Here is a 144,179-nt window from a genome sequence, read left to right as displayed (position 1 = left end):
TCACCTGTTCATGACACGTATATTGCCTGCCATTCTCTCCTTCCCTCCTCGTGCCACAAGCATTACTGACGGTCACCTGACAGGCCTGAACCAGGCACTAAGCACATGGAGAGATTAAGACTAGGTCCCTGACTGGAGTGGTAAGATAATTACATCCTGAGCCGGAAAGAAAACAAGAGGGATAGGCATTGTGGCACAGTGGGTCAAGCCACTGCTTGTGGTGCCTGCATCCAATATCAGAGTGCCAATTCCAGTCCTGCCTACCGTGTTTCCAATCCAGCTTCCTACTAACGCACCTGAGAGGCAGCAGATGATGGCTCAAGTATTTGAATCCCTATCAGCTATGTGGGAGACCAGGATGGAGTTGCTGGCTCCTGGGTCTGGCCTAGCCCAGCCCTGACTTTTGCAGGCATTTAGGGAGTAAACCAGTGGATGAAAGCTACTTCGCTCTCTCTGGCACTCTGCCTTCCAAATAGATGAAAAATAAATTTAAAACAAATTAAAAAGTACAAGAAGAAAGCAGGAGAGGCTCATCCTGTGGTCCCTGCGTGAGAAAGGCATTCTCCTTTCAGACTCGCAGGGGCCACCCTAACCCACGCTGAGGATGGGGTATCAACAGTGTCACCCCTCCTATCCTGTGAGGCGATGCTACCTCACAGCCCTGGAGAGAGAGGATGGAGGTGCAGGGCTTGGGGGGCAGGAAGGAAGGCTGGAGATGCCACTGTGCAGAGAAGTGGGAAAAGTCGTGCTCGAGAGATTTGCACCCTGGAAGACGTGTGGGAGCACACCTTGCTGGGCCTCCACGCTCCTCATCCACTGCATCTGGGCAGAGCATTTCTCAAGCTCCCAGGTGTCCTGTGCAGATGCTGCCAGGCAGGTGGGCAGCTTTTATGGATCCCTACTCTAGATAAACTATGCCACCTGCTTCCCCAGGTGCCCTAGGAAGATGGGTCACCTGAGGTACACACACACACACACACACACACACACACACACTACACCACAGAGTTCCAAAGGGAGCGGCTCAGGGTCAAGAGTTGGGGCAAAAAAGTAAAGACCGATGATCCCACTGACAAACAGAAGTGGTCAAAAAATCCTGGTAGTTAAAATTTATTTACTAAGCACTTACTTAGTGCTGAGCCCATTCTTTTTTTTTTTTTTTTTTTTTTTTTTTTTTTGACAGGCAGAGTGGACAGTGAGAGAGAGAGACAGAGAGAAAGGTCTTCCTTTGCCGTTGGTTCACCCTCCAATGGCCGCCGCGGCCAGCGCGATGCGGCCGGCGCACCGCGCTGATCCGATGGCAGGAGCCAGGAGCCAGGTGCTTTTCCTGGTCTCCCATGGGGTGCAGGGCCCAAGCACTTGGGCCATCCTCCACTGCACTCCTTGGCCACAGCAGAGAGCTGGCCTGGAAGAGGGGCAACCGGGACAGAATCCGGCGCCCCGACCAGGACTAGAACCTGGTGTGCCGGCGCCGCTAGGCGGAGGATTAGCCTAGTGAGCCGCGGCGCCGGCCAGTGCTGAGCCCATTCCAAACACTTCCGATTGATAGCTTCGGGAGGGGGTTCTGAGTGTCCCCAACTCCTCTGGACGGGGAAATGGACAGCAGCTAGCGAGTGCCAGGTTGCAAGTCCTGCTGAAGTGCTCTTGCCCTGATCCCTGCACCCACTGCTGCTAAAGGCAACCGAGCCAGGAACAAGGCAACTGGATACACTTGTCCTCAGGATTCCTCCGGCCAGCACTCTAGGTGAACACCTCAACTCTGCAAGCTCATCCGTTTGAGGAAACAAGAGGTGGACGAGGAAGAGTGTTAGTTTGCTGTGGCTGACATGGCAGAGACCCACGAGTTGAGTGCTTCAACAGCAGAAATCTACTGTATCACAGTTCGGCAGGTTCCCCCCAGGTCTGGAGACCAAGGTGTCAGCAGGGCCCATTCTGTTGGTGTGAGTGGGAATCTCTTCCATGCCTCTCTTCTGGCTTTTGATGGCTGGCTGATGGCAATCCTTGGCATTCCTGGTAGACACACCATGATGATCTCCCTTGAATATTCACAGGGAGACCTCTGACAAAGACTCCCTGCTTGGCTGCACTTTTTTTTTAACCCAAAGAAACTTTTGATTTAAGGAATGCAGACTTCATGCATTTCATAAGTACAACTTTAGGACTTGATTCTTGCAATCATACCCACCCTCCCACCGATTCTCCCACCCCTTCTCCTCCTCCTTCTCCCATCCCAAGTCCCATTCTCCACTAAGATCCATTTTCGATTAACTTTACACAGAGAAGACCAACTCTGTACTAAGTAAAGAGTTCAGGGGCTGGCATTGTGGTGTAGCAGGTAAAGCTGCTGCCTGCAATGCTGGCATCCCATATGGATGCCGGTTCAAGTCCCAGCTTCCAATCCAGTTCTCGGTCATGGCCTGAGAAAGCAGTAGAAGATGGCCCAAGTCCTTGGGACCCTGCACCCATGTGGGAGACCCAGAAGAAGCTCCTGGCTCCTGGCTTCAGGTCAGCACAGTTCCAGCCATTGAGACCAACTGGGGAGTGAACCAGCAGATGAAAGACCAACCTCTCTCTCTCTCTCTACCTCTGCCTCTCTGTAATTCTGCCCTTCAAATAAATAAACAAATCTTAAGAAAACAAGGAGTTCAACAATTTGCATGGAAAAAAAAAAAAAAACTGTTCCTCAACAGTCCAGACAAGGGCTATTCAAAGTCATTGCATCTTGATGTTAATTTCACTTTTTTTTTTTTTAAAGAAACTTAATTAACTTTAAAGAAGGACCCAAGAATGATACATCTTTAGCAACCACTTAGACATACTTATAATACAACCCTTTGAGGACAGAGGTCCTGCATGGGAAGTTAGTGCACAGTGACTTGTTGCTAATTTAACAACACTCTTATGTATGATGTCAGTGATCACCCAAGGCTCTTGACATAAGCTGCCTAGGCTATGGAAGCCTTTTGAATCCAAAACTCCATCAGTATTTAGACAAGGCCATAAGCAAAGTGGAAGTTCTCTTTTCCCTTCAGAGAAAAGTACCTCCTTCTTTGATGACCACTTCTTTCCACTGGGGCCTCACCCACCAAGGTCCTTCATATAGGAAATTTTTTGCCATAGTGTCTTGGCTTTCCATGCATGCAATACTCTTGTGGACTTTTCAGCCAGATCAGAATGCTTTAAGGGGCCGGCGCCGTGGCTCAATAGGCTAATCCTCCACCTAGTGGCGCCGGCACACCGGGTTCTAGTCCCAGTCGGGGCACCGGATTCTGTCCCGGTTGCCCCTCTTCCAGGCCAGCTCTCTGCTGTGGCCAAGGAGTGCAGTGGAGGATGGCCCAAGTGCTTGGGCCCTGCACCCCATGGGAGACCAAGAGAAGCACCTGGCTCCTGCCTTCGGATCAGTGTGGTGCGCTGGCTGCAGCGCGCCAGCCGTGGCGGCCATTGGAGGGTGAACCAACGGCAAAAAGGAAGACCTTTCTCTCTGTCTCTCTCTCTCACTATCCACTCTGCCTGTAAAAAAAAATGCTTTAAGGGCTGATTCTGAGGTCAGAGTGCTATTTAAAGCAACTGTCATTCTATGAGTCTGCTTTGTGGACTGCTTCCCATGTTGGAGCATTCACTCCTTTTTAATTTTATCTATTATTATTATCAGGCCCTTAATCCTATCCATATGATCACTTTAACACTTCAGATGGTATTTTTACCATCTGAGCTTAAGGGGATTGATTTGTGGTCCCACAGCAAGTTTTTAAACTGTACCCTTAGAAGTAAGTCCATAGGAATGGATGCAGAACTATACAGCTTGATAGTTACAAACTTCATATACTTCATAATTACAACTTTAGGAACATGGTGATTCTTCCCACCATTTGGTCAAACTTTAGTTGGGCTCCTGAACCTGCTCCCTGGCCTATCTTTATTTCCTTGTAAAAACAAAGTTTTAGCAAGATCCCTGTTAAGTCAGTTTAGCAAAAGCCTTATACCCTCATTAACTGATTAGGCTCCTCATCCTCCATCCCCCTGGGGCTCTCTGATCACCCCCAGCCTGGCCTGTCTTCAGCAAGAATCCTGCTAGATCAGTTTAGCCAGATCTCTTCACCCCTCTTACTGATTTTCCACTCCCAGGCCCCCACTCTGCCCCTTAGCTGTTAAGTCCTCACTTGTCTATGCTGTATTTGGAGGTGAGCCCCCCCCCATTTCAAGACCCTGTTGCAGTGGCCCTTGTACCAATCACAATGGGCATATCTGAATAAAAACTTCCTTACTGTTCCTTAGCAGCTGTCATTGAGTAATATTTTAATCTCTCTCTCTCTCTCTCTGTGTCTATTGTATGTCCAAATTTTGACAAGAGCACCAGTCATACTGTATTAGGGGCTTACCTTAAATAATCACATCTGTAATAATCTTATTCCCAAATCAGGTAACATTCAAAGGCATTCAAAGGCACTGAGAATTAGGACTTCAGCATATGAATTGTGGGGGTAAGGGTGGGGCACAATTTAACTCATAAGAGGAAGCAAAATCTTCCTGGAACTGACTACAAATGAATGCATCCTAATGACTTCCTTGCTGTACACATGACTGTACACATGACTTTGAAAGCCATCGCTATGATGTAGAATTTAGTTATGGAAAAGTAGGAGTATATGTTGTTAAGGGATTTCTTATGATGAGGATTCTCCTTTTTTCCTAACACTTCACTTCAACTTTAATGTTTCTCTTTTGTATTCACCCACCATCCAATTATAAAGCAGAAACAGCAAATCAGGTGAAACCAGTCTCTGGCACCTGCCACTGCCCAGGTGTGTGAACCTCTCTTCTTTGAACAGTATTTGAATAGAGCTGTGCTCATTTGTGGAGAGCAAGTGTGAATTAGAGAAGATGGCTATGAGGACTCCTCTGAACGGACGTCTAAGAAGCACAGGAAGCAATGTTCTGCCTTGAACCACCTGGGAGAGACATAGTAATGCACTGATTTCATTATTACAGATTTTCTGCCTCTCTCCATCCTTCAGTGTGGGATGAGCAAACACAGAAAGATGCTGTATCTGACTCCTGCAGGGGTTCCTCCAGCGAGGGGAGTACAGACCTTCTGTAGGTAGAGAATGCAGTGTCCTAATAAATTGGAGGACAAGTCCAGTGAGGGCATTCTACATAGAACACTTGTTTAGAGGAGGGATGATAAAGAGGCTTGGACTCAGCCATTCTTCCCTCTGTGCAATGATTACTGGACTCCTAAGATGTACTTATTGCAACAAGTATTTCTAGTAATTCTAGCAACGAGCTAGAAAGTCAGATCTATTCTTAAATTTTTTTTTCAATTTATTTGAAAGGCAAGGAAAAAAGGCACACGGAGAGAAACCTTCTGTCGGCTGGGAGATTCACTCCACCAACAGCCAGGACTTGGCCGAGCCAAAGCCAGGAACTGGGAACTCAATCCAAGTCTCCCACGTGGGTGACAAAGACTGACATGGATATTCTGGCTTCTGGCTTCAGCCTTACTCCACCCTGGCTGTTGCAGGCATTTGGAGCATGAACCAGTAGATCTTTTCTGTCTCTGTTTCTGTCTCTCTCTCTCTATCTCTCTCTCTCTCCTCTCTCCCCTTTCTCCCCTCTCTCCCCTCTATCTTTCCTCTATCTGCCTTTCCAAAAAAGAAAAAGAAAATAAATAATTGTGAAAGACTTATTCTTTAAAAAAAAATTTTTAAATCTATTTTAAAGGCAGAGTTACAGAGAGAGGAGAGACACAGAAAGAGATCTTCCAATCACTGCTCCAGTTCCCAAATGGCTGCAACAACCAGAAATGGGCCAGGCTGAAGCTAGGAGCCAGGAACTCCATATGGGTCTCCCACATGGGTGGCAGGGGCCCAAATACTTGGGCCATCTTCTGCTGCTGCTTCCCCAGGGATACTAGTTGGGAGCTGGATAGGAAGAGGAGCAGCTGGAATACAAATTGGCACTCCAATATGAGACGGTGATGTCACAGCATGGCTTAACCAACCATACCAGAAAGTTGGCCCCCTATCTTTGATTTATTTATTTATTTGAAAGGCAGAGTTGGGGGGGTGGATCTTCCAACCACTGGTTCATTCCCCAGATGGCCACAGCTGTCTAGTGCTCAGCCAGGCTGAGCTAGGGTCCAGGAGCTTCTTCTGGGTCGCCTCTGTGGATGCAGAGGCCTAATGACTTGGGCCATCTTCTGCTGCTTTCCCAGGTGCATTAGCAGGGAGCTGGATCAGAAGTGGAGCAGCCGGGAATCAAACAAGTGCATAAATGGGATGACTGCACTGTGGATGGCAGCTTAACTCACTGCGCCACAGCACTGGCCCCCCTTCCTTTATTCTTATCTTTGGTGCTTTTTGCCCTTTTGTAAAAAGTTTTTGTTTGCTTGGGACACAGAGATAGACAGCAAACCAGCTCCCATCCTCTGGTTCACTCCCCAGTGCCTGTAACAGCTGGGGCTAGGTTAGGTTAAAGCTGGGAGCTTGGAACTCAGTCAGAGTCCTCCATGTGGGTACCAGGACCCAACTACTTGAGCCATTATCACTGCCTCCCAGGGCGCTCATTAGCAGGAAGCTGGAATGGGAGCAGAGTGAGGACTCAAACCCAGGCACTCCTACATGGAATGCGATGCCCCAAAATGTGTCTTACACATAAGGCCAAACACCCGCCTCTGTACTTTAATTTTATAGGGAAGGCTGTACCTCCCTAGTTTGCAAATTGCTTCCTGAAATAAAGTCTCTTAACCTAAATTCTTTTCTAGTGAATTTGCCTTGAAATTAGCATAAGAATTTTTTTAATGTTTAGGAAAATAACACTGACATCTAAAGAGTGGCAAAAAGAGTTGGCAAGATTTAAAATACTAAAGAATTGGTACTAAAAGCAACCAGCAAAGAGAAAACTCTTGGAGTTACTACAACACCTTATATTAAATTCTGATGAGCTAGTACACGTTAGTAGTTTCAAATAGCAAAATAAAAATTTATTACCAAGTAAAGAAAAACACCAACCTATCCAAAATAAGCCCGAAACAAGATACCAAATCCTGTATTCTCCAACTCCAGCCCTTCTTACCAGCCACAGTTTCTTCCGATCAATAATTGAAACATCCTCCAGGCACATTAAAGAGCCCAGAAGTGGAGCTCTGCCCTGCAGGGCGCCACAGGCGAACACTGGCACATGTCAGGGGAAAGCAGGTTTCCAGAAGCCTCCCCTGTTCTCCAGAGAGAACCCTGGGGCCATGCAAGTCGCCACAAATCTTTCCTGACTTTGTGCGCCAAGGCAGAAAGTAAGATGCACACACTGGCATACTCCCCCTGCGTGTGTGCAGGTGTGTACACGTGTGTGCTCACCTGTGAGTACAGAAGGCTGTGAGAGTTGAGTTTATGCTACTTGACAGTGAGGCAATGGTGGGGGAGAAGTAGAGAGGAGAGCAGGAAAAGGAGTATTAGTATTGAGAAACAGGAAAATAGGTGCCAGTGTTGTGGTGCTGTGGGCTAAGCCACCACTTACAATGCTGCCATCCCAAATCAGAGCTTGGGTTTGGGCCCAGCTGCTCTGCTTCCAATCCAGCCCCCTACTAATGATGCCCCTACTAATGAGCCTGGGAAAGCAGTGGAGAATGGCCCAAGTGCTTGAGCCCCTTATAAGCACATAGGAGATCTGGATGGAGTTCCTGGATCCTGACTACTGCCTGGCCCAGCCCTGGCCGTTGGAGAGTGAACCAGTGGTTGGAAGATCTCTCACTTGTCTGTCTGTCTCTCTGTCACTCTGCCTTTCAAATAAGTAAAATAAATTTAAAAAAAAAAGGAAAAGGAAAATAGGGGCAGGCATTTGGTGCAATACCGGGGTTTGAGTCTCAGTTCCTCTCCCGACCCATCTTCCTGCTGAAGCACACCTAGGAAGCAGGTGATTGAGGGTTCAAGTGGTTGAGTCCCTGTCACCCCCTGGGAGACAGGAAGTAAGTTCCAGGCTTCCAGGCATTTGAGGAGTGCACCAGGGGATGGGAACTCTTTCTCCCTGCCTCTCAAATAAATCAATATTTTGGTTTTAGCTTTAAAGCATAGAAAGTGAGTATTCAGAACTGGTGCCATGGCTCACTTGGTTAATCCTCCACCTGCAGTGCCGGCATCCCATATGGGTGCCAGTTCCAGTCCCGGTTGCTCCTCTTCCAGTCCAGCTCTCTGCTGTGGCCTGGGAAGGCAGTGGAGGATGGCCCAGGTGCTCGGGCCCCTGCTCCTGCACAGGAGACCAGGAAGCACCTGGCTCCTGGCTTCAAGTCAGCGCAGCACCAGCCATCGTGGCCATTTGGGGAGTGAAACAAGGAAGGAAGACCTTTCTCTCTGTCTCTCTCTCACTGTCTATAACTCTACCTGTCAAATAAATAAATAAAATCTTAAAAAAAAAGAGTATTCTTTTTCAAGAGTCAAGGGGAAAATCACCTAATTGAATGCATGATATAGTTCCATTAAGGTTGATATCTGAGCGGGATCCACCCTCCTGGGTGTGAAGTGGCCACGAAACACTTGTCTTTGTCAAACCTTTGTAATAATTAGACATACTCAGTGATTTCGATAGAAATGAAGCCCTGAGGTGTTCTTGGGGGAAGATTCACAAAATCCACAGAGCAAATCTCTGACTCCTCCTGGTAATCATCAGGTAGTGAGGGTTTCCTCAGCTTGATTCACAGGAAATAAAAGGGGCAATACATTAATCTTTGGTATGTGTGAAAGGCAAGTTCTAAAAACCAGCAAAGTCTCCACGGGCAACAGTTGTCTGCAGATCTTCTCCTCTTCTACAAATGATCAGCCGCAAGAAAGAGAAAGGCCACAGTGCTTCCTTCAGAGCAGTTCTCCAGAGGGGCCAGGTCAAAGGGTAGCAACGGAGCACTCGATCCAGATGGAAAAGGAAAGCCCAGCACCTCTCTGTTCCAGAGTCTTCCCCGCTCAGGCCAGGAACACAAGGTGTAGTTCTCCCACTAAGCTTTCAGGAGGCTGTTCCGTCTCACTGTTCTGAACCAATTTTTTCCTATCTGACATTTAGCTTTCAGGCTTTCCTTCTGTACACTGCATGCCTGAGTCAACAAGCTTTTTGGTCCCCATTCTACACACTTGCGTGGTTCACCTATTTGAGTATGGGACACAGGTGCCAGGCACTGGGCTGCAAGCTTGCCCCAACTTTGCAATAGTGAGGAGTAAGGAAGGAACAATGAATGATGGGTTGGGAAGTGGGGAGGAGTCCGATACTGACTTCCTGACAGCGTGACCTCAGATTTGGAAGGCCAGGAACTTCAGCATGGACAGCCTGGCTTCCAGAAGTGTGGGTGTGTGGGTAGGCATTTGAGGCACACTGGAGTTGCAGGACGTTCCACATGCCTAACCATGTCTTTTTTTTTTTTTTTTTTTTTTACTTTGTGGCTAATGGCTTATGAGAAAGAGACTAAAAGTTGTCAAGAAACAACTGGAAGACAGAAAAAGAAATTTCTTTCCAACTAAGATGATGTCGGCAAGGCGGTAGCAGTGAATGAGCAGAAGCTGAGGACTCCCAGCAGCACCTGTACAGGGGGGCGCCCCAAACCCGCCCCCTTCCACCTCCGCCGCCTGGAAGCCTACAGCAGGACTGCAGGCTCAGTGCTCCTGTTTCCCATCATGCCCCTGAGCCTCAGTGCCCATCATTCCCGAGACACCATGACACCTTTCTGGAGGTGACCACGTGCGTGCTCCAGCCCTACTTTGAGATGCCATGGCTCTTCGGAGATTTCCAAAAAAGGGACAAGGGAGGGAGCTGTACTCAAGCCTCGCTCAAACTCCACCTCCTTTGAGTATTTAATAGGGCTCTTCTCTGGGTACCTCGCCCTTCCTTGGAGTAGGTAGCCCTTCCTTCCTCATGAAGAGAGGTTGCCCTCGCTCACTTCTGGGTGGGTACTCACCCTGTCAGTAAAACTTGGTTCCCTGTACACATCTCCTTGAATATTTTTCTCACGTGCAGACAAGAACTTGGAACAGGCCCAGCGAGGGGGTGGAGTCCCCACAACAAGGAATACACACACACACACACACACACACACATATAAATGAATGTTTGCATCCATTAAGCGTGAGTTTCTTGTTTACATTTTTAAGAAATTGAGAGTAGGAGATAAAACAGTGTTAACAGTCACATTTCACCTGCAGTTTGAGGCGCTCACTAGGCATGTGCAAAGTGAGCTACTTTTTTTCGTTTGTAAGATTTATTTATTAGGCTAATCCTCTACCTGCAGCACTGGCACACCAGGTTCTAGTCCCGGTTGGGGCTTTGGATTCTGTCCCGGTTGCCCCTCTTCCAGGCCAGCTCTCTGCTGTGGCCAGGGAGTGCAGTGGAGAATGGCCCAAGTACCTGGGCCCTGCACCCCATGGGAGACCAGGAGAAGCACCTGGCTCCTGCCTTCGGATCAGCGCGATGCACCGGCCGCAGCAGGCCGGCCACAGCGGCCATTGGAGGGTGAACCAACGGCAAAAGGAAGACCTTTCTCTCTCTCTCTCTCTCTCCCCCTCACTGTCCACTCTGCCTGTCGAAAAAAAAAAAAAAGATTTATTTATTTACTTAGAGAGATCATTCTTCTGTCCACTGGTATACTCCCCAGATGGCCGCAACAACTGGGGCTGGACTAGGCCAAAGCCTGTAGCTAGGAACTCCATCCAGATCTCCCACATGGGTGATAGGGTTCCAAGCACTTGGGCCATCATTTGCTGCTTTCCCAGGCACATTAGCAGGGAGCTGGATCAGAAGCAGAGCAACCAGGACTTGAAAGACTCTCAGATACAGGATGAAGGCATTGCAAGCAATGGCTTAATCTGCTGATCTACAATGCCAGCCCCTTCTTCTTTCTTGATGAGTATTATTCATTTCTCTGTTTATAACTGCCTTTTATCATATGTATGTTTTCCTTATGAAATTTATAGCTTTTAACACAGCAAATTATCCATGTTTAGTTCTTCAACTCTCTTAATATTTTTTCTAAATATTGAAAAATATCTTTGGGGCTGGCGCTGTGGTGCAGTGGGTTAACGCCCTGGCCTGAAGCACTGGAATCCCATATGGGCACCGGTTCTAGTCCCAGCTGCTCCACTTGCTATCCAGCTCTCTGCTATGGCCTGAGAGAGCAGTAGAAGATGGCCCACGTCCTTGGGTCCCTGTACCCGTGTGGGAGACCTGGAAGAAGCTCCTGGCTCCTGGCTTCAGATCAGTGCAGCTCTGGCCATTGAGGCCATCTGGGGAGTGAGCCAGCAGATGGAAGACCTCTCTCTCTTTCTCTACCTCTCTCTGTAACTCTTTCAAATAAATAAAATAAATCTTAAAAAAAAGAAAAATCTTTGTCATAAAAAGTTGATTTGACGTATTTGTTGGATGAAAAGACTTATTTTCCCAGTCTGAAACAAATTATAATATATGAAAAGTTATTTGGAAACAGAATTATCAAACCCAGATTAGTGTAACATATCTTCTACGTCAGTTTTCTTGGATGAAATATGGAACGCCATCACATTAACCAGCAAATTATCTCAGAGAATATTTTCCTACTCTGAATTTTGAAAAACAGCACTTTAAGTTTAAATCACATTGTAGCTCAGCGACAGTTAAACGTCCGCAATTTCATATGATCCAATCTAATATGAGAGGATCGAGAAAAGTGTCATTACTTTTCTACTTGGTTATAATAAAAGATTTTGCTCAATTCGTACACTTAAAATTGGTGAATTTTATGGCCTGAAAGTTGTGCTCAATAAAGCTGCTGAACATTTTACTTGACTCATTTACTAGTTCTTTTCCTTCTCCCTTCATTTTCTTTTTCTTTTTTCCCTCCTTCCCTTCCTTCTATCCTTCCTCCCTTCCTTCCTCCCTCCCTTCCTTCTCTCCTCTCCTCCTTTCTTTATCCCTGCCCTTGCCAGAGACACAAGCACAGAGCATTCGTCTGCTAATTCATTCCCCAGATGCCTGCAATAGCCACACCTGGGCCAGGGTCAAAGCCAGGAGCTGGGAGTACAATCCTAGTCTCCCAGGAGAATGGCAAGGATCCAATTACTTGAGCCATCATCTGCTGCCTCCCAGGGTCTGCATTAGCAAGAAATTGATGTCAAAAGCCTGAGCCAGCTATTGAACCAAGGCACACTGATATGGAATGTGGGCATCTTAACAGGTATCTTAACTGCTTGGCCAGAGGCCTGCCCCATCTCATTCCTATTTTGAACACATAAATGCGGCCGGCGCCGTGGCTCAATAGGCTAATCCTCCACCTAGTGGCGCCGGCACACCGGGTTCTAGTCCCGGTCGGGGCGCTGGATTCTGTCCCGGTTGCCCCTCTTCCAGGCCAGCTCTCTGCTGTGGCCAAGGAGTGCAGTGGAGGATGGCCCAAGTGCTTGGGCCCTGCACCCCATGGGAGACCAGGAGAAGCACCTGGCTCCTGCCTTCTGATCAGCGTGATGTGCTGGTCACAGCGCGCCAGCCGTGGCGGCCATTGGAAGGTGAACCAACGGCAAAAGGAAGACCTTTCTCTCTGTCTCTCTCTCTCACTATCCACTCTGCCTGTCAAAAAAAAAAAAAAAAAAAAAAAAAAAACATAAATGCATAATTTACAGGTGGGACATCTTACTAAGGTTCCATGTAATTAAATGACTTTTCTTCTTACTCAGAGAAGGAGAAATCCAGGTCACAAATGAAAAGCACAAATCTTTCTTTAATTGGTTCAGTCCCCTAGTTCTTGAGACATGAGTATAAAAGGACGTGATCTAGGAGTAGGCATTTGGTACAGTGGGTAAAATGCCACTTGAGATGCTTGCTTTCTATATCAAAGTGTCCAGGTTCAAGTCCTAGCTCTGCTTCCAATTCCAGTTTCCTGATACTGTGCACCCTGGGAGTCAGCAGATGATGCCTTAAGTACTTGAGTCCCTCCAACCATACGGGAGAACAAAATTGAGTTCTGGGCCCCTGGCTTCAGCCTGCCCCAGTCCTAGCTGTTGCTGGTATTTGGGGAGTGACCTGGTGGATGGAATATCTCTGTCTCTGTCTCTCTGCCTTTCAAAATAAAATAAAAACAAATAAATGTTTTTAAATGCCCAATCTATTCCAAGTAGTGCCATTTTCCACGACAGAAGGATAATTAAACCAAGTTCCCATAATTTTTGAGAAAAAGAGCCAGAAAGTAAAGTCCATCGTCTCAACAGCTTCCTTCTCCACAGTGAAGTTAATCATTTACTGGAATGCACAAACAAGGACTTTGTCTTTTTCTCTGAAGCTCTGGGTCTCCTATGCCACACCCTCTTTTACCCTACTGGCACCTCTCAATCCAACTTGTTAAATGCTATAGGACACCAGTCTCCCTCCACAAGTTCAACTCAACTCAGCAGCAACATTTTGAGAAACTTTTATGGGTAGGATAGGGTACCACAGTGCTGTGGCCAGACTAGAATGCACTCCTGGGAGCAGGTGCGTCCTCTAAACCAGAAGTCTTCTACAGAGGCACTTCTCAAACTTGCGCTTACACCTGAAACTCCTGGGGAGCTGGTTAAAAGACAGGTTCTGATCCTTTAAGTCCAGAGTGGGCTCTGAGATTCTCCATTTCTAAGAAGAGACAGAAACTCCGCTGCTGCCACCAGTGCAGGGACCACACTTTCAAACACAGCTCAATGTGTTAAATATTTTATTCACATTGTTTACAAACTATCCATCTGGAAAACACATGAATCCAAAAATGGATTATTTTACAGTAATTCACATTCTTTAAAATGAGTTAGTTTTGAAGTTGAATGCTAGGCACAGAGGTCTTCAGCCTGTGTGTGGTTCAGTGCCTTGTCACCTGTCAATTCCAGCTCTGGTAGAAGTCCTAGGGGCGGCCACCTAGTGGTAGGTTGGTAATGACTTACACGCTAGTGACTGATGAGAAAATGTCAGTGCAGACTTTAACCCGTGAACATTTATTGTTGTAAATTCACCGTCACTATTTTTGTTAAGAAAATATATGTTTTAGAGCTGGAGTACACATCAGGTAGGAAGACAAAAGAAAAGAGACTCACAAGAGAATTGGCCATGACAGTTTTTGGGACATTTTCAGTTGTAATAAAGATTTAATGTCTTGACCACAGACAGAATCAATGAGTCAGGATTTTATCGTATTGACAGCTTGAATCATGGAAACAGCAGTGATTTGGAGATTGATACAAGTATCTGTTGACTAATGCTGCGTATCTGATGCCAGCCATCAGATATGGGAGAAAAGGGGACACAAACTTAGCTGAACTTCACATGGCTAACTTTAGATGTATGATTCTGGAAGGATCGCCATGTAGCAAGATCCTACAGCAGTGCCACTTCATGGAAACACAAAACAAGGCAAACATGTGAGCCACATTCATGATTTAAGTTATTTATTTTTAATTACTTTACTTTAAAGAATTTAATCACTTTCATTTTTATTTGAAAAGCTGAGACAGAAAGAGAAGAGGACCAGAGAGAGAGAGAGAGAGAGAGAGAGAGAGAGAGAGAGAATCTTCAATTCACTGACTCACTCCCCAAATACCAGCAACAACCAGGGCTGGGCCAAGTCAAAGCCAGAAACCAGAACTCAATCCAGGCCTCCCACATGGTAGTAGGTACCCAAGTACTTGAACTATCAGTGTTGCCTCCCACAGTGCACACTGGCAGAAAGCTGGCTGGTAAGTAGAGTAGCTTGGACTGGAACCAGACATTGCAATGTGGGATGCTGGCATTCCAGGATCAGTCTCTACTGTACCAAATACCTACCCCACAATCATGATTTTAAATTTTTCTGGCAGCCACATTTAAAAAGTAAAAAGAAACAGGTAAAATTAATTTAATAATATATTTTTAATCTAACCCAATAATTCAAAATATTTCAGGACTAAGCCACTACTTGGGATACCCGAATCTCATGTCAGAGTGTTGGTTGCTCCACCTTCAGTATATGTTCTGACTACGCCAATTCTGATCTAGCTTCTTGCCAATGCATCCTGGGAGGCAGCAGAAGACAGCTTAAGTACTTGGGCCCCTGCTACCCATCTGGGAGACCTGGCTCTGGGCTTTGGCTAGACTTGGCTGTTGCAAGCATTTGGGAAGTAAGTCAACAAATAAACGATCTCTCCTTTTCTCTGTCTCTCTGTCTCTCTGTCCATCTGTTAGTCTGCCTTTCAAATAAGATGAAAATAAATTAATAAGTAAACATCAAAAAATGTTATTTCAATCCAGAACTCACAAAAATTTATGGCATGTTTTACATTCTTTTTCATACTAAGTATTCAAAATCTGGCATATATTTTACATTAACAGCATATCTCACATTTTGGGGTTCCCGTGTTCCAGGAGGCGAGTGGTTGTGGACAGGATGGCCCAGTTCTTAGGTTCTCCAGTGGTCCTGGAATCCCTAATCAGGCACACCACCAAAGCAAATATACCAAGGGGACAGTTCTTATTCTCCTCTACTTGTTCCCAATGAGAGCCTGCTAAGAGGTCATGGAGACGCAGAAATGGAAACAAGAGAGGACAGGCAATGTGGTGGGTATGTGAAACCACCACTTTGGAAGCACACATCCCATATCAGAGTGACAGTTCAAATCCTAGCTATTTTGCTTCCAATATTTCTTTCTACTGATGCATCCTGGGAAGCTCAAGCGCTTGGGCCCCTGCCACTCGCATGGGGGACCCGAATGGAGTTCCCGGCTCCTGGCTTTGATATGGTCCTGGTCTGGCTGTTGTGGGCATTTGAAGAGTGAACCCGCACTTGGAAAATCTCTTGTGCTATTTCTATGCTTTTCAAGATGAAAATAAGTAAATATTTTTTAAAAATGAAAGGAGACAAGAAACATCATATCCTTTATCTGTTTACTTTTATCTATTTATTTGTTTTTGAGAAGCTGGAAGACAGAGTGAGCACTTATCCACTGGTTCACATCTTAGAGGCCTGCAAGGACTGGGCCAGGCCCAAACTAGGAGTCAGGAAAGCAATCCGCATCTCTTTCCTATGTAGCTGGCAGGAATCCAGTGATTTGAGCCATCACCACTGGCTTCCAGCATCTGCTTTAGCACAAAGTTGGAGTTAAGAGATGGAGATGGGGCAGCACCGTGAAACAGCAGGTAAAGCCACCACCTGCAGTGCTGGCATCCCATACGGGCATTGATTCAAGTCATGGCTTCTCCACTTCAGATCCAGCTCTCTGGTATGGCTTGAGAAAGCAGTAGAAGATGGCCCAGGGCTTCGGGTCTCTGCACCCATGTGGGAGACCTGGAGAAAGCTCCTGGCTCCTGGCTTTGGATCAGCCCAGCTCTGGCTGTTGCAGCCATATGGGGAGTGAACCAGAGGATGGAAGACCTCTCTCTCTCTCTTTCACTCTGTCTCTGCCTCTCTGTAACTTTGCCTTTCAAATAAATTAATTAATTAAAAAAAGAGAGAGAGATGGAGACAGAGCCAATGTGGTATAGAGGAATCTTCACCACTAGGCCAAGCACCTGTCCTAGAAGTGGGGGTGGGGTGGGCATGATTCCAAAAGGAGAAGGAGGATTTTGCAGATGAAGCTTTCTCAGAGGGACTGCAGCAAGTTCAGGGGAGACTGAGAGGTCATCCATGCTGTAGGTGAGAGGTGGAGGGAAGAAGACTCGCAGAGTCCTACAGCTGCTCTGGTGCCTGACTTCTCATGCTTTTCCCTGACTGGGCACAACCTGGTCCCATAACTCAGACCAATCCTATGGGCTGCATGGAGTATCAAAGGCAAAGTCAGAGAAGAAAAGGAGAAAATAAGTCTATGGGAAAAATAAGAAAAAGAAAAGTGAACTCACTCAACACTTAACATGTGTTTGCTTTCTCACTTCCTTACTCTTGGCTCCCAGGCATACACAAAGGTGAATTTTGGAGACTTGGGGTTCCTGCCTTACCATAGAAACAGGCTGAGGCTCGATGCCACCTGTTTAGCCGCATAAAATGGCATGAGAGGAACACTCTGGACACTCTTTGCCATAAAATTTGCTTATGGAAGTCATAGAACTGTAGGACTATTTATTCCAAACTCCTTTCAAACAGGAATTCCTTCTGAAACAAGGGCAGCCAACTTTTTCTTGAAAATTTACAGAAAGCATTGACTACCCCAATAAAATATCCTTTTCCATTTCTAAGAACTATTACAAAGTTATTTCCAACAGGTTGAAATTTATCTCTTTAACAGCCACTCACCCAAGGCCTGTTTTCCAGAACTATATGAAATATATGTCATCTCGATTCTTTAAATAATTGAAGGCAGCTGTTGCATATGTTTGTCCTAGATCCCTTCCTGTTCAAATATGCCTACACCTTTAAATAAATCATATATATATATATATATATATATATATATATGGCATTAGGATTCTCCAGAATGAGGATTCATTAGGTAAAATGTAATACATCCAAAAACTGGAAGACTACCCAGAACAATGATGATGAAGATATAAATTTATCAATATTGGAAGAGTTCCACTATATGGTAAATTCATAAACATCATTGTGGCGTAGTAGGTTAAGCACCTACCTGCAGTACTGGCATCCCATATGGACGTTAATTTGAGTCCTGGCTACTCCACTTCTGATCCAGCTCCCTACTGATGGCCTGGGAAAGCAGTGAAAGATGGTCCAAGTGTTTGGGCCCTTGCACCCACATGGGAGACTTAGAAGAAGTTCCTGGCTCCGGGCTTTAGATCAGCTCAGCTCTGGCCGTTGCAGCCATTTGGGGAGTGAACCAGCAGATGAAAAGACCTTTCTCTCTTTCTCTCCCTCTGTCTGTGACTATGCCTTTCAAGTAAATAAATAAGTTTTTTAAAAAATTCATGAACAAGGCCAGTGCCGCGGCTCAATAGGCTAACCTTCCGCCTAGTGGCGCCGGCACACCAGGTTCTAGTCCCCATCGGGGTGCCGGATTCTGTCCCGGTTGCCCCTCTTCCAGGCCAGCCCTCTGCTGTGGCCAGGGAGTGCAGTGGAGGATGGCCCAAGTGCTTGGGTCCTGCACCCCATGGGAGACCAGGAGAAGCACCTGGCTCCTGCCTTCTGATCAGCATGGTGCACCAGCCGCAGCGCGCCGGCCGTGGCAGCCATTGGAAGGTGAACCAACGGCAAAGGAAGACCTTTCTCTCTGTCTCTCTCTCTCTCTCACTGTCCACTCTACCTCTAAAAAAAAAAATTCATAAATAGTGTATCTTATAAACAACAGAAATTTATTTCTCACAGTTCTGGAAGCTAGAAAGTTTAAGTGTAACAGGCTAGCAGATTTAGTGTCCAGTAGGATGTACTTTGTGTTTCATAGACAGTACCTTCTCATGGTGGATGGGGTAAACAAGCTCCCTTAGGCATCATTCTTAAAGGCACTAATCCCACCGAGAGGTCTTCACCCTCACGACCTCAACACCCTCCCAAAGCTCCACCTCCTAAAACCATAACACTGGAAGTAAGGATTTCAAAATATGAATTACAGGGACATGAACAGTCAGAGTACAAACCATGTCTTTGGGTAAGTTAAAGAGCATGGATTCATACCAGTGGGAGGATCCATCCCCACTAGGAGCGCAGAGGCATTATCTATGAGAAGAAGCTGGGGAAATGTAACAGAAACACCTACCAATGGCAGAAATGCTGTAGGAAAATAAAGAAAGTTTCTCTACTCAATTTTCTCAGTGAAATAGGAAACAAAGATATCTGTCAAAGGTGAGGATGAACTAGGAGGTGAGGTTTGAGGAAAGAGGAGAAAGTACAAATATACCATCTAGGAGAGGAAAAGAGTAAATGGGTCATTTGTTTGCTAAGGAGCCTTAAAGGTATGCTTGAAATCAGTGATTATAAAATCATGCTCAAGACTGCCTATTTATAATTTCATTTTTAAGAATAACTAGAAATCAGTAATTGTAAATACTGGGCTAGCTATTAAAATCACAGGACCCTACATTTTTAGAACTGGAAGATACTTTAAATACTATCATTGAACTTCTTGCTTTCATAGAGAAAGAAATGGAAGACCAGGGAAAAGAAACACTTGCTAAGCAAGGTCCCTAATGAATTTAGTGGCAGAACCAAGACTTCATTGCAGGGAAGAAAACGAATACATGGTGTGTCCTCCAAATGCAGAATGTGTACCAATGGCTGTCATTAATAGAGCTCTCTTAGGATGGCTACTCAAGAGGGAATGAAGGTAGAGGACTGTACTTGTTGTGAAGGGCAGTTTTTGCATCACAGATTTAATCTAAATTACCCTTCCAACTCTGATGTCCTATATTTCTTTTTTAAATAAATATTTTTTTTATTCAAAAGTCAGAGTTACACAGAGAGAGAAGGAGAGGCAGAGAGAGAGAGAGAGAAAGGTCTTCCATCCGCTGGTTCACTCCCCAATTTGCAGCAATGGTCGGAGCTATGCTGATCCAAAGCCAGGAAACAGGAGCTTCCTCCAGGTCTACCACATGGATGCAGGGACCCAAGGACTTGGGCCATCTTCTACTGATTTCCCAGGTCATAGCAGAGAGCTGGATTGGAAGTGGGGCAGCCGGGATTTAAACCGGTGCCCATATGGGATGCCAGCACTGCAGGTGGTGGCTTTACCCACTACACTACAGCACTGGCTCCTGATGTCCTATATTTCAAACAGACATAAATTTGCTCCAGACTATTATGCACTGGCTATTAAAAAAAATACCAGATGAAAAAGAAGAAAAAAATAATACCAGGGGCAGGGTCAACATTACCAGAATAACTAAGGCTCATAAGCCATTTAAAAAGCCTCTTCTTTCTAAGTTCCTCAATTACAATGTTTGAAGAATTGGAACTTAGGAAGTACGTATGTGCCCTACTCACTGTGGTACACGTGCTTATACAGCATGACATGTCTGTAAGACAAGCAGCCAGCAGAGGAGTTAGAACTAAGGAGCTTGGGCAATAAACAGAACAGATAATTAGCTCTTGAATAATAGATGAGCTTGGGCACCAAGGCTATTGTTCCACAAACATTCTTAATGGCACTAAAACTGATCCAAACCTTTTTCTGATGCCAACCAGTGAGTAGATTACAAGTTTGTTCCAAAGGAAACACTGTACAGAAATGATGAATAAGTTGCTATTCCAATAAATAGGAATGGCTATAGCAGAGAAAGTGTTTCTAAAATACAATTTACAGTGCAACAGTTAAGCTGTTGCCTGGGATACCTGCATCCCATATAGGAGTACCTGGATACCAACTCTGTTCTGGCGCCTCTTTAGATTCCAGCTTCCTGCTAATGAGTACCCTGGGAGGCAGCAGGTAGTTGGGTTCTTGTCTTCCATGTGGAAGATTCAGATAGAGTTCCAGCCTCCTGGCTCTGGCCTAGCACAGCTCTGGTTGTTGCAGGCATTGGGGGGAGTAAACCAGCAGATGGGGCATCTGTCTCTGCCTTTCAAGTAAATATGTCAATCTTCTGAAATACAATCTGCTCTCCAATCTAGTTTGTCCCATAAAATGTTTGTACTTTTTGATTCTTCCTCAGCATACTTGGAAAAGAACTGGGGATGGCAAGGAGAGCTACTACAACACATCCACTGATTATTGCCATGGGACACAGCAGGCTGGTATGTTCCACCAGCAGAGAATCAACCAGCCTTGTTAGATTCACTTTATTGCTTACATACACAGCAAAAGGAAAATGAACAGTGGCCAGCGTTGGGAGCCTCGAATGTTCTCTGAGCAAAGTTCCAGAAAGATGAGTTTATTCTCCCAAGGTTAAACTTCTAGGGCGGAGGAAGCAGCATGGACCCCTGGGTGTGTAGGTTCCAGTGGCCTCTACTTCTAAAGTGCTCCACGTTTTGGTTTACCAACACACAATCACACCAGTTAGAAGCTACCCCAAGACAAAACTGAGACTATTACTGAGAATTCTACTAAGACTCCAATCATGCCTGTTTTTAAAAAATCACTTTTTTCCACCAGACTAGCTCAATGGCATCAGGAGTAGTTTTCATTCTTAACAATTTATTTGAAACACTTTCATCAGAAATTTAAGAATATGCGATTTTAATGTTTCATGGCATTTCCTAGGAACAATTTATTTAGTGTTAGAACCAAAACAATTCCCCAAAGTGAGCATCTCAAATTGGTGATTTATGTCAGTAACAAAATATAACTAATTAATATAAATCAGATTTATTACCAACTTTTGAGGAATTAACTTATTTTGTCAAATAGCTTCTAAATCAAACAAGAGTGAGATGGGAGAAATAAATGAGACTAACACAAGTAAATTAGAGCCCCAAGCTTCATATTTATTTTCATATGACAAGATTTTATTTAACTTTTTAAAATTTATTTTCATTTACTTGAAAGATGAGAGAGAGGGAGACAGAAAGAGAGAGATCCATCTATCTTCCATCTGCCAGTTCATTTCCCAAAAGCCCACAATAGCCAGGACTGGGCCAGGCCAAAGCCAGGAGTTCAGAACTCAATCCTGGTCAGCCATATGGGTGACGAGGACCCAACTACCTGTGCCATCCCTTGCTGGACCCTAGGAAGCACATTAGCAGGAAGCTGGAGTAGGAAGTAGGTCTGGGACTCAAACACAAGCTACAGTGCGGGACGAGGGCTTCCCAAGCAGCTCCTTCTTTGCTGCACCCTCTGAACCTCGTTATTTTGAAAGAAAAATGTGGGAACAACAAACAGAAACAGAAAATGTTATATTTTCTTTCTTTCTTTTTTTCTTTCTTTTCTTTTCTTTTCTTTTTGACAGGCAGAGTTAGACAGTGAGAGAGAGGGACAGAGAAAGATCTTCCTTCTGTTGGTTCACCCCCCAATGGCCACCATGGCTGGCGAGCTGTGCCATTCCGAAGCCAGGAGCCAGGTGCTTCCTCCTGATCTCCCGGGGTGCAGGGCCCAAGGACTTGGGCCACCCTCCACTGCCCTCCCGGGCCACAGCAGAGAGCTGGCCTGGAAGAGGAGCAACCGGGACAGAATCCAGCGCCCCGACCGGGACTAGAACCCGGGGTGCAGGTGCTGCAGGCAGAGGATTAACCAAGTGAGCCACAGCGCCGGCCCATATTTTCTTTTTTAAAGATATTTCATTTATTTATTTGAGAGGTAGAGTTACAACTATAGGAAGAGACATAGAGAAAGGTCTTCCATCTGCTGGTTCACTCCCCAAATGGCCGCAATAGCCATAGCTGGGCCAATCCGAAACCAGAAGCTAGGAGCCTCTTTTGGGTCTCCCATGCAGGTGCAGGTGCCCAAGCATTTTCCCAGGCCATAGGAGAGAGCCGGATTGGAAGAATAGCAGCCAGGACATGAACCAGTGCTCATATGGGATGCCAATACCACAGGTGGAGGCTAAGCCTACTATGACACAGCACTAGCCCTGAAAATGTTATATTTTCAATACCAAAATTCAAATAAATTCACTATCACTATATAAATATTAAATAAAACAAAAAAAACATTGTGGGCATATTTTTCTAAAGATTTATTTATTTATTTGACAGGCAGAGTGACAGAAAGAGAAAGAGGAAGAAACAGAGAGAGGGATCTTCCACCCACTAGCCCACTTTCCCCAAATGACTGTAACCGCCAGGTCTGGGCCAGACCCAAGTCCAGAGCCAGGAATTCCATCCAGGTCTCCCCTTGGGTGCTCAGGTCCCAGGTAGTTAGGCCATCATCCCAGGAGCACCATCATTCCCAGGTGCACCAGCAGGAATCTGAACGGAAGCAGAGCAACAGGACTCAAACCAGCACCCCCATATGGAATGGTGGCATTGCAAGTGGAAGCTTAGCCTCCTGCCCCCAAAGCTGTCCCTGTATACACATTTTTTTTTTTGGACAGGCAGAGTGGACAGTGAGAGAGAGAGAGACAGAGAGAAAGGTCTTCCTTTTCCGTTGGTTCACCCTCCAATGGCCGCTGCGGTAGGCATGCTGCGGCTGGTGCACCACGCAGATCCGAAGCCAGGAGCCAGGTGCTTCTTCTGGTCTCCCATGTGGGTACAGGGCCCAAGCACTTGGGCCATCCTCCACTGCCTTCCTGGGCCCCCAGCAGAGAGCTGGCCTGGAAGAGGAGCAACTGGGACAGAATCCGGTGCCCCGACCGGGATTAGAACCCGGTGTGCCGGCGCCATAGGCAGAGGATTAGCCTAGTGAGCCATGGCACCGGCCCCTGTATACACATTCTTAATGGCTAATATTCTATGCATATTTTTGACAATAGAAAGGACATGGATAAATGAAATGCAATGTTGTGACAAATGAGTATTATAGACAAGATCACCACTTCTAAATATCAAGATATAGTTTATAGTTGAAATTTCCTTATCTTCCCTCATCCAGCAAAATCAGATGTACTATCTGGCTTCTGCATCATAAGGAACAATTTATCTAGGTTCTGCTGTATGTACAGGACCATTATTTCAAGCAATAAGCACCTTGCTATCCTAATCTGACTTGGTCTTTCTGTAGGGGTACAGGACATGCATAAATAAGAATAGACGGGGCAGGTTTTGTAGCACAGTAAGCTAAGCTGCTGTTTGAGACACTCAATCCCATATTGAAGTGCCAGTTTGAGGCCCAGCTGTCTGCTTCCAACACAGCTTCTTGCTAACATGCCTGGGAAGCAGTGGATGATGGCTCAAGTACTTGAACCTGCTACCCAGATGGAGTTTCTTGTTCCTATCTTAAGCCTGGTCCAGTCCTGGCCACTGTGGGCATTTGGGAGAATGAACCAGCAGATAGAAGATATCTGGGTCACTCTTTCAAATAAATAAATCTTGATAAATAAATATTTGTTTTACAAAAATCAGAAGGCATATTCTGTGTGAAAGTATTGCTGTGGGCAGTGAGTGCTGCCAGGGAAAATGAGGAAGGCGTTCTCTGGGGAGGGGAGTCTTCTAGAGCGAAGGTGGTCTGGAGAAAGTGGGTGGTAGCTGAGCAAGGGGGCACACTCACAGCATGGGCCACCGAGGTCCAGGCAGGACTGTGAGTGTGCACAGATGAGTGTGCACACAAATGTAGTTGGAAGACGGGGGCTGTGCAAGGAAGAACATCTGCCCTGGATGACCACACAATAAAACGGTCTGGACAAGTAATGAGACACGATTGGAGTGCGGAGGAAAAGACCTGGAAACCGACCTGGAGGAGCTCCTGATGAGGGTGAAAGGAGATTTCGTGAAGCCAACTCAGGGCTGAAATCAGACACTACTCTTGCCCAGCTTGTGGGTGTCCCGGGGACAGCAGTGACAGGAGCGTGAGTGAAGATTTCAGAAAGCAGAGATGAGGGGCAGGGATACCAGCTGGGAAACTGCTCTTGTTTAGTCTTTAAGTGATGAAAATCTGGGACACAGAGAAACCAAAATAACTGAAGTGTGAGCGACTGGGAGCCTTTATATTTGCTGAATGAATGAATGAACTAAAGAACCAGATCCAAACTTCCATGAGGGCTGATTGACAAAATCAAGATGTGGGGGGCGGGGAGGGGCAGTGTTGTAGTGCAGCAGGTTGGGCTGCCGCCTACAATGGTAGCACCCCATATCAGAGCACTGTGTTTGAGTCCTGGATGCTCCACTTCTCATCCAGCTCCCTGTTAATGCACCTGGAAGGCAGTGGAGGATGGTGCAAGTACTTGGGCCCCTGCTACCCCTGGGGAAGACCCAGATGACATTCCCGATGCCTTGCTTCAGCTGGCCCCAGTCCTCACTGTTGTGGTCATTTGGGGAGTGAACCAGTGGATGGAAGATTTATCCCTTTGTCATTCTGCCTTTTGAATAGTAATAATTAAAAAAATATATTTGTATATATCTAAAAGGAAGATGTTAAATTTAGGTTTAGACAAGCTAAATATAGCAATGGCTGAATATAGGGGAAGCAACAGATGTGACAGCAAAGTCTGAGACCAAGCAAAGCTGTAGATACAGGCAGGGAGTTCTTCTCCAGGGAGGTTACAGTGAAACCAGGGCAACAGAAGGCCCGTAAACTCGGAGCTCACATACAGAGTGAGAATTGCTGACAAAGGCTGAGGAATGAAGTATGAATCAGAACTGCAAAGAACCCAGACAAGCATAATCTGGAGCTTAAGTGGAGAACAGAGAATATGATGTCATCAATGTTGCTTGCTTCAAGAGAGGTTAAGGGGCTGGCATTGTGGAGTAGTGGGTTAGGGTGCCACCTGCTGTGCAGCATCCCATGTGGGCGCCAGTTTGAGTTACAGTTGCTGCACTTCCAATCAATCCAGCTCCCTGCTGATGGCCAGCAAAAAGCAGCAAAGGGTGACCAGAGTGCTTGGGTCCCTACCACCCATGTGGGAGACCCAGATGAAGCTCCTGGCTTCAGCCTGGCCCAGCCTTGGCCTATGCAACCACCTGGGAAATGAACCAGTGGATGGAAGACCGACCTTTCTCTGTCTCTTCCTCTCTCTGTATCTGCTTTACAAATAAATAAATATTTTTTCTTAAAAAAGATGTATTTATTTATTTGAAAGTCAGAGTTACACAGAGAGAAGAGAGGCAGAGAGAGAGAGAGAGAGAGAGAGGTCTTCCATCCGCTGGTTCACTCCCCGGATGGCTTCCATCTGCTGGTTTGTGGGGAGCAATCCAGACTAGACTAAGTTACTCGAATTAAGACTTATTCTATGCATCTGCTCTCCCACAATATGGCGCTGGGAGAGAAGTAAACAGCTTCCGCACAGCTGCCTCCAGTTCAACCAATAAACTGTAGGACTTGCTCCTGATTGGAGAGCAGCGTACTCGGCGTGTGGGCAGCCGAGTTAGGATTGGCGGAGGAGGACTATAAAGGAGGAGAGAGACGGCATGCACCGGGAACATCTATGGGGAACATCTAAGGGAACCCGTGCAGCCCCCGAGAAAGCCGGCCGGCGGTGTGCCGCTCCCCTGCGGAAGTGGGGAATGCGGCCAGGGGGAACTGCCCTTCCACGGAGGTGGAAGGGATAGTAGCCAACCCGGGAAGAACCAGCAGCAAACCCGGGGAGGGCCGAGCAGACGAAAGAACAGCGCAGGGTCCTGTGTTGCTCCTCCACGAAGAGGGGGAGCGACACTGGTTCACTCCCCAGGTGGCTGCAACGGCCGAAGCTGTGCCGATCTGAAGCCAGGAGCCAGGAGCTTCTTCCGGGTCTCCCACGCGCATGCAGGGGCCCAAGGACTTGGGCCATCTTCTACTGCTTTCCCCAGGCCATAGTAGAGAGCTGGATTGGAAGTGGAGCATCTGGGACTTGAACCAGCACCCATATGGGATGCTGGCACTGCAGGCGGCGACTTCACCCACTACACCACAGTACTGGCCCCATAAATACATCTTTTAAAAACACATTTTTACTTAGATTTTATATATTTACTTGAGAGGTAGAGTTACAGACAGAGAGAGACAGACAGACAGACAGACAGAAGGTTCCTCCATCTGCTGGTTCACTACCAAAATGCCACAACAGCCAGAACTGGGCTGATCCAAAACCAGGAGCCAGGAGCTTCTTCTGGGTCTCCCAGATGGGTACAGGGGCCCAAGTACTCAAGCCATCCTCTACTGCCTTCCCAGGCCATAGCAGAGAGCTGGATCAGAAGAGGAGCAGCCGGGACTAGAATCACCACCCATATGGAATGCTTGTGCCATATGGAGGGCCAGCCCCCTGTGCCACAGCACCAGCCCCTCAAATAAATTCATCTTAAAACAAACAAACAAACAAAAGCAAGAGAAGTGAGAAGAACAAAGTGTTTCTTCTTAAAAAGGCGGGGTGGCGTGGGGTGGTTCAAAGCTAGAGAGATGTCAAAGCCAGTGGCAGCAAAGGTCATGGATGGCCTTAGAAAGAGTAGTTTCAGGACAATAGCCCGACGACAGCTACATTGCAATAGGTTAAGGAGTATTGTAAGTGAAAAGGAGGGATTGCAATTTACAGGTGCAAGAAAGCAGATAGAAGGCTTTTGTCTTAAAGAACACACATGGGACAGAGGTTAAGTACGTGGGGCACTGCATCTGGCCTCCAAGTACCATAGAGGTAACACATAGCCAGGCTCCTTAAAATTCTGCTTTTCAGTTTAGCAGGTGATAGGCACATCTTTTGACAAAGCACCAGCTACTAATTCTTTATACTTGTATTTTATGTTATTTTATTAAGTAATTTTGAACTCAGAATGTATTTCCCAAGTCAGGATACAATGATATATTTTATTCCGTGAAATGATGCTTAATTATGTTAAATAAGCTGTAAATAAAAATTGTTAAAAGTTATAAAGGCACTGCTATGGCCAGGGAGTGCAGTGGAGGATGGCCCAGGTGCTTGGGCCCTGCACCCCATGGGAGACCAGGAAAAGCACCTGGATCCTGGCTCCTGCCATCGGATCAGCGCGGTGCGCCGGCCGCAGCAGCGGCCATTGGAGGGTGAACCAACGGCAAAGGAAGACCTTTCTCTCTCTGTCTCTCTCTCACTGTCCACTCTGCCTGTCAAAAAAATAAAAAATAAAAAATAAATTAATTAATTAATTAATTAAAAAAAAGAGGTTAAAAAAGTTATAAAGGCAAATCTGTATCTCAGTTAACAGGGTTTCAGGAACTGAATGCCTCTGAGAATTTTGGAACTTCACTGGGTGAAAGGAATGGCATGTGTTGGTTCTGTCTATGCCCTATTATATCACCAAAGTCAGTACCAATCTCTTATCATCACAGACTTCTCATTCAACTCCTTGCCTATTTGCACACTCCTCCACAGCTAACCGCTGTTCCCTTGTTCATTTTAGCCTATGTTGGTTACCTTCAATCTTCCCCTGAGTCATAAAATTAGCATAACTACTGTGAAATGTAAACATTTGGTTCATTTCCGAAGATGTTTAGCTGTGAGAAGACAGCTAGCTAGCATAACAGCTAGGTTACATTTACCTGAAAGTTTTTAGGCAAATAGGATGTTAGTGGCTGAAACAGCTGGGGCAAATGCTGGGAAGTTTGTTACCCTTACTCAGCCAGTGAGGAACTGGGGAGGACCTGCATACTAAGAATAATCTACCCCAGATGTGTTGGCCCTCCAGGCTTCCAGTTTTGCAAGATCACTAATAAAGCTTGCTTTCACTATACCTCCTGAGTCTCAGTCCATCCTTTGAGTGGATGGGTGAGGCTGTCTCTCATAATCTGAGGGCTTGTCTGAGATCTCTGTGCCTGCATGGAGCGGGGGCTCTGGTAGAGGGGGAGGCATGTCCCTCCCAGTTTCTGGTGGCTTGCTCTGTCCAGGTGTCCTGTCTCACGAGAGAAGCCACAGAAAAGCCCAGGACTGTTATTCAGAAGATGGCAGAGGTGACACAGAGAAGAAAAGTAGGTGCCATGGCAACCAGGCAACCTCAGGCATGAGACATGGTAGGGGAAAACTGAACTATAAATACTGCCCAGGTGGTTGAGTATTTTCAGAGGTCAAGTTTGTACGACTGAGACATATCCTAGATACAAAGTAAGTGTGGAGTCCTGATCTGCGGTTTTGTGCTCCCAATAAGGAAATGGCCACAGACAGACAAAGCGGGTCCCAGAGTGTGCAAGAAACCCAGCTATGAGGGGTTCAGTTCATAGGAAAGCTCAAGGTGGTATGCAAGACAGCTGCATTATGGGAGATTGAGCACACAGGGAAACTTGGGCACAGATTGGTCAAAAATGGGAAATAAGAATTCTGGACCTAGGAAAGAAGGGACAAGGAGGCTCCCTCTGACATTCCCCAGGGTAGTCCATTGAGGAGAATGTTGGGGTCCCAGGGAGGACGCCCATCAGACCAGGAACAAAGAAAAGCAAAAAAATGATTAACATTGTCTTATTTGGCCTAAAGATCCAATTCAGGAACCCTTGGTCTTTGGGCCCAAGTTTGGTCCAGAGGAAGATTGATTGTGCCAGGCTCTAATTGTCTATGAAACCCCATCCTTATAATACTTTTTAAAAGTTAATTTGGTAACTATGAGCTTTCCAGATACCACAAAGAGATAACAAAAGACTGATGGGGGGAATGCGAAGTCAGTTGAGGAACTGCTAAGGGAAGCACAGCCAGATTTTGTGAGAAGAAGAAAAACAAAACAAAAAGCAGAAGTCATGTTCCCACTGTAGAAGAGGTAGTTAAAAAGTGTTCGGATCAGAATCCCCCTCACAAAAAGTGAAGGAAATCGCAAATTTCAGCAAAAGTCTAGGAGGGAAACAGATGTGGAAAGAACTTAAGGGTGAGACCTGAAGGGGAAGAAATACATTTTTGGTTGATACTGGAGCCTGTTCTTCCCTGACATACCAAACAAAGGGTACAGAATTTTTGAGGGAAAAAATGATGGTGTTAGGGGTGAAAGGAGACATATTTGAAGTTTCAATATTTAAAAAAAAATGCTAATCAGACTAGGATCAGAACAAATTGAAGGGTCATTGCACCTGAGGTAGAAATTAATATCCTGGGCCGAAATCTGATTATGAGATTAGGTTTAGGATTAGGGTTTACAACCAGTAACAGAGAGAATAAATTGCTTGATCCTTATGTGAAGGCAGAAGATTACTTAGCAATTGGACAGCTCAAACCTGTGAATTTTATGCTATCAATCAAGCTTTAAAATTAAAAACAAAGGCCGGCGCCACGGCTCACCAGGCTAATCCTCCGCCTTGCGGCGCCAGCACATCGGGTTCTAGTCCCGGTCGGGGCGCCGGATTCTGTCCCGGTTGCCCCTCTTCCAGGCCAGCTCTCTGCTGTGGCCAGGGAGTGCAGTGGAGGATGGCCCAAGTGCTTGGGCCCTGCACCCCATGGGAGACCAGGAGAAGCACCTGGCTCCTGCCTTCGGATCAGCGCGGTGCGCTGGCCACGGCAGCCATTGGAGGGTGAACCAACGGCAAAGGAAGACCTTTCTCTCTGTCTCTCTCTCTCACTGTCCACTCTGCCTGTCAAAAAAAAATTAAAAACAAAAAAAATGCGGACACAGAGGTGCCTTATAAACAGTAGGAGAAATTAACATGAAGGCCCCAGTTTCCTAAAGAGGATACTTAAATGTTTTGTCTCTAGGCTTAAAGGTTTTCTTGAGGTTTCTAGAGTCTGCAACTTTTTGGTAAGAAAACTATAAGAATGAGAATGTATTCCTGGTGAGAAATGTTAAGACACAAAGAGAAACTGAAGGAATATTACAGAAGGTTTGTGGAAGTTAAATGCTGTGTGAAATTAGGTTGGATCTTAGAAGCCGAAATAGCTGAATTACCTAACTCCCTGTCTCTTGGTTTCATGACACTTAGATCACATGCTAATTAAAGTCTTCTTGTGTGTTTGTAACTAACCCATATAAAGCTTTCATGTGTTTTTCTGTTGCCATTATTGAGCCCTGATTGGGGAAAACAGTCTTAAATGGATTGTTTTGGGCAAATGGTCTGAACCCCTAAAAATGCATTGTAAGGTTATAAAGTGATGCTAAATTTATGATTGTGCTTATGAGGGAATTAATGTCCATATTACATAAAGAGAGTCATTGGGGTCCCAAGGCTATGTGTGATGAAATCCTAAGAGACAGCCAGCGCCTCGGCTCACTTGGCTATTCCTCCGTCTGTGGCGCCGAAACCCCGGGACCTAGTCCCAGTTGGGGCATCGGATTCTGTCCCGGTTGCTTCTCTTCCAGTCCAGCTCTCTGCTGTGGCCTGGGAAGGCAGTGGAGGATGCCCGAGTGCTTGGGCCCTGTACCCGCATGGGAGACCAGGAGGAAGTACCTGGCTCCTGGCTTCGGATCAGCGCAGCGTACTGGCCATAGTGGTCATTTGCGGGGTGAACCAATGGAAAAGGAAGAGCTCGCTCGCTCTCTCTCTCTCTCTCTAACTCTGCCTGTCAAAAAAAAAAAAAAATCCTAAGAGACTATGGGTGTGTGGAAATCTATACTATTGCTAAAGCAGGTGTGTGGAGGTTGTGGGTGAATAAAGAATTAGAAAACAAACCACAGGTGGAAGATCTCCTGGGTTAAGGCCATTTCAAAGTATTCAAGTAGACTTTACAGAAATGCCTAAAGTAGGAAGACTAATATTAGAACAAATTGTACCTAGATTCAGCATTGTAGAGAATATCAATTCAGACAACAGGAGTCATTTTACATCAACAACACTGAAGGGGGTTACAGAAAGTTTGGATATTAAGTGGGACCACCACACTCCCTGGCATCCTCTCTCTTCAGGAAAGATAGAAAGGATGAATCAAACTCTTAAAAAGTAGATTGCTAAGCTAATCTTGGAAACTAAGCTACCTTGGACCAAATGCTTCCCCATAGCACTCCTTAGATTAAAAAGGCCTGAAGGTGGGATTGTCTCTCTCCACTTTGGAAACCAAAGATCAGTTTCTAAGGAGCTATGTTCTGGCCATATCCTCTACTTTATTATCCCTAAGGTTAAAAAGACTCTTTGCCCAGACTCCACCTCTGGAGTTCATGGTTCATCACTTTCAACCAGGGTCACTGCTGATTAAGACCTGCAAGAAAGACTGCAAGCATCCTGGGAGGGCCCACACCAAGTGCTCCGGACTACTGAGACAGCCGTATGAACAGCAGAGAAAGGGCAGACTCACTGCACTCAGGCTAAAGAACTGGTAAACAAGATCCAAGATGGGTAAAAGACCAGTGGGAAATGTGTAGATCACCCAAAGAGCCCTTCAAAGTGACTCCGAGGAAAGTTTCAGTAAACTGTGGGAAGGAGATCAGCTAGGATGTCTACAACAGGGTGCAGATAGGAATGCCTGTGTGGAATAGGTCAAATTTTCAGGACAAGCCCTCACCACAGGCACGGGTGATTCCTGTGGATAGGATATCGATCCTGATGCATGCTGGCCTATACTAGGGTGAGGAGACATGGGCAAAGAAGACTTGCAAAAGCCTGTCATAGGTTTTCCTTATATGGCAAAGGCCAGACACCAGGGCAATGCACTCTTTTTCCATAGGAAAGATGAACTATTCCTCTTGCTTTTCCAATCAAGGAACTAAGTTCAATAAACCACGGGAGAACTGTTGACCTGCACATTTAATTTGAATGTAACTGGTGAACCTGACAGTGGTAATTACTCAGCCCCTCATACTCTGGGCTGATGTCTGGTGGTATTGTAGAAGGAGGCATCTCCATATCCTGTTACTAGGATGTGTGCTTTAGTTCAGTTGGCCATTCCCTTCACCCTGGCATTCCACAAAATATCTGAAGGTAAAGAGAAGATCTTCGGGAGCTGGTACTGTGGCACAATGGGTTAAACTGCCTCCAGCACTGGCATCCATATGGGTGCTGGTTCATCTTGGCTGCTCCACTTCTGATCCAGATTCCTGCTAAAGCACCCAGGGAAGCAGCAGATTGCCCAAGTACTTGGCCCCCTGCCACCCATGTGGGAGACCCAGAAGAAGCTAATGGCTTTGGCCTGGCTCAGCCTCAGCCATTGTGGCCATTTGGGGAGTGAACCAGCAGATGGAGGATCCCTCTTTCTCTCACTCTGTCTCCCCCCCACCCTTCTAACTCTGCCTTTCAAATAATTTTTTTTTTTTTCAAAAAAAAGTTGTCAGGTAGAAATAAAAATGAGATCAAATTTGTAAAAAGAAAAAGAGAAGGGATTCTGAAAAGTAAACATTTGGTTCATTTTCAAAGTAAGATGTTTAGCTGTGAGTAGAAAACTAGCTAGCATTAACAGCAAGATTGTTTGTGGACAAAACAGCTGAAGCAAATGCTAGAGATTGTAACCCCGTAATTACTCAGCCAGTGAGGAACTGGAGCAGGGAATACATAATAGGAAATAAATAGGTTGCTGTAATCTACCCTGGGTGTGCTGGCCTACCAGGCATCCAATCCTACAAGATCATTAATAAAGTCTCATTTCTGCTCCACTTCCTGAGTCTAAGTCCATCCTCTGAGTGGAATGGTGAGGCTGTTTCTCACAATTACTAAAATTTACCCACAGCTTAGGATGTGCCAAGGACTGCTCTTTCTGTGTGTGTGTAAATTGTTTCAGTTTCAAAGGCAGTCAGACACAGAAAAAGAGAAATGCACCTAACAGAGGAGAGAGAGAAAGAAAGAGAGAAAAAGAGAGAAAGAAAAAGAGAAAAAGAGAGAGAGAGAGAGATGTTCATCTGCTTGTTCACTGCCTAAATGCCCACAATAGCCAGGGTTGGGCCAGGCTGAAGCTAGGAGCCCAGACCTCAAACAAAGTCTCCCATATGAGTGGCAGGGACACAAAGAATCAAGTAATCATCCAGTGCCTGCCTGGATGATAAAGAATTATCCATGGTACATATTATTAGAAAACTGGATTGGAAGTAGAGGAGCTGGGACTTGAACCAGGCACTTAAATATGGAATGTGGTGTCCCAAGTACTATCTTAATGGATGTGCAACTCCTGACCCCCAAGGATGATTCTAAGTGCTTTCTTTACATGTGCTGTGTCAGGTGACCCTCCTAGTGAAGTTTCAATGTATTTTATAGTTGAGGAAACTGGCGCAAAGAGGTTAAAAGATTTGCCTGAGGTCATATACTTTATAAATAACAGTCAAGATTAGAATCAAGGAATCCCTGCTCCAAAGTCCACAGCCATAACTGATTATTATCCTTGCAGCCTCTCACTAGGGCCTCCAAGTCTCTACAACTCTGCAATGCTTCTATTCACAAATTTCTTCAGAGCACTAACTTCAGTAATATTTGTGTGCTGATTATGGGCAAGCATGTAGTGCTAGGGACTAGGATTTCAGGAGTTAGGGATGGAGACTGCTGCATACAGTGCAGAAGATGAGGCAAGCAGAACATCAGTGAACATTGTGGTGCAGAGGGTTAAGATGCTACATAGGATGCTTGCATCCTATATTAAGGTGCCTGGGTTCAAGACCAGCCTCCATCTCCAATCTAGCTTCCTACTAATGTGTATCCTGGGAGACAGTAGGTAATGGCTGACGTACATGGGTCTCTGCCACCCATATGGGAGACTTGGGTGGAGTTCCTGGCTCTTGGTTGGCCCAACCCCAGCTGTTGCAGGTATTTGAGGAGTAAACCAACAGATGGAAGATCTCTGTCTCTTCTCTGTTACTCTGCCTTTCAAATAAATAAATAGGTGGGAGGAGTAGTTGCACATCCTCAGGTCTTACCTAGGCCAGAGTTCGGGGAGGGGGTGACATCCTCAATATCATCAACCTAGGGGAGCCAGCCTGACAGAATTTGAAAACAGCTGTATAATCTACAGTTGCTAGATTTCTGGAAAAACAATTTAAACTGTTTAGAACTGTAAATAATAATAACAGATAACAGAATTGTTCCCTCAAATACATCTGTATCTTTCTCCCTTGATCATTTTCAGTTGGCTTCAACATTCAACTATCTGCTGACCATTTCCTCATGTGTCTTCAACTTGAGCCTTCTTAAAGGCTTCAATTACAGCCGCCAGCAGGCCATCTCACCCTGTATCCTGCTCCCAAACTTTCTGTACACAAAGCTTCCTGGCTCCCACATGTGTTAAGTGTTTAGAGAGGGCCCACCATGCTCCCAGAAAACCCAGATGTGATGAATCTTCCTGTTCCTCCTCACCCTCGCCCTGCATCCCTGTTTCCATGTCCTTTATTCCCCCTTCATTTAGTTTTTACTTCCAATTAGGTCCAATTTCATGAACTAGCAAGATTCATGCAACAAACCTTGGTCTCTCACCTCAGTCTCTCAAATGGGGTTGCCAGACTAGTCTTCTTGAGTCACAACTGATGCTTACTATCTATCCTAGACTTGCAGACCCATTATGCCGGGCCCCTATTACTTTCCCTCTCATCTCTCCTCTCCCTCATTTATTTTATACTCACACAAACCAGGGCACCCTGGGTGCTTATGGTGTTCTGTCCACCTGAATGCTTCCTCAATTTCTGAACACACAAACACTGCCCATCTTTGCTTCATTTAGATGTATTCTCCAGGAAACTTTCCCTTGGGTTGGAAGTCATCTCCTCCTGATAAGAATTCACACAGCATTTTATCACTCTTGCTAGCACTTGGGTTTGCATTCTGTGTATCCAGTTATGAATTTTCTCTGTCCTACCTATCTAAGTCTTTGAGTGGACTGATTAATATGTTGCCTATAAGAAACATACATCACCAACAAAGACAGATAAACTGAAAGTGAAAGGATGGAAAAAGCTATTCCATGCTAACAGAAAGCAAAAAACGAGCAGGAGTAGCCATTCTAATATCAGACAAAATAGACTTTACATAAAAGCTGTTAAGAGACAAAGAAGTGCATTATCTAATGACTAAGGGATCAACTGAACAGGAAGATGTGACTATAATAAACGTGTATGCACCCAATACCAGGGTGCCTGGCTAATGGATCTAAAGGGAGACACAGAATCCAATACAATAATAATGGGGGCTCCAGCACCCTGCTTTCATTAATGGATAGATTACACAGAAAAACAACAACAACAACAAAAAACAGAGCTAACTGACATGATGGGCCAAATGGACCTAAATGATATCTACAGAATACTTCATCCCACCCACACAAAACACATTCTTTCCATTAGTGCATGGAATCTTCTCTAGGACAGAGCATATGCTAGGCCATAAAGCAAATCTCAACAAATTAAAAAAAAACTGAAATCATACCATCTATCTTTCTGACCACAACAAAATAAAGCTGGAAATTAGCAACTTAAGAAACTCTAGAAAATATACAAACAGGTGGAGACTGAACAACATGCTCCTGAATGAACAGTGGGTCATAAAAAATTCAGAAAATTTAAAAAAATTCCTAGAAATGAATGAAAATGATAACAAAACATATCAAAATTTATGGGATACAGCAAAAACAGTGTTAAGAGGAAAGTTTATGGCTGGCACCGTGGCTCAATAGGCTAATCCTCTGCCTGCGGTGCTGGCACACTGGGTTCTAGTCCCAGTTGGGGTGCAGGATTCTGTCCCGGTTGCCCCTCTTTCAGGCCAGCTCTCTGCTATGGCCCAGGAGTGCAGTGGAGGATGGCCCAAGTCCTTGGGCCCTGCACCCACATGGAGACCAGGAGAAGTACCTGGCTCCTGGCTTCAGATCAGTGCAATGCACCAGCTGCGGCAGCCATTGGAGGGTGAACCAACAGCAAAAGGAAGCCCTTTCTCTCTGTCTCTCTCTCTCTCACTGTCCACTCTGTCCAAAAAAAAAAAAAAAAAAAAAGAGGAAAGTTTATAGCAATTAGTGCCTACATCAAGCAACTGGAAAGGCATCAGGTAATCTAACAATGCATCTCAAGGACCTAGAAAAAAAAAAAACCCAAAATTAGTAGGAGGAAAGAAATAATTAAAATTAGAGAGGGCTAGCACTCTGTTGTAGCAGGTAAAATCACCACCTGCAGTGCTGGCATTCCTTATGAATGCTGGTTAGAGACTTGGCTGCTTCACTTCTGATCCAGCTCTCTGCTATGGCCTGGGAAAGCAGTAGAGGATGGCTCAAGTCTTTGGGGCCCTGCACCCATATGGAGATCTGGAGGGAGCTTATGGCTCCTGGCTCCTCGCTTTGGATTGGTCCAGCTTCACCCATCTCTCTCTCTCTCTGCCTCTGCCTCTCTGTAACTCTGCCTTTCAAATAAATAAAGAAATCTTCTAAAAAAGAGAAATAATTAAAATTAGAGAAGAAATAAAATTGAGACAAAAAAGATTTTAAAAAATCAGTGAAATGAAGAGAAATGAATTTCATTTCCTTCAAATGAAGTTTAAGGAAAACAATTGATACACTATTTGCCCAATTAACCAAAAAAAGAGGGGGGAGAAGACGACTCAAATTAATAAAATCAGAGATGAAAAAGGAGGTGTTACAATAGATACCACAGAAATAAAAAGAACCAGGAAATACTACAAGTGGATATATGCCAGCAGATTGGAAAATCTAGAAGTAATGCATAGATCTGGACATATACAACCTACCAAAACTGAGTCAGGAAGACATAGAAAACCTAAACAGACTAATAACCAAGACAGAGATTCAATCAGTAATAAAAGACCCCCTCGAACAAAAAAAAAAAAGCCCAGAATTGGATGGCTTCACTGCTGAAATCTAAACTTTTACAAGAACTAATTCCAATTCTTCTCAAGCTACTCAAAACAATTGAAAGGGAGGAAATCCTCCAAACTCCTTGTATGAGGCCAGTATCACCTTAATTCCAAAACCAGAAGGATACAACAAAGATACAGAACTACAGACCAACATCCCCAAAGAACATAAAAGCAAAAATCCTCAACAAAACACTAGCTAATTGAATCCAACAACACATCAGAAAGATCATTCACCCAACCAAGCGGCATTTATCCCTAGTATGCAGGGATGGTTCAACATATGCAAATCATTGTGATATATCACATTTTTAAGAATAAAATTGAATAATTGAATTGAAGCATAAAAACCATCATTATCTCAATAGATGCAGATAAAGCATTTGATAAAAATACAACATCCTTTCATGATTAAAAAAAAAGCCTTAAGCAAGTTGAGTATAGAAGGAACATTCTTCAACATGATCAAGGCAATTTATGACAAACCCTCAACCAGCATCATATTGAATGGGGAAAAGTTGGAAGCATTTCTACTAAGATCCAGAACCAGACAAGGATGCCCACTATCACCACTGCTATTCAATATAGTTCTGGAAGTTTTAGTCAGAGCCATTAGGCAAGAAAAAAAAATTAAAGTAGTACAAACTGAAAAGGAAGAAGTCCAATTATCCCTGTTTGCAGATGATATGATCCTATATATATATACAGGAATCAGAAGACTCCCAAAAGACTGCTGGAACTCATAACAAAATTAGGTAAAGTAGCAGGATATTAAATCAACACACAAAAATCAATAGTCTTTGTATACATGGACAATACTATCTCTGAGAAAGAACTTGTAAGGTCTGTCCCACTCACAATAGCTACAAAAAAAAAAAAATCAAATACCTTGGAATCAATTTAACCAAGGATGTGACAGATCTCTACAATGAGAACTACAAAATATTAAAGAAATAGAAGACACAAAAAAATGGAAGAATCTTCCATGTTTGTGCATTAAAGAATTAATATCAAAATACTCATACTACAAAGCAATTTACACATTCAGTACAATCCCAACCAAAATACCAAGGGCATTCTTCTCAGATAAAAAAATATGCTAAAATTCATATGGAAACACAAGAGACCTCAAATAACTAAAGCAATCTCTCCACCCCCCCCATCAAAGAAACCATTTATTTAAGGAATACAAACTTCATCAGCACAACTTTAGGAATATAGTGATTCTTCCCACCATACCCACTCTCCCACTCCTCCTCCTTCTCCCACTTTCATCCCCAGTCTCATTCTCCACTATGATCCATTTTCAATTAACTTTATCCCAGAAGACCAACTCTATACTAAGTAAATAGTTCAACAATTTTCATGAAAAAACAAAAAACAAAAAAAATACTGTTTCTCAACAGTTGAGACAAGGGCTGTTCAAAGTCATTGCATCCTGACATTAGAAGCAAACCAAGAATGATACATATTTTGCAACCACTTAGACATAATTATAATAACTCTTTGAGGACAGAGGTCCTGCATGGGAAGTTAGTGCACAGTGACTTTTGTTAATTTAACAATTAACACTCTTATTTATGACATCAGTGATCACCCAAGGCTCTTGACATAAGCTGCCTAGGCTATGGAAGCCTTATGAGTTCACAAATTCCATCAGTATTTAGACAAGGCCATAAGCAAGGTGGAAGCTCTCTTCTCTCTTCAGAGAAAAGTAACTCCTTCTTTGATGACCGCTTCTTTCCACCGGGGTCTCACCCACTGAGGTCCTTCATACAGGACATTTTTTGCCACACTGCCATGGCTTTCCATGCCTGAAATGCTCTTGTGGACTTTTCAGCCAGATCAGAATGCCTTAAGTGCTGATTGTGAGGTAAGAGTGCTATTTAAAGTGTTTGTCATTCTATGAGTCTGCTGTGTGGATTGTAAAGCAACCTTATACAATGAAAACAAAGCTGGAGGCATCACAATATCAAGACATACTACAGCACAGTTATGATCCAAACAGTCTAGTAGTGGCACAAAAACTGACACATGGACCAATGGAACAGAATAGAAATCCCAAAAAGTAATCCACACAGCTACAACCAATTAATCTTTGACAAAGGAGCTAAATCAATCCCTTAGAAAGGACAGTCTTTCCATCAAACAGTGCTGGGAAAATTGGATCTCTGCATGCAGAAGTATGAAACAATACCCTACCTTACACCTTTATAAAAAATCAACTCACAATAGATCAAAGATCTAAATATATTATCGGATACCATCAAATCACTTGAGGAAACCCTGCAAGGCACTGGCATAGGCAAAGACTTCTTAAAAAGATCCCAGAAACAGAATAATAAAGGCAAAGATAGACAAGTGGGATTATATCAAGCTAAGAAGTGTCTGCACTGCAAAGGAAACATTCAACAAAGCAAAGAGGCAATCAACAGAATGGGAGAAAACATTTACAAAATATGCAACTTATAAATGATTAATATCTAGGATCTATAAAGAGCTCAAAACTCAACAACAACAAAACTGACAATGACAATCCAGTTAAGAAAATGGGCAAGGGGCCTGGGCTGTGATATAGTGGGTTAACCTTCTGCCTGCAGTGCTGGCATCCCATATGTGCACTGGTTAGAGTCCTGGCTACTCTGCTTTCGATCCAGCTCCCTGCTAATGTGCCTGGAGAAGCAATGGAAGATGGCCCAATTGCCTGGATAGGGTCCTACAACCATGTGGGAGAGAGACCTTGATGAAACTTCTGGCTTTGGACTGGCCCAGCCCTGGCCGTTGTGGCCATATGAGTGAACTGGTGGATGAAGACTTCTCTCTGCTTATACCTCTCCCTCTCTATAACTCCACATTTCAAATAATGTCTTGAAAAAAATGGACAAAAGACATGAACAGTCATTTTTCAAAGGTTGAAATACAAATGTTCAAGATCACTATCAGCAAAATGCAAATAAAAACTATAAGGTTTCACTTCATTCCAGTTAGAATGGTTATCATCCAAAAATCAAAATATAACTTATGATGTTGAGGATACGGAGAAAAAGGTACTCTAATACATTGTTGGTGGGAATATAAACTAGTACAACCGTATGGGAATTTATCCAAACGAAATCAACATATTGTTGCTGTGGATTTGTTCTGAGAGGAGAAGTGCAGTGGGGGCAGGAGGCGCGGAGCCACCACACAGACCCCGGGAGCCGGGTAAAAGCAGGCCAGAGGCAAGCAGCCTGCAGACTCCTTTGTTTCAGTTGGTACAGCAGCTTAAATAGTCAAGACAGCCAATTCGGTCAAGGGGTGGTCTATGCTCTAACCAATCACAGCCTGTTGCTGGGCAATTTCCATTGCCAGTGGCCATCTTGGCATGGCCTTCTCATTCCATCACAACATATGAAAGTTATCTGTACCCCCATGTTCATAACAGCTCAATTCACAATAGCTAAGATATGGAATCATCCCAGATGTACATTAACTGATGACTAGAAAAAGAAAATATGGCATATGGAATATTACTTAGCCATAAAAATGAAATCCTGTCTTTTGCAACAAAATGTATGCAAATGAAAACTATTATGCTTAGTGAAATAAGCCAGTCCCAAAAAAGACAAATATGTTTTCTGTTATATAATCAATATAGAATTAAAAAAATGTATAGGAACAAAACATTTGAGATTTCATTTTTTTTTTTTTTTTTTGGACAGGCAGAGTGGACAGTGAGAGAGAGACAGAGAGAAAGGTCTTCCTTTTGCCGTTGGTTCACCCTCCAATGGCCGCCGTGGCCGGCGCGGCCGGCACACCGTGCTGATCCGATGGCAGGAGCCAGGAGCCAGGTGCTTTTCCTGGTCTCCCATGGGGTGCAGGGCCCAAGCACCTGGGCCATCCTCCACTGCACTCCCTGGCCACAGCAGAGAGTTGGCCTGGAAGAGGGGCAACTGGGACAGAATCCGGCGCCCCAACCGGGACTAGAACCTGGTGTGCCAGCGCCGCTAGGCAGAGGATTAGCCTAGTGAGCCGCGGCGCCGGCCCAGATTTCATTGTTTTTTTAGCCCTTGTTTATATTCCTGTGGAACTGTTTTTTTTTTTTTTTTTTTTTTTTTTTTTTTTTTTTTTTTTTTTTACTTCTTGAATATTACGGTTACTGGTGTCTTAAGCCTGTGATTGTGGAATGGACTGAAAATTGTGGTTTTCCAAAAATTTTAAAAAAAGGAATGAGGAAGGGTGAAGGAGGGAGGGAAGTACAATTGTCTTTTAGGGAATTGTACCTATGAAATGCATGAGGTCTGTGCTCTTTATATTAATAAAAAGTCTGAGTATAGAATCTAGTTGTGATTCACTCTCATGTGTCTCCAACGAAAACTATTCAAAAATATTAGTGTATAAAACATTGGAGGCCGGCGCCGTGGCTCACTAGGCATTTAATCCTCCACCTAGCGGTGCCGGCACACTGGGTTCTAGTCCTGGTCGGGGCACCAGATTGTCTCGGGTTGCCCCTCTTCCAGGCCAGCTCTCTGCTGTGGCCAGGGAGTGCAGTGGAGGATGGCCCAAGTGCTTGGGCCCTGCACCCCATGGGAGACCAGGAGAAGTACCTGGCTCCTGCCATCGGATCAGCGCGGTGTGCCGGCCGCAGCGTGCCGGCCGTGGCGGCCATTGGAGGGTGAACCAACGGCAAAGGAAGACCTTTCTCTGTCTCTCTCACTGTCCACTCTGCCTGTCAAAAAACAAAACAAAAAAAAAACATTGGGATGGGGGCCGGCACTGTGGCGTAGCGGGTAAAGCCACCCCCTGCAGTGCTGGCATCCCATATGAGTGCCAGTCTTGGCTGCTCCACTTCCGATCCAACTCTCTGCTATGGCCTGGGAAAGCAGTAGAAGATGGCCCAAGTCCTTGGGCCCCTGCACCTGCGTGGGAGACCTGGAAGAAGATCCTGGCTCCTGGCTTCGGATTGGCGCAGCTCCAGCCATTGCAGCCAATTGGGGAGTGAACCAGCAGATGGAAGATATCTCTCTCCCTCTCTCTCCTCTCCCTATGTAACTCTTGACTTTCAAATAAAATAATTTTTTAAAAATAAAACATTGGGATGGGTGTTGTGGTGCAGCGGGTTAAGCTGTCACTTGGGATGCCTTCCTCAGCATACCTGGGGCCAAGTCTCGTCTCCACTTTCAATTTAGCTTCCTGCTAACGTGTAGCCTGGGAGGTATTAGATGGTGCCTCAAGTATTTGGGTCCCTGCCAATCACATCATGGGAGGTACAGATGGAGTTACTGGTTCCTGGTTTCAGCCTGGTCCAGCCCTGGTGTGGCGGGCATTTGAAGAGTGAACCAGCAAATGGAAGCTCTCTCTCCCTGCTTTTCAAATAGGCAAAAATAATGGAAAGCTGGACAAGACGACAGGCTGTGAAAGGAACAAAGAAGCGCCTTAGTGCTCAGAACCACATATTGCTGGAAGGTACAAATTAATGCAAGTAAGCAGTTTTTTTTTTTTTTTAAGATTTATTTATTTATTTGAAAGTTTGAGTTACATAGAGAAGGAGAGGCAGAGAGAGGTCTTTCATCTGCTGGCTCACTCCCCAATTGGCTGCAACAGCTGGAGCTGCACCGATCCAAAGCCAGGAGCCAGGAGCTAACTCCAGGTCTTCCCACGCAGGTGCAGGGACCCAAGGACTTGGGACATCTTCTACTGCATTCCCAGGCCATAGCAGAGAGATGGACTGGAAGTGGAGCAGCCGGGACTTGAACTGGCACCCATGTGGGATGCCAGCACTGCAAGCAGCAGATTTACCTGCTAGGACACAGCATTGACTTCAAGTAAGCAGCTTTTAAAACAATCTGGGCCGGCACCGCGGCTCAATAGGCTAATCCTCCGCCTAGTGGTGCTGGCACTCCAGGTTCTAGTTCCGGTCGGGGCACCAGATTCTGTCCCAATTGCCCCTCTTCCAGGCCAGCTCTCTGCTGTGGCCAAGGAGTGCAGTGGAGGATGGCCCAAGTGCTTGGGCTCTGCACCCCATGGGAGACCAGGAGAAGCACCTGGCTCCTGGCTCCTGCCTTCGGATAGGCATAGTGTGCCGGCTGTAGCACGCCAGCCGTGGCGGCCATTGGAGGGTGAACCAATGGCAAAAGGAAGACCTTTCTCTCTCTCTCTCTCTCACTGTCCACTCTGCCTGTAAAAAAAAAAAAAAAAAAAAAAAAAAAAAAAAAAAACACACACACAAAAAACAAACAAAAAAACAATCTGAAGGATCTCTGCCCAGTCCCTTTAAAGGTACTGCATCAATGCAAACACTACACTAACAGGTTGGTCCCTAACGGCCAGTAATTCTTACTCAAATCTTTAACTTACCAGGCATAATCTCAAAGATTTGTACACATATTTTGAAAAGAAGCATTCTTAGGTAGAAAATAGCAGGAGTTTAAATTCAACTGCTATATAACTTAAGAAATGGACAATTTTATGCATTATTCTCCATATGTTGTCATTTTCAAAGGAAGAGAAATGGATGGATTTCTTTTAGTGTGGCCATTTCACTAGTGCTGTGAGCATCTGCTTGTGGATTCAAAGTACAATTTTGGAATTACAGACCAAGTGAAATAAGTCCAAATGTTTCCCCCAAATTAAGAAATAGTAAAACTCTATTTTTCTTTATGAATTGTGTCCTACACTTTACAACTAAAGCACAGGAAATGAAGTATTCCAATTTATTTTAAAAATTCAATTCCTAAGAGATATAAGGCAGGCACTTGGCAATGCTTTAAAGAAGAAAAGTGTTTCTTCAAGCTGTTTGGGTTTTTTAAACATTGGTTACATAGCAAAAAGTTGATCTTATATTTGTAAAGTTATGAAAATAAAGATGGGACTTCTGCTTAAGTGAAATAGAAATTGCCTTGTCAGACCTCCATTACCATACATTAACAATTTCAAATACAACTTCAGTTTGACTTCAGGGATGGATACCACAGTTAAAGTCACCTTGAGGGACTGGTATTTTAACATACTGGGTTTAGCGGCCACCTGAAATGCTGGCATCCCACATGGGCACCAGTTTGTGTCCCAGATGCTCCACTTCTGATCCAGCTCCCTACTAATGCCCTGGGGAAGACAGAAGAAGATGGTCTAAGTGCTTGTGCCCTTGCTACCCATGTGGGAGACAAGGATGGAACTCTTGGCTTCGGCCTGGCCCAGCCCTGGTCATTGTAGCCATCTGAGAAGTGAACTAGTGGCTGGAATATCTCTCTATTTCTGTGTGTGTGTATCTTCCTTTCTCTTTGTAACTCTGACTTCCAAGATTTTTTTGTTTTTTAATTGATCCACAACTATTATAAATATTAATCACTGTTAGACTACAAAAGCCCATGCCTCAATCTCCCTAGGATTCTTGACAAAATATAACATATAAGAAAATGCTGTTTAAATGAAGAGGGTGAAATACCTACCCTGGATTAGCAGAATCCACCAATATCTAGGAAAAGGAAATTACACTGAACACAAAGCTACTTCACAGCAAGATTTATTAATACATCCAAAAGAAAGAAAGAAAAATCATTTTGTCACACTATATACAGATAATACATACAGAGTTTTATACACATATTACATCAGTTTTTACACAAGAAAAATATACATAAAAATGTAAACTTTTGTATACAAAAACCCTTAAACAAATTAAACAAGGACCAGATAACAAAAGGAGACCAATCCATTATTATTCATCAAATTTTTAAAACAGTAATACAGTACATTCATTGAGATATAGATGGAAAATGTGAGCCGTCTCTTCTTGTTTAAAGGGAAATTACAAACGAAAAGCCCATCACCTCCCAAGAAGTGGTCCCCCCAAGCAACACCGCACCCAATGCCATGGATAGGCCCTTCCACCAGAACTGGGGGCTCCTATCAAGACCTGCCCAACTCCTCCTCACCCTCTCCCGTCTGCAGAAACAAGTGGCTCCTGGTTTTTGTGCATATATCTAAGCTTGCAGCCACTATTAAATAGAGAAATGAAGATGCTCAGTTTGTAAGTTCCCTTTAAGCAGCTTTTTTTTTTAAATATATATATAGATAGATAGATAGATAGATTTAATGTATGGCCTGTTAAGCTTACGTGTGCCAAGGTGAATGAGAACACTGAAAAAAGAAAGGCTTTGAGAACTGCTAGTCCTTGCTACCATGCAGTTACTTTTTTAGAAGCGACTTGAAAACTGTCCAACCTGTCTGTCATTTACTGGTTTCAAATAAGCTACCTCACCTTTGATTTCCCACTGCAACTTGGTGTTAACTTACACGTCAGCCCTCCAGTTAGTACCATACAAGAGTCAGGAGGCGTTTTGTTAAAGGCTGCTTCTGATATCAAGTACCAGCTCGGGTGCTCTGTGAAATCATTCAGACCCCAACCTCTGTAATTTAGTCTTCTGGGGTACTCGTACTCCACTAGTTTTTGTAACATCTTGGAATTTAGGACCATCTATCTATCCTTCTCTCTCTGCAAGGTCTTGAGATGGAATCTGCTGCCAAATCATCACAAATAAAATGATATCTAATGTTTTTTTTCCCTTCATGTTCTTGCACTCAGTGTGTTACACTGATACACTAATGAAAAATACTAGAAGCTGTGAGGAATAAGAATTAAATCTCTGTCAAGTACACGCAACTTGGAGTAATTTCAAAAAAGAAAAAAATAAACAGTTTGGGAAGACCTTTAACCAAATAAATGCAAAATGTGCTTAAGACAGTTTAAAGAGAGAGCTGTCTTTTTTCAAAGTTGAATTTTGAACAAGGCAGAATAACAATTAGGTGATATATTTCCCTGCAGCAAGAGAGTAGTTAACTTCCCCCCAGGCAAAATGATCTTAATGATCATTATTTATTAATGAAAGGAAGAGGCAAATTGGTGAATTAAGTTGATCTAGGAGATGGTGGATGATACACACTAATGGAAATATTAGGATCACTTTATGACTGAAGTAAACAGGCTGGTTCCCGGTACATCTCCATGTCAAAAAGAGGAAAAATGCACAGAGTTCCTTAAGTGAACTTTGTCTCTCATGGGAGAGATGGCATTTTAAAAAGTCTCCCTTTCAGTCAAAAATACATAACAAAAAAGGAAAAGGAAGATAAATAAATAATGTGTGGGTGTCTTCAGATGAGACTTTTAAATGTTCTTAAATAATTTCTGATAATGTATTTTAAGTCATTACATACAACTGCCATTGCAGTGACAATATTCCAGTAGGGGCAGCATTTTGCTAAATGTAAAAGATTGCCATTTAAAACTCATCCATATACATGTGTATATACAGCCATATCAACACTATTTATATACATATATATCCAGAGAGCAACACTGCATTGCCTCTGAGTATCTATATATCCACTCCCACAATATATGAGACATACTGTGTGAGTATATACCAAAGTATATGTACACATGCCCCAACATGTATATATACACTTTTGTCTGTGTGTGCATAAGAGCTTTAAAGGCACAATATATAGGGATGCAAGTTTTCTAGAGAGCTGCAGCAAAGTTAAAACAGAATGTCACAACTGTGAGAAAAGTCAAAAGGAAATAGAGCAGAAGTCATTACACAAGAATTCATCAAAGCAGTTTCATCACGAGAAAAATGAATTAGTTCCAGAATTCACGAGGCTTACCTATGATTTTGTATGCTTTTCTTAAAATCAGAGGTAAAATTCTAACTAAACCACAAAGTAAATCAAACTTTAAATGACAGTTAAGTATGAAAATAAACCTGGCACTAATATCCATCATAAAGTCCTAATTGCATTCTTTTTCAGCTTTGGTCAAATATCCCAAAATCATCCAGATAAAACTTTCAAACAGGTTTTGTTTGGATGTTGGCTTTTTGTTTGTTTTTTTGAGACAAAGATGACTACTCAGTTCACTAGATTCTTATAGGAAACATGACTACAACTTAACATCTTCAGGGAACATTTCAGAGATAAAGATCTTTGAAAGAAAACAACCAAGAAATAATGAAATGTGCTTAAGCCAAGCGCTTCTAGCTAGAAAGGACATAACTTGGGAGGGGGACAATTTATTTTTTAACTGAGATGGACCAGAACAATGCAGTGAAGATGGAACGTAGAACTGAAGTGAGAGGAGTTAGAAGAGGTTCATTTAGGATAACCAGCAACAAGACTATAACCCACAGGACTTCCATTTTAGTATGCTCCGATGACGTGTTTATACCATCACCTCTGTCTTACAGAATAATCCAGAGTTTGACAAAGTCTGTTTACCTATTATACACACACATTTTTTAGGGAAATATATGTATATAGCTTTATCTATACACACACATATACATACGTGTATATATAGATTTATACAAATGTATAAATAAACATAATACTTTTCAATCTTTCCATTGACAAGGCAAGTTCACATTCAGCAAAGTGCCACCACATCCCATACACACATCTCTGTACAGATATACACAAAAGGGTCTGTTTTCACCCTTCAATCAGGGAGAATTTATTCTAGCAAATCCCATTAACCAGCAACTGAAGGGAGAAATGGCACCAGTACAAACTCCCTTCTTTCATTTGCATGCATATGTACAAGAAATATGCAGATTTTTCTAAAATCCAAAAGCAAGAGTAATGAAAGTGGAGATGCTACAAAAACACAAGTGTAAAAAAGAGCAACATATAAAGCTTTCCAAGATCCTGAACATATCTAAGATGAAGTAAATGGAGCTTCAAAAGACAACTACAAACTCAGCTGTACTATCAGAAGTTGTTTTGACATATTCCAAAGTACTTGATTTTAATATTAAAAATAAATGTGATTGGAGCATTTAATAACAACTCTAGTTTTCACTGTTTGAGACAACCAGATATCCCAGTAATGAATGTATAGCAAAGTGACACTTAAAATACAGGAATGCATTTTTAAAAATTCCACATGAATTAGGTAAAAGTCAAGGGTAGCATACTTTTTCCTATAGCCAAAGTATGGGGGTGGGGCAAATTACAACACAAATGAGTAAATTAAAAAAAAAAAAAAAAAAACATTTTGGAAGTAATTAAAATCACCTGTTTTGAAATATGCACAGTGAAATGATCCCACCAACTCCTTAAACAAAGCAGCCCCTTCAAAGAATTCTTTATAAAAGTCCTAGACTCCTTCTAACTTTACCAAGAAAAGACAATTGACAACATTTTATTACTCAGAATATGAAGAAATCTATTACTAACATAAAAAAGTTCAATAGGTCTCTGGTCCCATCACCCCAACAGATAAACACAGCTCCTGTCTGAGTCCTCTCCCTCCCCCCACCCCTTTCTCTCTCTTTACCCCTCTTATTTTTATGCTCAAAATGAGAGGCTGGTCTTAGAATCTACTGTTTCTCACCATCAATTTAAAAACATAGCATAAATTAATCCAAAGGTTAAAATAAAATGCACATGATATCAGAGCTAGCCTTTTAACATAAGAATTTGGTGTATTTATACAACAGAGACAATGAGAAAGTAACTCTAATACCCTCAACTAAATAAATCATATTTCTACAATACATTTGGTTACCATTCTCTATTTTTACATAAGCACACATTCATAACTCTCACACACGTGCCCCCGATGTATATTTTTGCATGTGTGTAAAAACACAGACATATACATGCACACAAGTTATTTAATTAATTCTATTTTTAAGTCACAGTGGGAATTCCTTAGTGAGGAGGGATAAAAATTTCCTGAATAAGACACTGAGAACATCTAGATTTATCGTTTTCTCTATTTTACTTCCCAACTTACAGGATGAACTGTAAATTAAAAAATAAATCCATAGGAAACAAAAGAGGTCTTAAAAACTTAGTTTACAAATTCCAGCTACAGTAGTTGGAGTTTTCTTGATCTATGTATTTTTACTTACCCTGTAACTAAGCTTTTAGTCATCTTAAGTGTAAACCACAGATCATTTACTAAAGAACATGATTCTCAACAGTTGTATGAGCAATAAATGGTCTAAAGGTGTTCTACATTTTGAGGCCCCAGGATATCCTTTCAGTTTATATATCTGCAAGGTAGCAAAGGATAGCTATACACCTTGACACGGCAGAGATCCAGTGTAAAAAGGTGCTTCACTAGTTTGTTTTGTCAAAACAAAAACAAAAACAAAAACAAAACAAAAAAAAAGAAGCTCTTATATAACTTTTTAGCTATTAAACACATAGGCAACATAATTCATTACACTCAATACAGCTTTAGTATAAAACTTATAATTTATGAGGTGATGTTAATAGCATAAATTAATATACCTTTTTCTCTTAAAATCTACAATAAGTATTCTGAAAGCTCATTGGGGAAGGAAATTTTTAAATAAAAGTTTTAAAGCTGTGCATGATGGGAAAGGATTCTGTACGCTGAAGCTGAGATGAGAGCCTGAAGGAGAAAGGAAAAAGTCCTATGCAAGACACTGTGGGCAATGAAACCAAATGTTTTCTCTTTCTTGCGCTCTCTTCAATGATGAGTCACCTTTAGTTTCTTTTAAAACTATTGTCTTATTTTAAAAACTGCCCTAATTTCCACAAGGAATCCCTGAGACATACTCAATACTATACAGTGAAAAGAACTGTCACTGTTGAGAGGAACTGATTCAACCCTTCCAGACAGACGGAGACAATGTCAACAAGTGTCCAACTTTCCATCATTTCAGCACTAATTCGTTGGAGCCAACTGTACCTTAACGATGCAGGCTGGAGTCATTTCAGGGCAAATCAGTCTGTTCCCCAAGTAAAAGCAATGGTGTGGCATTTAGTTGCACTCGAGCCTTCTCCATTGCATGTTGAAAATTTTTCCAAGGGGAACTTTGGGTGCATATAGACCTTACTTCAGTGGTCCCCAGCTTAAAGAAACAAACAAATTAAAACAGGACAAGTGAAAAAAGAGGACTCCATTACTCTTCGGCCAAGATGAGCACAGATGAGGTGTGTGCACGTACATGTCTGTATTGGGGCTGGGGAGAGGCAAGTAGGCAGAAGGGGAGGAGAAAAGCTGTGCAGCCCAGCATGGTTTCCCACAAGTTAAGTTCTTCTCTCCTAAGAATGCTTTTCAGACTAAACTTGACATCACCAAAAACTCTGTCATTCAAACTAGCTGAATATTCGCAATATTCAGGGACACAGGTAAAGAAAGTCACACCAAATCTGTTCTCTCTCTCTCTCTCTGAAATGCTACATTTCCTTTTATTAGCTCTGTATAACAGACAGGAAAGGTAACTCAAAGTAAGAGCTGGAGTGAAAAAGGATTTTTGCTACTTAGAAATAAGGCTCCTTAAGTCTAACCCACAATCATAGCAATAAAGACACTGGTTATTAGAAAAGATGTTAACTATTCATGTGTTTTATGTTTTCTTCCCTAACTCGCTGGTCAGGTGAAAATGCTTAAGAGATACCTGAATACGTCCTTCACTGGTATTTTCTTACAAATCTCTTCAAAGATAGCATGTAAAATGTTACTTTTTTACCACTAAACATGATTTTGGTTCCCTCCAGAATGTCCTATAGGAAAGCCGTAAAAGTCAAGATATTAAGTAGTCATTACGTTGTTTTACTTTTTTGTACAATGAAGTTTCAGTATTTTCAACTTACTGGGGGGAGGGGGATGTTTTTTCATATCTACACACACACCCTATATATGTGTATATGTGTAGATATATAGTGTGTGTATATACTATGTTTATATATAATATAGATGTTTTATATATATATATATATCCCCAGAAATGCATTTTTTTGTCAGGAAAAATATCCTTGGAACAATGCAGGTATTGGCAATGAATGAGATACAGAGAATACTGTTTAGTATGACTAAATTTTCTTTCAAAGAATCCTCTAAATTGCCTCATTAAACTGGAGATTTTGTTGACCATGTAGTAGACTACTCTATTATTCCTCACTTACCAGATTAAGAACAGAATTTAATGGAATTTTAAGAGGCTCATAAGGATGAAGAAACTGAAAACAAAATATTGAAAACAGTTTTCCATGAATTTCAAATCTATTAAGTAGTGAGTTTAGTGTTAACAGCCTCATCTTTCTGCAATACCGATCCACAACCTTCTGAACCGACTTGGAGCAAAGGAAAGAGCCCCATGAGCACTGCCAATGAACTCTCTCAACCACTACTTCCTTGGTGACTCCAGGGCACAGGCAGGACAACAGATAGGGATCAGTGAACCCATAGCACAACAGTGGCCTACACATGCTCACGTTCTAACGCCAATCTCCAAAAAACCGGATGGCACAGCTCGACAGCAATGTCAGCTCTTCCATGGACAAGCACCGCACTGGCAGGGCGCTATGTGTCTCATAGAGATGGTTTCCTCCCTAGACAAAGCACTGCCCTTGCTCCTGGGGACTGTGATCCTGGCTGAGAGTAAGCTCTGAGAAGGAAAAGCTGTAGTGTTGGTGACAGAAGATGATGACTCTTAATCTTTAGTTGAGAGACCAGGCTTATTAACTTTCTTCAGCCTTAAGCCACTAATGACGGCAGCATTAATTTTTAATAACTTTAAAAAAATGTCCAGATTGACTTCCATACCTACTATTTGCTTCTCATTAAATTATTATCTTTTCACAGGGGGACACTAGACACACCACACCACCTTTCAACATGAAATTGCTCAGAAAGTCACTTACAAAGCAGTTATATCACACAGGGTAGGCTTACTGGAGAAAATAATCCTTGCTGTATAAGCTATGCCACAATAATTAGAAAATTCCTTCCATTGCATAGTCTGTCTCTTGGTCGGATAAGTGTACTTGATGCTTACTGTTGTCAATTGTTTTGTAGCTACACAACCTACCCCGATGTGCAAATCGCTAAGCTATTTTTACAGAAGAAAAAAAATGATGTCTTAAGTACTTTTATTAAAATAATATAAATAGCTATGTAGAGAGTGAGGGAAAGAAAGCCCATCTTCTCTTCAGATGCTATAGTTCAGAGCCAGGGATTATCACACATTAGATTGGAATTCAGATTCTCAGGGGACAGAATGCACCCATTACCTGCAGCAACTCTGTAAATGAACTCACAGTGACACAATCTAACTGGCCTTTAGAAATGGTCCCAGAGAACTGCAGAAACAGAGTGAGCCTTCTTTGCCACTGTTTCTCATACATTTAAACCTAGAATAAAAGCTAGTTTCCATCTAATTAGGACCTTACCCAAGATTTGTTTTTGATTCCAGTATTGCCTTATGAAAGCTTAAGTGCTATTTTAAAAGACCCTAATTTTCATATTTCTGGAATAAAAGACACTTCATTCCTTTCTTTATATATTAATAGCAAACCTACTACTAATAGACTAGAATTGCTCCATTAGCTGGAAGAAAAACATAATGATATCTCTGGGCTTACAGATGTTCTTCTCTCTTCCAAAGAGGGCTCAAAAGAAACAAGAGCAAAGCACACAGCAAGCTTGGATATTTGATTTGAAGTAGATGAAATGAGCAGAGAAGTGTGTTTTTGCTGAGTCCTCAACTCTACACTGGTGCCTTCTAAGACCGCCCCTTCCTCAGCTATCACCCTGGGCATCTAAACAAAAATGAACTGAGTCAAAGTTTTTGGTGTGAAGCTGTAACTGGCAACATTCCTGATCATTTCATGCCTCCTTACTAGAAAGCAGAGAAGGGCTTTTAAATGCACATAAAACAGAAAATTGCAAACAATAAAATGTGCAACTTACTGCAAACTCAGTTTTCATAACTGAAGAATTTTAAGCAGCTAATAAGACGGACACATAGCCAGAAAAAGTTCCAATTGACTACCCACGACTCCCTTCACTGTCAAAGAAGGGCTGATGAGGCAGTCAATACGCAGCTCTGCCACAACCTTTAGTTAGTGCACAACGCAGACTACACCAAATAGCTGGCAAGGAACAGTTCTCTAGTGATGATTATAATGGGATGTGAAAATAGATCAGCAAACTAAATGACACTTTTGAGCAGAGGTCACTACTCTTAATCATTTCATTACAGTACATTAAAATAAAAAAGCTTACTAACATAAGTTTACAGGTGAGAAATATTCAAATTATCTGTTCTCACCATTCAGAATAGAAATTTATGGTGATACCAAATATAATTTTGCTTTGTGACATAATTTATAATTTAGAAATTTCTCAATCTGCAAAAAAGGCAAAGCTATTAAAAATAAATCTTCCAATCAATTATCATGATTTAAAAAAAAACTAAATATATTACAAACATATTTTTGGCCCCCCCCAAAAAAAACTTTCAATAAATACAAAATAGGGCATATAATGATTATTTATACAGTTATGTGACATTTCCCCTCCATATCAGGCACGTGGTATCTGCATAATGCCTGCTGATCACCATCATTCCTTTAAAAAGCAGAGAAAGAAAAGCTTTGAAAAGAAGGGACTGGTTAGAACTAGCATGGCATAGAGAATACATACAGGAAGTAGGAAAATACATCCAAATCTTTACCTATGAGAAAGGAATTAAAATCAAATATTCCCTGACAAATGAATTATTGTACCACATCATTAATAGATATGTCTCTCTACTATCCTTTAAAATATAGATATATATATGTATGTAAATTAGACTAGACTTAGGTATAAATAGCCAATGGTATCTCAAAGGACAGTGAAACTTCTTAGCAAAAGCAGAGTAGAGATGCCTTTAAAAGCTTTACCTTCTCTGGGGGAGGGGGGAAGGCAGGCAAGAAGAAACCTCACATATTCATTTCATAGTCACCAACTTGCTAAACTATCCAACATGATTTTAAACCTAAAATCGTGGTACTTTAAAAAAATTTCCCAAAACTATGTCCAAATTTGTTTAAACCTAAGTATTTAAATTATTTTAAAAGTACCAAAGGGTGGGTAAAATTTATGTCTAAATTCCATATTCTGTTTTGAAAGAAACTTTAAAATGTGCATCCTTCAGATATTACACACCACTTCACAACTGGTTCACTGATTCTACAAGTGTCTTCAACAGTTTACAGATCTCACCAAAGAATCACTACTGTAAACATGAAAAATTCAAAAGCAAAAAGTGGATCAAGGAGTTCACAGATTTCATCTCTCAAATCTATCTGACCTATCCTGCTTTTTCACATCAAAATATTTTCTTTAATTACATCTCACAAATGTATTTCATGACAGAGATTTAGAAACAAATGCATGTCTGAAGAGGCCAAGTGACCAGACCCCAGAACCTCTGCAGCCTGGCAGTCACTCCGGGCAAGCTTCTCCTGACACCCCACGCCGCCAACATAAATGCAGCCTTTTGTGGTCCATTTCTTCTTGGGCCAACTTTTAGCAGAAAAGAGTCGTGCTACTCACATGATCAGACTGCCACCTCCCTATTCAGGAAACTTCGGCTAACTGAGTGGGGAAAATGACTATCCTTATTAGGGTTGTGAGATGTAGGAAAGGAGGAAAGAGCCTTCCGGGGCGGGGGGGGGGGGGGGGGGAGCAAACCAACAGGACAGCTGCATTCTGTACTGCACAAAAATACATGTGTGGGTGTATGCATACTCACAGCCAGTCAAAGATGACTTTTTCCTTTCCATTAAACACAATTGCGAATGGCAATGGCATCCCAGCCTCACTGCAGTGTTTAACAATTAGTGCTAAGTCACTGCCCTGACCTGCCTCCAGTACACACCACCTGCTACCTCTTACCCAGGAACTCAATCAATAGATCATTCTATCTCGAACCACCTACGTAAAAACCTGGCAATAGAATGGAAAGCACTGATCTGAATACTAGGAAATAGTAAAGGGCACTGGTTATCTGAGGTATCTTCCACTTCTAGGACTTGCTGCTGAAAATCACTCCTATCCAGTCACTGTGCTGAACCACTAGGAAAACCACTGGGACTGCGTGGACCTGCCAGGAGGGAATGAGCACCAGTGCTAAGGAGCACACGTGAACACTGAAGCAAGGTCCACCGCAGGGCCACCTGCTGAACTGGGAAAGGGGTGCCCCTCGAATCCCCACCTGGTATTTTTAAAATTTTCTTTAGGAAAAGGGGACACGGGTGCTAAGGAGGAAACAAAGAAAATGCCGGGTTCCCCACCTGCCTGCAAATGCACAGACACACTCAGTTAGGGGAGGGAAAAGAGGAAGATGCATTATTGGTACTTGTAGCTGTGGCACCTGTTACCGTGAAGCCTGTGGGAGGGGCTATCGAGCTGTGGCTGGGCTGCAGGTCTTTAGGAATGCCACTGTGAGAACTCAGCTGGTGGCCAAAGGCTGCGCTGAACTGAGGGAGTTGCTGCTTGGGAGAGGTGGAGGCCATTAGTTCAGCAGAAGGCCCCATGCCACTGAAGCTGGTCTGTGGCAACCCCGGAAGCACACTGGAGCTGCTGGGGGTTGCGGTGGCGAAGGCAGGCTGTGTGGTCTCTGAGTTCGAAGTGGTGGGTGGCGTGGATAGGGAAGTGGAAAGAAGATGTCCATCTGCGCCGAGAAGGTTGCTAAACGGAGAGGGATCTCCAAGGTTGACAGGGAGATTTCCCCAGTGAGTTCTGGGGTTTACCACTCCTCCAAGTGGCACCTCAAGTTGGGCTGGGAGCAAGTGCTGCGCCATGATGGGCATCTCTGCTGAAAAGGTAGCTGCCATATTATCACCAGAGTAGGATGTTGTATGGGGAGATGTGATATGGTCACTGTAGGGAGACGGCACGTGCTCACTATCATAATGGCTTCCATGGGGTGAGGAGTGTGAATGGTCACTGCTGTATTGCTGTCGTGAGGTGATCAGGTCATCTGCCTTGCTCAGCAGCTGGGCAGGATGTGGCCTCTGGGAGGCATGGCTGCCATCATGAAGTCCATGAAACTGTCCTGGGAAGGCTCTCTCCCCAAGTGCACTCTGGCTGATCAGAGTGGCAGAAGTAAGGCCAACGTTGGCTGGGGCAGAGAACTGCCCCTGGATCTGCCCTGCCAGGGGTGTAGGTGGGTTAGACAAGGTAGCAGAACGGAGCAGGTTCTCATCCAGCTCTAGACTAGAAAAATTATCATGTACTATACGCCCATTCAACAGCTCTCCTAGGTCCGTGTTGACTTCTCGGCTCAAGGACTGGATTCCCGAAGCTCCAGTACCTGTGGAGAACACCCCTATTCCTCTATCCGACAACTCCTGGACTCCAATGGTACTCAGGCACTCGAGAGAAGTTACAGCCTGCAAGGCCCGCTCAAGCTCCTCAGCTTCTTCGGTAGTCGGGAGGAGGTCTCCATTCTTTCCTGAGTCAACAAAAGCCATCAAGTCAGTAGAGCTTTGATCCATTCTATCCATTGCTATCACATATTTAGGTTATTTTTTAACAACAGTCTATTGGATATGAGTCCTTCTTGAAAAGAAAAGTTTCCAGCCGGCGCAGTGGCTCACTAGGCTAATCCTCCGCCTTGCGGTGCTAGCACACCGGGTTCTAGTCCCGGTCGGGGCGCCGGATTCTGTCCCAGTTGCCCCTCTTCCAGGCCAGCTCTCTGCTATGGCCTGGGAGTGCAGTGGAGGATGGCCCCAAGTACTTGGGCCCTGCACCCCATGGGAGACCAGGATAAGTACCTGGCTCCTGCCACCAGATCAGCGCGGTGCGCCGGCCACAGCGCGTCGGCCACAGCGCGCCGGCCGCGGCGGCCATTGGAGGGTGAACCAACGGCAAAGGAAGACCTTTCTCTCTGTCTCTCTCTCTCTCACTGTCCACTCTGCCTGTCAAAAAAAAAAAAAAAAAGTTTCCAAGAATTGAGTTGGGAAGGGAAAAGTGAAGACAGGTCTGAAATGTCAGCTGTTTTGATATTAAGCTGAATCACCACTTTCAATTTATTTATAACACTCTTCCAAAACTATTTTATCCAAGTATTAAATTCTTAGGAACTCTAAGGAGTACCAGTTTAAATTTGTGGTGACCATTGAATCATACAGGTTTCTACCTAAAATTATAGTAATGGCATTAAGATAGAAAGCATCAATTCAGATTTGAGACACAAGGCTGTGTAGAGTGGTCCACTTGGCCTTTTCTAGCCTAGACCCTACCCAGCTGCAGGGAACACCAACAAGCACAGTACAAAGCTCTCACTACACGCCCTGAGTTATCTGTCAAAATGCTTTTGCTTTATTCTCTAATCCTCTCCCCCTCAACCTTTTCTCATTTCCAACTACATTTCATAAAAAGGAAGACTTACTTGAATTTTATTTCCAATATATAAAAAAATCTACTTCTAAGAACTTGATTAAATCACTATGAGAGTATTCCATTTTTAATGGCAACAGCAACATTCTAAAAGTGTAACCAGGGAAATTACCTTGGAATTCTAAACTTCTGGAAAAGTGCATTTTAATTTCTATTCAGGATGGGGTATTTGAAGCAGGGCCAGTTCTAAAAGACTTCAGTAAACTCATATTTTAAATGTCTTTCTTCAAAAATAAACTCAAGTAAAATTATTCATTTTACAGGAATAGCTTGCCTAGCTAGCAAACTACGAATCTACTAAGTCCATAATACAGTCAAGCAAATTATATTTTACTTTCTGAAAAAGGTAAAATAGCTTTAGTGGTGTTATATTTTCCATTTATTTTCAAAGACTTCATATATAAAGAAAAACACATCTCAAAAAAACTCTGTCCCTTCTTATAAACTCATATTAAAAATCAGTTTCTTTGAATCAAAATATGATCATACCTTCAAAAAAATCAAAATCTTGTAAGTCGTCAGGTAGCCGCGGCAGGACATCTGAAAAGTCCTCCTGGTTCAATTCCAAGTCATGTGGAATGTCGGAGATCTCATTGGCAATGTCATCCGGCAACTCATCAGCACTCAGCTCTGGCGTGGATGGGCTCCTGGCAAAGATGACCACTTGTACCACTACAACCCTTACACCTTCACACCAATGCCACCAAGACAAGCTCATCCAAAATGAAAAGAGCCTAATGCCTTTTAGATTTTTAGATACTGGATGCAAACATGAGAAACACTAAGTGAAAATGTGTTTGTCCCTATCTTAAGGGGAGGAAATGTGAAGGCAGAGTCGCTGCAAAGCCAGACCCCAGCATGAGCATGCACATATCTGTACAACCCTTCCATTTACTAAGAGAAGACAATCATTACCAGACAGTATCTCTACTGCAAATCAGTAGAATGAATCACTTTGGTGGACTGAGTATATCTAATTCTTTTTAGGATTTCAAATCTGGTAAAAATAATTTTTAAAAAAGAAATAAACGGTGAAAATCTAAATGTTGAGCTGAAACAGAAGCCCCATTCATCCAGTTAAAATGCTTAACCTTACCAAGATTAATAATACACCATATTTCTGATGGACTGTTTCTGTTGGAATATATATGTAATTTCTGTTCAAACAGAAAAATTTGAACTTAATTAAATTCTCAAATTTAGTATCTGCTTTATTTTAGATCTAACTCAGATACTAGCAAAATCTGTACCCCAATCTGTCAAAAGGCTGGACTGATTCACAGAATGGCTTCTGTAGCCCTAGTATCAATATCACGATAACCATGTGACACTTGATGTTCTGAGCACAATCAGAAAACACAAAGAAAAAGCAAATCCCAGTGTTGCCACTGACCGGATCTGAGAGGCCTCCACTGGCAGTGAGACGCTGGTGGGCATGCTGAGGTTCCCTTGGGGGACTGCAGGGGGAATGGGCTTTTGGGGTCGACGAGGTCCACGCCTTCTCTTCTTCTTGTGTTTTTTGGTAAGAGCAGGAGGCTTGGTTTTTTTCCTGGGTTTCCTCTGCTGCTGGTGCTGAACTTTACGGGAGTTATCACCTCTCAAGAAATTATCCTTTGGGATGAATAAATTGGTTTTTGGAAACCAAGATTACTGGGGGAAAATAATCTATTAAAAATACTTGTTATATTTCTTAATACTCTATGCAATTCCTAAAGCTACACATATGAATAACTTAAAAACAAATAATATTGACTTAATTCTCAAATTCAACACAAAGAGTTCATTCTGCATCTAAGGCCACTATACTAAGTGCCATACTACAAACAAACAAAAAAAAAAGAGAGAGAGAGACAATCTAATTTGTGCTCTCAAAGAACTTGCTTTCCTATGGGAAAAACATGCATGAGTGTATACATAGATACAGTACAAAAAAAAAATGGCAATGATGATAGAAACACCTCCTAGGGATTCACACAAGGAAAATTATTTTTAGTTTTGTGGAATTAAAGGGTAACTAAGACTATAAATGGCTGGCAGAAAGGTGAAGATCAACCTAGGCTAAAGGAAATGTCACAAACAAGAGAAAAGAAACAGCAAATAACTAGGTGTGATGGCTTAGGGTATAATAGGGGATGAAATACAAAAGTAAACTAAAGAAACTTGACACCGTAGCATGTATGACTTTGGAAATCCTGTTACACATTTTAAACTATATTTAAAAGGCAATGGGGTGGTCGGCGCCGTGGCTCACCAAGCTAATCCTCTGCCTTGCGGCACCGGCACACCGGGTTCTAGTCCCGGTCGGGGCGCTGGATTCTGTCCCGGTTGCCCCTCTTCCAGGCCAGCTCTCTGCTGTGGCCAGGGAGTGCAGTGGAGGATGGCCCAAGTGCTTGGGCCCTGCACCCCATGGGAGACCAGGATAAGTACCTGGCTCCTGCCTTTGGATCAGCGCAGTGTGCCGGCCGCAGCATGCTGGCGGCGGCGGCCATTGGAAGGTGAACCAACGGCAAAGGAAGACCTTTCTCTCTGTCTCTCTCTCTCTCACTGTCCACTCTGCATGTCAAAAAAAAAAAAAAAAAAAAAAAAAAAAAAAGGCAATGGGAATCACTTTTAATGAGAGGAAGAGCACAAATGAATGTTTTAAAATGATTAGCTTCCAGGTTAAGGTTACAAGGGGATAGATGGAGGAGGCAAGCAACAGAAGCAGTAGTTCCAAGCAAAGGCCTGTTCCAATAATCAACCCAAATAAATAGCTAAGCACAAGGGGAATAGGAATGTAAAACAAAGAGCCTTTGTAAATAGAATTCTCAAGACCTGACAGCTGCTGGGATATGGTGAGGATGAAGGGATTACAAAACTAAAATGTTTTCAGCATTTCTGGTTGAGCTGATTGTTAGATGACACATCATCAATAGGTTCAGAAGAGAAGTTAGGAATTCACTTTGTCTTACTTATGGTTTGAGAAATGCAGATGGCTAAGGAGGCAGAAGAAAGCATCCGGTGCACAGAAATAAAGGGCTAGAGATGTGGAGCTGGAAATCTACGACACAGAAAAGCCCCTCAAGTAATTTCCATGGGCCAGGGAGACAAGATAAAGAGAGAGGACAATAAGGGCACAGCTGTGTATACCTGCTGCAGGCAAAAGGAGAGAGAAGACACACAAGATGTGTCTATTATATGTCATAGACTGAAGGCTAGTGACCTCAAAATTCATGTATTAAACTCTAAACCCCTCAATGTGATGGTATTAGGAGGTGAGGCCTTCAGTAGGACAGTGGTGCCCTCATGAATGGGCTAGTGTCTTTATAAAAGAGGCCCCAGAGAGCGGGCTTTCTGTTACATAGGGATCTGAGGTTGGCAGGGTACCGCCTGGAGGAGGGTCCTCACCAAAACCCAACCATGCGGGCATCCTGCACTCAGATTCCACTCTCCAGAGCTGTGAGAAATAAACTCTGTTGTTTATAAATCATTCGGTCAACAGTATGCTGTTATAACAGCCCACACAGAAAAAGATACCATCTTTATCAATCCTAACATATACATTTTAATATCTCTGCAACAAGTTTACAATTGCTGGCATCTTATAAACGCTGTCAGCCAGGAGATTGTCATTACAGTGGAAATTGCCTACACATGCTCCAACCAGGCTACAGCTCTTTGTACTGGTATCATTCAAACTGAGGTATGTGCATTGTTGATGCTACATGTGGTGGAAAAATATTTGTGTATGCAGAAAGGCACAAAGAGCAGCAGGGTATAAAATTGATATTAGTGTATCAAATAGTTATTAATGAAGAACTGACTGTCATTACTCTTTTTTGCTAAGTAACAACAAAGTAAGAAAGGAAAATAACCCCAACATAGATGAAGTTATGTTATAGCTGATCAGGGTAGAAAACACTGCCTTTCACTTATCAAGTGACACAGAAATCTTTATGACTTTAAAGATAAAAATATCTCTCAAAGTCAATTTTAACAAAGTTTTTTTAATAAGCACAAAACTAAACCAATAAGAAAGCATTGCATCCTTAGTAACATTTTCCCTCCCTTAGTGATATATAAGGCTTGTTTTTGCAATTGATGCCATCTTTGACTCGATGCAATCAGTGATAAGGCTTGTAACTAGATACATCATCAGAAGCCTGTAGACAATATTTCAAGACCAATAACTATCACTAGCATCAAATAAAATAAAAATAAGAAAGAATAAATTCAGACAATCTAAAAGAACTTTAATACTACTAAAATACTTGAATGTAGACAAAAAATTGCAGATTGCATGAATTTATAAAACAAACAGGCTGCTTCCTGGAGCTGAAGCTCTTTTTGGCTCACCACTTGAGGTCTATTTTTATTATGAAATTCAAGAAATAGTGAATGAACAACTACTAGTATCCAACCTTGTGCTGAGCAACCATCTCAGGCTTTCCCTCAGCACCAGGGCAAAAATTAGAAAGGAAGAAGTTAGAGAGAGGTAGCCCCAGTACACAATACATCTCAGCTGTAAGACTCCCAGTGACTACCTGGTTCTGCTTTGAGGCTCCTGCATGATTCTTCTAGGTTGATGCCCTATAGCCCTGCAACACCCTTGGCCATATGCCAGGAACTGCCCATGGAACACATCCTGCCTTGTTCTCCTCAGTCTCTCACTTAGCCCCACCAGAGAGCTAGAACCCCCACTTCCTAGAGCAGGGGGTATGGAACCTTTATTGTGCCAAAGCCCATCATCAGCAGGCCATACAAGATGATCAACTTAAAAAGTTGCCTGCTACAGATTTATTGAATTCTGAGCCCTACCTGCAGTTGTCTTGGCACAGCCAGACCAAATGCCTTCAAAGGCTGGACTTCCTCACCCCTGCACTAGAGGCTTTCTCAGTGCCAAGTGCTCATTCTAGCTTTTAGTGAGTAGTGGAACCAGCATTCATCCCCAACTTCCTCGTCTCAGTCTACCTGTGTCAGGACAATGCACTTGCCAGCTAACCACCTGCTGGATGATCTCATTCCTGCTGAAACACCAAGTGCCACCTGCCAGCCTGCACTGCCCACAGTTTGAACCTCTTCTACCAACCACTGTCCCATCCTTGTGGGCCAACTCTGGCTCTGAATCTTAGCCTATCTTTGCCATGTGCCTAACCATTGATTTATTCAACAATTTCTTTCTGAGCATCTCTGTTCTAAGCAGCAATGAATAAAAAATGTTCCTGGTCTTGTGAAGTTTACAATCTATTACGAGAATACAGACAATAAACAAATAAGCAAATTAATAATGTAATGTTGTATTAATGATAGGAAGAAAAATAAGGTAGAATATGACGACAAAACTGACAGGGAGCAGGCAGTGGAAGACTTCTTTGGTGAGGTGACATTTCATCAGAGACCTGAATGAAATTACGGGGGGCTGGGGGGGGGGGTGGAGAAAGCCATGCAGAAACCTGGGAAAAGAGCATTTCAGGAAGACAGAGAAGCAAGGTCAGGAACCCTGAGGTGGGCGCATACTTAGTCTCCGGGCAGCATCAAAAGGGCAATGCTGCAGCAACTCCAGGGAGGGGAGGCAAGGGATATGAGATGAAGTGAGGAAGGTGCAGGGGCCAGAACAGAAAGGGCCTCGCAGACCATGAAAAGAATCCGAATTTGATCCTAGATGTGAGGGGAAGCCCGTAGAAGGTTTTTGATTGTGGGACTAAAATGATCAGATGTATATTCTAAAAGACCTGCTCTAAAGACTCTGGGATCCCATTTATATGACATTTTGAAAAAATGTAAAGCTATCGGGGCAAAACACAGATCAGGGGAGGAAGTGCAGGGGTAGCACGAAAGAATTCAGGGAAGTGACAGCATTTCTGGGTCTTGATTTATGGTGGTGGCTGTCCAGCTGTATGCATAAGTTTGAAAACCTCTGCTGCAGAAAACGAAATGCAAACTTACCATTTTTTTGGCATGTTCCTCACACAGAGGTGTCTGGTGTGTAATATCAAAAACTGGCACAGAACATTGCTGCCCGTCTGCAAACTTGGCTGTGCAACTTGAGAAGAGCTGCTGAGAGCGGTTCAAGAGGATATCTGGGTTTTGTTTTTAAGAATAAAATACAGTGAAATGGTCTAATTTTTCCATTTTCTATATAAAATTTGCTTCTTCTTTAATGATGTTCAATTAAATATGAATTTAAAAAAGCCAAAGAACTAACCCAACTATTGATATGGGAATATGATACTGTTTGCATTTATTGTCATCAGTCATCTGATGATATTTCTGGAAAAGTCTATTCTGCTAATCAGCTCCCAACACCAGCCTCCCTCACAGCCATTCTAAAGCAGATGGCTGTTGTTTCGAGGAGGATAATCAAATCCTTTATACCGTATTAATTCCTCGAAGTTCCACTATGATGGTTTAAGACTTCTACAAGGAAAACTTTCTGGGGTGCTGTTTGGCCTAGCAGTTAAGACACTCACATCCATATCAGGGTGCCTGGGTTCCACTCCCAGCTCCATTCCTGACTGTGATGCAGACCCTGAGAGGCAGTGAGGATGGCTCAAGGAGTTGGTTCCTGTCACCCACAAAGGAGACCTGGACTGATGTCCCAGCCCTGCTTTAACTGCCAGCCCAATGTGGGCATTTAGGGAGTGAACCAGCAGAAAGAACTCACATGGCCTCTTGCTCTCAATCCCTCACCCCTACTTCTCCATTAAAAATTAAAATAAAAATGAAAGAAAAACTTTCTGCTCATGGTAACTCATCACAGAGAACACAAATTGGGACCGGCATTGTGGCACAGCAGGAAAAGCTGCTGCCTGTGACGCCGGCATCCCATATGGGTGCTGGGTTGAGTCCCTGCTGCTCCACTTCCTGTCCAGCTTCCTGCTAATGTCCCGGGATAAGCAGCAAAATATGACCCAAGTGCTTGGACCCCTGCCACCCACGTGGGAGACCTGGAAGAAGCTCCTGGCTTTGGAAATGCCCAGGTCTGGCCAGTGTGGCCATTTAGGGGGTAAACCAGCAGATGGAAGATCTCTTTCTCTGTCTTTCCCTCTCTCTCTGTAACTGCCTTTCAAATAAATAATCTTTTTTTAAAAAGTAGAAATTTAAAGACATAATTATAAAATAATCTGTCCAAAGTTGAAAATTTCATTTCACTATTCTAATACTAAAATCAAACTTGCAACTTAAGAAATTAGTTTTAAATCCAAACTTTACTATTAAGTTTGCAATATCAGCTTTACATCATCATTTTCAAGCACTCATATATTTAGCCACTACATTTCCATAAAATTCCTTTCATATCTAGTTAAGAAATAGTTTTGTGTTTTTCTTTTACTGTTTATAATTAAGGCTATTTCATAAAGCCTTTATTATTACATAGGAACTACTACTGGAAGAGCTGTGAAAATACAACTCCAAAAAAAGGAAGGCAAAAATCAAACAAATAACGAGTAATTGTTACAATTTAAACTTTTTTAAATGCAACACAATTTAAATATTTAATGGAAGTGACAGTAATAAGACCTCATCACCAGCCTGAAGCTCCCCAGCACAGGTTTCCCTCAAGTTCACTGTTCTAACATGTCTTCCTTCCTCCTCAGTGATGTGTATTTCCTCTGATTAATTTCAAATCAACACTGTACTGGCTATAATAGTAAGTTAATTCTACAGTAAAAGGCATCTGTAGAACTGTGGAACTGTCTAGGGGCCAGCATGGTGGTGTAGTGGATAATGCCACTGCCTGCAGAGCTGGCATCCTGTATAGGTGTCATTTCAAGTCCTGGCTGCTCTTCTTATGATCTGGCTCTCTGCTATGGCCTGCGAAAGCAGTAGAAGATGGTCCAAGTCCTTGGGCCCCTGCACCCATGTGAGGAGGCGCAGAGGAAACTCCTGGCTCCTGGCTTCAAATTGGCCCAGCTCTGGCTATTGTGGTCATTTGGGGAGTGAACCAGGGGATAGAAGACTTTCTTTTTCTCTCTCTCTCTGCCTCTCTCTATAACTCTGCCTTTCAAATAAATAAATAAATATTTCATAAAAAAGAATTATATAACTGTCTTGGAACACTAAAATCAGTTTTAAAATAATGAGGTGTGATCTGCCATCAGTGAGTGTTATATATAAGCTGCTTCTTTCAAGCTTCCAGCAACCACCTGAAGAACCAGAATTCTATTAACAAAATATAACTGACAGCCATTGAAAGAACCTACTACTTCCTATCAATTCTGATTATTTTGTTGTGATTCTTGAATGAATAATCATGATGACATAAGAACGAAAAAATTACTCAGAGAACTTCATGAAAATTAGAAGTTAGATAAAAATCATTTTAAACATCAGTTACAATTTCAAAAGCCATTAACTTGTTTTGAAAATTAAGTACCCAGCCCCAGATGAACGAATACTTTTTTCAGGGCACTGTCAACGTAGTTAAAAGGATACGTTGGAAACAATGCCTGGTGAATGGCAGGGCTCTGTTAGTGCACTGTTCACCCTTTACCGTCCCACTGCATGCTGCTGCTTCCGCCTCCCTCATCTTGGTCCGGCTTATGCTAAGGAAGACAAAACCCAAAATAAATTTTTAAAAAATGCTTAAGAATTCAGGGTCAATTTTCAACATTATGCTACTACTCTGTAACTCCCACATTTTTCCTATTTATAGTATCTATAGTCATTAAATAAAATGCAATTATGAGTCAAAAAAAAGCAAGTATTATTACAATTACCAATTGTGTTATTTCTCCAAGCTATGACATTCAAAGCAAATTAGTTAGTTCAGAATAGGTTTCAACTATGTCTATTCCTGTTTTTATTTTTCAAGTGATATTTTGGTTTCCTTTTAATCAAAGAAACAAAGAGGCAAAAAAGTGATGAAGAACATTAGATGGGAATCAGACAATCTGGATCTGAACGTGTTCCACGTGTGACCTTGGGCAAGTTACTTAGCCTCACGTATCACCTGTAAAATGCAGACAAGGGTCTTCCCACTGGCAGTGCTGTTTTAGGCATGGGAAAATCTAACATATCTATAAACCACTTACACACAATCTACACTATGACACATGGTGCACAGTAACTGTTGGTCACTGCTTGTGCTGCTGGACAGTAAATCTGCAAGAAACCCGATCTTGAGGAGGACACAGACATGCAGAAATGGCCACGTTCCTCTCATCCACCAAAATGTATTTATCTCGGAGATTTTTTTTTAACCTTTAGAAACTTTCTATTACATGTGCAATTCTATCTTTCATTATTTAAATACAATCTCTACTTTGTACATCACATAAAATACTTTAACTCATTTTTAAATTTCACAAATACACAATGCATTCACGTGGTTCAAAAAAGAAACTAAGGACAGAAAGCAAGGCAGTGATGAATCTCCTTCTTGCCCTTGTCCGTGATTAGCCAGGCCCCACTCCTGCCATAATACATACCCATTTCATTTGTTTGCAGATCCTCCCATCTTGAACACTTAATAACATTTAAATGTTGCGAGTACACTAAGAGTCAAAGGGAGCACATAAGCAAGTCTAGTACCTGCTAACACTAACCGATAGAATAAATAAAGGGGAGAGTGATCCAACATGGGAAGTGAGATACTCAGCAGACTCATAGAATGGCAGATGCCCTAAATAGCACTCTGGCCTCAGAATCAGCCCTAAAGGCATTCAGATCTGGCTGAAAAGCCCATGAGAGTATTTCAGGCATGGAAAGCCAAGACACTCTGGCAAAAGATCTCTGTGAGTGAGATCTCAGTGGAAAGAACAGGTCTTCAAAGAAGGAGGTACCTTTCTCTGAAGGGAGGAGAGAACCTCCACTTTGACTATGACCTTGTCTAAACAAGATAAGAGTCGGAGAACTCAAGGGGCTTCCATAGCCTTGGAAACTCATGACTGGAGCATAGGGAGATTACTGATGCCATAGACAGGAGTGTCAATTGGTAAAGTCAACAACAGGAGTCACTGTGCACTTACTCCTCATGTAGGATCTCTGTCCTTAATGTGCTGTGCATTGAGATTTAATGCTATAACGAGTACTCAAATAATATATTTCACTTTGTGTTTCTATGGGGGTGCAAACTGTTGAAATCTTTACTTAATGCATACTAAACTGATCCTCTGTAAAAAAAAAAAAAAAAAAGAAAAGAAAAGAAAAGAAACTATCAACTCCCAACTTGACTCTCACTGGGATTAAACATGACAATAGGTCTGATCTGATTTCATCATCATTAAAAAAAATCATCTATTATTTTTCACTTTATGTTTCTGTGTGGGAGCAAACTGTTGAAATCCTTACTTAATGTATACTAAGCTGATCTTCTGTATATTAAGATAATTGAAAATGAATCTTGATGTGAATGGAAGGGGAGAGGGAGTGGGAAAGGGGAGGGTTGTGGGTGGGAGGGACGGTATGGGGGGGAAGCCATAGTAATCCATTATTCGTACTTTGGAAACGTATATTCATTAAATAAAAGTTAAAAAAAAAAAAAAAAAAAAAGAACACACAGAAAAAAAAAAAAAATTTTGCGAGTACAAAACACTCCCACCTATGAGACTCCATAAAGTATCACCAACTATTTGACATTTATACATGTTGTTTAGTATGGGAAAATCATGAGCTAGGAATAAAAATAAATCTTTTGGCTGGTGCTGCGGCTCACTAGGCTAATCCTCCACCTTGCGACGCTGGCACACCGGGTTCTAGTCCCGGTCAGGGCGCTGGATTCTGTCCCGGTTGCCCCTCTTCCAGGCCAGCTCTCTGCTGTGGCCAGGGAGTGCAGTGGAGGATGGCCCAAGTCCTTGGGCCCCGCACCCCATGGGAGACCAGGATAAGTACCTGGCTCCTGCCATCGGATCAGCGCGGTGCGCCGGCCGCGGCGGCCATTGGAGAGTGAACCAACGGCAAAGGAAGACCTTTCTCTCTGTCTCTCTCTCTCACTATCCACTCTCCCTTCAAAAAAGAAAAAAAAAATCTTTTGAGTTGTTTCCTAGTATCTTTCTAAGGGTTTCAATGGAATTACTTATACTAATTACATAAAGTCATACAGAAACTAAATTCCATGTGAATTTACATAAAATCTAAACAAAAGAATCCTTCTGTTCTGATTACCACTCTCAGAGATAGTAAATGCAAACAGACACCCAAGTGCAGCCACAGCACTTGCTTTAATTAAGAGCTCTGCAAGACTTGTGAGGATCCCAAGTGGAGAAGTGGGCCACTGCAGAGCTCAACAGTGTACCCCTGAGAGTCTCTACAATACCCCATAAAGGGTGTCTACACTATTAACTCTCACACTGTAAAAAGGATACACAACTCCCAATAAATAAAACTTCACTATTTTGGCAGCTAAACTTTAATTCTTTTGGTCTAGATTTCCACACTGAGGGGGTAATTTTCAATTAACAATTTAATAATTTCCTCAGTCATCTACCAAGCCTAGTGCACAACACATTCCCTCATTTTCTTTATTTTAGACCTCCAAAGAAATCACTGGTTTCAATTTTTTAAAAAAATCTTATAGTCCAACTTATCAATTTATCTCTTAAAAATAAATTCAAAGGCAGAATTCAATATCCTCATAGACAAAAAACGCTTAATATGAAGTTAGATATATTGATTATTTAAATAATTCCTCAAAGCAAAGAAAATGACCAAAACTTTCTAATGTTGTTGGAAATTGAAAAAAGTCTAGGTTTTCTTTGCACTTTCCTTTCGCACTCCCTATAGTATCCTCCATAAACAATAACGTTTCCATAAACACCAGTCAGTGTGGGAGTGTGGGTTCTGTAATATGTAAATTTGATTTTAATCGGTTATTCCACTTACCAATAAATTCGACGAAGTTACCAGATAAGAAGAAGGAATACTTTAACATTATTCAGATATAGTTTGAAATATCTTAAAGGATATATATCAAAAGTTAGCAACTTTGGTTTTAATTTCTAAAACATTTAATTAAATGCCTTTTGTGGAACTAGAGCTGTTAACAAAAATACCAAACAGAGGGTATTATAGAACAGCTATCTTGTGACCCTAAAATACAATGTACGGTAATGAACTACAATCATGATTGTGATGCATGGTCGTACAATTATCAATGACGTAGTATGCAGTAAACTTTACATTAATCATTGTTGACATAATCAAATGACATCAAATCAATGAAAACTTTAGAATAGAGTCCATCTTGGTGCTCTATTTTTGCATTTTATGACATTTAGTTATCATTAATTTCTTTCATTAAGCATCACTAAAACTGGCTTGGGAAATGTTCTGAAAACAACAAATTTAGATTCACCAATAGTTTTCCACATAAATACCAAATTACCCAAAACTCATAGTTTAGACACATCTTTGATAAGATCATAATATACTAGACTCAAAGTATATAATGTTTACATACAAATTGCCACATGCTGTATAAACCTACAATTTTTACTGAAACTTTCTTTTAAATTTACATTTTTATTTATTTATTTGAGAGGTAGAGTTACAGAGAGAGGGAGAGACAGAGAGAAAGGTCTTCCATCTGCTGGTTCACCCCCAAAATGGCCACAATGGCCCAAGCTGGGTTGATCCAAAGCCAAGAGCCAGGAGCTTCTTCTGGGTCTCCCATGTGGGTGCAGGGGCCCAAGGACTTGGGCTATCTTCTTCTGCTTCTCCAGGCCATAGCAGAGACCTGGACCCGCAGAGGAGTAGCCAGGACTAGAACCGGCACCTATATGGGATGCTGGCACTGGAGGTGGAGCCTTAACCTAGTATGCCATAGTGTTGGTCCCTCTACTGAAATTCTATACTTGAAAGCATTATAGGTGGCAGCTTTGTGCCGTAGTGGATGAAGCTGCCACCTGTGAATCTGTCATCTTATATGGGCAATGTTCGAGTCCCAGCTGCTCCACTTCCAATCCAGCTCCCTGCTAATGGCCTTGAAAAAGCAGCAAAAGATGGCTCAAGTGCTTGGGCCCGTGCCACCCAAGTGGGAGACCTGAAAGAATTTCCTGGTTCCTGCCTTCAAGCCTGGCCCAACTCCAGCTGTTGTGGCCATCTGGGGAGTGAATCAAAGGATGGAAGATCTATCTCTCCTTCTCTCTCCAACTCTACATTTCAAATAAATAAATAAATCTTTAAATTAAAAAAAAAAGTATAGAAAAACAACAACAAAAAAAAACAAGTGGAGACAAATTCCTTAAAAACAGGTGGCTTCGGCTGGCTCTAACCTGGTTCGACTGCATGCAGCTCTCCGCAGTTCCTGTATGAGCTGCCCAGTGCACTCTGGTTCCTTACTGGCTGCCTGCAGCAAAGCCTTCCTGAATGTATGCCGGCATTTCTTTTGACGAGATTCTGCCCGCTCCAGGCGGCAGAGGTGCTTGTATTTCTGCTGAAAGTAAGTGCAAAGTTGGGTCACCCTGGAGCTCCTACTCTCCGTATCATCGTCATCTGACCTAGAAGGCAGACAGAAGTGAAAAAACAATTAGGCTCATTTCAGAAAAGGGAAAAGACAAATAAAATAGGGTGTTGGATGCATGAGTTTAAAAACTTTGTCTCTGAGACAGGTGTTTGGCACAGTGATCCCATATGTTATATCAGAATGCCTGGGCACAAGTCACCAACTTCCTGCTAATGAGCAGCATCAGAGACAGCAAGACACAAGTACTTGGGTCCCAGCCACCCAGGTGGGAAACCTGGATTGCATTACGGGGTGTGCTTTAGCTTGGCCTAGCCCTGGCTGTTGCAGGCATTTGGGTAGAACCAGTAAGTGGGAGATCTTGGTCTCCCTCTCTCTCTGCCTTTCAAATAAATAAAACTTTTATCTTACGTGATCACATACTTAACAAAATTAGAGTAATAGAATTCCCATACAGCTGAAAATAAGCAAAATATTTCAACAATTAGCAAGATTGTAGGAACAGCCAATGTTTTAAGAAGCTTAACCTTCTTGATATGCCAGCATTAGACACAACACATCAGTGCCTTCTTTTTGTCTTTTTTTTTTTTTTTTTTTTTTTTTTTGACAGGCAGAGTGGACAGTGAGAGAGAGAGAGACAGAGAGAAAGGTCTTCCTTTTGCCGTTGGTTCACCCTCCAATGGCCGCCGCGGCCAGCACGCTGCAGCCGGTGCATTGCGCTGATCCGAAGCCAGGAGCCAGGTGCTTCTCCTGGTCTCCCTGGGTGCAGGGCCCAAGCACTTGGGCCATCCTCCACTGCACTCCCTGGCCACAGAAGAGAGCTGGCCTGGAAGAGGGGCAACCGGGACAGAATCCGGCGCCCCGACCGGGATTAGAACCCGGTGTGCCGGCGCCACAAGGCGGAGGATTAGCCTATTGAGCCACGACGCTGGCTATCAGTGCCTTCTACACGTTAAGTGACTAGAGATTCTTGGGTAAAAAATAATCATTCCTTTTCTTTTACTTACTAGAAAGTCTGTGTAAAGGGCATGGTAGTTATGAGGAAACATGCAGCACAATTTCGCCCCGGATACAGGACATACCACAGATAGAGCAGTAGATTCTAGCAGTACATTATCCAACAGCTGCCCTATTAGACATTCTGGTTTTGAACTACTGTTTTCTCGCAACATTTAAAGAATTTTGATTGTGGAAGTCACATTAATCTAAGGTATTTTTAAAAGTACAACCAGAGAGGTCTCATAAGCAGCATTTCATAGACGAGAGACTACACAGTTTTCCCATGATGTGCTGATGTGATGGACCACTGGTCCCTGCCACGTGGAATGGGTGCTGAGGACATAGCCATGCCACACTGCTGTGGTTAGTTAGCTATATCCAGCATCAGCAAGAGTAAAAAGGTCATTTTTCTATGAAACAATGTGGTCTCTCTCTACTGTTAGAAATAATACACAATAGACATGAAAACTGGTCAGTGTTATTTCATCTTCTTCCTCTTCTATCGTAAAATAAGTAAATTCCACACATGCACACCATAGACTTTGTACTACCTTTTTATTTTATTATTATTTTTATTTGAAAGTCAGAGTTATACAGAAGGAGAGGAGGAGAGGAGGAAGAGAGGGAGGGAGGGAGGGAGGGAGAGAGGCAGCAGCTTTATCTGCTACACCACAGTGCCGGCCCCTATCTACTACCTTATTAGTCATGTGTAAATTGTTGCTTGATCTCTCCTCTTTGCTTCAATGGCATTATACCACTTTCTTTCAGAATAGCTGGTACCAGGCTACTTTATAAACTTCTGTTAGCATCTCTCCTAAGAGACATATCTTCTCTTCTCTTCAGCACATTTTCTCTAAATGAAGATCTTACTTCAATCTCTTATCCAAAGTGCCTGGTCCAATTCCCAGCTACTCTGCTTCCAAACCAGATTCCTGCTAATGGGCTCCTTGGGAGGCAGAAAGTGATGGCTCAAGTACTTGAATCCCCTGTTACCCATGTGGAAGACTAAGTTCCAGACTCATGGTTTTGTCCTGGTTCAGCCCATTCCTGGTTGCCGTGGTATCTGGGAAGTGACACAGTGAATGGAAGATCTCTCTCAATCTGTCTCTTTCTCTCCCTGCCTTTCAAATAAAATTAAATCAATAAATTTTTAAAAAATATTTATTCATTCATTTGAAAGTCAGAGTTACAGAGAAGCAGAGGCAGAGAGAGACAGAGGTCTTCCATCCACTGGTTCCTCCCCAAATAGCCGCAACAGCCAGAGCTGTGCCAATCTGAAGCCAGGAGCTTCTTCCAGGTCTCCCACATGAGTACAGGGGCCCAAGCACTTGGGCCATCTTCTACTGCTTTCCCAAGCCCAGAGAGCTGGATCAGAAGTGGAGCAGCCGGGAGTTAAACTAGTATCCATATGGGATGCTAGCACTGCAGCCTTTACCTGCTATACCACAGCACCGGCCCCAAGAATACAATTTTTTTAAAAAGCTTGTATTCAATAAATTTCATAGGCACAGCTTTTGGATTATAGCAGTTCTTCTCCCCATACCCACCCTTCCAGCCCCACTCCCGTCCTACCCCCTATTCTCTCTCCCATCCGATCCCATTCTTCATTAAGACACGAATACAATTTTTTAAAAATTGCATGCACATACTCTGTTCAAAGACACAAATAAGGTTGAAAGCAATGGAAAAGAGAGTAGCTATACTAATATCAGACAAAATGTATTTTCAAAACAGAGATGTCTCAGAGATAAAGATGGGTATTCTATGATAAAAGCATCATTACAAAAGGAAATGTAGTACACACATGTGTAATAGCCCAAAATACATGCAGCAAAAACTAAGTGAACAGAAGAGAAAAATAAGACAATTCAACAATTCAACAACAATTGGATACTTCCATATCCTACTTGCAATAATGGATAGAACAACAAAATATAACCAAGGGGAACAGAATCAAACAACACCACAAACCAACCCAGTCCTAACAGACATCTAAAACACCACCAACAGAATATGCATTCTTCTCCAGTGCAACATCAAACATTCATTTAGTCAGCATTCACACTGTGTGCCTATTATGCTGAGCACTAAAGAGAGGCCCATATTTCACGGAATTTACAATGCAATGTACATAAAATAACACATCCTAAATGTTAAACAATTCACAGGAAGATAAATGAATAACTAAAACTATTGAGGGAGGGGAACACCACTTGGGACTCCTGCATCCCATATTAGAGCACTTGTGTCCCAGTACTGCTTCTGCTCCCCATGCAGGTTTCTGCTAAAGCACATCCTGGGAAGGCAGGAGGTGATGGCTCAAGTACTTGTGTCCTTGCTATTCATATGGGAGATCCAGACTGAGTGCCTGCTGCTGGCTTTGGCCTGGCCCAGCCCTAGCTCCAGCCCCAGCCCCAGCCCCAGCCCCAGCCCCAGCCCCAGCCCCAGCCCCAGCCCCAGCCCCAGCCCCAGCCGATGTCCTGGATCATAAAGCAAGTCTCAATAAATTTGAAAGACTAAAATTACACAAAGTACATCCTCCACAAAAGACTAAACGTATGACTGCATTTATAAAAAGTGTCCAGAATTGATAGCTAAATCTATAGAGACAGAAAATACATTAGTGGCTGTGTTATTCCAAGAAATCTGGGTCTTCATCCTTGGCTCATGTCGCCTAACTCCCTTATCAAGGCAAGGCCACAGAAACTAAAATTTCTTTTCCCCAAGGTGGGTCACAGGAACTCTAACCCTCCCCTGCCTTTCTGTCTTGTAGCTGGCCATAAAGAAATTCTCTAATCTACTTTTGCCACAAATTCACAGACCCTCTGCATTCCCAAGGGGCTGTGCCAGACACCCTGGAGGGAGGAATGCTGCACAGACAGGGCAACAAGAATGCTGAATCTGACAGAACTCGCTGGGATTCCTCATCCAGGCTATATGCACTGGATCACACCCTTTCTGTCCAATCACACTTCAACACAGTTGTCCAGGCTTCAATCATGCCCATGCAATGAAGTCTCCATAAAGACTAAAAAGGATAATGTTCAGAGAGCTTCCAGATAGCTGAACACATGCAAGCTCCTGGAAGGTGGTGAAACCAGGAATAGAAATGGAAACTCCGAGTCCTTCTCCCATACCTCACCCCATGCATCTCTTCATCTGTACCCTTTGTAATAAACCACAAAGGAAATTAAGAAATATTTTGAGTAAGTGCAAAAAAGATACAGATACCATAACTTACTGATGAAGCTTTGAGAGAAATTTATAGCTATATTTATCTATGTTTAAAAAGAAGAAAGATGTCAAATCAGTAAGTTAACTTTCCACTTCAAGAGGAGAAAACTAAACCCAAAACAAGTAGAATAGAAGACATAATAAAGAATAGGGAATAAATAAATGAAAAGAGAGTGACAGAGAATATAAAAAAAAAAACGGTAATATGCTGGTCCTTTAAAATGTTCAACAAAACTAGTAACCCCTTCAATTAGAAAAAGTCATAAATTACCAAAATTAAGAATCAAAGAATAGATGTAATCTATAGTATATCATAAAGGGAATAAAAAGATTAACAGGGAATACTATAAAAATCTTTATTCTAATATACTAGAAAATAAAGAATAAACAGACAAGTTCTAAGTGTGACAGAAGCATCTGAATCTGACTCAAGAAGAAACAGAAAATAGTTACTTTTACTTTCAAATTTTTCAATGTATTTATTTATCTGAAAAGCAGAGAGATCTCTCAGCTGATGGTTTACTCCCCAAATGCCCACAACAACTGGGGCTGCGCCAGGTCGAAGCCAGGAGCTGAGAACTCAATCCAGGTTCCCCATGTAGGTGGCAGGGACCCAACTACTTGAGCCTTCACTTGCTGCTTCCCAGGGTACACATTATCAGGAAGCAGCAATTGGGAACAAAAACAGGACTCATATCCAGGCACCCAAATATAGGATGCAGGCATCTTGCTCACGAGTCTGTACCACAAAGTGGCTATTATGCATGCCCATAAAATAAAACCTCAGGTATTTTCTTTTTCATCTGAGTGTCATCACATAGAGATCATTTGATAATGATTACACATCTAATAACAATTACAAAATATGGAAAGTAAAACTGACAGAATCAAAAAGAAATAAAATCTACAAATAGATTTCAACACCTTTTCTCAGTAACTGATAAAATAACAAAATCATCAAAGCTATAGAAGACATAAACAACCCTATCAATTAACTAATTGATATTTATAGAATACTACATTCAAAGGTGGTTTCTGATATCATTAGAATTAAATTAGTCATCAAAATTCCAAAATATTAAGAAACTATCATTTCTGGGACCAGTGCCATGGCTCACTTGGTTAATCCTCCGCCTGCGGCACCGGCATCCCATATGGGCACTGGGTTTTAGTCCCGGTTGCTCCTCTTCCCGTCTAGCTCTCTGCTGTGGCCTGGGAGGGCAGTGGAGGACGGCCCAAGTGCTTGGGCCCTGCACCCGCATGGGAGACCAGGAGGAATCACCTGGCTCCTGGCTTCGGATCGGCTTAGCTCCGACTGTGGCGGCCATTTGGGGATTGAACCAATGGAAGGAAGACCTTTCTCTCTGTTTCTCACTGTCTGACTCTGCCTATCATATAAAAAAAGAAACTATCATTTCTAAATAACCCAAAGATCAGGGCTGGTGCTGTGGTGTAATAGGTTAAGCTTCTGCCTGCAGCACTGGCATCCCATATGGGCACAGGGTTGAGTCCTGGCTGCTCCACCTCGATCCAGCTCCCTGCTAATGGCCAGGAAAAGCAAACTATTCAACAGATAAGGGATTAATATCCAGAATCTGGGGACAGCGCTGTGGCGCAGCAGGTTAAAGTCCTAGCCTCAAGTGCCAGCATCCCATATGGGTGCCGGTTCAAGTCCTGGCTGCTCTAATTCTGATCCAGCTCTCTGCTATGGCCTGGGAAAGCAGAAGATGGCCCAAGTCCTTGGGCCCCTGCACCTGTGTGGGAGACTCGGAAGAAGTTCCTGGCTCCCAACTTTGGATCAGCACAGCTCTGGCCGTTGTGGCCACTTGGGGAGTGAACCAGTGGATGGAAGACTTCTCTCTCTCTCTGCCTCTCCTTTTCTCTCTGTGCAACTCTGACTTTCGAATAAATAAATAAATCTCTAAAAAAACATATCCAGAATCTATAAAGAGCTCAGAAAACTCAACAACAAAACAAACAAGCCAGTTAAGAAATGGGCAAAGCCTGCACCTCCAGGACACGTGGCCTTTGGGCCACCTGCCCCATGCTTCCTCGTCTACATGCTCCTCCACATGGCTGGCTCCTGGGGCTCGGTATGAACCCAGATTTATAGGTTGAAATTCAAATGGCCAACAGATACACACAAAAAAATGCTCAGGATCACTTGCCATCAGGGAAATGCAAATAAAAACCACAATGAGGTTTCACCTCACTTCAGTTAGAATGGCTAGCATCCCAAAAGCAAAAAAATAACAAATGCTGGTAAGGATATGGAGAAAAAGGTACCCTAATACACTATAACTTAGCATAACCATTTTGGAAGACAATATGGAGATTCCTCAGAAATTGGAAAATAGATTTACCACAGTACCCAGACATTCCACTCCTGGGGAATTTACCCAAAAGAAATGAAAGCTATCAAAGAGTTATCTGTACCCCCGTGTTTAACTCAACTCACAATAGCTAAGATATGGAATCAACCCAGATATCCATCAACTGATGACTAGATAAAGAAATTGTGGTAAATATACAAAATTAAATACTACTCAGCCATAAAAAAGAATGATAGCATTTTTTTTTTTTTTGACATGCAGAGTGGATAGTGAGAGAGAGAGAGAGAGAAAGGTCTTCCTTTGCCATTGGTTCACCCTCCAATGGCCGCTGCCGCCGGCGCGCTGCGGCCGGCGCACCGCGCTGATCCAATGGCAGGAGCCAGGTACTTATCCTGGTCTCCATGGGGTGCAGGGCCCAAGCACTTGGGCCATCCTCCACTGCACTCCCTGGCCACAGCAGAGAGCTGGCCTGGAAGAGGAGCAACCAGGACAGAATCCAGCACCCCGACCGGGACTAGAATCTGGTGTGCTGGCGCCGCAAGGCGGAGGATTAGCCTAGTGAGCCGCGGCGCAGGCCCAGGTGATAGCCTTTTACAACAAAATGGATGCAACCGGAGACCATTATGCTTAGTGAAATAAGCTAGTCCCTAAAAAACAAATACCATATGTTTTCCCTGAACTACGGTAATAAACAGAGTAAAAAAAAGTAACACATGAGTGAAATTGACATTTTGAGATTTGATTATTGTTTATAGCCCTTGTCTATATTTCTGAGGAACAGTGGTCTTTTCACGTAGTACTCGCTGAATTCTTTATTTACTGGAGGGTTAAGCTCATGATTATAAAGTAAATCGAGGGACCGGTGCTATGGCACAGGTTAATCCTCCACCTGCAGTGCCAGCATCCCATATGGGCACCAGTTCTAGTCCCGGCAGCTCCTTTTCCAACCTAGCTCTCTGCTGTGGCCTGGGAAAGAAGCAGAAGACGGCCCAAGTGCCTGGGCTCCTGCACCTGCACGGGAAACCTGAAAGAAGCTCCTGGCTTCAAACAGGCTCAGCTCTGGCCATTGCAGCCAGTTGGGGAGTGAACCAGCGGATGGAAGACCTCTCGCTCAGCCTCTCCCTCTCACTGTCTGAAACTCTACCTCTCAAATAAATACATTTTTTTTTTTAAAAAAAAAAAAAAGGAGAAGGGAGAGTGGGAGTGAGGGAGAATAGGCTGAGGACTATCATTATGCTGTTAAAACTGTATATATGAAGCACATGAAATTTGTTTCCTTTATATAAATACTAATTTATTTAACTACAAAAAGATGAGCAAATTAAATCTAAAATAAGAAGAAAATAATCAAGATTAGAACATAAAGCAATGAAATAAAAAAGACACAAAGAGATAAACCAAAAGTAAGAGTAAAACCTTACTTAAAACTACTGGCATGCAGACAAATAGGCCAATGAAACAGAACAGAAAGTGTACAAATAGGCCGGCACCGCGGCTCACTAGGCTAATCCTCTGCCTGCGGCGCCGGCACCCCAGGTTCTAGTCCCGGTTGGGGCGCTGGATTCTGTCCCGGTTGCTCCTCTTCCAGTCCAGCTCTCTGCTGTGGTCTGGGAGTGCAGTGGAGGATGGCCCAGGTCCTTGGCCCCGCACCCGCATGGGAGACCGGAAGAAAGCACCTGGCTCCTAGCTTCGGATCAGTGCAGCGCGCCAACCGCAACGCACTGGTCGTAGCGGCCACTTTGGGGGTGAACCAACGGCAAAGGAAGACCTTTCTCCCTGTCTCTCTCTCTCACTGTCTAACTCTGCCTGTAAAAAAAAGAAAGTGTACAAATAGACACACACACATGCAAACGTACACACACATCACCCTAATTTATACCAAGGATTTCAATGAAAGGGAACAATAACAGTGTTTTCAATAAATGGTTTTAAAAAAGCAATTCCCGAGTAGAGTCTCAGCTCTACTCCCAATCCCAGCTTCCTACCTTCCTCCTACGCTTGGAAGTAGCAGGTAAAGGTTGAAGTATTTAGATTCCTACCACCTGCCATGTGGGAGACTTGGGAGTCAGTTCTCAGCTACTAGCTTTGGCTTCAGTCAAAGACCACTGTGATCATTTGGGGAGTCAACTAGCAGTTGGGAATTTGCTTTCTTAGTTTCTCTGTCTCAACAAATTCAAAGAAAATTTGTGGGGCTGGCATTGTGGCATAGGGGGTTAAGCTGCTGCCCATGATGCTGTTATCCCATATCAGAGCACCAATTTGATTCCTGGCTGCTCCACTTCTGCTCCAGCTCCCTCAACTGTGCCTGGGAAGGCAGTAGAGGATGACCTAAGTGTTTGGACACATGCTTCCTATGTGGGAGCCCCAGACAGAGTTCCTGGCTCCTGGCTTCTGCCTGGCCCAGTTCAGGTTGCTACAGCCACTTGGGAGAGTGAACCAGCAGATGGAAGATGTATCCTTCTCTGACTCTCTCTGCCACTTTGCATTTCAAATAAATAAATCTTTTAAAAAACGAAAAAGAAAAAGAAATGGCAGTAATACTGTCCCTTCATACATTTAAGACAGTAACTTATTTCTGATATTGAGAGATAAAATTCATAGAAAATGAGTAAATTGAAACATTTACCCATGGATTTTAAAACAATTTTTGCATCAAAATAAACTTTATTTTTTTTTAAATACTTAAAGGAAGAGACAATGAGAGAGAGCTTTGTTGGGCTGGCGCCGCGGCTCACCAGGCTAATCCTCCACCTTGGGGCGCCAGCACACCGGATTCTAGTCCCGGTCTGGGCGCCGGATTCTGTCCCAGTTGCCCCTCTTCCAGGCCAGCTCTCTGCTGTGGCCAGGGAGTGCAGTGGAGGATGGCCCAAGTGCTTGGGCCCTGCACCCCATGGGAGACCAGGATAAGTACCTGGCTCCTGCCATTGGATCAGCGCGGTGCGCCGGCCGCAGCAGCCATTGGAAGGTGAACCAACGGCAAAGGAAGACCTTTCTCTCTGTCTCTCTCTCTCACTGTCCACTCTGCCTGTCAAAAAAAAAAAAAAAAGAGCTTTGTTGTACTGGCTCACTCTCCAAATGCCAGCAATGGCTGGAACTGGGCTAGGATGGCAGGGATCCAATGATTGTGCCATCACCTGCTGCCTCCCTGGGTCAGGATCAGCAGAAAACTGAAATGGAGGGGCCGGCGCTGTGATGCAGCAGGTTAATGCTCTGGCCTGAAGTGCTGGCATCCTCTATGGGCGCTGGTTCAAGATCCAGCTGCTCCACTTCCAACCCAGCTCTCTGCTATGGCCTGAGAGAGCAGTAGAAGATGGCCCAAGTCCTTGGGCCCCTGCACCCATGTGGGAGACCTGGAAGAAGCTCCTGCCTGGCTCCTGGCTTCAGACTGGCCCAGCTCCGGCTGTTATAGCTGATTAGGGAGTGAACCAGTGGATGGAAGGCACCCCCTCACCCCGTGTGTTTAACTCTGATTTTCAAATAAATAAATCAAAAAAAAAAAAAAAAAAAAAAAAAAAAAGAAAAAAGGAAACTGAATGGAGAGTGGAGCAGCAACTTGAACCCAGGTACTCTATTATGGGATGCCAGGTGATTTAACTCCTAGACCAAATGCCTGACACGGAACTTTTAATTCCCATTTTACACAAACTTTTTGGAGTATCCACATATAACTAAGTGGAATCACCAAAAAACCTTTGACAAAACAAAGCCAGATCCTCAAAAAATTTAAGTAAAATCCTAGTTCTTCAGGTAGGAACATGATGACCATTCAACTTTCAGTTTTTCTTCCAAAAATGAAATGAACTAAGTAATTTTAAATGCAAAACTTTCCTAAAGATGGGGGTAGACATTTGACACAGCAGTTGGGTCACTGCTTGGGATGCCCACATCCCATATATCAGTGACTGGTTCAAATTCCAGCTACTCTGCTTACAACCCAGCTTCCTGCTGATGTGCATTCTGGGAGGCAGTAGATGATGGTTCAAGTATTTTGGTTCCTGCCATCCATGTGGGAGACCAGGATTGAGTTCCTGGCTCCTGGTTTTGGCCTGGCCCAGCCTTGGCTGTTTAGGGTATGTGGGGAGTGAACCAATGGATGGAAGATCTCTGTCTCTGTTTCTCAACCTTGCAAGTACATAAAAATAAATAAAATATTTTTTTAAAAATAAAACCTTAATCCTATTTATCTCTATTGTATTCTATCTAAAATAAGGAACATACTAATGATAAGGAAACAGTCTTAAACAGATATAAAATGGAACCTCAAGGAAAAAAAAACAGTATAGTATTCTCCAATTTAGGAGATAAGTGAGGCAAGGGCAACTGGAGAGAAGACAAACCCCCAGGACAGAAATGGATGCATCACACTATTGAAATTTAATGATACTGGCCACTCATAAAATCCAACCAAATCTTGTTCTAATTTCATGCCCAAAGAAGCTTTTGCTTCTTAGGTAGTTATGTTCAGTGACCATCTGTACTACTTGATGAGTATATTTCTCCCTAAAAACTGACAAAGCAGTTGACAGAAAGAAAATTAGATTCCTCACTATCATTGAAGAAAAAAGTTCATAAATCTTCCACAGATCTGAGAAAAACACTCATTTTGAAGTCATATTTAAGAATGGATCAGTGTAGAAGACAGAGGTGAAATAAAAGCACTATCTCTAGCTACTGCAGGGATGGGACCAAGGGAGATACAGACCTCTAGGTGAACACGAGCACATTCATAAACCTACCTTGCTTTCCTCTTCTGTAAATGAAGACTTTGCATCAGGGCCCTCTCAATTTTAAATTCTATTACAATTGGCACGCTCAATGATGAATGCCAAATGTAGAGAAACAAATTTACCAAGAAAACTTAAGAGTAGCTTTGCTCAAACAATACAGTACATTTCTTCCCATGGGAATCTACTTAACCTCCATTACAATAAAATTAGATCAAAACCAAAACAAAACAAAAACAAAAATCCCATGAATAGACATAAGAAAGAACCTCACTCAGCTACGGTGTTAAGAATAAAAATGGAAAAGATGACTTACATGTGTCTTTCATATCTTAGGGTTTCTCGGATGGACCATGCAACCTGGTATGGAGAGGCCTGCTCTGAGTCCTCCAGTTCCTCTCCGCTCTCTTCAGACCAGTCCAATCCTGGGACAGATGAGATATTGCCAAGTTAGAAAACATTTGCTCTTATTCAAAACATGGCAGAAAAAAAGCTGTCTGAAGTACACAACCCAACACCAACTGCCAAGTCGTATCATACTGTGAACAAACACCTCCTGATGAGTCTCATTTCTGCTCCTAGAGAGACATCAATAAGGTTTAAAACAGATGACACTATCATGAAAAGGTTTATCTCAGGATGAACCTCTTTTGTCAGACACTTCACTGACGGGGGAAAAATGGCACAAGAAGTCAGGCAACAAAAAACGTGGAATTTCTTAAGTATCAAAGCATCACATACCACAAAAATTTCAGAGAAATACATTCAAGAGGTCAAGAGGGTGAGAAAAGAAGTTGAACAACCGTCCAGGAAAGAAGAGCGTCACTCTACTCTTTAACAAAGAAAGGCCCTGGAGTAAATCGTCAAGCACCCCTGGAGGAGAGGGCTCCATGGATTAGGTAATGTCATCCCTGGCTCTTGGCTTTTATAGGAAGAGAGAAGGAGAAGGCAGGATGGCAATGTTATAGTTCCTTTTTTTTTTTCTTGGGTAAATATTTTATTTTTACTTATTTGAAAGGCAGAGTAAGAGAGAGAGAGAGAGGGAGGAAGATATAGAAAGAGATCTGCTGGCACTCTCTAAATGGTCACAACGGTCAAGGTGGAAGCCAAGAGTCTGGAAATCCATCCTGGTCTCCTGTGTGTGTAGCTGCGGACCAAGTACTTGGGCCAAAACCTGCTGCCTTCCCAGGCACTTCAGTGGGAAGCTGGATCAGAAGTGAAGCAGCCAAGACTAGAACCGGTGCTCTGATACGGATGGGATGTCAGCATCTCAGGCAGCAGCTTAACCTGCTGTGCCACAGTGCTAGCCCCATATATCTAATGAGGTTTGGGATTTCTTTCAAGTATTTTAAATAAAAGCTGCTACATTTTGTGTGATAAGGAAAAGTGGAGAAATACAGTATGAACAATGATTATCTAATAATGTTATAATTTTCAACATCAGAGTAGCTGTTATTTCCTAAAATAAAGGTTTTACCCTTTTAAAAGTCTTACCTCTTAAAGAGCTTTCGATAAAGACTGACATTACACAGCCTAAATTACAACAGTAAGTGGATCTACAGGACTTGAACACACTTAGACTACTATGAGACTTACTAGACACCTTGATAACAAGTCTTTTGTCTTCTTTCTTGATAACTCAAAAATCCAAAGACGGGGCCGGCGCCGTGGCTCACTAGGCTAATCCTCCGCCTTGCGGCACCAGCACACCAGGTTCTAGTCCCGGTCGGGGCGCTGGATTTTGTCCCGGTTGCCCCTCTTCCAGGCCAGCTCTCTGCTGTGACCAGGGAGTGCAGTGGAGGATGGCCCAAGTACTTAGGCCCTGCACCCCATGGGAGACCAGGATAAGTACCTGGCTCCTGCCACCGGATCAGCGCGGTGCACCGGCCGCAGCGCGCAGGCCGTGGCGGCTGTTGGAGGGTGAACCAATGGAAAAAGGAAGACCTTTCTCTCTGTCTCTCTCTCTCACTGTCCACTCTGCCTGTCAAAAAAATAAAAATAAAAAAAAATAAAAATCCAAAGACCACTGGCACCAGTTTTGCGGCACAACAGGTTGAGCCACCACTTGCTATGCAGAGCCCAGGCTACTCCATTTCCAATCTAGCTTCTTCTAAAGTACCCGGGAAGGCAGCAGAGGATGAACCAAGTATTGACCCCTACCATCCACATAAGAGAGCTGTATGGAGTTCCAGGCCCTTGACATTGGTCTGGCCCAGACATAGCTGTTGAGTCATTTCGGGAGTGAATCAGCAGATGAAAGCTCTCTCTCTCTCCCCCTTTCTCTCTGTCACTGTTTTTCAAATAAATAAGTAAGTGTGTGTGTATATATATATACATATATTTTTTTAGATTGATTTATTTGAGAGGCAGAGAGAGAGAGAGAGAGAGAGGTCTTTCATCTACTGGTTCATTCTCCAAATGCCTATAACAATTGGAGATGGGCCCATCTAAAGCCAGGAGCCAAGAGCTTCTTCCAGGTCTCTCATGTGGGTACAGGGACCCAAGGACTTGTCCATCTTCCGCTGCTTTCCCAGGCCATAACAGAGAGCTGGATCAGAAGTGGAAGAGCTGGGACTTGAACTGGTACCCATATGTGATGCCGGCACTGTAGGCAGGCACCGGCCCCCATAATTAGATTTTTTAAAAAAATTCAAAAGGCTATTCTCATTAGTAATATTAAAAAGGACCTAAAGCAGGTTGAAAAGGACTTCACAGATTTCTATAGCTTAAATACATTTACATGTGGCCAATAGGGAAACTATAAAAAGGTTAACTGAAATGCAAATAATAAGTGCTTAAAATTAAGTAACACATTCCCACTAGCATAAAGAAATTCAAATCTTGTTCTAAGATGACTACCTAAAATGTCAGGTCATCTTAAAAAGTTACTTTTTCTCAACTAAAATAATAGGGCAGGCATTTGGTCCAAGTCAAGATGCTGCTCAGGATGCCTGGATTTGAGTCCCTGCTAAGCTTCCAATCCAGCTTCCTGCTAATGAGCGCACGCACTGTGTGGCAGAGATAAATGGCTCAAGTAGTTGGGTCGCTGCCACCTGCACGAGAGAAGCAGACTGAGCTCCCTGTTACGGGCATTTTGGGGAATGGACACGCAGATGGGAGATCCTCCACCTGTCTCTCACTCTGCCTTTCAAATAAATAAATGATTTAAAATAACATGCAATTTTTAAAAAGATTAAAAAACTAAGAAATCACAACAGTATCAACTTCAGGTGAGGTCCTTCAAAGCGACTTGAGGTACCTTTAAAAATGAGAACATAAGTTGTGTTTTAACTGTTTCAGCAGAAGCAACAATGACTTCTGTAAGACATTTATACTTTTTTTTGAAAAAGTCAAGGTCTAACTCAATAAGAACTAAGAAGTGTTTCTCATGCTGTGAAATTAACTGCCAATAAAGCAAACCTTTGATCTTGGGTTTATTATCACTAGTTTTACTGTAACTAGCTGATATAACCAGCCAAGACAGAACTGTGAAAGCTAATTAAAAGAATGAATGTGTCCTTGTTTATTCTTTGCTGTCATAGATGCAGACTGTGCTTGGTTATAAGAATGAGCTATATTCTCTCTCCTTTTTTTTTTTTTTTTTTTTTTTTTTATAGACAGAGTTAGACAGTGAGAGAGAAAGAGACAAAGAGAAAGGTCTTCCTTTTTCCATTGGTTCACCCCCTAAATGGCTGCTGCGGCTGGTATGCTGCGCAGATCCGAAGCCAGGAGCCAGGTGCTTCCTCCTGGCTTCATGCCAGGGCTTTAACCCGCTGCGCCACAACACCAGCCCCAAACACCTACATTTTCTTTTAGTCTTTTTATTTCATTATTCACATTTTAATCATTTATCTGGAACTCATTTGCATGCTGATTTTGAGGTAGAATGGTAACTTTTTTTCTAATATTTGCCTCTAATTCTAATACTTACATATATCACCTGCCGAATTTTTATTTATAATTTCAATTATTTTTAATGTTCATAATTTTACAGCTTTACAAACTATGAAATTTTATGTTATATTTGCTGATTTTATCATTTTTGTGCAAAAACAAAAAATTATTTTATTTTTAAAAAAACTTAAGCATATTAGAAGCCTAAGATTTCAAAAAAAAGTTATTTTAGAGAAATAAGAGAATATAGGCCGGCACCGTGGCTCACTAGGCTAATCTTCCGCCTGCGGTGCCAGCATCCCGGGTTCTAGTCCCAGTTGGGGCACCTGATTCTGTCCCAGTTGCTCCTCTTCCAGTCCAGCTCTCTGCTGTGGCCTGGGAAGGCAGTGAAGGATGGCCCAAGTGCTTGGGCCCCTATCCCCTCATGGGGAGACCCGGAATAAGCTCCTGGCTCCTGGCTTCGGATCGGCACAGCTCCAGCTGATGTGGCCATCTGGGGAGTGAACCAGCGGATGGAAAACCTCTCTCTCTGTCTTTACCTCTCTCTATAACTCTGTCCTTCAAATAAATAAAATAAATCTTAAAAAAATGTAGGTGATTATACTTATATACCATTGTAATGAAGACAACCTAAAAAGGAAACAAAAACCTGTTTCAAAAGGAAAAAATTCTAAAGAAAGGGTATACATTAAAAAATGTTAACTTCTAAACCCCAAAATCATTAAAATAAAACATTTGAAAACAGACAACAAAAGAGAAGGAGAGACTTTGCAACAAGAAATATGGGTGGGGCAGGCACAGTGGGGTTAACACGCCACTTTCAGTGCAGGCACGCCACATGGGAGAATTCTGTTTCCCATCCAGCTTCTTGCTATCGCACCTTGGAAGGCAGAGGAAGAAGGCCCAAGTGCTTGGACCCCTGCCACCCATGTGGGAGACCCAGATGGAGCTCCTAGCTCCTGGCTTTGGCCTGGCTCAGCCCCAAATGTTGCAGCCAGCCATTTAGGGAGTGAACCAGCTGATGGGAGATCTCTTTCTCTCACTCCCTCCTCCTATTCAAATAAATAAATAAATAAATCTTTTAAAAATATGTACAAAAACTTATTATAAATCAATACAAAGGAGAAATACTTCAAAAAAGTGAAAGTTGAAAGGCAAATATAAGAACAATGATCAAAGACCATATGGACAAATATTCAACTACATTATTATTTTTAAATATTTTATTTATTTGAGTGGTAGAGGCAGAAAGAAAGGTCTTCCATCTGCTTATTCATTCCCAAAATGGCTGCAACAGCTGGAGCTGAGCTGATCTGAAGCCAGGAGCCAGGAGCCAGGAGCTTCTTCCAGATCTCTCAAGTGGGTTGCAGGGGCACAAGCACTTGGCCATCTTCTACTACTTTTCCAGGCTATAGCAGAGAGCTGGATGGGAAGTGGAGCAGCCGAGACACGAACGGGCGCCCATATGGGATGCTAGCATCACAGATGGAAGCTTAGCTTACTATGCCACAGCGTCGGCCCCTCAACTACATTACTAATATTAATCCAAAACAGCAGTTCCCAACGTATAGTTCACGGATCACCAGAGGTCCCCTGAAATACTTTCTTTCTTTCTTTTTTTTTTTTGACAGGCAGAGTGGACAGTGAGAGAGAGAGACAGAGAGAAAGGTCTGCCTTTGCCGTTGGTTCACCCTCCAATGGCCGCCGCGGCTGGCCCGCAGCGGCCGGCGCACCGCGCTGATCCGATGGCAGGAGCCAGGAGCCAGGTGCTTTTCCTGGTCTCCCATGCGGGTGCAGGGCCCAAGTACTTGGGGCCATCCTCCACTGCACTCCCAGGCCACAGCAGAGAGCTGGACTACAAGAGAGGCAACCGGGACAGAATCTGGCGCCCCGACCGGGACTAGAACCCGGTATGCCAGCGCCGCAAGGCGGAGGATTAGCCTAGTGAGCCGCGGCAGTGAGCCTCCCTGAAATACTTTCACGGGGTTCCTTAGGTCAAACACTTTTTCAAAATAGTACTATGATATTACTTGCCTTTTACACTGCTTTGACATTTATATGGATGATATAAAAGCCATGGTGGGGAGCAGGTGTTTGGCCTAGCATTTAAGATCCTAGTTAGGAGACCCATACCCACACTGGAGAGCTTTGGTTTGATACCCAGCTCCAGCTCCTGATTCCAGAGTCCCATTAGTATAGACTATAGGAGGAAGTGAAATGGTTTAAAAGGTTGGATTTCTGCTATCTACAAGAGGAACCTGGTTTGAGTTCCTGGAACCTGGTCTTGGCCCTTGTCTATTGTGGGAATATGCTCTCTCTCAAAACTAAACAAAGTAAGTGATGATGGGTAAAACTGCAGGATCTTCTTCATATTATGCCTTTAGGTTTTAAAATTTTAGGGGTCGGTGCTGTGGCCTGTGGCCTTAGCATCCCATATGGGTGCTGGTTCGAGTCCCAAGCTATCCTACTTACAATCCAGCTCCCTGCTAGTGTGCCTGGGAAAGCAGCGAGGATGGCCAAAGTACTTGGAACCCTGTGCCCACTTGGGAGACTTGGAAGAAGCTTCTGGCTCCTGGCTCCAGATCAGTCCAGCTCTGGCCACTGTGGCCATTTGGAGAGTGATCCAGTGAGTAGATGATCGCTCCCTCTCCCTCTGTAACTTTGCCTTTCAAATAATCTTTTTTTTTAAAGTAAGTTTTATTTATGAAGTACCTGTTCATTAAAGATTGCTTATTTTATTTTTTAATTTATTTGACAGATAGAGTTAGACAATGAGAGAAAGAGACAGAGAGAAAGGTCTTCCTTCCGTCGGTTCACCCCCAAATGGCCACCACAGTTGGAGCTAAGCCAATCTGAAGCCAGGAGCCAGGTGCTTCTCCTGGTTTCCCATGCGGGTGCAGGGCCCAAGCACTTGGGGCCATCCTCCACTGCCTTCCTGAGCCACAGCAGAGAGCTGGACTGGAAGAGGAGCAACCAGGACTAGAACCTGGAGCCCATATGGGATGCCGGCGCTGCAGGCAGGGGATTAACCAAGTGAGCCATGGCGCTGGCTCCAAGGATTGCTTATTTTATTAAACCTCAACCTTTGAGCCTTTATAAAATTCTCGTTGATTAAATGTCATTTATACATAAAGTGCCTCTGCTGCTTATGGTTTTCTTGGGGCAGGCCTCTGGCTTAGCATTTAAGATGTTGTGTCTTAATTTTTTTTAAGATTTTATTTAGTTGAGTGTAGCATTACAGAGAGAGGGACAGAGAGTAAGGTCTTCCATCCACTGGTTCACTGCCCAAATGGCCACAACGGCTGGAGCTGAATCCATCCAAAGCCAGGAGCCAGGAGCTTCTTCCAGGTCTCCCACAGGGGTGCAGGGATCCAATCACTTGGGCCATCTTCTACTGCTTTCCCAGGCCATAGCAGCAGGACACCAGTGCCTATATGGGACGCCAGCACCACAGGCAGAGGCTTAGCCTACTACATCGCAGTGCCAGCCCCGGAGCTGTGTCTCATTGCAGTATCTGGTTTGGATCCCTGGGTGTGTCCCACAATGTAGTACCTGGGTTCAACACCTGGCTCCAGCTGCCTGCTAATGCAGACTCTGGAAGGCAGCAGTGACAGCTCAAGTAATGGGGTCCCTGCCACTCATGTGGGAGATCTGAACAGGGTTCCCAGCTCCCAGCTTCAGTCTTGACCCAGTCACTGTAGGCATTTGGGGAGTGAACCAAAACTGAGCTCACATACATACCTACTCTCTCTCTTCATGAAACAAACACAAAAAGTATAATGGTTGTTTCAACTGATTCTAAACACGTTGTTCCACATTACTTTTATCTGAAAGACTGCCTTCAATATTTGGCAATTTCCCTGAAATGAACACTGTATTTATTGTTGTTGATGAAAAAACTTCAAAAATTTCACTTTAAAGCTTGGTTTTTGAAAAAGTTTAACACTTCACTAATAGCCTGACAACTTCCCAAAAGACTTTCGCATTTTCTATTTTAAAAGGTTAATTTTTTGAAAGGCAGAGTTACAGAGAGGGAGATCTTCCATCTACTGGTTCACTTCTCAAATAGCTACAACAGCTGGGGCTGCACCTACCCAAAGCCAGGATCCCTGAACTCCAGCTGGGTCTCCCACGGGGGTGGTAGGGTCTCGAGTACTTGGGCCATCATCTGCTGTCTTCCCAAGTACATTTGCAGGAAGCTGGATTGGAAGTAGAACAGCTGGGACTGGGACCATTGTCCATATGGGATGCTGGCACTACAGGTGGTAACTTAACTCAATGCACCACAATGCTGCCCCCGACCCCCAGACCTTTCTTATGAGATTTGTGCTACCATTAATGAATGTGATGCTTTAACTTTGTATAATGAAATATGTTGGGACTGGCACTGTGCTGCAGCAGGTTATGGCACCACCTGCATTACCATCATCCACCATCCCCTATGGGCACTAGTTTGAGTTCTGGCTGCTCCACTTTCATCCAGTTCCCTGCTAATACACCTGGGAAAGCAGTGGAAAATGGCCCAGGTGCTTGGGCCCCTGTACCCTCGTGGGAGATCCAGACAGAGCTCTAGGCTCCTGGCTTCAGCTTGGCCCAGCACCAGCTGTTGCAGTCATTTTGGGAGTGAACCAGCAAATAGAAGATCTCTCTCTCTCTCTGTATATATATATATAAATGTGTGTGTGTGTGTATATATATATATATATATATCCCTCTTTTTCTTTGTAACTCTGCCTTTCAAAAAATAAAATCTTACAAGAAATATGTCAATAATAAGAATATATGTATAATTCAGTTAACCAGTATTTTCTAAATGACCAATTCATGACAATACAAAATTGTCCATGGGTAAAAGATCTGTTGGAAGCACCAGGCAGACTAGTGGGTTTTACTTTTCTAACACTAGAAATAAAAGTCCCCTGACAGGACACACCCCACATCAAACTTATCTTTAAAAGACTAATTTTTAAAAAACTACCACTTGCCAAGCTTTGGTATAGAAGCAAAGAAGAGTACTCATAATTATTTTAGAAAGCTACTAAAATACGCCCCCTTCCTTCCCAACTGCTTATGTGGGAGCTGTATTTTCATCCTACTAGCCAAAACTAGTATCACAATGGGCTGCATGCAGAAGCAGATATGAGAATCCAGCTATCTTACACAACCAGACACTGAGATCTGCAAAGCAATGGAAAACAATGCTGTTCTCCTTATATGCATCTTTGTTTTGCATAAAAGACCATGTTAACATGTAATGAGCTTACTGTTACTTTTGAATGAATAATATATTTTGAGTTTTAACTTTTAATACAAAAAATATCAATACCATACACAAAAGTTCTATGGTATCCTCAATAACTTTTAAATGTAAAGGATTCTAAGGCCAAAATTTTGAGAAACACTTATCTAAGATATGCAAATTAAAGCAAAATTTCTATCAAATTTGCAAAGGCAAAGATACCGATACCCAGGGCTGGTAAAGACATGAAGAAACTGTCATTCTCACCTACTGCTAGCAGGAGGGTAAACTGACAAAATAACAATGAAGAAAAAGTTGGTAACACATATTAAAAATTAAAAAAAAAAACCTGTAGAGGCTTGTAACTGGCAATTCTGTTTCTAGGAATCTATTTGAAGGAAAAATTAAAGAGGTGAGAGTGACTACTCTGCTGCAGAACTATATATCTACACAGTTTCCAATGATATAAACTGGAAATGAATGAAACTGAAAACAATTCAGTTATGACAAATTACATATGCAAAAAATCAACTTGAAAACATATTATGAAAAATTTAAAACTGGTTGTAAAACTTTGTATAGGAGGAACCCAATTTTAGATAACTGAATGAATATACCCAGGTATGAACAAATACTTATTGATAATACTGGGGATGTTTTCAATTTATTAGTTTTGCTTATCTCTATTCTTAAAATTTTATTATTTTTATTACTCAACACCATAAACAATTTAGCAACAGGTAAAACCATTTATATAAGACTATATAAGAAAAGCCATCACTCCCACCTCCCGTAAGACACATCCCGTGAAGCACATCCCATCTGAGTGTGTCCTCCCTGTGTTAGGCAGTGTTCACAGCTGGGGAGAGTACTACCTTTTACCCTTTTATGTATGCTCACACCAAAGAAGCAAACAACTATCCACATACTTATTTAATCAATGTAAAGATGTCCCTTGCTGGCTTATTTACTTTGTTCACTCACTCTTACCAAAATGGCCTAATACAATAGCTCTTAGTTTTTTCTACTTGTTAATAATCATGGGACAATGTGGTCAAGGGGTACAAATGTCACTCATTCTTTTTACTAACTATACTATTTCACAACCCACACATGTAGCATGATTTACCCAAGATTTTCTATCATTGAAGCTGCTTACAGATTTGGAATACTGCAAGTTATGCTGCCATAAACATACTTGCACGTGTATTCTTACATTTCAATATTTACCCATATGTCAGATTCCCTAAAGTGAATTTGCTGACAATATTTAATGAATAGTTATTGCTATATTACTCACCAGATAACATGTTCTTACCAACACTGAATATAATTTTTGTCCATCTGGTAATTCCTGTTTGTTTTATTTTTTATTTCCCTACCTGCTTTATGGATTGAGGTTTCGTCATTTATTTCTTCTGTTCATAATTTTGGCCATATTTCCATACTTTCAAGTAATGTAATACTTTTTCCTGAAGTTAGAATTATAACTAGTAATACATTTAAGCATAAACTCCAAATAAGTTAATGGATTAAATGATCAGAAACAAAACAATCAACCAATTAACAGCAAATACAAATACAGAAAATCTGAATAAACTTAAGATTCAGAAGCAACTAAGGAAAAATACATTTGACTACACCAAAAGCTTTATCTGTATTTTTCTCATTTTAAATCATGAACAGGTATTGTCTTGGGAATTTTTTTAAAAAATGAAGTGTTAAAAAAAAACCCACAACTGTCAGCAGATATGAACAATGCTGTCACTATTCTGAAGTCTTATGATAAGACTTAGGGAGAACTCCATGAGACACACAAGCACTAAGCTACAGAGGCATGCAAACTGGCTCTAAATGTTGCTTTTACTGCTAATAAAGCTATGACTGCAATTCTAAATTTCCAACTCTTATGTCTGTATCCTATTCACCAGGCACTGTCCTCTCTACTAACATATTTATTTAATAGTGCTCTTCCTAAATATAGTACCTGTTACTGTGCCGCCCAGTGCAAGTTTCTTCTACCCTAGCACATAGGTGGCAGTCAAGCAGGGAAGGCCACAGGTGACTGGACACATTTCCTTATATTATACACATATGATGCAGTAAAACAGGTAACTCACCTAAATGGGGAAAGAGATCAGTGTCCAACTGATGTTTTTGGGTGCACAGTTTCACCAGTCTCTGCAGTCGACTTATACAAGAGAAGTGTGGAGAGAAGGCTGTGGCTTTCATCAGGACCCGGTCAGTCCTGGGTGGGTCCGTGAGGGGAGCCCTACTGGATGGCGGGAGGGGCAGAGGCCTCTTGTGAGACAACTGCCTTGCTTGTGCTATAGTGTGTGTGGTGGGTGCCACTCCCTGCACTGGTAGGCTGGTGTTCTGAGGTTGAGGTGACTTGCAGACTGAACCCTGCGGTGGCGCTGGAGGTTTCAAAGAAGTGGATAAAGGTGACAGGTGGGAGTGCTGCTGCGGAGGCTGCTGCTGTGAAGGTGCAGGTGGGGGACTAAAGTGCTCTTGCCGAACTTTCAAAATCTCGGTCTCTCTCTGGCGCTGCCGATTCTGGGCCAACTTGCTCTGCAACTTCTTTCTGACAGTTGCCCCTTTCTTTAGGTCATCGTCTTCTTCGTTGAAAGCAAATGGGTCTTCCAACTCTGTTTCCAGGTAGTGGAGAGGGACCCTTGCCCCAGGTGGAGAGAGGGACATTCCATCCAGTCCATTGGGCATCTTCAAGGCCAGCGTGGGCACAGTCAGGCTGAAGGCCATCGTATCCATCTGGTGTCTGACCTTCACCTCATCTATAGGATCATTCTTTTTCTTCCTCTCTTTTTTCGGGATAAAGCCAAGTACCTGCAAGTGGCTGTTGCAGTACCTTCAAAAATATACATACACAGAGAAATGTTCATTATACATATTGAGAAAAGAATATAAAACTACATTATTAAATGTGAATCCAAAGGTTAAAAATTGCATGACAATATAACATTGAGATTTGCCAACTGAATACACAACTTCCCCCACTCTTGAACAATCTGTAATGTCAGTGTAATTTTGCTGTATGGGAATTGCACGTGTGCACAGATGGCCAACAGAAGCTAAGTCATGGGCTAGTAGGTAGCCCAGGACAAACGCTCAGCTAATGCTTCTCACAGAGCTTTGTCAGTCTCTGTTGATAGGATACAGAGTGACGCATTGAGAACATGAAGGATCACTTAAAATTCTCTTCTGAGGGGAAAATAATGTATGTTCCAATGCCATTCAAGTATTTGGAGATTCACAAAGATTTTTATGACATAATCCTCAAAATCCTCATAATTCTCAAAGGGAGAAACAGACAGGCAGAGAAAAATTTTGTTGATTTGTTTAAAAATAAAGGTATCAGAGACACTTATTTGTTTTAAATAGGTCTATTAAGAAAAAGCTTTTGGGCTAGTTAAGAGACTCTATACTATATGCACGCCATGGCCAGCAGGTGTGAGATGTAGTTCACATATCCCTTAAACAGTGTAGACTCATAAAGTCGAGCCATGAATGGACAGGAAAGGGGTATCAGGAATGACTGCACTCACCATCAAGTTTCCCAGGAACAGGAAAAAATGAATGAAGAGTAAATAGTTTTCCATGGGGTAGCCCCATGGTACACGAGGCTACCATGCACTACATAATGAATACCACTAAAGCCAACCTGTATATGCAGTCCTCCCTAAATTTCCTTACTCTAGTCACTGCATCACACATCACAACAGTCCAAAAGCCTCCATCTTCTCAAAGGGAAAATACTTCAGAACTAGAGCTGGGAAAGCTTACTTAGTTATCAACAGCAAGAACCGGCATTGTGGCATCGTGTGTTAAGTCACTACCTGCAATACCAACATATCATATGGATGCCAGTTCATGCCCTATCTGCTCCACTTCCAATTGAGCTCCTTGCTCATGGCCTGGGAAAGCAGTGGAAAATGGCCCAAGTCCTTGGGCCCCTGCACCCACGTGGAGACCTAGAAGCAGCTCCTGGCTCCTGGTTTCAGCCTGGGCCAGTCCTGGCTATTGCAGCCATCTGGGGAGTGAACCAGCAGATGGAAGATATCTCATTCTGTTTCTCCTTCTTTTTCTGTAACTGTGTCTTTCAACTAAATAAATACATAAAATCTTTAAAAACAAACAAACAAACATGAAGTTCAGAGCAATCATACAGGAGGGAAACTGCTGTGATCACACAGTTTCTTTGGGGCGGATGAAACGTCCTAACATTAGATGGCTGCACCACCTTGTGGAACAGTAACACTGAATGGTATACTTTAAAAGGATGAGTTGTACGGTATGGGAATCACATCCTAATTCATCTGTTTAGAAAATGAATAAATGTGCAAGGATTAAGAAAATTTCTTGGCTTATTCATTTCTTGGCAGATATTTATATATAAAACAAACTTAAATTTAAAATATTATATAAAATAACCAACAAACTTTATTACTTATCTCTGTGCAGCAAGGCTACAGTAACAAGCCTTAGCATCCTACCATGCAAGTGTATAAAAAACAGACTTCACCAGCCCTAGCTTCCACTGAGTCAAATACTACTCTGTCTCAAAAATGCGGGAGCTGGTGCTGTGGCACAGTGGGTTAACACCCTGGCCTTAAGCGCTGGTATCCCATACAGGTGCCGGTTTGAAACCTGGCTGCTCTACTTCTGATCCAGCTTTCTGCTGTGGCCTGGGAAAGCAGTGGAAGATGGCCCAAGTCTTTGGGGCCTTGCACCTGCATGGGAGGCCTGGAAGAAGCTCCTGGCTCCTGGCTTCAGATCAGTGCAGCTCCGGCCTTTGCAGCCAATTGGGGAGTGAACCAACAGATGGAAGACCCTTCTCTCTCTCTCTCTCTCTCGCCGCCTCTCCTCTCTGTGTAACTCTTTCAAATAAATAAATAATAAATCTTTTAAAAAATGCAGAAATCTATCAATTAGCATCCATAATATACACCAGGAAAGTTATAAAACAGAAACTATAGCTTTGTGAATTAAAATCTGGGAATTTGCTTTCTAAAACAATACATAAAGCTACCTCCCATCCAGAGGCTCAGAAGTTACTGCATTAACAATAACGAAAGCTTATTTTCAAAGGGACACTATTCTTCTCTACAATATGTCATATAGGACACTTAAAACTATTAACATTTAAGCACAGGTTTAGACCTATCAGCATATGAATTCAACCTGGATTTCTTGAGGAACATAAGAATATTACATCCTTCTGATAGCCATTTTAACCTCTTTTCAAATAACTTTACAAATAACAAAAATAATGATGACATTTTCATCCACAGGATCAAGCATCAATCGTGGAACTTGGTATAACTTGGTATTTAGGAAGCATAACGTCACTTGACATGGAGACACAGAAGTCCTTTCCCTACAAAGAGGAAACTACTTTGAAGACAAATGCCACAAAGAATTCACATTTCCGAGAAATACAGAACACTCACTTCAATCCTGCCACTATTAAGATAACCCTTGCTCTCGATCAAATGAAAAAAAGCCCAAGGTTCACAACTGCAACTGTAAACACCACATTTAAGACAAAATCATGGAGGTGTGTTTATAACAGAGGCTGAAGTAGAAAATTCATCCAAGCTCATCCATTCTTCAGGTTAAAAATGGGGAGGGGCAAGAAATTATCCCTTTTGGTCTGCTCAAACCAACTGACCAGGTATGTTTACCCTAGTCCTTTCTCATCTGAGATTAAAATTTTATTCCTTGCCTCGCTAAGCAGCTGTTTCTAACTTTCAAGCCCTGTAAACTGAAGCCTTCAGTGCTCATTAGAAATTCTAAGAGAGTATTCCCAAATCACCACATTATACTCCTTTTGGTGGGATCTCTATCATCACAAATTATTTATTTCACACCAAAAGTGTTAAAAGTGCTCATCCTAACATACAAATTCCTTGTCAACCAAATTATGCAAGTGACACTTGCTTATTTATAGGAACATGATGAAGGCTGTGTGCATTCGAAGAGAGATGTAAAAGGTTTACATTTTCTATTTCAAGATAACAAGTATCTGAAGCTTCTGGAAAACACGCATTCATCTCTGTAACCTCCTGCAATGATCGGTAGGTAGGGTTTCTAGAGAACTGAAAGAGAGACATGAAGATGGGATCATAAGGGAAGACTCTGAATTTCCTCAGGAATATGAAGACATTTTATTTCTTTACATTCAGCAAATGTAAATTAAACATCCTAATGATAAAGACTACATTTACAGTGAGAATACTGTTTCTAAATTATGGTAAACATACACTTTTTGGAAGTCTTTTAATCAAGAAAGGCAAGATTATGAAACCATGCCACACACTGCTTAGAAATCTGGTATGAAGTAAATCTGAATGATTCGAGTAATATATTTAATTCTGTATTTTTCAGGCACAGATTCAAAAAATTCAAAATTATTATCATTAGTTACAACACCTAAGTAGGTCCTATAATATTTCTCATTTGGGCTGATGATAAAACTAAGAAAATAAGTCAGACATGACTTTATAAGGCTACAAAGCAAATAAATCAGTACCAGTACTCCAAGGAGCAATTTTGAGAAAAATGTTCTTTTTTTTTTTTAAACAATTCTAGAAGTTTACGAGACCAATAAAAAGAAAGCACTCAATTTTTTTAAAGTAATTCCCCAAATTTACTACTCCTTTTGTAAAAATTGCCATCTTTTCATCTTTAGAAGTCTTTCAAAGTTTACTGAGACGACCCCCAGAACTCACCGATTAAATTCACCCCAAAGACATTAGAAGACAAGAAAAGGAAACATTATAAGCCTACCAGATTAAATCCAGGATCGAGTCTTATTATTAGGTCTTACCTACGATCCTCTGCTTTGGGGATGGGGTTGGTGCAGCGCTGGCTGTTATACTTTGCCACATATTCACATTGCTTGAAGGGGGCGGTCTTGTCCTCCAGAACGTGTCTGATACAGAAAGCGTAGCCGTTGAGTCGCCGCTGCTTGCACAGTTTGGGGCTATATGAGCACAAGGGCTTATTGTCAACCTCAGAGAAGTGTATATGTTTCCCTTCATACATCACGTGACTCTATTCCTTGTGAACATCAGCTAAAAGGCCATCAAAAAAAAAAAAAGAAAGAAAGAAAGAAAGAAACCCAAATGATAAATCAGAGGGTATAAGGCAGATTGAAGTTGAAATTTCCACTGAGGGACTTTTGGCCCCGCAGCCATACCTGATTTTAAATCTTCTGCACCATAGCAATCTTAAGAGAACCCCAAGGATACCACAGTTTGGAATGCTGCAGAATCAAGATGAAGCAGATTGTCTACGAAAATATCAAAAGGCCTAGTTAACAAACAGAAACATGCAAAGCTAGTTCCCAGGAAATAGGATACTATGACGTCACCCTTCCTAATGTGATGGATGCTTTACCATAATCCAACGACCCAATAATGAGGTCACACAAGAAAATATGAGGCATCAGAAAACATTAGGTCACCTTCCCCCAAATTTAACCACATAACATTGACTCTGGCAAAGCTATTTCTCAAAGCTGCAGAGCTCCTTCACCAGATGACTGTCACAGGTGGCAGCTCTTTCTATTTCATTACTGATATTTCATGCTATATATATTTTCAGAACCCAAGTCCCTTTCCAATGCCAATGGAATAAGCTGTAGACCTAAAACATCCCCCAGAAATTCCACATTTTTGGTAGTTTGACAAAATATTTAGCAATTCATAATAAATGTTTCTATGAAATACAAAATAGAACAAATTCTTGCTTTAAAAATGTTTACTTCCCTTCTAATATTTACCCACACCTATCTCACCCAGCTCTAAACTTCTTGAGCCCAAAGATTAGTTCTCTGAGCACACTGCGTTGAACAGTCTGTGCCACATGGTGTTCCCCATCACACGAATCTGGGTAGTAATAATGGCTTATGCATCTTTTGAGAGTCAGTAAGAAAAAGGAACGAAGAAATTACACAAGACTCACTACCTGTCTATTATACCATATAGTCTACAACTAAACTGTGTCTATTTTGTAAGTCTTAGTGAGGGGAGGGGAGTGGAACCCACTCTCTTCCATACTTAAAGTCAGCTACCAAAAAAAAAAAAAAATCAACAGGTACTCTCTTTAACGGACTGAGAATTCATTACACCAGTAACTAACAAGATACATAAATTCTAGAGGAGTCAGATCACATGGCCATTCAAGTGTAAAATCTGCCATTTGTGTTACCTTGATAACCTCTCTGAACTGTTTTCTCATCTGTAAAACAGAGATAATACGAGCTATGTTATCATCAAGATGCTGTAAGGATCAAATGATCCAAAACATGCAATATACCAAGCATCATGCTTAAGTACATGGCAGGTACTACACACATGGAAGTTACGAGTCATAAATGTTATTTCTTGTATTACTGCATTTACCTGCCAATGATAAAGGTAGAGATTTTGTAATGCCCTTGACAAACATTTTACTTTCTCTAATAAAACAAAACAAAAACTATGAAATATTAACTTACTTAGTAAAATCACTCATTGTTAAATAAACCTGATCACACATCAATATAAAACCAAAATAAGAGCTTTCCCTGTTCACCTTACAAGGATGTAACAAAGAAAAGCTGGACTTTGGAAGGCAGCAAAAGATAGCCGAAGTCCTTGAGTTCCTGGAAGAGGAAGATGGAGTTCTAGGCTCCTGGCTTCAGCCTGGCCCAGCCATTTGGAGAGTGAACCAGCAGATAGAAGGTTGACTTTTCTCTCTTTGCTTTTTTTTTTTTTTTTTTTTTTTTTTTTTTTTTTTTTTTAAGATTTCTTTATTTTAGTTGCTAGGCAGAGTGAGAGGAGAGGAAGAGATCTTCCATCTACTAAGTTACTCTCCAAGGCTGCAGTGGTTGGGCCTGGGCCAGGTTGAAGCCAGGCACCTGGAACTCCATCCAGGTCTCCCACGTAGGTGGTAGGGGCCCAGACACTTAGGCTATCTTCCACTGCTTTCCCAGGTTGCATTAGCAGGGAGCTGGATGAAAGTGTAGTCAGGACTCCAATAGGCACACATGTGGGATGCTAGCGTCGCAGGCGGCAGCTTAACATGTTACAGCACAACGCCTGCTCCTGTCATTTTGCCTTTTAAATAAACTTTTTTTTTTTAAGAAATTTTTTTTTTTTCACTTTTACACTCTGCTCTACTCATCCACCTAACAAATACATAAACTTTTCAGAAAGCAGTTCAAGTTAAGACCCAGCTGCCTGAGACACCTCCATCTTGCACCAGAGCACTGATTCAAGCCATGGCTTCTGTCTGATCCAGCTCCCCGTTAATGCACCTGGGAAAGCAGCAGACAATGGCCTAAGAGCTTGGGCCCCTGAAACCCAGGTGAGAGACCTGGATGAAGTTCCTGGCTCCTGGCTTTAGCCAGGCCCAGCCCCAGCCCCAGCAATTGTAGCCTTTTTGAGGAGTGAACTAATGGATGGGATATCTCTCTCTCTTTCTGTTTCTCCCTCTCTCTACTGCCCTACCTTTCAAATAAACAAATCTTAACAGCAACTGGAAGTTCAAGTAAATCTATATGAACTTCAGGAAAAAATACTCTGAATGTAAGTAAGTGAAGAAGGTCACTTGTAAAATCAGTTTGATCGGCTTTAGGAAAGATAATCCTAAATGTCTGTATGAATGAAAAGGGGCAGGAATGCAAGATGTGAAGAGCAAGGCTCACTTTCTACTCTGACACACTCTAGGCATGCAATTACATCATTTGCCTTGACTGATGCCTCTCCCTTTCCAGTTTTCATGCACACTGCACACCTTGGATTGGCTAGACCTGCTTGGAACAATGTTACATAATAATGGTAACACGGATACTCCTAAATTTAAATGAGAATTGCTTCTAGTCAATGTCAGGAATAAAAGACATTCCTTGATATGTTAAGGAAATTATCAAGTAAATCATAATTCCTACCTTAGTAAGAATTGTTTCTTTCCTCAGAATTAATGGTTACTTTTACTAAATTCTTTTACAGTTCCTATGAAGATAATCACTTTTCCTCTGCATTTTAAAATAGTGTTTAGTATTTCCTGATACTGAAGTCTTACATTCTTCAGATGCAAGGAAAGAAACTTGATCATCATGGATCATCCTCTTAATATGTTGCTGAATCACACCTAGCAATATTTATGATTTTTTTAATTTTAAGAATGGTAGGGCCGGCGCCGCGGCTCACTAGGCTAATCCTCCGCCTTGTGGCGCCGGCACACCGGGTTCTAGTCCCGGTCGGGGCACCGGATTCTGTCCCGGTTGCCCCTCTTCCAGGCCAGCTCTCTGCTGTGGCCAGGGAGTGCAGCAGAGGATGGCCCAAGTGCTTGGGCCCTGCACCCCATGGGAGACCAGGAGAAGCCCCTGGTTCCTGGTTTCGGATCAGCGCGGTGCGCTGGCCGCAGCGCGCCGGCGGCCATTGGAGGGTGAACCAACGGCAAAAAGGAAGGCCTTTCTCTCTCTGTCCACTCTGCCTGTCCAAAAAAAAAAAAAAAAAAAAAAGAATGGTAGACTTTTTTTTGCATGCTGTCAGATTTGGTATTAATATGTTTCAAAAATAATTTAGAAAACGCCAACTTTCTATACTTCTGAACAATGTATAAAGGTTGCCCAGGTCTAAGGTTCTTCTTTTGTGCTCAGGTTTTCAGATTAATATACATACCACTTAGCAGAGACATCTTATATTCAATTTTCCATCCTATAATTTGTTTTTATTTTTATTATTTTTGAAAGGCAGAAACACAGAGACAAAGAGGTCTCCCTCTGACAGGCTCAGTGCCCAAATGCTGACAACAGCCAGGGCTGGGCCAAGTGGCAGTCAGGAGCCCAGGACACAATCCAGGTTTGCCAGATGGGTAGCAGGACCCAACTGAGTCCCCCTAAAATCAGCTGCATCCCAGGGTGCACATTGGCAGTAATCTGGATGGGAAACAGAGCAGCTAGGACTCAAACCAGCCACTGTTAGGGGATGTGGTCATCCCAAGCAGCAACTTAACCACTTTGCCGAACACCCACCCCTAAATTTGAATTTTTTTAAGTTCTCCTTTGATTTGAGAGCCATTCAGGTGCAGACACTGAGGTGCAGCAGTGCATTAACCCAAGACTTTGGACATTGCTTCCCATATCAGAGTGAAATATAATTTCTGGGGCTGGTGTTGTGGCAAGCGGGTAAAGCCACTGCTTGCAGGCTGGCATCCCGTATGTGCACCGTTTCAAGACCTAGCTGCTCCACTTCTGATCAAGCTCTTTGCTGTGTCCTGGGGAAGCAGTGAGGTTGGCCCAAGTGCTTGGGACCCTGCACCCACATTAGAGACCTAGAAGAAGCTCCTGACTCCTGGCTTCAGATCGGTGCAGCTATGGCCATTATGGCCATCTGGGTAGCGAACCTGTGGATGGAAGATCTGTGGTTTTTTTTTTTTTTTTTTTTTTTTTTGCTTTTCAAGATAATTCTTATTAGATTAAGATGGCAGAATAGAGAGGGAGCTTGCTGCTCTAGTGTAGGAAAAGATAGTTTAAAAAAACTGGAAAGAATGCAGTCTCAGGGAAGAGTTAAGGAGAAAATGGCAGAGGAAACTCCATAAAAGCTGGAGGGACACAGTGGACCCACGTGGAGGGAATGGCCACGCACAGCTCAGGATCCCAGCAGCCAATAGCCTCCGTGCCAGTGTTGAGAGTAAGGTGAGACCAGACTGCAGCAGCCCAAGCCACTGGTGAAAAAGCTGCAGGAAGAACCTAGAGAGAATCTGGCCTGGAATCGCATGGTGGATAGTGTACCTGCCAAACTAGAGAAGAAAAAACAAAGACAGGGCATGTTTCTCGCTCCCTGATCACCCTGCAACAACTATACTAACAAGTTGATACAGAGTGGGCACCATTTTGGACATATGTAACATATGGACATATGGGCAAGCCCCGGTCCTGCACCAGCAACCAGCCAAGCAGAAACTCCCAAGTCTGGTGGGGAAAACAGACAGGCAACTGGGTGCTCATGACTATGGGAAGCTTGTGTGCCAGGGCTGTGAAAACACTGAGGCTGCGTGGGAGGGCTGTGAAAACACTGAGGCTGCGTGGGAAGACTCTGGGTGTGGCTGGGACTTTGGGCAGTCACTGTCAGAGGCTCCACACACTCAGGGCTCCCTGGTTACCTGCTGGGGAATCTGAGCTTACACTGAGGACTGGACAGATCTTTTGTGTGGTCCTAGTGGCAGAAGAGATGAATACTATACCCACTGGGGTACTGGTCTCCTTGGAGGAGAGGAGTTCAGATGAATCTACACCAACAGAAAAAATCTCCCCACTGATAAAAAAAAATTTTTTTTTAAAAAGAGGAGACTTACCATGACAAACCTGGGTGGGTGTGTCACCTCAGACATCCCCTTCACCCTGGATTATTGAAGAGCTCTCTGGCCATACCCACCACAAACCTCTAGATAGTCCCTGAAAGCAGACACTCCACTAATCTACAGAGGCTTAGTACAAAGATAAAAGCCACCACAGTGAAAAAAACAAAGAAACCAACAGGTATCTACAAATGCCGAATAACAAATACACCAATTCAAGAAATGAGAATAAGAAAAACGACATAATGACCCCAAAAGAACACAACACTTCAATATTAGATTTTGAAGATGATGAGATGGAAGAAATTTCAGAAATGGAATTCAAAACATTGAACATAAAACATTGATTACTTAGTAACCAGAAGCAAATGCATGAACTAAAGAAGCTTGTACATGACATAAAAGAAAACTTCTCCCACAAAATTAAAAGCTTCATATGAAATCTTGGAAATGAAGAATTCAATAGAACAAATTAAAAAGTGCAGTGAAAAGCCTCAGCAACAGAATCAGTGAAGCAGAACAAAGAGTATCCAACTTAAAGCACAGGAAATTATACAGTCAGACCAAACACAAGAAGAAGAAATTAGAAAACTAAAGAACACTGTTGGGAATCTAGAGGATACTATCAAATGATCTAACATACGGGTTCTAGGAGTTCCTGAAGGCATGGAAAGAGAGAAAAGATTAGAAGAACTTTTTAGTGAATTAATAAAAGAAAATTTCCCTAATTTGGAGAAAGAGACATCCAAGTACAGGAAGCACATAGAACTCCTAACAGACATGACCAGAAAAGATCTTCACCATGAAACATTGTAATCAAACTCTTCACAGTAAAACAAACAACAACAAAAAAAGATTCTAAAATGTACAGGACAGAAACACCAGATTACTTACAGGGGATCTCCAATTAGACTCACAGCAGACTTCTCAACAGAAACCCTACAGGCCTAGGAGAAAATGGCGAGATATATTTGAAGTCTTAAGAGAAAAGAACTGTCATCCCAGAATAATATATCCTGCAAAGCTCTCATTTATGAATGAAGGTGAAACAAAGACCTTCCATAACAAACAAAAATTGGGGGCTGGTGCTGTGGCACAGTGGATAAAGCCCTGGCCTGAAGTGCTGGCATCCCATACAGGTGCCAGTTTGAGTCCCAGCTGCTCCTCTTCTGATCTGGCTCTCTGTTATGGCCTGGGAAAGCCATAGAGGATGACCCAAGTCCTTGGGTCCCCGCACCCACGGGGGAGACACGGAGGAGGCTCTTGGCTCCTGGCTTCAGAATGGCACAGCTCCAGCAGTTGCGGCCAAATGGGGAATGAACCAGCAGATGGGGGACCTCTCTCTCTCTCTCTCTACTTCTCTTTCTCTCTCTGTGGAACTCTGACTTTCAAGTAAATAAATAAATCTTAAAAAACAAACAAACAAACAAACAAAAAAAACAGAAATTGAAAGAATTTGTCACCTCTCGTCCAGCCCTGCAGAAGATGCTTAAAGATGTTCTGCACACAGAAACACAGAAACATGGTCATCACTATGGAAGAAGGAAAAGGAAGAAAATCTTCCAGTAAAAGTACAACAGAAATCCAAAGTAAAAAATGGGAATATTTAAGAAAAAATGGCAGAGCCAAGCAAGTAGTTACTTATCAAAGGTCACCCTGAATGTAAATGGCCTCAACTCTCCAGTTAAAAGGAACAGACAGGCTGAATGGATTATAAGCCAAAAGGCTTATGAGAAACACATCTCACCTACAAGCATGTATCCAGAATGAAAGTCAAAGGATGGAAAAACATATTTCATGTTAACAGAAACCACAAAAGAGCTGGTGTAGCCATCCTATTATCAGACAAAACAGACTTTAACACAAAAACTATTAAGAGACAAGAAGGACACTATGTAATGATTAAAGGATCAATTCAACAAGAATAAGTGACTATTATAAATTTATATGTACCTAATTACAGAGAATCTGGCTATTTAAAAGAAATGTTAAGAGACTGAAAGGGAGACATAGACTCAATTACAATAGTAATGCGTGATTTCAATGCCCTATTTTCAGCAATGGATAGATCAACCAGACAGATAATCAGGAAGGAATCAGCAGAGTAAATTGACACTACAGACCAAATGGACCTAACAGATACCTACAGAACTATTCATCCTAGAGTTGCAGAATACACATTCTTCTCACCAGTGCATGGAACTTTCTCTTAGATTGACCATATGCTAAAACATAAAGCAGGTCTCAGCAAATTCAATAAAATTGAAATCATACCATACATCTTCTCAGATCACAAGGAAACGAGGCTGAAAATCATCAAATCAGGAATCTCTAGAACATAGGCAAAAACATGCAGACTGAACAACATGCTCCTGAATGAACAGCAGGGGTCATAGAAGAAATCAAAAGAGAAATCATAAAATTTCTATAAACAAATGAAGACAATACAACATATCAAAACTTAAAGGATGGGGCTGGTGCTATGGTACAGTGGGTTAAATCCCCAGCCTGCAATGCAGGCATCCTATGTGGGCTCCAGTTTGAGTCTCAGCTGCTCCACTTCAATTCAGCTCTCTGCTGTGGCCTGGGAAAGCAGTAGCAGATGGCCAATTCCCTTGAGCCCCTCACCCACGCAGGAGACCCGGAAGAAGCTCCTGGCTTCAGATCAGCCCAGTTCTAGCTGTTGCAATCATTTGGGGAATGATCTAGCGGATGGAAGCCCTCTCTCTGCAACCCTTGTCTTTCAAATAAATAAAATAAATCTTAAAAAAAAAAACAACAAAACTTATGGGATACAGCAAAAGCAGTGTTAACAGGAAAGTTTATAGCAATTGGAGCCTACATCAAGAAACTGGAAAGGTACCAAATAAATGAATGCATCTATCAATGCACCTCAAGGATCTAGAAAAATAACAGCAACCCAAACCCAAAACTAGTAGAAGAGAAATAATTAAAATTAGAGAAGAAATCAACATAATCGAATAAAAAAATACAAAAGATCAGCAAAAAGAAGGGCTGATTTTTTGAAAAAATAAACAAAACTGATACAACATTGGTCCAACTAACTAAAAAAGGATGACAGAAGACAAAAATCAATAAAATTAGAGATTAAAAAGGCAATGTAACAACAGACACCACATAAATAAAATCATCAGAAATTACTACAAAGAGTTGTATGCCAACAAACTTGGAAACCTAGAATAAATAGATTCTTGGCCAGCGTCGCGGCTCAATAGGCTAATCCTCTGCCTGCGGCACCGGCACACCAGGTTCTAATCCCGGTCGGGGCGCCGGATTCTGTCCTGGTTGCTCCTCTTCCAGTCCAGCTCTCTGCTGTGGCCCAGGAGTGCAGTGGAGGATGGCCCAAGTCCTTGGGCCCTGCACCCACATGGGAGACCAGAAGAAGGACCTAGCTCCTGGCTTCGGATCAGCGCGGTGCGCCGGCCGCAGCAGCCATTGTGGGGATAAACCAACAGAAAAGGAAGACGTTTCTCTCTGTCTCTCTCACTGTCTACTCTGCCTGTCCAAAAAAAAAAAAAGATTCCTGGACACATACAACCTACCTAAATTGAACCATGAAGACATAGAAAACCTAAACAGACCCATAACTGAGTCAGAGATTGAATCAGTAATAAAGGCCCTCCCAACAAAGAAAACCCCAGGACCAGATGGATTCACTGTGAATTCTCCCAGACCTTTAAAGAAGAAGTAACTCCAACTTTTCTCAAGTTATTCAAAACAATTGAAAGAGAGGGGAATAATCCTCCCAAATTCTTTCAATGAAGTCAGCATCACCTTAATTTCTAAACCTGGAAAAGATGCAAGAGAAAGAGAACTACAGACCAATTTCCTTGATGAACATAGACGTAAAAACCCTCTACAAAATTCTAGCCAATCGAATCCAACAACAAATCAGAAAGATCATTCACCCAAACTAAGTGGGATTTATCCCTGGTATGCAGGGATGGTTCAACATTTCTAAATGAATCAATGTGATACAACTCATTAACAAACTAAAGAACAAAACCGTATGATTATATCAATAGAGAAAACATTTGGTAAAATACAACACCCTTTCATGATGAAAACGCTGAGCAAACTGGGTACACAAGGAACATTCCTCAACATAATCAAGGCAATTTATGAAAAACCAATGGCCATTGTCCTGCTGAATGGGGAAAAGCTGGAAGCATTCCCACTGAGATCCTCTAACAGACAAGGATACTATTCTCACCATGCTATTCAATATAGTCCTTGAAGTTTTAGCCAGAGCCACTGGACAAGGAAAATAAATCAAAGGGACACAAACCGGGAAGGAGGAAGTCAAACTATCCCTATTTGCAGATGAAATGATTTTTTTTTTTTCTGACAGGCAGAGTGGACAGTGAGAGAGAGAGAGAGAGAGAGAGAGAAAGGTCTTCCTTTTGCCGTTGGTTCACCCTCCAATGGCCGCGACAGCCAGCGCGCTGCGGCCAGCGCACCGCGCTGATCTGATGGCAGGAGCCAGGTGCTTCTCCTGGTCTCCCATGGGGTGCAGGGCCCAAGGACTTGGGCCATCCTCCACTGCACACCTGGGCCACAGCAGAGAGCTGGCCTGGAAGAGGGGCAACTGGGACAGAATCTGGCGCCTCAACCGGGACTAGAACCCGGTGTGCCGGCGTCGCTAGATGGAGGATTAGCCTATTGAGCCGCAGTGTCGGCGAAATGATTCTATAAAATTCCACCAAGAGACCACTGGAACTCATAAGAGTTTGGTAAAGCAGCAGGAAATAAAGTCAATACACAAAAATCAACACCCTTTGAATACACAGACAATGCCAAGGCTGAGAAAGAAGTTCTTAAGATCAATCCTATATATAATAGTGACAAAAACAATAAAATACCTTGGAATAAATTTAATCAAGGATGTCAAATATCTCTATGATGTGAATTAACAAAAAATTAAAGAAAGAAATAGAAGAAACGAAAAATGGAAAAATTCCTCCACGTGCATGGATTGGAAGAACTAATGTCATCAAAATGTCCATTCTTCTGAAAGCAATTTACAGATTTAATGACATACCAATCAAAATATCAAAGATATTCTTCTCAGATCTAGAAAAAATGCTGAAATTCACATGGAAACACTGGAGGCCTCAAATAGTTAAAGCAATCTTATATAACAAAAACAAAGCTGGAGGCATTACAATACCAGGTTTCAAGACATACTACAAGGCAGTTATAATCAAAACAGCATAGTACTGGTACAAAGACAGATGGATAGTCCAATGGAACAGAACAGAAATGTCAGAAATCAATCCAAGAATCTACAACCAACTTATCTTTGACCAAGGAGCTAAAACCAAGCCTTGGAGCAAGGACAGTCTCTTCAACAAATGGTGCTGGGAAAACTGGATTTCCACATGCAGAAGGATGAAGCAAGACCCTTATCTTACACTTTACACAGAAAATCCACACAAAATGGATCAAAGACCTTAATCTACAACCCAATACCATCAAAATATTAGAGAACATTGGAGAAACCCTAAAAGACATTGGCACAGGAAGAGAGTTCTTGAAAAGACCCCCCAGATGCACAAGCAGTCAAAACTAAAATTAACTGGAATCACTTCAAATTGAGAAGTTTCTGTACAGCAAAACACTCAGGAAAGTAAAGAGACAACTGACAGAACGGGAGAAATCATTTGCAAACTATGCACAAGATAAAGGATTAATAACCAGAATCTACAAAGAGATCAAGAAACTCCACAACAAAACAAACAACCCACTTAGAGAGATGGGCCAAGGACTTAAACAGACATTTTTCAAAAGAGGAAATCCAAATGGCCAACACACACATTAAAAAATGTTCAGAATCACTAGCAATCAGGGAGATGTAAATCAAAACCACAATAGGTTTCACCTCACCCCAATTAGAATGGCTCACATACAGAAATCAACAAACAACAAATGCTGGTGAGGATGGGGAGAGAAAGGTACCCTAATCCACTGTTGGTGGGAATGTAAACTGGTAAAGCCACTATGGAAGACAGTGTGGAGATATCTCAAGAATATGGATATAGACCTACCATATGACCCAGCAATCCCACTCCTGGGAATTTACCCAAGGGAAATGAAATCAACAAATAAAAGAGTTATCTGCTCACCCAAATTTATTGCAGCTCAATTCACAATATCAAGACATGGAATCAACCTAAATGCAGAAGACTGGATAAAGAAATTATAGGATATGTACTCTACAGAATACTACAGAGCAGTTGCCGGCGCCGCGGCTCACTAGGCTAATCCTCCGTCTTGCGGCACCGGCACACCGGGTTCTAGTCCCGGTCGGGGTGCCGGATTCTGTCCCAGTTGCCCCTCTTCCAGGCCAGCTCTCTGCTGTGGCCAGGGAGTGCAGTGGAGGATGACCCAAGTACTTGGGCCCTGCACCCCATGGGAGACCAGGAGAAGCACCTGGCTCTTGCCATCGGATCAGTGCGGTGCACCGGCTGCAGCGGCCATTGGAGGGTGAACCAACGGCAAAGGAAGACCTTTCTCTCTCTGTCTCTCTCTCTCTCACTGTCCACTCTGCAATAAATAAATTAACAATGGGAATCACTGTGCACTTACTTCCCATGCAGGACCTCTGTCCTCAATGAGTTGTATTACGAAAATTAACTGTAAAACTTGTACTCAAACATTTTTTGTGTTTTTGTGTTTGAAAACTGAACTCTTTACTCAGTATAGAGTTGATCTTCTGTGTATTAAGTTAATTGAAAATGAATCTTAGTGGAGAATGGGACTGGGAATGGGAGAGGGAGGAGGAAGTAGAGTGGGAGGGTGGGTATGGTGGGAAAAATCACTATATAACTAAAGTTGTACTTGTATGCCTTAAATAAAAGGTTTCTTTGGAAAAAAAAAGATAATTCTTTTTATTACACATCTCACTATAACGTCTGCTTCCTTGCAAGATTTATAGGGTCCTTTAGATAGATAACATTTCTTTAAGAAAATCAGTAATCTCTTCAGGATTATCGCTCTTGATCCATGTTATGATCAATGAGAAAAATTTCATACCTACCCATCCTCAACTCTCAGATATTTTCCCTCAAATTTTTACACTGTCATGGCTTATAACATTTTCAAAAGACAGATTTTATTTTATTTAAAAGGCAGGGCAATCAAGAAGGCAAGATAGAGAGAGATCGTCTACTCACTGGTTTACTCCCCAAATGATCAGAATAACCAGGGCTGCAATAGCCCAAAGCCTGGGTCAACTCCATCCAGGTCTCCCACATGGATGGCAGGGACCCAAGTACTTGAGTCAGCATCTGCCACCTGCCAAGTACATTAACAGGAAGCTGGATCAGAAGTGGCACAGCTGGTACTCAAACCAGCACTCCAATATGAGATGTAGGTGTCCCAAAAGGTGGCTCAACCCATTGGACCACAATGCCCAGTCCCAGTTTATAACATTTTAAACTTAGTTCTACATTTATTCAATGTGAATCACTAGTTCTTTACTTATTTTTCCACTCATCTGTTGATTCAATACCTTATAACATAACTTCCTCTCTTTTCCATCCCTCCAAGGGCTGACTTATGGAAATGATATGCCATGATTTTCCTGTACAAATACTTATAATCAATTGATACTGTATGAAATATAGCATGCCTAGACATAAACTTCTTGAGTCATACTTTTTTTTTTTTTAAAGATGTATTTATTTGAAAGGCAGAGTTACACAAGGTCCAGGAGCAGAGATTGGATCTTCCATCTGTTGGTTCACTTCCCAAATGCCTACAATAGCCGGGGCTGGCCATGCTGAAGCCAGAAGCCAGGAGCTTCTTCCAGGTTTCCTACATGGGTACAGGGGCCCCAACACTTGAGCCATTTTCCACTGCTTTCCTAGGCACATTAGCAAGGAGCTGGAACAGAAGTAGGGTAGCCGGGACTAGAACCAACACCCATATGGGACTGCATGTGGTGGTTTAACCCATTACACCACAGTGGTGGCCCCAAGGGGTCATACTTTTTAAGTCTGCTACCACTGTATATATTGTAAGCTGTCTTCTAAGATGTAACACTGGAAAAACCTAAATCTCCCTGTAAAATAGAGGCTGCCTATTTTTCCTTGCAATTTAAAACATTTTCTGCCTGCTTCATTTATTCTTCTGATGCCTTCAGAGGTATCCATTACCGATATTCTAAATTTATTGTACTCTTTACCTATCATTCACTTTTTTAATTTTTACTTTTTCCATTTTGGATTGCTCAGATTTCTCAACCTTGCCTCCATTATCATCAGTTACTGTGTATATCTGCTGTTTTGAAAGAGGCCTTTATTTTATAATGACTGTGTTTTTCTTTAATTTTGTATCTACTTTGGTTCTATCAGCTCACTCTTTTTGTCTTTCTGTTGTCTTTTCATGTATTTCTTAAGCTCTGATATCTCATCCTCAAACTCCTGTACTGGAAGAGCTACTCCATTCCCACCTCCCTCCACTGGGAACTATTTGTTCACAACTTTTCACTTGCTCTGCTGCTTCAGACAATGCTTATCACAAACTCTCTTCCCTTGCGCCTTAATTCCATGTTGGACTAGTTTCCCTAACCCATAAGGGCCTATAAGGCTCAGATTTGGGGGTGGAATGGGGTGATAATTTAGGCATTCTTTCTCTTCAACTGACTACGATGAGCAGCTATAAGGCTGATTGCTGCTGGTCTCTCCTGTGTGAACTTCCAGAAAAGAATGGTAGGACTGCACAGGCTGTAACTCAGCCCCACCTCTCCTGCCACTTGGGAAGCCAAACCTACACACCCAGATTTGCCATTCCAAGCATGGGGGTTATTGGTTTTTTGGCCTCAGGGTGTGAAGCCTATTTGGGAGTAAGCTGCTCCCCTCACTGGGCCTGCTTAGTAGCATTGATTCATATATTCTTACACGGTCTGGTAGTTTCTCAAAGATCTCGAGCCTTTTGCTCCTTGTTCTCCTTATTTTCAAACAACCTTACAGTGGGGAGAACAGAGATGTCAGAACTCTGCCATCATTAATCAGAAATATTTTCTGAATTTTTGTATATATACATATATATACTAATTTTTACAACACAACTTATTAAATATTCTTACTTTTTTTAATTTTTAAATAAGATTTATTTGAATGGCAAAGTAGCATTGAGAGAGAGAAGAAGGTGGAGAGGGAGGGAGAGACAGAGTACGAGCTCCTCCATCTGCTGGTTTACTCCCAAAATGGCCACAATGGCCAAGGCTAGTTTAGGCCAAAGCCTGCTCTCCCATGTGGGTGACAGGCGCCCACGTACGCGGACCATCACCTGCTGCCTTCCTAGGTACTTCAGCAGGGAGCTGGATGGGAAGCAGAACAGCTGGGACTTGAATCGGTGCTCCAATATGAGCTGCTGGCATCAAAAGCGGTGTGCTGCGTCACAATGCTGCTCCCCCTTACATACTATATTTTCAAAGAATCAATATGCTCTAGAACTTCTCTGGAGCCAGCACTGAGACCAGTGGTTCAACATGCTGGTAGGATACCCACAACCCACAGCAGGATATCTAAATTTGATGGTTTGTTCTAGCTCTTACTGCCACTTCCTGCCAATGCCAGACCTTGGGAGGTAGAGGTAATGGCTCAAGTAATTCGGCTCCTGCCCTATCCCCTACAATGGCATAGGATCCCTGGATTAAATTCCTGACTCCCACCCCAGCTTTGGCTGCACAGCCTCAGACATTGGGGGCATCTGGGGAGTAAACCAGCAGATAGGCATGCACATAGCTCACTTGCTTTCTCTGATTCTTTAATAAACTAAAAAAAAAGTTGCTAAACTTGATTTAATGCATTTTTGTCCATGTCTAATCCACATGGCACATGTTTACTTATTAAACACTATGAAAAGTCCATCATTTTTCCCAGTAGCTGTGGAGGATATATTAGCAATTTTAGGCCTTTGGAGGATGAGATGCATTCAAAAGAAAGGAAGTGACTGGTATGGGTATCATGACACAGCAGGTTAAGGCATCACCTGGGATGTTTACATTCCATATTGGGGCACCAGTTTGAGTCTCAGCAACTCGGCTTCTGATCCAGCTCCCTGCTCATGGGCCAGGAAAACAGAAGGTGATGGCTCAAGTGCTTGGGCCCCTGTCACCCATGTGGTAGACTAGAAGTTAGTTCCAGGCTCCTGGCTTTGGCCTGGCCCAGCCCTGGCTGTTGTAACCATTTGGGGAGTGAACCAGCAGGTAGAAGAGATCTCTCTCTCTCTTTCTCCTCCAGTCACTCTTAATTTCAAACAAAACAAATCTTAAAAAAAAAAAAAAAAAAAAAAAAAAAGGAAATCAAGAGGAGACCTACTCAGAGCTCTGTGTGCACCCAGTTCCTCTGGTCCCACCAAGCCTAGTCAGCCTGGTATATCTGTCTAGAATAACAGATTTTCAAACCGGTGCCCCCTTCTCTGGCCAGGCCTGGGCTAACGCTTCCGAACAGTTTAGTTGTCACCACATGTAGGCGCCCAAAGCTGAGTCACGTGCCCCCTGAGGTACCGTGTGTGCTTCCCTGTTTGGGCATTCTTCACATTCTACTTTAATGGGCTGTTGTGAAGTCTTCCCTCCTAGCGAATAACTCCCAGAAGAACTAACAGTTCTCTGTGTATCACTATATCCCAGTGCTTAATAGGTACTCAGTAAGTACATGCTGAATACATAAATACAATCTGTGTCAGTAACTCTTAATTACAGACTTTCTGCCCAAATGTTTTACCACATTTACCCACTGATTATAAATAATTTTTAACTCCTAAATTGGTACTTCAGATAGTCAATACAATTATTTCTAATAACCACAGTCATAACGAGAAAGTATAATTTATAAGCATTAAAATTTTTGAGCATTTTAGTGCATCTCATAAAGTAACATCAAACATTTCACCAAAAAGATGTCATATAATTTTGCAAACCAATATTTATGAGCAAGTAATGTTCAAAAACATTCAAACTCACCAAGGTGCCCATTATCAAGTGAACGGATAAAGAAAATATTGTATGTGTACACAATGGAATATTATTCAACTACAAAAAGGGATGAAATCCTGTCATTTGCGGCAAAATGGATCATACTGAAGGCCATCATGTTGCACCAAACGAGTCAGATACAGAAAGACAAATGTCACGTTCTCCCTCGTATGTAGGAGTTAAAATTAAAAAACAAAACAAAACAAACCTCAATCTGAAAATAGAGTGTTGATTACCAGAGGCTAGGAGGGATGAGAGGGGTAACAGGTTTTTAGACAAAAATAGGGGAAGCAGAGTATGGTTCATTAATCGTGACAAAGATACTAAAATGAGACATTAATAGAGTAAAATAGGGTGAGGGGTATATAGGAACACTATGTATTACCACCTCACAATTTCTGTTTTGTAAATTTAAAACTCTTAAATAAAATGCTTAAAAAGGGGAAAAAGAAACATTCAAACTCATTAAAGCAGTCTTGCCAAATTAACTTCCTTCTAATCGGTTCAACTACCTGGAGCATTTATTCACAAAGCGCCAAAATTCTCCCTAATCACCTCTACTTCTATGAAATTATAAGAGTTTAATTTCAAGACTTTATCAAAACTTCTCTTCAATCTTAATTTTCTATATCTATCTGTGATTAATTTTTCTTTCCCACTTCATATTTAATTTTTTTAAAGATTTATTTGAGAGGCAGAGTTACACAGAGATCATCCACCTGCTGGTTCATTCCCTAAATGGTTGCAACAGCCCAGGCAGCTGCCTTCCCAGGCACATTAGCAGGGGGCTGGATTGCAATGATGGCATCCTCGCAGGAGGTGGCTTAACCCATTGTGCAACAACTCCTATCTTTCAGTATTTAAGATTTTCATTTTATATGAGAGGAGAATGAGATTGAGATCTTTCATCCACTGGCTCACTCCCCAAATTCCCACAACAGTCAAAGTTGGGCCAGGCCCAAATCAGAAGCCCAGTATTCTAAATCTGAGTCACCCACAATGATAGCAGGGACTCAAGTACTTGAGCAATCACTTGCTGCTTCTAGGGTGTGCATTAGCAAGAACTAGAAGTGGAGCAGAGACTTCAGCACAGGCTTTCTGGATGGGATGGATACACGTGTCCCAAGGGATGACTCAACCACGGAGCCAATCGACGGCCCCCTTTTGCTCCCTTTTAATATTTGTCAAGTCCTATTAAAAGCCAACTTTGAGCTGGCGCCGCGGCTCACTAGGCTAATCCTCCGCCTAGCGGCGCCGGCACACCGGGTTCTAGTCCCGGTCGGGGCGCCGGATTCTGTCCCGGTTGCCCCTCTTCCAGGCCAGCTCTCTGCTGTGGCCAGGGAGTGCAGTGGAGGATGGCCCAGGTGCTTGGGCCCTGCACCCCATGGGAGACCAGGAAAAGCACCTGGCTCCTGGCTCCTGCCATCGGATCAGCGCGGTGCGCCGGCTGCAGCGCGCCGGCCGCGGCGGCCATTGGAGGGTGAACCAACGGCAAAGGAAGACCTTTCTCTCTGTCTCTCTCTCTCACTGTCCACTCTGCCTGTCAAAAAAAAAAAAAAAAAAAAAAAAAAAAAAAAAAAAAAAAAAGCCAACTTTGGGGTGGGTATTATGGAGCAGTAGGTTAAGTGACAGCTTGGGACACCCAATCTCATATCAGAATGCTTAGAATCAAGTCCCACCTCCACTTATGATCCAGCTATCTGCTAATATGTTACCTGGGAGGCAGCAGTTGATGGCTCAAGTAACTGGGTCCCTGCCACCCATATGGGAGACCTGAATGGAGTTCCTGGCTCCTGGCTTCAGCCTGGCCCAGTCCCAGCTGTCATTTGGAAAGTGAACCAGTGGATGAAAGATGTCTCTGTCCCTCTGCTTTTCAAATAAATAAACATAAACAAACATAAAACATAAAAGCCAACTTTATATTATTTTTTGCATCTTCCTTTTGAAGATGCAAAATCCCTCCTTTAAAAGCTTCATTTAATCTCTATACTTATATTTTTAAATATTCAGACTCATTTCATATAGCACAAAAAGCAGGAATGCAGGGGAAATGACCTCTGTGTGAAACACTAACTTCCTTCTCAATGAGTGTAATCTTAATAACAAAATCACTCTGTCTACCAACTGGTCTTCTGGTCTTCTCTACATAGGTTTTCAAGTAAAAAAAAATTCATGGCAAAAGCCCTCAGGCAGTTGTCAAGAAAAAGCCCACATTTTTTTCATTCTTTACCCCTACATCTTCACCCTTACATCCCCCCAAGGTGAAGTTCACTTCACTTTCACCTTGTCAGTCAGTATAAAATATAAAGAAAGGAGACACCTAAGTCCACATAATCTTAATCAAATGTCTTACAGACCCTAATATTTAAACACAACATTAATCAACGAAGACAAAAAGCTAACAGTAGACTGTAACTTTTAGCACATGATGAACAGCACTTTAAAAAGGAAGAAAAAAGATCTTAGACTAAATTTATTAGCAGGTCTAGCAGCTATCATCATCAGCTCTAGAGGCAACTGGCTTAGAATATAAACGGATCTATATTCCCTTAAAGGAGGGCATGCAGGCAATTAAGTACTTCAGAGCAGCAGCAGAGTATGCACTCACATTTAATTATTACCAAAAAGCAGAAATAACTATTAGGGAGAACAGACAATAATCAAGTCCCACAGAAAGAATATTTCCATAACAAACACATCCACATCAGAACTTAGGGGAGGAAATATGGCTAGGTGTAAAATCTTTAAGGAAAAAAATCTCCCTTGATATTTTATGTTGAGTTTAACTGGAAAATAAAACAATTCATTTCCATAGTTTCTTTCTTCTTGCAAACACACAGTAAGACATTAGCAGGGAGAAAGGGAAGAAAAGCTTTTAAAGAGCAGCCAACAGTCCTTTCAGTATTCCAATAATAGCCATAAAACAATTTGACAAAAATATGAACATTATTCTCCTTGGGACCACTACTGTATTGCCTCCATGTGGATTCTCTGTGTGTCATTATGGTTCTTTTGACTATCCTGTTTCACAGGCATGCTCACTTCACTGCCACAGCTCTTTCCCCTAATTGCCCTTTGTAATTTTATATTCTTCCACCTTTAAAGAACCTAGATCTACAACACAAATTACAATTTTTTAAAAACTAGAATCAACCTTAACTCTCAGAATATTAGTTTCCCAATATACAAATGAAAAAAATATTTACTTATTCCAGAAGGAATAAGCTACTGATAAAAATCACATTTATTCTCAAAATACATGTTTCTTCATGAGAAATCTTTCAAAATTAAATTTAATTCAACTTGATGGAGCACAAACATGCAAATGCAATTAAGCAGACAACAATATTTATTTCAAAAAGTTAACATCCACTAATCAATATGAAAAAGTATAACTAGAGTGAAAGTGATGAAAATATATCTATATGATTGGGTGAGAAAACTGCTTATCACTCAAAAATATAAACAATATTCATTATAATGAAATTCAAATTAGAGTATTTAATAAAGAAATACTTATTAAATGTTTATTATGTGCCAAATACTATGCTCAAACAGCACTCTACAAGTCTGCATTATGAATTTAAATTAAAATAGTTTGAACAGCCTTTTACTCTAGTTCCTGACTTGATTAATGCAAGGTAAGGATAATTCTTGCAACAGTGGACAGCTTTCATTGGCTCTGACAGGTACCAGAGATGTGGTTCAAATCTGGTTCTGCTAATTTCTAGGTATATGACCTCAGGCAAGTTATTCAGGCTTCAGTTTTCTCATTTGTAAAGGTAAGATGATAATTGTATATACCTCATTGAGTTGCTTAGGAGAATTAAATTAGCTATTTCATGAACTGTGCTTAGCATGGTACCCAGCACACAGCAATCACTAATTGTCAACTACCATTAGAAGCAGTAAGTAGTAGTTTATTAATATTATCATTTTAATCTGGAATCTGCGGGGCTAAGATGCACTCTCTAGCTGCTAGTGCTTTCTTGAATGGTACAGTGTTAAGTCTCCAATAATTCAGCCCCTCCCACCTTCCTGGGGCTAGGGTTTCCTGCAATCCATATTAAAATCTAATATTAAAATATATTCTACATTCTACAGAGAATTTATGCATTGATGTTCTTTGGAAAATACTAGCAGGATGAGCAGTGCTTGATTTGGTCACAGCATTTATTAGATCCAGTTAATACTAACAAATAAATGCTCTCTGAGTTCCTATGCTTGTCATAGTCACTCTCTTTGGTTACAGAAACCCTGCACTGGAGGACGGGAAGACAGAAGAAAAACTAAGTTGTAGCTATAATCCTAAAACTCTTTTGTTCTAAGACTCTGAAGCTAACTGCTCTCTGTTACTAAATTCCACCTACATTTTCCCCTTCCTTGACCTCTCTGCAGCATTTGCCATTGTTCACCACTTTCCCTTTCTTCAGAATTTCTCCTTTCTGGCTGCTCTGTCAGTGGCTTTCCCTTTCTTGCCCCTACACTTATATGTCAATGTCTGGAGGTTCTTTTAATCTGATTTTACTGGGGTGCAAGATGAAATACCAATGGGAGCCTCGGGAGTGGACCTGGGGAACTTTAAAACTTATCTTGTCTCAAGGCTCTGACTCTAACAAGTTCCAGCAAGCTGTTGTAATTAAAAAAAAAAAAAATGCAGACCTAAGATTTCCAGAGCTTCCAACTTTTCAAAAGATAAAAGCCCAAGTTTTCCCACAAAAATCTCTAATTTCTTTTTTATATCAGCAGTTCATTTAAACTTTTAAGCACACAAGCTGTTAAGACCTTGACCAAATTCATTTTATAAATGTTTCCCTTCTACGAAATAGCAGCGATAAAGTCACACTCAAAATGTCTAAGTCAAACAAAACATTTCTACAGGCTTCTATGATAATTCTTATTCTATATCAACCCCAAGATTAGAGGTTACTATCCAAATTTTATATACAACTGTCAATGTGTATAAGTGCACGTTTCTGGAGAGGGTCCAAGACCAACAACCACTAACCCAGTATCTGGGTCCCTCACTTCTATGTGAGGATAATTCCCACACCTGCATGCAGTAGCCAACCCCCCCCCTCCCCCCATCGCTTAGGGCCTCCACTTGCCTCCTCCCATCTCCGTTGCCATCACCTTAGTTCAAACGCCCTTCCATCTCTTCTCAGTAGCTGCCTCACTGGTCCAATTCCAGCCTGGTCCTCCTTTACTGCACTCTTCCGTTCAATTCAAATCCTCTAAACTGCAAATAATTTACTTGGCCAAAGGCCTTTTGGGGTCTGCTTATAAATTTAAAAGAACCCTAAATTCCTTTACCCATCACTAACTCCTTTCGATTTGGCCCGACTGACCTCTCCTCTATTTATTCTGCTACTCTCCAACTTCTGGGCCATATACTCTGAGCCACAATTTGCAACACAGAATAGCCTTTTGTCCCTAGGCATTTATTCATACTTGCAGGTCACACCTCCTGGAATGTCTAACTCCTCCCTTTCACTTAGGATGAACAGCCCTGCAAAGCTCTCACTCTAAGGCTTGCCCTGAGGCCAGAACAGAAAAATAGGTTTCCTCCATCCAGACTAATGTCTTCATTCTCATTCAGTGGTGGAGATAACAGCCCATTTCTCTAATAGACTAAAAGCTCCTTGAGGGCAGAACTATCAGAAAGAAGCTAGTCTGTTAAATGAATGAACCAACACTGGCAAGCAAATCCAGCCTAAGCCAACTCCTGCCTTGGCCTCAACTCCAACGCCAAAGACATCAGCGCCTAGGAAGCCGTACAGGATACTTCAAAAACGTAAATGGAAGGGTCAGGAGTGAAGCCACCCCTGCCCAATCCCTTGCCCAGGACCCTTGGCATTCCTTTAAATTTGCCAACTCACAGAATCCAACAGCTAACTTCCTGTTGCTGAAACTGTCTACAAATATACTGCACAGTCTTTCATTTGCACAGAAATGTTATTTGAGCCAAAGAAGTAATTATAACATCCTATCTGTACTCAGATACTTATTAGTATTATTAATATATATTGAGTTGGCTGGCACCGCAGCTCACTAGGCTAATCCTCCGCCTTGTGGCGCTGGTACACTGGGTTCTAGGCCCGGTCGGGGCACAGGATTCTGTCCCGGTTGCCCCTCTTCCAGGCCAGCTCTCTGCTGTGGCCAGGGAGTGCAGTGGAGGATGGCCCAAGTGCTTGGGCCCTGCACCCGCATGGGAGACCAGGAGAAGCACCTGGCTCCTGGCTTCAGATTGGCGCAGCACTGGCCAAAGCATGCTGGCCGTCAAAAAATAAATAAATAAATAAAATATATATATATATATATATATATTAAGAACTCATCAAACATTCAGATCAAGAATACTTAAAATCTTTAGAGGGAATTATTATGGAACGGTTACCCAAGGAACCATTCTAAAGGCTTTAGTTGCAATTACTCTTCACAGCAGCCCTAGGAAGGAGGTCCTATTATTATTCCCTTTCACAGAGAAAACTGAGACCTGGTGAGATCAAGTCATTTTAATTACCCAAGAGCACATAGTCAGGAATCAAAGCCAATCTGTCTCTGGAGTCCAAACTTTGAACCAAAGCAAAATTATGCTTTCACAGGGAAGGTCCCAAGCTTATGCTGCGGCTCTTCACCATGCTCACACAATAAGGGAAGGAAAACACATGGTCATCTCCAGAGTGTGATGAGTAGGTCTCCTCAACAAATATAATATGAGCATGTGTTAGTTAGAAAATGTCTGGGGCCAGCGCAGTGGCGTAACAGGGGAAGCCACTGTCTGTGACACCTATATCCCATATGGGTCCAGCTGCTCCACTTCCAATCCTGCTCCCTACTAACCAGCCTGGGAAAGCAGCTGAAGACAGCCCAACAGTTTGGGCCCCTGCCACCCACATGGGAGACCTGGATGAAGCTTTTGGCTTCTAGCTGGACCAACCCTGGCAGATGCAGCCATCTGGGGAGTAATGGAGCAGATGGAAGATCTCTCTCTCTGTAACTCTGCCTTTCAAAGAAATAAAATAAATCTTAAAAGAAAAAAGAAGAAAAGAAAATGGCAAACAAATGAGAGAAATGGTATTCTGAAGGTAAGAAAGCCTGGGGGAATTAACTTTTAATGAGCACCTATTACAAGCCAAGCACATGGTTATCTCATCTAATCCTACATCAAAGAATTTTCTTTCCATTTCCAGATAAAGACCAAAGATGAAGGAACCAGCCCAGTGGAAGAGCAAGAGATCAGAACTCAAAGCCCAGTCCAAATGTCTGACTGCAGGATGCCAGGCTACAAATAAAATTTCACCAAACACTGGGCTTCTCTGAAAGAATCAGAATCAAGAAGTCAGTCACTTTTAGCACAAGGAGGGCAGCCTCACCTTTTAACCTGAGTATCTCCCCAAGTGTCTCGGAATAGCCCAGAGCATTGTCTAAAATTAGTCATGATCAGGGCCCCTGGGACAGGAGTGGGAACGAGACTGTTTTGACAAGCACGGAGAAGAACTGGGGTACATTAAATGGACTTCGATGTTAACTCCACAGCATATACAGCTGGGGCATCTGCACAGCCCAGCCTCCCCTATTCACCAACTGTTTCTGTAAGTGACCAGGTGTGTGTGTGTGTGTGTGTGTGTGTGTGTGTGTGTTGCGGGGAGGGGGCTGCATGTTGAGAACACTGCTCTCTAACTGCACTCAGCCATCAGTGATCTTATATGATCTATCATCACCTTTCCAAACCAGGGCAGAGAGCTAACCCCCCCTCCCCAGGGGGGGGGGCAGCTTAGGTCAGAAGGAGTGGATCAGCACTTTTTTTTTAAATGGCATTTTTAATTTGGGGTATTCCAAAATGTTCAAATCCATCTGAATGAAAATGTTCATTTCTTTAAAAATAGTAACAACATGATCTGCTGAGAAAGATAGTTTGGATGGAATATACAAATTACCTTTTAAGACCTTTCAAAGGAAGAAAAATCTGATTATTTCATACTTAAAATTAAAACATCTATTTTTTAAAAAGTAAAGATAGTATATTTCCTTAGCAATTTCAAATTAATTCAATACTTGCCCCAAAAGGCTTTTATTAGTTTCAAACAGAATGTAAGCTTTAAAACATCAAGTCTTCCATTCCTTCAGGAATAGAGTAGTCTATGAGGAAGTTAGACTAGGAAACTAATTTATGCCTGGGACCTGGACGGGGAAAAGCATAGAACTTTTTGTATTACACATACACAGCTTCCTAAAACTTCAGAATGCAAAGTTGACAATACACCACAAGATATCAAATCCTTATGCAATGATAAGTAAAATGTTTTTCAAATCTTAAAATGTTCTAGGAAGAGAGTCAAAGAATGATTTTTTTCCAGCCAGTATGTTCTAAAAAGGGTAAACTAAAATAGAAATAATGATTTTTGGTACACATTCATATGAAAACGCCCAAGTCAATAAGCAATTTCAATTAATCAATAAAGTTAAAACAACCATGAAATGTAATTTGCATTTTGTATCCAATCAATACAATCTCAAATATCAAGACTTTCTTAAGCACAGGCTAACTGGCTATCACTGTGGAGAAACAGAGCTTTGTTCTAGGCATACAAGAGGAAGAGACAGACACACTTGATAGGAGTCACATCAGCAGTGTCACTGTGTTGGCACTGCCCAAGTCCTGGGTTACCCGTTGCTTGGCGAGTGAGTGGCAGCTTTTCACAGCAGACCAGTGCACAGTGGCATGGAGGACCTCTAGCCTGCTACCAAGCAGCGCCCATACACATATCCCACTACACAACACAACACAACACACGCCCTGGGTTCACCTAAAAACCCAGAGGGCCAAACAGTAAAGATAACCTCTCCCAACACGCCCACCCTGGGGGCGGCCAGGAGACATTAACATTTCAACTCCAACACTAAAGACCCAAGCAGAAGGGGGTAAGTGGAGCCACAGGGAACATCCTATCGCTGAAAAGCGGGAAATCTCGATTTGGAAGTTCAAATGACATTTTTGCTAAAACTTTCAGAGTTCAGGACACCAAAAAAAAAACTAAAATTGAATCCATTCAAACGAAAAAACAGCAACAGAAAATGTAGCTAAGTTCGGGTCCCCCAAGGGGCTCTTGCACAGACCCTTCTGAGTTGTGGCAATAACATGTCGAAATTTCCTTAAAACCCTCATGCTCCTATTTCCAGGGTCGGATATGAGGATATCACACAAATCTAACAAAGTACTGATCCTTCAACTGCAGACCTGCTCTCAGGAGCTGCCCTGCCCACCTCCTCTCCCTCCCCTTCCTCCTCCCAACGCTGAAAGCGTCTCAGCCCTCTGACAACCAGGGTCTCCACTCGGCTTCCGATCCTGGGCTGGCTTTACCGGACAGTGACCACTTAAGGAGGGGACACTCCTCCATCTGGGGGCTGCTCCAGAAATCCTGTGGCCCTGCCCCCTGTTCACTGACAGTCTCCTTGCTGCCCCCTACATCCTCCTCTCCGCCAGGGCCGTCCCGAAAAGAGGACTGGGGACCCAAAAGGGGTCCAGGATGCAAGGAGGGTGGACACTCAACCAGAATAAAACAGCCCCGGTTTGTGGGGTAAGAGCTAAAACGGCGACTGGCGAAGACCGTCCAGTAGAAACACCACCTGAATTTACCTCCTCTCTTCCCACCCCCAAAAGCCCAGTCACTAACTAATAAAGCTAAGGGGGAAAAAAAATCCCTTGAAAACTTTTCCAAACCGGAAGAGAAGGCCCTCTTCCCCAACCCGAGGGGCTCCGGGGGGAACGGGCTGGAGTTTGCAGCCCCGAGAGGGCTCGCGGGGAGCGGGGTGGGGCGCGGGCGCGGGGCTCAGGGGCGGGGTACCTTCCACGGACAGGAACTGGCACGGAGTTTCCAAATTGCCGAGCGCTCGCCCCCGCGCCCTCGGGGGTCCCCAGCGCGAAGACCAGGACTCCCCGAAGAGAGGGCGGCCCCCAATTCGGGCCTAAAAGGAAACTTTCCGGGCCGCGGCTGCACCTGACTCCACACCGCCCCTCCACCCCACCCCACGCCCGCCAAGGCCGCCCGCCCCGCCCCGGCCTGGCCGCCCGGAGCGCGAAGGAGGGGGATAAATAAATTCAACTATTACCGGAATCCGGGGGGCCGGGGGACGTTTGAGAGAGACCCGGGGGCTCAGGGAACGTGCGCCCATTCCCCACTCCTAGGCCCTGAAGCCCCCGCCCAGCAGCCCAGGCCTGCCGCCCCGTTGCGAGAGCCTCCCGACCGGCTCAGGATTCGGCCCCGCAGCGCCGCCGTCCCGCCCCGAAGCCCCGGGGGACCCACGGGGGCTCGCGGAGGCCCGGGGTGCGGGGGCAGGGCGGGGCCGCCGCGGGGCCCGCCGGCCTGAGGCCTAGCCGGCGCCCCCCCTCCCGCTGCACACCCCGACTCTGCCCCGTACAGGCCGCGCTGCTCGCCCCGCTCCGGCTCCGGCTCGACCCCCGCCCGCCAGCCGTGGCAGCCGGCGGGCGCCCCCAAGGCCCTCGGGGCCCCGGCCCCGGCCAGCCCGGCGCCGGCCCCACTCACCCTTTCATTCTCCGCCCGGGGCCTGGCGTGGGCCGGCGAATCCCCGTCCTCACGTAAGCGCGCTCGCCGCCCGCCCTGCCTGCGCGGCCCAGCCCGCCGCCCTACGGGAGCCCGGGGATGTGGGCCGGGCCTGGGGCCGCCTCTGCTTACCTTTCAGCTGCTTTTTTTTTTTTCTCCTTCCCCCCTTTCCCTCGGCTGGGCTGACAGATCAGAGTGAGAGGCGCTGGCAATGGACTAGGAAGCTCGGCTGCCGCTGCTACTGCTCCCCCCTGGGCTCCGGAGAGAGCCTTTCCCTGTCAAGCAAGAGGGGTGAGGATCATATTTTTATTTTGGAAACTCAAAAGTGCTCCCGGGGTCGGTGATTATTAAGGGGAAATCCCTGAATATACTCTCCAGCCAAGAAGGCAGGGCTGCCGGGGCTGCACAAGAAGAGGCAGCAGCCTCCTACAGCACCACTACAGGCACTGCGAGGACATAACACCAGAGAGCGGCTCCTCTGCCCTCCGAAACGACAACTTTCCTACCATCTTGGAGGCAGAGCAAAGGGGGGCCGGGGGGAAAAGTGCACCCGCTGCCGATAAAGTACAAACTTCGACTTCTCATCTCTGGAAAAAAGTCCACACCGGCCGTCTACACCGGCAACAGGGGGAGAAAGCAGGGAAGCAACTGGGGGTGCAGGAGAACCGTTTTCGTGGGCTCCAGGGGGAAAAATGTTTCTGCATCTTCTGATGGAAAGAAATCTTTGCAAGACACAGGTTTTCCGGTGATTATAATTTTCTGTTTTCTCTTTAATTTTTCCCATGTGGTATCTTAATTTTTTTTTCTCAGGCTAATAATGATTTTTTTTTCTCCAGTACAGGTCTAAGTTGGGTGTCTGGTAGTCAGTTTATAAATTTGCACTTCTAGAGACTTCGCAATTACTTTATTTGTCTATTTGCTATTGTATATGTAAATATATGATTCCATGCGTTATCTGTAAAAATTGGTGTTACATATTACCCTCAAAACTGAGACTGCTATGAGACAGTTGTAATGAGATGTCTTTTGTCTCCTCTCAAAGCAATGTAAATAAAACCTATTGACTGTCCAGAAAGGCATAATACAGCTGTTGATTTTTCACAATGCAAATAAAAGCAGGGATCACTGGGGATAAATGCATCCCTGCTCCTCCAGTGGATAACTGCTCGCCTTTCTGAAAATAATCCTATTTCTGTTACAGTCTGCCAGTGAAGAAAGACTACTGTAAACCTTGAAATAGATTTTAACAATAGCTTTAGGTTTTAAGTAAAATTTCTTATTAAGGATTTCATTGAAAAAAAAATTACAGCCAGACACTTGATTTTTAAATTTATTTAGATTCTTTAAAGTTTGGATCTTCAGTGCTTTACACATGTTGCTGCTGTTTCCTGTGTCACAGAATTGAAAAATGTGTCTGTTTTTTGCTAGAGTTGAAATATTTCAAAAGCTCACATGTGCTGCTTGCCTGTATGAGACTTTTGATATATTCCAATAGATGTCATGCATCTACTTTTCTTTAATGGGCAAGGCATAAAGATAAATAGGATCGAAGTTATTAATCCGTGTGGAGGGAACACATAGGGAAGAAAGGTGCTACCCATTTGCATCAATTCCAGCTGACTCTTACTGGAGGTGAATGAATGGCAGAGACTTTATTTCTATTTTTGTGAAGAAAGAGAAGAGTAATAGAAAATGACCAGACTATCTTTTTGTATGTTCTACAGAGACTGATGAATTGGATCTGTACTAAAAGTTGTTTTTCTGAGACATGTGGCTAACCTAGTGGGAATAAATTTGTAATATCAGTGGCTCTCATCAGTAGAATAAGTTCTTTAATTTATAGTATATTCCAAAGTGTTTAAACTTGAGCTTCTAAATTTCTTTATTATTTGCCCATGGAATTTCATCTTTATCATTTAAATGTGAATATAGCCCTCAGTATTCTGCATTTCCTTTTGTGGATTATTTTTCCCTTCTTTAATGGGAAAAAAAAACAAAGTAACTGAAGTAGAGTTAACTGATGTTATCACGTTAGAAACGTCAGTTGTGAAGTTATATTTACAGTGTTTTTTTGACATCTGGAGATAAACACATAGGTCATAGCAAGGAAGTTACTTCCCTTAACATAGGCCTGTGGTGGACTTGGAAAATCATGTTTGCTAACAACTTGCTTTCGCTTTCTGTGACATGACTTTACAGATGTGCTTTGAGTTTTTCGTGAAATTAAGATGTATTTGTTTGCATTAAGTTGTCTGCACCTTTTTGTGTAGTTCCTTTCTTGACTTCAGAAACTTGTTTGCATGATGTCTATCAAGGGGATAAGGCTATGCTGCATAATCTTTGCATTTCAATGCTTTTCTCTTTGTGAAGTTTGAGTTGTACACGACTACAATCCATGGTACTTACCATCAATTGAGCCACATAGCCAAAACCTGGGGGATTACAGCTGAGCCAAGAAAGAAATCCCATTAAGTTTGTAATATTGGTGAATGTAGTTGGTCAGGGTTTATTTCAGGATTCGGTTGAACTCATTTCAGGTGCTATCGCTGATTTCCAAAAGCTGCAAGTGCTACCAGATCTACTGAAAACATCTGGGAAGCTGCCTTTTCCACCCAGAATTCCCACTACTCAATTTGGGATAACATTGAGTGTCTAATGCATTTTAGTAAACTTAGTGGATGTTTTATGCATGTATTCTCATTTAATTCTCCCAAAAGTGCCCAAAAATAGTTTTCTTCTTTTTTAAAAACAATTCATTAAACTGTCTTTCCTTGTCAGGGAGGGTGGACCTTCTGACGCTAAAGCTTTCTTGTCAGATTCTAAATTCTCCTCCTGCCCTGGAGTTTTCCAGGTGCCTGCCGCAACTCGGTGCTCTCTGCCTGGAAGTACTAGGTTTCTGCCACCTGTCCTTTGCCTAAACCAAACTTTGAGTCACCAGCCCTTGGAGCCCTCTTCATTTCTTGTTGGCAATCAGTCGCGTATTCACCTTCATGAAGTCTAGTACATAAATCTGTCAGTTGTTTTGAGAAATGCAGAGGTAAATATATTTGTTATTTGAAATGTACTCTGAGACTTTCTTCCTGATCCCATTGAGCAGTGTGTGGTGTAAGCACTGGCTTATTTATTCTGCTGTCCCTTAACTTCACAAGGAGCTGTAGGGCCTTTGTTGAAATAGGAAGCACTTGCCTTCATGTTTTTACATTAGACTCTGCTTTTTGGTATTAATGGTTTTTAGTCTTGTAAAATTGACCACTTTATAATAATGTTATTAAGAAAATACCACCTAGATCCTTAAAAGATCTTACCCACAGGTTGTTACATGGATTTAAAGTGAAAGACATATGCGTGTTTAATATATTAGAATTGTCTTTAAGCAGTGAAGTCATGCCTGTATTGGTGAATGTTTGTTTGCTGATAGAATCACCAAGTATTTAAAATAAACACTGACAGTTGGCATGGTTATTAGTGTTTAGTGTTTTTTGGAGGGAAGGAATAAGGATATGAACCTTCACTAATCATACGCGTGTTTTTCTTAATATGTCCAAAGGCAGAGTCAAAAGCCACACCAAGAGTCTCTAACTAGTACAAAAACTCCCGAGGAGCTGGGAGTGCAGGATGGAAGTGAGGTACAGTCACAGCCTGAAAACCATGCAGTTAAAATTAGATATACACATACTTTTTTTTTTTAACTTTAAGCATTATTGTTTTGAAAATATTCATTGGTACTGTTTCTACCTAAAACAAAGGTTTTGGTTTTACTGTGGTTACTGTGCCCTACAACAAAGTGTTTCTGAGATAAGCATTGTAGTTGCAGATATTTGCATCATAGCTGTAGATTATCTGAGTATGAAATGTCTGAAATAAAGAATCTGCTACAATCAAAATATATATAAGCCTTCTGCAGGTAGTCTTCCAAATTCTAACACCTAATCCAGAGGCACACAGACCTGAGAACTATTACTAGATTACACACCAGAAACCAAGAGAGTTTGCTTTATTTATTTGTTTGAAAGCAGAGTTACAGCAAGAGAGAAGGAGAGGCAGGGAAAGAGAGAGATCATCCATCCGCTGGTTCACTCTCCAATTGGCCGCAATGGCCAGGACTGGGCCAGGCCGAAGCCAGGAACCAGAAGCCTCTTCTAGGTCTCCCATGTGGGTGCAGGGGCCCAAGGACTTGGGCTGTCCTCCACTGCTTTTCCAGGTGCATTATGGAACTGGCTCAGAAGTGGTGCAGGGCCCAGCACTGTGGTGTAGTGAGTTAAGGTGCTGCCAGTTTGAGTCCCAGCTGCTCCACTTCCAATCCAGCTCTCTGCTATGGCAGTAGAAGATGCCCGAAGTCCTTGGACCCCTGCATCCCTGTGGGGGACCAGAAGAAGCTCCTGGCTTTGGATTGGTGCAGCTCTGGCTGTTGTGGCCATCTGGGTAGCAAACCGGCAGATGAAAGACCTCTCTGCCTCTGCCTCTCTGTAACTCTGCCTTTCTTTCTTTCTTTCTTTCTTTTTCTTTCTTTTTTTTTTTTTTAAGATTTATTTTATTTACTTGAAAGACAGAGTTACAGAGAGGTAGAGATAGAAAGAGAGATCGTCCATCCACTGGTTCACTCCCCAATTGACTGCAACGGCCGGAGCCATGCCAATCTGAAGCCAGGAGCCAGGAGCTTCTTCCAGGTCTCCCACGTGGGTGCAGGGGCCCAAGGACTTGGGTCATCTTCTACTGCTTTCCCAGGCCACAGCAGAGAGCTGGATTGAAAGAGGAGCAGCTGGGACTAGAACCGGCGCCCATATGGGATGCCGGCACTTCAGGCCAGAGCGTTAACCCGCTGCGCCACAGTGCTGGCCCCAACTCTGCCTTTCAAGCAAACAAATAAATCTTTAAAAAACAAAAAAAGAAGAAGAAGAAATAGAGCAGTCTGGACTTGAACTAGTGCCCTTGGATGCTGGCGCTGCAGGCTGTGGCTTTAACTAGCTGCACGATAGCACTGGCCCCTGTTTTTCAGTTTTTACATCCTGATGAGGGCCAGGGGCCCTCCCGCGTGGGAGACTCGGAAGAAGCTCCTGGCTTCTAACTTCTGATCAGCGCACTCCAGCTGTTGCAGCCAACTGGGGAATGAACCAGCGATGGAAGACCTCTCTCTGCCTTTCTCTGTGTAACTCTGACTTCCAAAAAAATAAATAAATCTCTTAAAAAAATCCTCACGAGGGCCATATGATTTAACAGAGAGCAAATAGTGTCAGCAGCAGGGCAAAATGTGTCCCTGGCACCACCTCTCATGTTATGGATGAGGCAGAGAATGTGATATTGCCACCCAGGCTGTAGATGTTTTGGGGCCATTACATTGGCTCCTGACTGTTAAGAAAAATGACCATCTACAATAAGCTGTATTTACTAATGATTAATAAAAAGAAACTCCCAAAGCCATATTAAAGATTGGATTTGGGTAGAATTAGAAGTGATTAGAAGTTGGGGTAGTCGGGCCGGCACCGTGGCTCACTAGGCTAATCCTCCGCCTGTGGCGCCGGCACCCTGGGTTCTAGTCCCAGTTGCTCCTCTTCCAGTCCAGCTCTCTGCTGTGGCCCAGGAGTGCAGTGGAGGATGGCCCAAGTCCTTGGGCTGTGCTCCCTCATGGGAGACCAGGAGAAGCACCTGGTTCCTGGCTTCAGATCGGTGCAGTGCACCGGCCGCAGCACGCCAGCTGTAGTGGCCGTTTTGGGGGTGGACCAACAGAAAAGGAAGACCTTTCTCTGTCTCTCTCTTGGTCTAACTCTGCCTATCAAAAAAAAAAAAAGAAGAAGAAGTTGGTGTAGTCGTTGTGGCACACTGGGTTAAGCTACTGCTTGTGACCCTCACCCCCTATATCAGGGAGTGTCAGTTTGAGTCCTGGCTACTCCACTTACAATCTAGCTTCCTGCTAATGTACCTGAGAGGCAGCTGATGATGGCCCAAGTACATGGACTCCACCCAAGTGGGAGACCAGGATGGAATCTTCTGGCGCAGCCCCTCCTGTTGTAGCCATTTTGGGAGTGAACCAGCGAATGGAAGATATTTCTCTCTCTCTCACTCCCTTCTCTGCCTGTAACTCTGCCTCTGGCTTTTCACAGGCTATTAGCAGGGAACTGGATTGGAAATGGAGCAGCTAGGACTCAAATGGCACCCATATGGTATGCCAGCATCATAGGCAGAGGCTTTACCTGCTACTCCACAACAGTGACCCCTCGCCTCCCCTTCTAATCCAATTTCTTGTTAATGAGTCTGGGAGGCAGCAGATGATGGCCAAAATACTTGAGCTCCTGCCACCGTGTGGGAGACCTTGATGGAGTTCTGGGCTCCTGACTTTAACCTTGTCCAGTCCTAGCCATTGCAGGAATTTCAGGAGTGAACTTCCAGTAAATGGAAAATTTCTCTTTCTCTCACCTTTCAAATTACTACTTTTTTTATTTAAAGAAATTGATAGCCTTTTCTATAATTTTTAGTAGTAAAAAAATTTGCAAAAGTGTGGTTAGCAGACACGGTGAAGTATGAGACCTCCAGATACCAGGCAGAGGTGAACATAGAAGTGACAGTGTTCGTTTCTGCTGCATACCTTTCTGGTTAAACAAGCTTTTGTAGACCTGCTTGGAACTTGACCCCTGTTTCCATGGGAAAATGAATTACAAGTTCCAAACAACTAATGTACAATAATGTTTTAGCATATAGCCCATTAATAAGTTTGGACTCTATACTAAAACATCTTGGCCACGTAATTGTTAAAAACAGTGAGAATTCTAGGCCAGCGCCGCGGCTCACTAGGCTAATCCTCCGCCTAGCGGCACCGGCACACCGGGTTCTAGTCCTGGTCGGGGCGCCGGATTCTGTCCCAGTTGCCCCTCTTCCAGGCCAGCTCTCTGCTGTGGCCAGGGAGTGCAGTGAAGGATGGCCCAGGTGATTGGGCCCTGCACCCCATGGGAGACCAGGAAAAGTACCTGGCTCCTGGCTCCTGCCATCGGAACAGCGCGGTGCGCCGGCCGCAGCGCACCGGCCACGGCGGCCATTGGAGGGTGAACCAACGGCAAAGGAAGACCTTTCTCTCTGTCTCTCTCTCTCACTGTCCACTCTGCCTGTCAAATAAATAAATAAATAAATACCGTGAGAATTCAATAGTTAAGAGTGAGAACATGAGGGGGAAGTACTCTCATTCCAATAAAATTAGGAGTAACAATTTTCTTTTAATATTTATTTATTTGAAAGAGTTAGATCCAGAGAGAGAGAGAGAGGTCTCCCATCTGCTGGTTCATTCCCCAAATGACTGCAGTGGCCAGAGCTTAGCTGATCAGAAGCCAGGAGCCAGGAGTTTCTTCCAGGTCTTCCATGTGGGTGCAGGGGCCTAAGGACTTGGGCCATCTTCTACTGCTTTCTCAGGCCATAGTAGAGAGCTGGATTGGAAGTGGAGCAGTCGGGACTTGAACCAGCGTTCATAAGGGATGCCCATGCTGCAGGCTGGGGCTTTAACTCACTGCACCACAGTGCTGGCCCCAGGAGTAACTATTACACAATTCAAATGGCTTGATTTATATTCAAACAGGAAAGGTTATCAAAGGTAGAAAATTTATAGTGCACTGGGAAGAAAGAAGAGACTTCAGTCAATAATTGAAAGCTTGGTCCTATTTAGCTTTACTCTGTTTATATTGGAATTTCTGTTTTCTACGTGTCTGGGCACCATAGGATCTGGAGAACCGGAAAGAAGGAAACAAGGGGACAGAAGTAGACTGAGATTCTACTAAAAATCAGCTGGCCTACTCCTTTTTGGCTGATGCCTTCTGTGTTCCACCTGGCGAGTGGTGGCTGTGATTGGATGGCTCCATTCTTGTTGTGCTGTTCTCTGTTCTCAGCTTTACCCAAGAAATCCCACTCTGCTTTGTGCCTTGCTTAGAGTCTTGTCCCTGAAAGCCTTCTGATGCCAACCTGAGTCTATAGTGACCTTTTTCTTTAATTCCCTGTTTTCTAGACTTGGAGGAGATTTGGTGTTTGGGTTTTTTTCTATTTGCCTGAGAGGTGCTGTAATGGTTAGGAGTTTGAGCTCTGCAGTCAAGGCCATCTGGGCTTAGGAACTTAGCTCCACCATTTTCCTTCTACGTGACTCTGTGCAAGCTCCTTAACCTCTCAGTTTCCTCATATTTAAAAATAGGAATAACAACAGTACCTACCTCCCAGGGTGTGTTCTGAGGATTGAATGGTATGATGGTATAAGGCACCAGGCTTGGTCTCCAGCACATAGTAAGTAAACGTGTATAAAAGTCAGATGCTCTTTCTTGTTGTTTGCTAGCAAACACCCAAAGGCAGTACTGCTAAATGTCAGGAAGCAGGGGCTGGCATTGTGGTACGGCGGGTTAAGCCACCACTTGCAACACCAGCAATCCCATGTCAGAATGCCATTTCAGTTCCTGGCTACTTGCTTCCAATCCAGTTTCCCTGCTAATGTGCCTGGGAAGGCAACAGAAGATGGTTCAAGTACTTGGGCACCTGCCACCCATGTGGGAGACCAGGTTGGAGTTCTTGACTCCTGGCTTCTGGCTGTGGCCTGACCCAGACCTGGCTGTTACAGCCATTTGAGGAGTGAGCCAGTAAAGAGATCGTACTCTCTCTCTCACCCATTTTCTTTCTTCTTTTCTCTCTTGTTCTGTCTCTTCTTCTCCTTTTTTTTTTTTTTTTTTAAGATTTATCTTGGCCGGTGCCGCAGCTCACTAGGCTAATCCTCTGCCTGCGGCGCCGGCACCCCAGGTTTTAGTCCCGGTCGGGGAGCCAGATTCTGTCCCAATTGTTCCTCTTCCAGTCCAGCTCTCTGCTGTGGCCCGGGAAGGCAGTGGAGGATGGCCCGAGTGCTTGCGCCCTGCACCCACATGGGAGACCAGGAGGAAGCACCTGGCTCCTGGCTTCGGATCGGTGCAGCACGGTGGCTGCAACGCACCAGCAGTAGCGGCCACTTGTGGGGTGAACCAACGGAAAAAGGAAGACCTTTCTCTCTGTCTCTCTCTCTCACTAACTCTACCTGTCAAAATAAATAAATAAATAAATAAAAATTAAAAAAATAAGATTTATCTTACTTATTTGAAAGAGTTGCAGAGAAAGGTAAAGACAGGGGGAGGGGGGAGTATCATCCATCCACTGGTTCACTCCTCAAATGGCCACAACGGCTGGAGCTTAGCTGAGCCAACCTGAAGCCAGGAGCCAGGAGCTTCTTCTGGGTTTCCCAGATGGGTACAGGGGCCCAAGCACTTGGGCTGTATTCTGCTGCTTTCTCGGGTGCCTTAACAAGGAGCTGGATCAGAGGTCGAGCAGCCAGAACTCAAACCAGTGCCCATATGGGACAACACTGGCCCCAGGTTATTTTAGAATTCACATACAGTGTTGTTGTTGTTGTTGTTGTTGTTGACAGGCAGAGTGGACAGTGAGAGAGAGAGACAGAGAGAAAGGTCTTCTTTTGCCGTTGGTTCACCCTCCAATGGCCGCCACGGCCGGCACGCTGCGGCCGGCGCACTGCGCTGATCCGATGGCGGGAGCCAGGTACTTCTCCTGGTCTCCCATGGGGTGCAGGGCCCAAGCACTTGGGCCATCCTCCACTGCACTCCCTGGCCACAGCAGAGAGCTGGCCTGGAAGAGGGGCCACGGGGACAGAATCCGGCGCCCCGACCGGGACTACAACCTGGTGTGCCGGCGCCACAAGGTGGAGGATTAGCCTAGTGAGCCGCGGTGCCGGCCTCACATACAGTGTTAGATAGTAGACAGAGCATGGAGCCTAGATCAGAATACCAGGAGTGAACCCCAGAGCTAATATTTATGTACTAACTAAACACTGGGGCTAATATTTATGTACTAACTAAAAACTGGGGCTAGTTCTCTGGTCTCTCAAACCTTACCGCCCTCATTCTTAACAAACATTGCCTGAATGAGATGACTTATAGGCTCATATGTAATAAAATACCTAATACACAACAGCCAATCCATACCTGTCAATTCCAGTTTCTTTTCACTGGACTCAATAGAAAGTGTCTGGAATCAAAGTAGAACTTCAGGATAAAAACTGAGAAGAATTTGGAGCCTTGCTCTAAAATAAATTTCAAAAGTATTAAATAATAATTATCAGATTAATTAGAACCCTATTTACTATTTGTGTGCATGATTTTTGTTAGATTTCTTTTAATCATTTTTTAAAAAGCTTTTATTTAATAAATTTCATAGGTACAGCTTTTGGAATATAGCAGTTCTTTCCCATACCTGCCCTTCCACCCCCAAACCGTCCCACTTCCTTTTCCCTCTCCCATGCCATTCTTCATTAAGATTCATTTTTAATTATCTTTATATACAGAAGATCAACTCTACACTAAGTAAATAATTCAACAGTTTGTACCCACACAGACACACAAAGTATAAAGTACTATTTGAAGACAAGTTTTACTGTTAATTCTCATTGTACCACACATTAAGGACATAGGTCCTACATGTGAAGCAAGTGCACAGTGACTCCTTTTGTTGATTTAACAATTGACACTTTTATTTATGATGTTGGTGATCACCCGAGGCTTTTGTCATGAGCTGCCAAGGCTACAGAAGCCAAAATTTTGGGTCCACAAACTCCTTCAGTATTTAGACAGGGTCATAAGCAAGGTGGAAGTTCTCTCCTCCCTTCAGAGAAAGGTAAAACCTTTCCATCAGGATCTCACTCACAGAGATCCTTCATGTAGATCATTTTTTTTTTGCCGCAGTGTCTTGGCTTTCCAAGTCTGAAATGCTCCCATGGGCTTTTCAACCAGATCTGAAGGCCTTAAGGGCTAATTCTGAGACCAGAGTGTGGGGAGCAATCCGGACTAGACTAAGTTACTCGAATTAAGACTTATTCTATGCATCTGCTCTCCCACAATGTGGCGTTGGGAGAGAAGTAAACAGCTTCCGCACAGCTGCCTCCAGTTCAACTGATAAACTGTAGGACTTGCTCCTGATTGGAGAGCAGCGTACTCGGCGTGTGGGCAGCCGAGTTGGGATTGGCGGAGGAGGACTATAAAGGAGGAGAGAGACGGCATGCACCAGGAACATCTATGGGGAACATCTAAGGGAACCCGTGCAGCCCCCGAGAAAGCCGGCCGGCGGTGTGCCGCTCCCCTGCGGAAGTGGGGAATGCGGCCAGGGGGAACTGCCCTTCCACGGAGGTGGAAGGGATAGTAGCCAACCCGGGAAGAACCAGCAGCAAACCCGGGGAGGGCCGAGCAGACGAAAGAACAGCGCAGGGTCCTGTGTCGTTCCTCCACGAAGAGGGGGAGCGACACAGAGTGCTATTTAGGGTGTTTGCTGAACATGCCTATGGGAAGTTTGTTGACTCATCAGAATGCATTTGCCTGGCTAAGGTAGCTCATCAAAATGTAGCTTGTCCGTGCAGCTTAGGTTGCCCTACCTCAGAGACCCAAAGGAGCCAGCGAAGATCCATAGGGACATGGTATGGTGAAGAGAATGGAAGATAACTTGGAAATAGTAGGGCTTTTCTGCATGGAAAAAATAAATTGAACAGGATTGTGATTGAGGTGAAGAAAGGAAGGAGAAGGGTCAGCATTGTGGCTTGGTGGGTAAAGCTGCCACCTGCAATGCCGGCATCCCACATGGGTGCTGGTTTGTGTCCCAGCTGCTCCGCTTTTGATTGAGCTCACTGCTAATGGCCTGGAAAAAGCAGTGGAAGAGGGCCCAAGTGGTGACCTGAATGAAGCTCCTGGCTCCTGGCTTCAGCCTGTCCCAGCACAGACTATTGCAGCCATGTGGGGAGTGAACCAGCAGATAAAAGCTCTCTCTGTCTCTTCTCTCTCTGTAACTCTGACTTTCAAATAAGTAAATAAATCTTTAAAAAAAATCTTAAGAAAGATCAAATGAGCATTAAATTGTTTTCCTGTAAGTCAAAGATAACTCTTGAATTTTAAGAGTATTTGAAAAAAAAAAAAAAGAGGAGTATTTGAGTATCTTTGTGGATTTTTTTTTCTTTTTCTTTTTTTTTGTTTTCTGCATAGTAAGTTGTGACCATAGGAAGTTTTTTTCAAAGATTGTCAGAGTTGGAAGTATTTCAAAGGTTAACCTTTTAACAGTTGAAAATAGACAACTCAGACTAAACATTTAGCTTTTTATGAGTTAGTGAAGTATTTATTCGGTACTTGCTGGACACAATGCGGTGACAGGCTCTATGAGGAAGTGAACGAAAGTACAATATGCAGTTGTGCTCAGAGAGCTACCATCCAGTGGCAAAATAGGTGAATGAATAAATAACACATAGAGGAACTCAGAAAACAACTGAGGTTTCATAGTAAGGAGTGGAGAGGGCAGAGTGAAGAGAGAAGGCTTCCCGAGGCTAGGGGCAGCTGGGTGCGACAGGACCTGGACTGCAGCTCAATTGCTTGTTGACAGTGGGCCACTATCAGAAGCTGAGCCTCACTCACTGCTTGTGGAAACCAATCAGAGTGCCCATGTACATTAAGTAAGGTGCCTGAAAATCTCCAGCCCAAGACTAGTATATTGAAGCTTATGGGTCAGTGTTTGTTCAGTCTAACTGGAGAAGAGTTTTTATTGATGAGCCAAGTAAGAGTGAACAGGTCTTGGCAGTCCAGAAGGTACATGCTGGGAGGTGGCAGAAATAAAGAAGTAGGGTAGGTTCCAACTCCCAGGACTGTGAAAGCTGAGCAGAAAAGTCTGGTCAGATGTAACAGGCAAAGCACCAGGATGGTGTCTGAACTTAAGCAGAAAGAATCTTCTGTTTAAATATTCAGGGAGTATCATGAATCATCCACAGTGCACTGCATGCAGTGTGGTGAGGATATTGGGGCAGCATAGCCCCTGCCCTCGCATGGCTTAGATTTGTCAAGATAGGAGATAGTCGTTGTTTTAGGGAGGCTTTGTTTTTATATAGAGCCTGCCTTCAAAAATAGAAAACATTCCATGTCTAGGGGTTTTGGTTTTGATTTGATTTTGTCTATTTTGTTCACTTAGTATCTAGAACAGAGCCTGGCACAAAATATGCACCATAATATTACTAAATATCTATTATTCAAATCAATGAATATTTGAGATTTTGCATTTTTTAAGACTTATTTTATTTATTTGAAAGGCAGAGTTACAGATGAAGAGATAGAGAGAGAGAATCTTCCATCCTCTTGTTCATTCCTTAAATGGCCACAATGGTCAGGGCTGGGCCATAGCAAAGTCAGGAGCCAGGAGTTTCATCCATATATCCCATGTGGGTACAGATGCCCAAGGACTTGGGCCACCGTCCACTGCTTTCCTAGTTGTATTAGCAGGGAGCTGGATTGAAAGTGGAGCAGCTGAATCTTGAACCAGCGCCCATATAGGATGCAGCCGGCAGCTTACCCTGCTGTGCCACAACTCTCGCCCCGAGATTTTGTGTTCTTGAGAAGTACGATCCCTTTGAGATAATTTGATAATTAAGATGGAGCTTCTAGATAGGTCAAATGAGAATGGCTCTGAGGAAGCAAGTGTGGACTTGCTATTAGTATCACCAAAGAAGTCCAAGGGGATTTAGCAAAATATCTGTATACTTCTAATCATTTCAGTAACACTCAAGCTTTATATTCTAATTTGCCATGTTATAATCTTATTTAAAAATCTGAGAGTGATGTGAAGTATTTAGTTCTTCCTTGCTGGTGGGATATTTCCATCTTGCATTTTTTGTTGCTAAAAATATTTAAATATATGCATACTTTAGGTATTTTTAAATGACTAACTTTACAGATCAGAAAATAGAATATGATAGAATCACCTGGAGTAAAAAGCAAATATACAAAAGGGAAAAAATATGGTTGTCATTATTGCCTTTTATGGGGAAACTAGCATATTTGAACAAATATCTTTTTAAAATTTTTTTAAAGATGTATTATTTATTTGAAAGGCACAGTTGCAGAGAGCGAGGGAGAGATAAGTGACCAAGCCAGGAGCTTATCCTGCTCTCCCACATGAGTGGCAGGGGCCCAAACACTTGGGCCACCTTCTGCTTTTCCCAGGCCATTAGCAGAGAGCTGGATTAGAAGTGGAGCAGTCAGGACGTGAAACAGTGCCCATGTGGGATGCCTGTGTCACAGGCAGCAGCTTTACCCGTTATCACCAGCCCCCAAAGCAAATATCTTTCAGTATTCTCTTTCTCCATTTTGTAGGACTCAATCAGTTATACCATCTGCTTCTCTAGGTCACCTAACAGTTGTTAACCAACATTGCTCCCCGAGTTTTACTCCACTATCAATTGTTCTCGAACAAAAGATTTGCAAGAATAGCTTTCGTAACACGTTTCCTTTAAATCATAGGAGAAAAAATAAGAATCAGTATTGACCGACTGGGAAAAACTAAAATCTTTACAAAATTATAAATCACTTTAGTTATTTCAGATGTTATCACTATGATATATCTAAGCGTTTTATATATATAAAGCAAGAACAATTAGATAACTTAATACTAACAGAATTTATACTTCCAGTGGGGAAAGGATGGGTCATCTCAGTTTGTGGTAGGATACACAGATGCTTCCTGTTGCTCAGTCCACAATGATGTTAACATAAACCTCAGAGGAGGCCGTTAAGCCAGGCTGGATCTGGATGGTAGCCATTCTGTCTGTCTCTACAGAGGAAGGAGGGAAGAATTATGTTACCTATAATTTATGAGCAGTAAACTCTGAGTACTTGCAGTGGTCATGGGTGATGTGATGCATGGTTCTTCAGTTCTTTCAGCGTGTATCCATCTCTGAAATGCAGCTAAGAAAAAGTTGCAGGGAAGTAGACTCACCAAGCCATCCTTAGAAAGCTCTAAGACCATTTGTCACTTTCTTTTCTATTGGAAAAGAGTTTCTATTCTCTCCAAAGCAAGTTGTTAGAATAATATGCTACTGAGGTTGGTTTCTTTTTTCTTTTTGTTTTTCTGTTAATTCTTTTTTGTTTATCTGTTAATTATTTTAAGCTGTGTGAAAGGATTTTGTATATTTACAGTTTTACTTGCTGAGCTGTTTTTCTTCACAAAACTTCTGACACCAAATGTATGGGGATTTTCTCATTCTAACCAATCCTCCAACTCTGGACACCAACTGAGTAGCCTATAATTCAATTTTAGCACTAATTACCCGGAGTTAGCATCAGACCCCACAGGACTAAAGGCTCAGTCCTACAAGACTGCCCTCCCATCAGATGCCGGTCACAAGAGTCAGGTCCCCAGGTTGTTCACAAATCTGTCCAACTGAAGCCAAGGGTTCCCACAACTTCCCTGCATTCTCTGTGATAATTTGGTGGGATGCCTTACAGAACTCAGGAGTACTTATTATTTAAATGTACTGGTTTATTTTGTAAATATACAATTCAGGGACGCCCAAGCAGCAGAGCTGCAGAGGGCAGGTGCTGGCAGAGGGCCTAGAGGGATGCGGCGCTTCCATGTCCACCCTGGGCACCCCACCCTCCTTGCACCTTGATATGGGCACCAACCGAGAAGTTCTCCAAACTGTCATTTGGGGATTTTTATGGCGGTTGTTCCTGTAAGCATGACTGATTATTAACTCAGTCTCCAGGCCCTCTTTTCTCTTCAGAAGAGAAGAGGCTGGGCTACAGGTTGCCAGACTTCTAATCAAGGCTTGGGCCTTCTGGTGCACTGCCGCATGCTGAAGCTGCCGAGGAGCCCATGAGGAGCTATCTCATCAGCAGAAAGGGTGTTCCTGTCACTCAGGGAATTCCAGAGGGACTTAAGAGCTCTGTGTCAGGAGTTGCGGATGAAGACCAAATACTGGAGCAAAAGATTCCCATCACTCCTGTCACTCAGGAAATCATGAGTTTTGGGGGTTCTAATGTCAGGATCCAAGGACAAACTCAAATATATATTATGCCATACATGCTAATTCTTTATTTGGAAATGAAAACAAAAAACAGACGTGAAAGCAATACCAAAAAGTCTCTGCCATGTATTGAGTTGTCCAGGTTTTCATTTTTGGATTACATCCATAAGTATATTCATTCCCATTAATCTGTCCCATTGCTTGAGAATCGTTATGCTGTTAAAGCACACCACTTCTTCAAAAATGAAGTGATCATAAAGGAAAACAGAGTTATTAAAATGCAAACAGTAAGCAACATGCTGTTAGTATTTCAGATGAAAAGCTTAAAGCATATTACAAACACTTTTCATTTTAACAATTGGAAACAAGAAGTGCTAGCAAGTGGATTGCTTATGATTACACTGACTAGCCCATTTCTGGAGAGAAATAACTCCAGGTCTGTTTTGTTGTAATTTTGTTGTTAAGTAAACTGCAGACTCTGAAGTGGTTTTTTCTGTTTTTTTCTTTTTTGAAGATTTATTTATTTGGGGGCCGGCGCTGTGGCTTAGTGGGTAAAGCTGCCGCCTGCAGAGCTGACATCCCATATTGGCGCTGATTCAAGTCTCAGGTGCTCCACTTCTGATCCAGCTCTCTGCTATGGCCTGGGAAAGCAGAAGAAGATGGCCCAAGTCCTTGGGCCCCGGCACCCGCGTGGGAGAGCCAGAAGCTCCTGGCTGCTGGCTCAGATCCACTCAGCTCCAGCTGTTGTGGCCATTTGGGGAGTAAACCAGAAAATGGGAGAGCTCTTTTTCCCTTTGCCTCTGCCTCTCTGTAACTCTGCCTTTCAAATAAATAAATAAATATATCTTTTAAAAAATATTTATTTGAAAGGCAGAGAGATAGAAAGGAAGAGACAAAGATAGAGATCTTCCATCTACTGGTTCACTCTTCAAATGCCCACAAACAGCAATGTCTATCCAGACCAAAGCCAGGAGCCAGAAGCTCCATCTGGGTCTCCCATGTGGGTAGCAGGAACCCAAGTGATTGAGCCATCATCTGCTGCTGCTTCAGAACTGATGTACAAGACTTGAATTGGTGCTCCAGTATGGGATGTGGGCATCCCAGGTGGCAGTTTAACCCATGTGCCACAACATTTGCCCCCAAGGTAATGTATATTGCAAGACTATCAGACAGGGCTGACATTGTGCCACAAAGGTTAAGTTGCTACTTGGGAGTTAGTGGGTGTTCTGCTTCCAATTCAGCTTCCTGCTAATGTGCCTCGGAAGACAGCAGAGAATGGCCCAAGTACTTAGGGGCCTGATACCCATGTGGGAGACTTGGATGAAGTTCTTGCTCTTAAGTACAACCTGGCCCAGCCCTGGCTATTGCAGCCCTTTGGGGAGTGAACCAATAGATGGAAGAGAGATCTTTCTCTCTTTCTGTCTCTCTCTCTCTAACTTTCACGTAAATAAATCCTAAAGAAAAAAGATTTTTCAGACATGAAGTCCTATTAGGGAGTACATAATATCAATGTGTTATTACTAGTTGTGTAGTTTTCTATTGCCTGAAACAACACCCGTTTATTATCTTACAATCTCTGGAGGTCGAAAGTCCAGGCAGGGTATGGCTGGCTGTCTGCTTAGGGCCTCACGCAGCTGAAGTGAAGGGAGGCCACATTTCCATCCGGAGTCATGGCCTTTTCCATGTCCTTGGGGATAGCTAAGTATTCAGCATTCACTTCCTGGAGATTATGGCATAGAACTGCACTGTGCTGTCTTTTTGTTGGCTAGCAGCTAGAGTTCACGCTCCATTCCTAGAGACCATACCCACGTTCTTGCTACAGGGACACTCTATCAAAAAGGCAGCAGGAGAGTCTCCCCTGTGTATAACCCTCTCCCAATTCACATCTCTGCTTCCAGACCCACACTTCGTATGATCAGGTTGAGCCCAAACTGACAATCTTCCTAAACTCAGGTGTGCATACCTTATAACCTGGTCACAGGATTAAAATAAATCATGTTCACTCTCCCAAGCACTATGCAGGGTATAAATACCAGTGGTAGGAGGTAATCATCTTAGAATTTTGCCTACCACACCAGTGATCCAAACCCTAATTACGTGGTCAAAGTGGTATCTTCTGGGTTTCTCCACTATAAAATTAATGCTTTTCCATATGTAATTAATGATTATTTGGGTAAGATATTTTGCTCCCCTTTAAACTTTCATATACCAGTTTTACTATTTGTTAGTGTAATTGTCCAATCTCCATTTTTTATTTATATCACTCTGGATTTGTGGATATGTATTTTATTTGGACAATTACAATCCAATACTATCTTTTTTTCAAAAAAATTTAATAACTAATTACTTGAGAAGCAGAAGGACAGAAAGGGGAAAAGACAGGTGGAGTGGGGAATCAGAGAAAAAGAGATCTCCCACTGTTGGTTCATGCAGTGAACCAGTTATCTACAATGGCTGGGGATGCCAGGAGCAGGGAACTCGAACTGGATCCCTGTCTTCCACATGGGTGGCAAGAACCCATTACTTGAGCTCTCACAGCTGCCTCCCAGGATCCCACATTAGCAGGAAACTGGAGTCAGGGGCTCAAGCCAGGTATCAAATGCAGGTGCTATGATTTGGGATGCGGGCATCTTACCTAACCGTATTTTGTTGTTCAGATATTTCTAGCTTTGTTCATTGGGAGCTTGCTCTGGTTTCTTTCTGTGCCATCTGCCTGTGCCATCATCCTTTTAAACACATCTTTCTGCACCCTAAGATGCTCTAAATTAATCTTCTAGTTTTTCCTGCCCCAGCTCCCCAGAATAACTAAATCACTTAAAAAAAAAAAAAAAAAAGATTTGAGAGTCAGAGAGACATCCTCCATCCACTAGGTCACCCCCCACCCGCCCAGATGCCCTCAATGGGCAGAACTGGGCCAGGCTGAAGCCAGGAGCTTTCTCCAGGTCTCCCATGTGAGTGGCAATGGCCCAGGCACTTGGGCTATCATCTCCTGCCTTCCCAGGCCACTAGTAAGGAGCTGGATCAGAAGTGGAACAGCCATAACACAAACCAGCACCCATGAAGTTTGGCAGCATCACAGGTGGTGGCTTCACTTGCTATGCCACAACACTGGCCCCAACTGAATCACTTTTCTAATTTAGAAAGTTTCTGTTTGGGGGCCGGTGGGTTAAAACCCCTGTCGGCAGCACCAGCATCCCATATGGGTGCTGTTTCAAGTCCTGGCTGTTCCATTTCTGATCCAGCTCTGCTATGGCCTGGGAAAGTAATAGAAGGTGGCCTAAGTCCTTAGGCCCCTGCACCTGCATGGGAGACCCAGAAGAAGCTCCTGGCTCCTGGCTTTGGATCAGCTCAGCTCTAGCTGGCCCAGCCCAGCTCCAGCTGTTGGGGCCATCTGGGGAGTAAACAAGCGGATGGAAGACCTTTCTCTCTC

At 43.0% G+C, this 144,179-nt stretch overlaps 1 protein-coding gene and 1 long non-coding RNA gene across 8 annotated transcripts; one reads left to right on the top strand and one right to left on the bottom strand.

Moving 5' to 3' along the window:
• Positions 1-48,739: 48,739 nt before the first annotated feature.
• Positions 48,740-125,465, bottom strand: INO80D (INO80 complex subunit D). 7 transcript variants are annotated; one of them, XM_051849223.2, is made up of 11 exons: positions 124,478-124,660; positions 98,210-98,302; positions 97,838-98,084; positions 93,111-93,856; positions 82,174-82,282; positions 70,380-70,604; positions 65,602-65,711; positions 63,112-63,245; positions 58,580-58,797; positions 57,676-57,833; positions 48,740-56,239 (listed from the first exon to the last, which is right to left on the bottom strand). In XM_051849223.2, exons 3-11 carry the CDS (start codon positions 98,053-98,055, stop codon positions 55,101-55,103), a joined length of 3,057 nt encoding a protein of 1,018 aa, XP_051705183.1. In that variant the 5' UTR covers positions 98,056-98,084; positions 98,210-98,302; positions 124,478-124,660; the 3' UTR covers positions 48,740-55,100. The 7 variants fall into 7 exon arrangements, with proteins under 7 accessions (XP_051705183.1, XP_051705182.1, XP_051705180.1 ...); XM_051849222.2 differs by lacking the exon at positions 124,478-124,660 and adding an exon at positions 125,062-125,465 and having other exon boundaries at positions 50,171-56,239; XM_051849220.2 differs by lacking the exon at positions 124,478-124,660 and adding an exon at positions 124,912-125,059 and having other exon boundaries at positions 50,171-56,239.
• On the top strand, positions 124,826-126,742 carry LOC108176879 (uncharacterized). Its single transcript, XR_001793633.3, has 2 exons — positions 124,826-124,964; positions 125,119-126,742. It is a non-coding gene; the product is annotated as an uncharacterized lncRNA (long non-coding RNA).
• Positions 126,743-144,179: the final 17,437 nt, after the last annotated feature.

The sequence above is a fragment of the Oryctolagus cuniculus genome, chromosome 3 (assembly GCF_964237555.1).
Source record: "Oryctolagus cuniculus chromosome 3, mOryCun1.1, whole genome shotgun sequence".
NCBI classification, from domain to species: domain Eukaryota; kingdom Metazoa; phylum Chordata; class Mammalia; order Lagomorpha; family Leporidae; genus Oryctolagus; species Oryctolagus cuniculus.
Note: the sequence above shows the minus strand (reverse complement) of the source record. Positions and strands in the feature narration are given on the sequence as shown.

Coding starts and splice junctions, on each gene's coding strand:
- INO80D (XM_051849222.2), bottom strand. CDS start 98,055: ATGTATGAAGGGAAACATATACACTTCTCTGAGGTTGACAATAAGCCC. Junction 93,857..97,837: donor CCCAAAGCAGAGGATCGTAG/GTAAGACCTAAT, acceptor ATATTTTTGAAG/GTACTGCAACAGCCACTTGC. Junction 65,712..70,379: donor GCTGCATGCAGTCGAACCAG/GTTAGAGCCAGC, acceptor TGTCTTCCTTAG/CATAAGCCGGACCAAGATGA.